This window comes from Nicotiana tabacum, chromosome 2 (genome assembly GCF_000715075.1).
Source record: "Nicotiana tabacum cultivar K326 chromosome 2, ASM71507v2, whole genome shotgun sequence".
In the NCBI taxonomy this organism is placed as follows: domain Eukaryota; kingdom Viridiplantae; phylum Streptophyta; class Magnoliopsida; order Solanales; family Solanaceae; genus Nicotiana; species Nicotiana tabacum.
The window spans coordinates 91,692,899-91,833,637 of record NC_134081.1 but is presented as its reverse complement, the minus strand read 5'-3'; the positions used below and the strand labels follow the sequence as shown (position 1 = coordinate 91,833,637).

At 38.4% G+C, this 140,739-nt stretch overlaps 2 protein-coding genes and 1 long non-coding RNA gene across 7 annotated transcripts; 1 reads left to right on the top strand and 2 right to left on the bottom strand.

Annotated features, from left to right (window-relative positions):
• Nucleotides 1-49,420: 49,420 nt before the first annotated feature.
• Nucleotides 49,421-59,174, top strand: LOC107780973 (C2 domain-containing protein At1g53590). Of its 2 annotated transcripts, none has more exons than XM_075236061.1 (12): nucleotides 49,421-50,026; nucleotides 50,176-50,250; nucleotides 50,696-50,839; nucleotides 51,108-51,203; nucleotides 51,307-51,438; nucleotides 54,123-54,275; nucleotides 54,361-54,402; nucleotides 54,655-54,703; nucleotides 56,243-56,335; nucleotides 56,414-56,600; nucleotides 57,636-57,759; nucleotides 57,947-59,174. In XM_075236061.1, exons 1-12 carry the CDS (start codon nucleotides 49,898-49,900, stop codon nucleotides 58,940-58,942), a joined length of 2,220 nt encoding a protein of 739 aa, XP_075092162.1. In that variant the 5' UTR covers nucleotides 49,421-49,897; the 3' UTR covers nucleotides 58,943-59,174. The 2 variants fall into 2 exon arrangements, with proteins under 2 accessions (XP_075092162.1, XP_075092166.1); XM_075236065.1 differs by having other exon boundaries at nucleotides 49,433-50,026; nucleotides 50,130-50,250.
• A 3,504-nt stretch (nucleotides 59,175-62,678) lies between these two features.
• LOC107780972 (putative callose synthase 8) lies at nucleotides 62,679-81,127 on the bottom strand. Of its 4 annotated transcripts, XR_012701751.1 has the most exons (42): nucleotides 80,761-81,127; nucleotides 79,582-79,682; nucleotides 78,967-79,088; nucleotides 78,796-78,877; nucleotides 78,594-78,704; nucleotides 78,311-78,430; nucleotides 78,032-78,124; nucleotides 77,858-77,949; nucleotides 77,610-77,736; nucleotides 76,272-76,409; nucleotides 76,117-76,193; nucleotides 75,856-76,012; nucleotides 75,246-75,371; nucleotides 75,030-75,147; nucleotides 73,794-74,122; nucleotides 73,200-73,252; nucleotides 73,050-73,110; nucleotides 71,814-71,895; nucleotides 71,685-71,734; nucleotides 71,504-71,590; nucleotides 71,304-71,438; nucleotides 71,119-71,222; nucleotides 70,916-71,000; nucleotides 70,665-70,825; nucleotides 70,419-70,542; nucleotides 70,221-70,315; nucleotides 70,007-70,145; nucleotides 69,685-69,836; nucleotides 68,468-68,574; nucleotides 68,220-68,339; nucleotides 68,044-68,112; nucleotides 67,781-67,949; nucleotides 67,535-67,646; nucleotides 66,739-66,858; nucleotides 66,545-66,660; nucleotides 65,920-66,003; nucleotides 65,558-65,670; nucleotides 65,244-65,473; nucleotides 64,514-64,581; nucleotides 63,548-64,396; nucleotides 63,272-63,457; nucleotides 62,679-63,167 (listed from the first exon to the last, which is right to left on the bottom strand). XR_012701751.1 is itself a non-coding variant. In XM_016601596.2 (41 exons), exons 1-41 carry the CDS (start codon nucleotides 81,005-81,007, stop codon nucleotides 62,940-62,942), a joined length of 5,871 nt encoding a protein of 1,956 aa, XP_016457082.1. In that variant the 5' UTR covers nucleotides 81,008-81,119; the 3' UTR covers nucleotides 62,679-62,939. The 4 variants fall into 4 exon arrangements, 3 of the variants coding, with proteins under 3 accessions (XP_016457082.1, XP_016457080.1, XP_075092154.1); XM_016601596.2 differs by lacking the exon at nucleotides 64,514-64,581 and having other exon boundaries at nucleotides 71,509-71,590; nucleotides 71,680-71,734; nucleotides 80,761-81,119; XM_016601594.2 differs by lacking the exon at nucleotides 64,514-64,581 and having other exon boundaries at nucleotides 80,761-81,118.
• Nucleotides 81,128-98,965: 17,838 nt separating this feature from the next.
• Nucleotides 98,966-102,651, bottom strand: LOC107780971 (uncharacterized). The gene is made up of 4 exons (XR_001646927.2): nucleotides 100,862-102,651; nucleotides 100,455-100,769; nucleotides 99,776-100,330; nucleotides 98,966-99,697 (listed from the first exon to the last, which is right to left on the bottom strand). It is a non-coding gene; the product is annotated as an uncharacterized LOC107780971 (long non-coding RNA).
• Nucleotides 102,652-140,739: the final 38,088 nt, after the last annotated feature.

The following is a 140,739-nucleotide window of genomic DNA, read 5'->3' as shown; positions in this document are numbered from 1 at the left end:
CTGATGAAGAAGGTTGGGCCCTGGTGACTCGTCGAAGACACCGTAAATTGAGTTCGCAAAAAGGATCAACGAAGCAACCTATTGTCACACCTCCTTTTTCCCGCTGGGATATGGGGAGTTTTTCCAATTTAAGTGACATTGTTCGAAATGGGATTATTTATTTGATCAGAGTCGCCACTTGGAATAATTTATGGTGTCCCAAGTCACCGGTTTATTTTAAAATCCCAAATCGAGGAAATTGACTCTATTTTTATGGTCCGCGAACACAGAAGACCGGGTAAGGAATTCTGTTAACTCGAGAGAAGGTGTGAGGCACTCCCGAGTTCCGTGGTTTTAGCACGGTCGCTCAACTATTAATAATTGGCCTAATTATCTGATTTAATACATATTTGAAACCTATTGTGCATTTTTACTTTCTAACCGCTTTTAGTATTTATGAAATTTGTTTAAACAAGTCATGATGTCGCGCACTCGCTTGCTTTTGTACACATTGCGAATCGCGCCACGTGAAATGCACCCGCGATTTACAACATATTTATTTTATTATTATTCGAAGTTATGGTCGGGTCACATGAAATGCATACCCGAATTGGGATTTACGTATCGTGACCATACCACGAAAATCGTACCCATGGCCACAACATTTATTAATCACGCCTAAAGAAAACTACGATGTTTGGATATTATTCATTTTTTTGCTAAGGTGTGAGATTACAAGTGAGAGTCTAGAATTATGGAGTTATTGGTGGGAAAAAGCATATGCAGTGTTTTATTAAAATACTAATTATTTTAACGAGCTCATACTATGTCTGTTGTTCTTCTTCAATAAATCCTCCAACGCATGATAAAACTAAAACTGGAGGCTACGTACATGAAGGCTAATTGAAACTATTTGCTAAACATGAAAAATATCGATATAGTTGAATGGAATTCAATTAACACCTTGAATTGTTGGGGAATTTCACGCCAAATAAACTGGCAGAGAGTTATTAAAATATTTGAAAGTTCTCTTCCTAATTAATTAATTCAATCAATAATACATCAGAGTTCGAAATTCTAGGCCAGAGATCTGGGCCTCTGAAATGGACCGGTAGCCTTAACCACTGAATAATTACAGACAAAAGATTAGTTAACAGTCCACATTGATATAAAAGCAATTTACATAATCAAATTGGCTAGTCATAACATAAATTACATTATTTCATTAGCACAAATATAAACTCTATGCTTCTTTTTTTCCTCCCCGAATCTCCATGACAGGAGCCATCTCTAATGGTGTAGTGCTTCTTTCTCAAAGCCATGTTTGATTTACAAGGAGATAGTCATTTGGGCTATCCTTGCAAATTAACTTGGTTGTATCAACAAACAATAGTAATAACATATTAATTAAACAACACATTCCAGCCTGAAGTTCATTTAAGCAAGTAAATCATTGTTCAGAATAAGCAAACTTGCTACAAAGCTATCCTCACTTGCTAAGTTCGACCACTATTTGAAAGAAAATATGAAACCAGATTTTTGCATCAATTAAGTGTACGCAACAGAACTTGAACACTTTTTAGAGAAACAGAACAACATTCATCAGATGCTAGGCTGCTCATTTGCATTCAACAGACCAATACTTGATTTTAACATTCCAATCACTTCAAAGATCAAACAAGGAAAAGGATTTCAAACAGATTCAGACTTTAGACATGTTGAATCTAGGATCAGAACTAAAAAATACATAATATTTCCAGAACTTAACAGAGAAAAATAAATTGAGACCAATCGACAGTACACATAATGAATATATGAAATGGGAAAGAATCAGCTCATAAACAAATTAAAATTTTCATTTGAGATTCAAACAAGCTGAAAACTACTAAAAGTATTGCAAGAGGATAATCTAACAAATCCAGCTTCATTTATGGTTTAAATAAAGCTGAACAAAGTGGCTAAACATACCTCTGAATAGCAGAACATCAACAAAGGGGAATTTGCACTTCAAAAAGGCAGCTATGCAACCCAGAATATGCAATGACAGACTTAGAAACCAAAGACAACCTTGAATTTTCCTTCTTGTTTCGTTTTTAGCTTTGTCAAATTCAGATTTTTCAGAATTTCAGAAAAGAGAAAGAATTTTCTTTTTTGTATCTGTGTGTGTATGTGAGTGAGAGATGAGTAGGAGCAAAATATGTGGTGAGGAAAAGGAGAAGGCTATGGATTCTCTCCATCCAAAAATGGATGTTGCGCAGATTTCCTTCTTCACTTAGGCTCCTAGGATTTTTTTTGGGGGTCAAGGGGGAAGATCCTGAGAGAGATTGAAGATGGAGTAGAGGGAGGGGTGCGCCGCTGCTTGTTGAAGAAGTGAGAGGGGTCCCTTCTCTTTCTCTGATCTTTTTTTTTTAGGGTTTGGAAAAATGGGTGTTTTAAAGAGAAGGGGGATCCAGTTGGGCCAGGTGAATTAGTCACTTTGTACTCAAATTTTAATTAAAACCAATTTGTGTGGCTAAACTATTATATATATTTTACTCACTAATTGACTAATGACCTAATTAATTAACTAACCTAAGAATGCATGTAGAGTTACTAATGTATTTTTTTTTTTGTTGGTATTTTAGTGTTTTACAAATGCAATTGATTATGCAATTAAAATTTAAAATAATGTAAAAATTCAAAATATTTTTTGTATTTTCTTTAGGATTTAAAATGCAACTTAAAAAATGCATCAAACATGAATACGTACAAAGCAAACTAAGTAAAAACTAAAAGAAATAATTTAAAGCTATTTTTGGAATCTTTTAGGAGTAATTTTATATTAGGGCAAAAATTAGGTGCTCACAGCTGCCCCTCTTTGCTCGAGAACATGAAGAGTTTTCGGGCAAAGATAAAGTGAGCAATTATGAGCAATTTTTGCCCGTTTGACACTCTATGGGAAGCATTTTGAAAATGTTTGACCGAACCGTGCTTCAGAGGTTGCCTACATATCCTTGGCTATAAAGGAATCAGGTCAGTGTAGTTCTGGAAGTTTAGGTAGCTGGGACTACCGAGAAGCTGTGATTTCACTGTTGTTGCTGCTGTTTACTGCTTGCTGAGCTTCTTATTACACCAAAGTCAAAATAAAAAAGACTAACTAAGCCTATCAGCTACGAGTTACAAGATTCCTATCTATGAGTCTTTTGAAGCTTGATCTTGAGTTTTGGCTGGTTCTTCATGCAGATTCTGATCTGAACCTCGATGCTTGCTAGCTGCAGGTGGTAGTTCATTCTTCTTCGGCTTTTCGGATCAAGATGGGACATGCAAAGCTTGCAACTTCAATCATGTCTTGAGCAGCCCATATCTTTTCATCTACTTCTGCATTTTGGATTCACTGTTTTTTTTATTCTGGATTGAGACTTCTTCCTTTGGTCATCTCGGACTGTCAGCTCACATTCTTGAGGCGAGCTTCTGCTACTTCTAACTTGAATTGAATTCTTAAATGACTTCCCTCGTTCTCCAGGTGGGCGCCTGATGACTTGAAACTCGAAATAAATTCCCTCATTCTCCAGGTGGGCGCCTGCTGACTTAAAAACTTGAAATAAATTCCCTCATTCTCCAGGTGGGCGCCTGTGATGACTTAAAACAGAAATGAATTCCCTCATTCTCCAGGTGGGCGCCTGATGTTGACTTAAAACTTGAAATAAATTCCCTCGTTTTCCAGGTGGGCGCCTGTTGCTAACTTAAAACTTGAAATGAATTCCCTCGTTCTCCAGGTGGGCGCCTGATGCTAACTTAAAACTTGAAATAAATTCTCTCGTTCTCCAGGTGGTCGCCTGATAATGACTTGAAAATTAAAACAAATTCCCTCATTCTCCAGGTGGGTGCCTGATGACTTTAAAACTTGAAATTAATTCCCTCGTTCTCCAGGTGGGCGCCTGCAACTACAACAAAATGGAAACAACAAAAGATTTTTTTTTTCTGCCCCAGTTTACACTAGGAAGATTTGTGAGTTATTAGCAGAACTATAAATTACCTATGCTATTGATGAAAGATGTAATGATGAGAGCAAAATTGAAGACTCGACTAGGATGTGCGTCTCCTAAAGAAATAAAAATCTGAAAACCCCAAACTAGGAAGTGCATCTCCTAAATTTGAGATTGAGCTTGCATAAAACTATAAACTAAGCTTGACTAAACTAAAAACTGACCTTATTCTCCAGGCGGGACCCTTGATTTCAAGAAAACTAAAGATTGATAACTTAAGAAAACTAAAAATTGACCTTTGTTTTTTTTTTTCCAGCTAGCCTTAATGAATCATGACATGCATTTTGGACTTAACGGTCTGATCTATCAAACTGACCAAATCTTCCCTTTTACCATTCTTATGACTTTGAAGTCGGGCTTGTTTTTGCCAATCCTTTGCATCAGCTTCACGACTCACTTTAGACAAATAGTTCCCCAAGGGATTTTCACCAACAATCCTCTCTCATTTATTTATCTCTGCTTACTGTCGCCTTACAGTGCCCGTGAGGGTTTTCACTAGTAAGACTCTCTCATTTTTTTTCTTTATTTTTCTTTTTCTTTTGCTTTCTAGTGTGAGCAAATTGACAGTGTTCTATGCGTGTGATAATTGTTGCTCATTGCATGTGTCTCTTGGCATTCTTGAAGGCATATCGGGAGGTCTTTATTTGGAAGATTATTGGATAGGGTTGGAAAGAAGGGTCAGCGTGGAGGCTCTAAGTAGACTCAATATGATAGGTTGTACACTTTACAACTCTTGGAATCGACTCTTTCAAAAGTGAAATAAAATTTTGCCCCAGTTTCTAATACTGGGGATTTTTGTATTTTTTTTTTCTCTTTTTTTTTTCTTTTTTTTTTTTGAATTCTTATTTGGTTGGACCGAACCGTGTAAGGCTGCCTATGTATCCCTTTTTAAAGGAATCAGGTCTAACGTAGTTCAAACATCTGACCTAACTATTATTTTTTCATCTTTCTTTCTGCTTTTTTTTTTCTTTTTTCCTTTTTTTTCTTTTTTTTTTTTCAAAACAAGTTGCCCAACTTCTATTTTCTGGGACATGGACCTTTGACTATTCTATTTTTTTTTTCACTTGTACTTTCTAAGAGTTTCCCAGTTTGTACTCTTGGGACATGGACTTTTCCTTTCATTTTTCTGTCATTTCATCATTTGTTTTTACTTTTGACTCTAAACTTGATTCCAAAAGAGGGTGGTCAAAGAAAATAACGCAGGCTTAAAAGGGGTAACAAAGGGTATAAAGTGTTTGGGTAGCAGAAAAATGGCCTCCTAGCCTCGAGAATGCCAAACATGGTTTCCTTTCGCGACACAACATTGATGAACATGTCTGTCTTCTTGGTGTGTCGTGGTCGGAAGACACTTTTCACCCATTAATGTCAAACTTACCAATAAACTTCAATTGATTCTTCCTCAAACCCGACCTTCATAATGATTTGAAGGTAAAGATCATTAACCTCTATGGGTCATTTTATTTGAGCTTAATTCCAAAGTGTTTCAACTCTTTATTCATCCTCAAAAGTTCCTTGTTCTCTTTTATCCAATTCAAGCTTAAATCAGTTTTCTAAGATCTGGCCAAAAATTCCGCATGCATGTCATATCACTAAAACTAGCGGGAAAGAACTAAGCATGGAATGACACAAAAGGACAAACTGTATTTCATTGAGTAAACAACAAGACAAACAACCTAAAATCCGAGTTACAACCCTAAAATAACCCGGCTAATGAAAATAGCAACAAAACGGACAGACAAGACTCACACAAACAAAATAGAGGGATAGAAGGGTTTGACTCAATAAAACAAATAAAATCTGGATCACACCCTGGAATAACCCAGATAATAGAAAAAATCTCAAAACAAGCTACCAAGATTCCTTCCTAGTGATGAGGGAATGACTTTTTAATTGCTAAGCTTGACATTTAGCCACAAATTTGCTCATCAGAATCACCATGGCCTTCTCCAATTTCAGTCGGCAAGTTCCCAAGAGGATTCTCATACTCCATGTCACCACACATCATTCCTACAAAGTGTGCATCATCATGTGCATGTAAAGGATTCTGCGTAATATTCTGGGTGTCATTATCTTGGATCACAATCAGTTTTTCCTGGATCATCCTTTCTATTTCTCTTTTCAAATCCCGACAACTTTCAACATTGTGGCCCTGGGCATTGGAATGGTATTCACACCTTTTAGAATGATCAAAGCTTCTTCCACGTGGGTCAACATGATTTGGAGGAATAGGTGCAATCATGTTATAATGCTTTAATTTCTCAAACATACTTGCATAGGACTCTCCTATTGGTGTAAAATTATCTTTCAACCTTTGCTTCCCTTTATACCCCTGGCTTGGATGTGGGTTATAGGGCACTTGAAAATTTTGTGGAAGCTGGTGGAAATTTTGTGGTGCTGGTGCTCGCCTTCTGGGGTGTCTTGGTGGCTGGACAACATACTGAAGTGGAGCAATAGAGTATTGTGGGTTCTGAGGTGGATAGTAGTGCTCAGGGGAATCATCAGAAACCTGATGAGGCTGCTCATACCTTCGAGATGTTCTCCTAGGACCTCTTCTCGACCTTATTGTCATCATGGTTTCTTCATCCTTCTCATTCGTATCACTAAAATTATCAGATTCAATCTGGACTGCCTGAGTTGCAACTTTGAGAACTGCTTGACTTATAATTTTGCCTGTCTTAAGGCCATTCTCAACCATTTCCCCAATTTTGATTGCTTCCGAGAAGGATTTGCCCACTGCGGACATCATGTTTTGAAAATAATCTGGCTCTTGAGCCTGAAGGAAGACAGTGATTAACTCGTGGTCATCCATGGGTGGCTTAACTCTAGCCGCTTGCTCTCTCCATTTAATGGCATATTCCCTGAAACTTTCAGTTGGTTTCTTTTTCAGGTTTGAAAGGGAATTGCGGTCTGGGGCGATATCGATGTTGTATTGGAACTGTTTGACAAAGGCCTGGGCCATGTCATCCCAGACATGCCAGTGAGAGGTTTCTTGATCCATAAACCATTCAGAGGCTACCCCTGTCAGGCTTTCCCCAAAATAAGCCATTAGTAATTCTTCATTTCTTCCAACACCTCTTAGCTGATTGCAATACCTTTTCAAGTGAGCTATGGGGTCGCCGTGTCCATCATACTTTTCAAATTTTGGGATCTTGAAACCAAGTGACAAACGAACATTGGGGAACATACATAGATCCTTGAAGGCAATACTCTTCTGACCTGCCAACCCTTGCATGTTTTTCAACTGTTGTTCTAAGCTTTTTATTCTTTGGGTCATTTCTTCTTGTGCCATCTTTTGGGCAGGCTTCTCAATTTTTGCAGGAAGATCAAATAGGTATGAGTGGTACTCAGGAGAATGGTACTGTTCTTGCTGGGTAGCAAATTGTGACTCATGAGTTTTCTTTTATACCACTGTCAGCTGTGGGAAGGTGAAGACGGGCATAACAGTAGTGATTGTCTGATTGGTTGTCAATGGCACACTTTGGGAGCGCGCAACAGAAGTTCCAGCTGTAGTCATACGGTTGGGATAAAGACTCAACCCAGGTGGATAAGATTGATCATGCAATAAGACCGGAATGGTAGTAGTCGAAATGGATGTGAACTCTGGGAAACCATGAATAGAAAAAGGCGGTCATTGGCCATTGGCCCATGCTTGATACATTTCAGTCATTTGCTGCTTCAATACTCTATTTTCCTCAACCACAGTAGACTCTTGTTGAACCCTCTGACCCTGAGTCTTTTGAGCACTTGTAACAGCTTCGATGCCAGTTGTCAATGGCATTTTTTCCTTGGATCTTGTGTTGCCAGCTTACCATAAACCGACCACCTCAAACTTTCTTTACAATTCAAAACAAGAGGCACGTTAGAATGGACTCAGTCGGTCCTTATTATCATCATCATCATTTTTGTTTTCATTTTTTCATATTTTTTTTTGGTCGATCGAACCTGATGTGGGTTGCCTACGTATCATGTGGGAACATGAATCAGATCGTGCGTAGTTCGGGAAGATCAGGAATAAAGGAAATAAACCAACTCTTTTTTTTTCTAATTTCTGAAAGAAAGACTTATAAATAAGAAAGAAAATATTTTTGGATTTTAATTTTTTTTTTTTTGAATTTTTGAAAAGAAAGACTTCTAAAGAAGAAAGAAAGTATTTTTTTTTTGAGTTTTTATTTTTTCCGGAATTTCGAAAGAAAAACTTCTAAACAAGAAAGGAAATATTTTTGGATTTTTAGAATTTTATTTTGAATTTATGAAAGAAATACTTCTAAAGAAAAAAAAATGAAAATATTTTTGAATCTTGAATTTTCTTTTCAATTTTTGAAAGAAGAATGAAAATATTTTTGGATTTTGAGAAGAAATTAAAAGGAAAATGTTTTTGTATATATATATTTAAAAAGTTTGGGTCTAAAAGAAAGACTTTCCAAAGAAGGAAGTAAAGAAAAATATTTTTGAATTTTTTTAAAAAATTGTGATCTAAAAGAAAGACTTTCTAAAGAGGAGGTAAAGAAAATATTTTTGGATTTTTTGAAAATTGTGGTCTAAAAGAAAGACTTTCTAAAGAGGCGGTAAAGGAAAATATTTTTCGATTTGTTTTTAAAAATTGTGGGCCGGAACCGATGAGGTTTGCCTATGTATCTCACATCCGGTGAGAATCAGACCCGCGTAGTTCTGCCAGTTTTGACGGAACAGGGGAAAATGTGACTTTTTGAAAACATTTACTTATTTTCTTTCTCTATTGTTTTTTAAATTTTGGCAGAGTTTCAAAAATTTTCAAACAACTACCTCTCACTTTTGTTTTTGTTTTTTGTGATTTTTTATTTTATTTTATTTTTTCTTCTGATTTTCCTCCCCTATTCTAGAAGTCAGTCAACATGCAAGCCGAAACAGACAGATGCGCAAGTAGCACGTAAGATGCATCAAGATGGTCTTTTTAATTTGGGTACACCTGTCCTAGACGGACCCAATGCATGTGTTGAGTCCCAAAGTCAAATGCACGTGATGCAAACAAACGTTCCTACTAGGGATCCGACATGAGGCTATGTTATTCTAAGTTTAAATCCTGGGTGTATTGTTCTAGACTTGGCTTACCCGAGCGGACAACTCGAGCCGGGGGGGGCAGCGTACCGGGAATACAGAAGCTTCACCGGCTTTGCAACTTGTCCGAACCTCGTTCTAAAATTAGGATATGACTCTAACAGAAAAGAAGCCACGCGAAGCGTACGCTTCCCAGAAGATTTAGAAGACTCAGAGAGAAGAATGGTTTCATAATAGTTTATATACAATTCACACAATATCAAAGTGGTAAAAAAATGGCATTTAGCACATTAGGCTCAAACATGTAAAAACCAGACAATCATGAAAGCCAATCATAACAGCTATTCTAAGCTCGAATTCTGAACCTCGAACCAGAGATTCTGGGTTCTTATCCCCAGCAGAGTCGCCAGAGCTGTCACACCTCCTTTTTCCCGATGGGATATGGGGAGTTTTTCCAATTTAAGTGACATTGTTCGAAATGGAATTATTTATTTGATCAGAGTTGCCACTTGGAATAATTTATGGTGTCCCAAGTCACCGATTTGTTTTAAAATCCCAAATCGAGGAAATTGACTCTATTTTTATGGTCCGCGAACACAGAAGACCGGGTAAGGAATTCTGTTAACCCGAGAGAAGGTGTGAGGCACTCCCGAGTTCCGTGGTTTTAGCACGGTCGCTCAACTATTAATAGTTGGCCTAATTATCTGATTTAATATATATTTGAAACCTATTGTGCACTTTTACTTTCTAACCGCTTTTAGTATTTATGAAATTTGTTTAAACAAGTCATGATGTCACGCACTCGCTTGCTTTTGTACACATTGCGAATCGCGCCACGTGAAACGCACCCGCGATTTACAACATATTTATTTTATTATTATTCGAAGTTATGGTCGGGTCACATAAAATGCATACCCGAATTGGGATTTACGTATCGTGACCATACCACGAAAACCGTACCCATGGCCACAACATTTATTAATCACGCCTAAAGAAAACTACGATGTTTGGATATTATTCATTTTTTTGCTAAGGTGTGAGATTACAAGTGAGAGTCTAGAATTATGGAGTTATTGGTGGGAAAAAGCATATGCAGTGTTTTATTAAAATACTAATTATTTTAACGAGCTCATACTATGTCTGTTGTTCTTCTTCAATAAATCCTCCAACGCATGATAAAACTAAAACTGGAGGCTACGTACATGAAGGCTAATTGAATCTATTTGCTAAACATGAAAAATATCGATATAGTTGAATGGAATTCAATTAACACCTTGAATTGTTGGGGAATTTCACGCCAAATAAACTGGCAGAGAGTTATTAAAATATTTGAAAGTTCTCTTCCTAATTAATTAATTCAATCAATAATACATCAGAGTTCGAAATTCTAGGCCAGAGATCTGGGCCTCTGAAATGGACCAGTAGCCTTAACCACTGAATAATTACAGACAAAAGATTAGTTAATAGTCCACATTGATATAAAAGCAATTTACATAATCAAATTGGCTAGTCATAACATAAATTACATTATTTCATTAGCACAAATATAAACTCTATGCTTCTTTTTTTCCTCCCCGAATCTCCATGACAGGAGCCATCTCTAATGGTGTAGTGCTTCTTTCTCAAAGCCATGTTTGATTTACAAGGAGATAGTCATTTGGGCTATCCTTGCAAATTAACTTGGTTGTATCAACAAACAATAGTAATAACATATTAATTAAACAACACATTCCAGCCTGAAGTTCATTTAAGCAAGTAAATCATTGTTCAGAATAAGCAAACTTGCTACAAAGCTATCCTCACTTGCTAAGTTCAACCGCTATTTGAAAGAAAACATGAAACCAGATTTTTGCATCAATTAAGTGTACGCAACAGAACTTGAACACTTTTTAGAGAAACAGAACAACATTCATCAGATGCTAGGCTGCTCATTTGCATTCAACAGACCAATACTTGATTTTAACATTCCAATCACTTCAAAGATCAAACAAGGAAAAGTATTTCAAACAGATTCAGACTTTAGACATGTTGAATCTAGGATCAGAACTAAAAAATACATAATATTTCTAGAACTTAACAGAGAAAAATAAATTGAGACCAATCGACAGTACACATAATGAATCTATGAAATAGGAAAGAATCAGCTCATAAACAAATCAAAATTTTCATTTGAGATTCAAACAAGCTGAAAACTACTAAAAGTACTGCAAGAGGATAATCTAACAAATTCAGCTTCATTTATGGTTTCAATAAAGCTGAACAAAGTGTCTAAACGTACCTCTGAACAGCAGAACATCAACAAAGGGGAATTTGCACTTCAAAAAGGCAGCTATGCAACCCAGAATATGCAATGACAGACTTAGAAACCAAAGACAACCTTGAATTTTTCTTCTTGTTTTGTTTTTAGCTTTGCCAAATTCAGATTTTTCAGAATTTCAGAAAAGAGGAAGAATTTTCTTTTTTGTATCTGTGTGTGTATGTGAGTGAGAGATGAGTAGGAGCAGAATGTGTGATGAGGAAAAGGAGAAGGTTATGGATTCTCTCCATCCAAAAATGGATGTTGCGCAGCTTTCCTTCTTCACTTAGGCTCCTAGGACTTTTTTTTGGGGTCAAGGGGGAAGATCCTGAGAGAGATTGAAGATGGAGTAGAGGGAGGGGTGCGCCGCTGCTTGTTGAAGAAGTGAGAAGGGTCCCTTCTCTTTCTCTGATCTCTTTTTTTTAGGGTTTGGGAAAATGGGTGTTTTAAAGAGAAGGGGGATCCGGTTGGGCCAGGTGGGTCATGAAAATTGGGCTTCTAAAGGGATGGGCTTGACTAAACCAATTTGTGTGGCTAAACTATTATATATATATATATATATATTTTACTCACTAATTGACTAATGACCTAATTAATTAACTAACCTAAGAATGCATGTAGAGTTACTAATGTATTTTTTTTTTTGTTGGTATTTTAGTGTTTTAAATGCAATTGATTATGCAATTAAAATTTAAAAAAATGTAAAAATTCAAAATATTTTTTGTATTTTCTTTAGGATTTAAAATGCAACTTAAAAAATGCATCAAACATGAATACGTACAAAGCAAACTAAGTAAAAACTAAAAGAAATAATTTAAAGCTATTTTTGTAATCTTTTAGGAGTAATTTTATATTAGGGCAAAAATTAGGTGCTCACACCTATGAGGAATAAGATGGCGAGAAGACCAAAGAAGCAACAAATGGTTAAGAACCCAAAGAAGGTGGAGATAGAGACACATCATCACCAAAAGCCACGCCACCCAGTGACTTTGGGAGAATTCTTGCCTAGCTGGTTTCGCATGAGCATTTCTCATGATGATGACAAGGCCTTGTGTTGTAATGCTGATAAAGAAGAAGAAGAAGAAAAGAACAAAATCATATCAACACCATCTCCATCACTGTCTAATTGTCTTGTTCAGTCCTCCTTCCAAGAAACAAATGTCTGTAATGCAAAAATCACTTTCACTGAAGACGATCTCCTACTTGGTGAGACACCACACAATTGCCCTTTGTTTATGGTGGGTTATGTGCTCGAGTAGAGGATAAACATAATCTTGATAGATGACAGATCTGCAGTTAACATTCTTCCCATTCGTATAATGAAAGAACTCGGCATCTCAACTAAAGAACTTTCTGAAAGCCGACTTATGATTCAAGGATTCAATCAAGGGGGACAAAGGGCCATAGGAGCTATCAAACTGGAAATCACCATGGGAGATATGCAGTCAACTACATAGATGCATGTGATTGATGCAAAGACTTCATACATTTTGTTGCTTGGCAGGCCGTGGATACACAAGAATAAAGTTGTCCCATCAAATTACTACCAATGTTTGAAGTATAATAAAGATGGAGTCGAAAAGAAGATTGTTGCTGACGACAAGCCGTTCGCTGAAGCCGAGGCATACTTCACTGATAAAAAGTTCTACTTGAAGAACTACATCATAAATGGAGTAAAAGTTGATAACATCACTAAGGCCAAATGTGATAATATCATGTACAAAAGGGCTGAAGTAGCTTCTGGTGAAGATAAAGTTACAATATAAGCATACCAAGTTTCGAAAGCTCACAAAAAGAATGCTGCAACTGCATGCAAGAAAATATCTCCTTTATTTTGTTATGTCCCAAAAGTGAAGAAAGATGAAGGAGAATCATCAAGCCCACAAAAAGATACACTAAGAGAATTAACCCTTCCTACAAGCAGATTGATACCATAAAGTTATCTTCAAAGCTACTGGAAAAGTTTGTGTCCCCTAACATGCCTCAAAATAAGGCATTCCCCACGAAATGCACAAATGAAGGTTTTGATCCGAATGCTTGCAGGTTGTTGCCAAATGATGGATATGATCCCAACGAACCATCTAAGCTAGGGAAGCTCCCACCTGAAGCTACTAGGAAAGCAAACACGATGAAGGATAAGAAGTATGTGGTGAAGCAATCACGTGAGGGTATGGGTTACAAACAATCCCACCAGTTCGTATCTCCATTAGAAGATCAAGTAGTAACTATATCACGATGGCAGATAAACCCGTTGATCCTAATAAAAGGCATTCTGTCTTTGATCGACTTGGAGAACCAACTACAAGAACTTCTGTATTTGAGAGGTTGGCGCCATTTAAAAGGAAGAAGAACAAGTCCCAAGGAAATTATGAAAAAATAAGAAGACTTTTTCCATCTGGAGTCCAAACTATCTCCAAAGAGTGTCAAAGCCTGATCCCTTCCAGAATGAGGCGACAATCAGAACTTTTGATTTCATGCGGAGAGGTACTCAAAGTGAAGACTCGCACAGTGGTCCACACTAGAGAGCGTGACGAAGATGAAGAAAGTGTAGGATCTTTATATCACTTACTGCGAGTGAGGAGCAATACACTTCATTTCTAAGGAAGGTCGACGGAAATTTGGGAGATGCCTCTTGGTGTGGCCATATATCTTTTAATGATGGCGATCCCCAAGAAGATGAAGATGTCGAGGTCGCTCCTCCGGAACTAGAAGAAGGAATTAAAATGACAGTTGATGCATTGAAAGAAGTCAACCTTGGCACTGCAGAAGACTCCAGGCCCACCTATGTAAGTGCCCTACTAACCAAAGATGAAGAAAGCACTTATGTGGAGCTACTCAAAGAATATAGAGATGTATTTGCTTGGAGCTACAAAGAGATGCCTGGTTTAGATCCTAAAGTAGCAGTTCATCATCTCGCGATCAAGAAAGGAGCTCGTCCTATTAAGCAAGCCCAAAGGCGCTTTAGGGTAGAATTGATCCCATCAATCTAAGCCGAGGTCAATAAACGCATCGAAGCTGGTTTCATTCGGGAGGTTAAATATCCTACATGGATTTCAAGCATTGTTCCTGTGAAGAAGAAGAATGGCCAAATTTGAGTTTGTGTCGATTTTAGATACCTCAATAATGCATGCCCTAAGGACGAATTTCCGCTCCCCATCCCAAAGCTTATGATTGATGCCACCACCGGATACGGGGCGATGTCTTTCATGGATGGATCATCTTGCTACAATCAAATACGTATGGCACCAAAAGATGAAGAAATTACTGCATTTCGCACTCCTAAAGGCATTTATTGCTACAAAGTAATGCCTTTTGTCTTGAAGAATGCCGGCGCCACATATCAAAGGGCAATACAGAATATCTTTGATGACATCCTCCACAAGAATGTGGAATGCTATGTGGATGATTTAGTGGTGAAATCAAGAAAGAGAGGAGACCACTTGCAAGACTTAAGAATGGTGTTTGAATGACTCTGAAGATATTAACTTAGAATGAACCCGTTGAAATGTGCCTTTGGAGTTACTTTTGGAAAATTTCTTGGATTTATTGTTCGATATCGAGGGATTGAGATAGATCAAATCAAAGTTGATGCAATCTTGAAGATGCCCGAGCCCATAATATACATGAACTAAAAATTCTACAAGGAAAATTGGCATACCTTAGAAGATTCATCTCAAATTTAGCAGGGAGGTGCCAACCTTTTAGCCGTCTCTTGAAGAAGGGTGTACCTTTTGAATGGGACCAAGCTTGTAGCAACGCATTCCAAAGCATCAAATCCTACTTGATGAAACCTCCAGTTCTGGCAGCCCCTATACCAGGAAAGCTATTGATTCTATATATTGCAGCCCAAGAAAGGTCAGTTAGAGCCCTTTTGGCCCAAGAAAATGGTGAAAGTAAAGAAAATTCCCTCTACTACTTGAGTAGGATGATGACCCCAAATGAGCTGAAGCATTCTCCGATCGAAAAGTTGTGTCTGGTATTGGTTTTCGCAATTCAAAAGTTGAAGCACTACTTTCAAGCTCATGTCATCTGTCTCGTCTCAAAGGCGAACCCGATCAAGTTTGTTATGTCAAAACCCGTCCTCAATGATCGATTAGCAAGGTGGTACCTTCAATTTCAACAATTCGAGATTGTGTACATCCCACAAAAAGTAGTGAAAGGACAAACTTTGGCAGATTTCTTGGCAGATCATCCAATACCTGATGATTGGGAGTTGACTGATGAACTACCTGATGAGGATGCAATGGTTATCAAAGTGCAACCACCATGGAAAATGTATTTTGATGGTGCCGCACATCGTGAAAGAGCTAGTGCAGGTGTTGTATTTGTCACTTCTCAAGAAGAAGTCTTGCCATATTCCTTCACCTTAACACAACATTGCAGCAACAACATTGCAGAATAGCAAACACTCATACTTGGGCTTGATATGACCGTTGATATGAGACAACTCCAATTACATATTTTTGGAGACTCTGAGTTAGTGATCAATCAATTGCTAGGTAGCTACGAGGTCAAAAAGCTAGAATTGCGTCCTTATCATGATTATGCATAGAAATTGATTGAATGGCTTGGCAATGTAATTCTTCAACATATGCCAAGGAAGAAAAATAAGAAAGCTGACGCCTTAGCTGCTCTAGCTTCGACATTGACTCTGCCCGGCCAGACACAAATCACTATCTGCCAAAAATGTATAGTACCACCAGATGAGAACGAGGATGAAGAAAGCAAGCTCGAGCGTTTGATAGCCGTCACTGAAGCTGATAAGGTTGATTGGCGGCAAACCATGATCGACTACTTATGTTATGGGATACTTCCAGAAGATCCAAGGAGAAAGACCGAAATTCGTCGGTGTGCCCCTCGCTTCCTTTACTACAAAGACACTTTGTATCGAAGATCATTCGAGGGAGTTCTCTTGCATTGTTTAGGGGAAGGTGAAGCAACTCAAGCTATGCAAGAGGCACACTCTGGAGTTTGTGGATCACATCAATCTGGGCCGAAGCTCCACTTCCACATTAAGAGGATGGGTTACTACTGGCCGACAATGGTGAAAGATTGCTTAGATTATGCTCGAAGATGCAAGACTTTTCAGTTTCACGCAAATTTTATACACCAACCACCTGAAATGTTACACCCTACTGTTGCATCGTGGCCATTTGACGCTTGGGGATTAGATGTTGTTGTACCACTTCCAAAATCTTCTGGAGGACATCTATACATCTTGGATGCAACTGATTACTTCTCGAAATGTGCCGAGGTCGTCACTCTCAAGGAAGTGAAAAGGAGAATGTTGCAAACTTCATTCGAGTGAACATCATCTATCATTTCGGCATTCCTAGTTATATAATAACAGATAATGGCAAGCCGTTCGATAACAAATTGATGACCAAAATTTGTGACATTTTTTACTTCAAGCAACGTAATTCATCAATGTATTATGCTGTTGCAAATGGACTAGCCGAAGCATTTAACAAGACACTTTGCAATTTGTTAAAGAAGGTCGTCTCCAAGTCTAAAACAGATTGGCACGATAGAATGGAAGAAGCTTTGTGGGCATATCGGATGACTCATCGCACGACACGAGCAACTCCTTAATCTCTTATTTATGGAGTTGAAGAAGTTCTTCCTCTTGAGCGTCAAATACCATCCTTGCGACTCGCTGTCCAAGAAGGTCTTACTGAAGAAGAAAACGCTCGTCTGCGCCTTGAAGAACTAGAGTCCCTTGATGAAAAATGGCTAGAAGCTCAACAAAGTCTTGAATGTTATCAAGCTCGTCTTTCTTGTGCTTTCAACAAAAAGGTTCGCTTGAGGTCCTTTCAATTTGGCGATCAAGTTCTTACAGTAAGAAGACCTATTATCATCTCTCGCAAACCCGGGGGCAAATTCACTTCAAAATGGAATGGTTCATATGTTGTGCAAGAAGCCTATTCAAGTAGAGATTACAAGTTAGTTGATGTAGATGGCATGAGAATTGGCCATATCAATGAAAAATTTTTGAAGAGGTATTATCCTTGAAGAATAAACGCTCCTTAACGCAAGAGACTAAACTGCATGTTGCTATGCTCCTGACCCACATGAGCCTAAACTGCGAACGACACTCCAAAAAGAAAAAAGGAGTCCGCTAGGTTGAAAACCTCGAAAGGGGTGGCATACGCAAAAGTTAGGACATAAAACAATTCGTTAGGTTGAAAACCTTAAAAAAAAATAAATGTCCGCTAGGTTGAAAACCTCGAAAGAGGCGGCCTGGACAAAAGTTAGTACATAAAAAAATAATAATAATAAATACTCACTTATTTTGAACTACGTTATGACTTGATCCTTTTCACCGAGGTACGTAGGCAGCTTAGAGTTTCATTCTAAGTTCATCGCACAAGCTTTAAAAAAATGTGTTTCAACGTGACATGATCATCAAAATTCGAGCTGAAGCATCACGTTGATTACTCAAATAAGCGCATATTGCAGAAAGAAAGAAGGCAATTTGTGTCGAGCCAAAATGGACATTTCATTGCTTCAATGCTACAAGGATCTGATACATCATTGTCAAGAGACTAAAATAATGAAAATATTTATACTTCATCCTATACGAAGAATCTAAGTCATAAAAGCAATTGACGCGAAAGATTGTCGCTATCTTGTCTTGAATGCCTTTCCAAGTTCGCTTCATTTCTTTAAAACATTATGCTACCTTAAAGCTTTGTGTAGTTGAATCCAATGTGAATTGTTCCCCATCATGTGGCCTAACTCTGAAATTTCTAATTTGGGTTCCGAAGAGTCAAGCAATACATGATCTGGAAATTTGACTAATCCAGAAGGTCCTATGCCGCAAAGACATCTATATGCATGCTAATATGAAAGTTTAGCAGTTATGTCGACTTTGCAAATTTTTTGTTGGTAGACCGAAAAGAGTTCTTTCATGAAATTCATAGGTACTTCAGGTCTCTAAGTTTGCTCTCTAACGGCATGAACGGATTGCAATTCCGATACTCCTAGCTCAAGATACAATTATTTTCGCCAAAAGTACGCAAATCTGAAGGTTCACTGCCGTTGAGTCGACATCGTGAATTTTCTGTTGATAGTCCGAAAGGAGTTCTATTATGAAATTTATATGAGTTTTAGATCTCCGAGTCTACTTTTTGACACCACAAACGGATAGTAATTCCGATACTCCTAGCTCAAGATACAATTATTTTTGCCGAAGGTACGCAAATCTAAAAGTTCATGGCCGTTAAGTCGACATCACGAATTTTCTATTGATAGCCCGAAAGGAGATCTGCCATGAAATTCATATTCAGTTCTCTGAGTTTTCTTTCTAACGGTGCAGACAGATTGCAATTCCGACACTCCTAGCTCAAGATATGACTTTCTTTAACAAGAGCATGCGAAACAACAAAGCCAACATACAAGACACGTGCTGAAATTTAAGAAAAAAATAATTGGGAGTAATGGAGGGAATCCAGGTCTCAAACAGAGATATCACATAGTAAAAAATAAAGATTCTTTTATTGATCCAAGAAATAAGTACTCCATTACATGATATTAGTTATAAAAAAATCGTAAGCCGAGAATCCTAAGCAAAAAAAAACTCTCTAAAATCACGAAAAAGGTTTGAAGCTAAGGATTTGTTGGCGGCTTGTCTCAACTGCCCCTTTCAGGAGAGATAATTTCTCTGCTTCATCATCAGATAATGTATGATTGACTTCAATGGTATAAATCTCCCCTTCGGTAATGTCAATGTTCTCTTGACTTTTAGCCAACTTCACTTGTTGTTTATCCAAGGGCAAGACGATCTTCTTTCTAGAGGCCAAGGAAGCTAGCTGTTGTTCAACACTTGCCAGATTGGCTTGAAGTTTCTCTACAGACTCACTCACTTTTTCATATTCCTGTTTTGCATCATCGAGGCGTCGTCGTGCATCTGAAAGTGACTCTTGGTGAAATTCTTTAGTCATCTTGGACTATCTTAAAGCATCGTAATCTGAGTACGTCTTGAAGAAAGCCTCAACAAGAGCCTCTAAAGTAGAAGTATCAATAATATTTTCTTTATTGATTTCCTCAAGAGTCAAAGCGATACTTTCCTCCAACTTTGTGAAGCTATCCAGAGAATCAAGAGAGAACTCTTCGATCCATTCACACAAGGTACGCCACATCGTGTTAACAAAGGAAAACTTAATACGGGAAATAGTCTCTTGTGGTTTGAAGTTTGGAGCATCAAGATGCAATGGCTATGGAGTAGGCTCGAAGGCTTTTTGAAGTTTTGCTTGACTTGCGGCAGCCTCCATCTTACTCGTCATGGCCGGTTTAGAAAGCATAACATCTTCTGGAAGAACGAGGTGCGACTCTTTGGGTAGACTCAAATCTGTCAATGGAGCGTTGTTTGTAGCATGATGTTCAACACCATCAAATGAAGTGTGAGGACTTTTTGCAGCCACACCGAGGGAAGTTGGGCTTGTAACACAGTTTTCCACCATGTTGTCACTAAGTACATCATCATACAACTCATTGACGCCCAACTGCAATTAAAAAAAATAAAAAAAATAAAAACTTTGGTGTTCAAAAAGAATAAAGGAAAAAAAGGAGTAAATTTGAAGGAAATAATATTTACTTATTTCTCCAGTTCAGACAACGACATCGTTGAGCTAGGGTCACCCTCTACGAAAAATCCAATATCGATACTAAGAGCATCCAAGTCAGCAAACTCACTATGGCTCATGTCCTTAGCCTTCTTCTTTGAATGATTCCAATGTATGTCGTGACTAACATCCCTCACGTTCGAACTGGAAGTCGCACTAACATTCACAATCTCATTGGGCAAAGTAGAAGCTTGAGTCCTTTCCTCGTTTGTTGGCACGACGTTGGTTGTCTTCGCAACATCTTTGTTTGGTGAAGTAGGAGGCGCTTTCCTTTTGCAAGGATTGTTCGTCACCTCCACAGTGGCAGTAGTTGTCTTGGAAGTCAACAAAACATGTTTAGATCCTTTGTCCACATGGGTAGATTTGGATAAGACCTTAGTGCTTGGCGAAGGATCTTTCGATTTTAACTTGGACTTGGAAGACCCTCCGTGAGTGTTCTTTTGACATTGATCATCTTTGGAGGATAAAGGAATATCATATTTCCTTGGAACTTTCAAAATGATGTGAGTACTTTGTCGGGAAGAGTGCACTCGGCGAGCTGACCACCAATATGCATACTCACGAGTCATTAGAGGCCCCTCTTCTGATGGACGCGTAGGGACAATAACCTTTGACGAACCTCCAAGATGAACAAAGGAGTCCCAGAATTGCACTAGAATATTCAGTGAGCCGTCATAAGGTCGCTCTATGAGGTTGCCAAGAGCATATTGACAAAAGCCGAATTGACGACTAAACCTAAGGGGGCTATAAGATTTCACAATATGAATGTCATCATGCCTAAAGGTGATGAATCTTGAGCGAAAACTTATAAAAAAGTCACTCCAAGAATTCGTTGTTCATCACGATCGGTAAGATGCAATTCCCTCCCTTGTAGCATAGCCAAATGGTGAAGTTGTCGTGCACTAACTTGTTGAAACAACTCACGGTCATTACTAAGGTCAAAATGCTTGGCCATCTTCTCGCCAGAAACCTTGCACATTTGCGGACCTCGTTGTGGACGCTTAACACGATAGTAGGTGTCGAAATATGCTCTTATCTATCCATATGCATAACGAATAGGAAAGAGTGCTTTGCAGGCGCCCAAATCTGGAGAAATGGAGACCTCCTTCAAGCCATGGTAGATACTTGCAAGGACTGGAACCGCCAAGGAAAACTTCTCTCCATGAGCCATCAAACTCGCAATTTTGAAGACATTGGCACGAATGTAGTCTATCTTCTTATTGGGGGAACACAAATTTGCAAAGACAACATGCAAGGAAAGCCGCCAAATAAGTCTCAGCTCTACGTGACTCCTCCATGCCAAGCTCAATAAAGGGGACATTCTCCTCATTGGTTCGTGGTAGGAAGCTCGCGTCAATATTTCCAAAAAGATTATGATTCAACTTCGGCCATGTAGTTTGATTCCTTGATGACTTTTGTGGAGGCTTGGCATACCTACTCGGACCTCGAAACCAAAACTCCACCCAATCACGAATAGAGACCTCATGGACATCATCCTTTATGAGTCTGTAGAACGCCGAGAACATGTGCAAACAACTTCTTGGGAGGAAAGGTTTTCCTTGATCATCCGCTTGTGTCAACTCCTTAGCCGAGGGGATAACTTCATCATAGAAGGACCCATGCACCGGAAGGCCTCCCATTGCTCGCAAGTCCCACAAGGAGATGGAGAGTTCACCAATAGAGGTAGAAATTGTGTTGGTAGATGGACGCCAAAGCTCACAGAAGGCACGGAGGACACTCTCATTATAGTCATATATGAATAACGAAGCAAAGATAGCGTCATAGACCTTGATGCCATCTAGAGTCAACTTGTTGCGGGCAAGAACATCTTCTACCCACTTCTAATATTTGGACGTATAACGAACTTCACCAAAGCCGGAAGGAGGAACACTCCAAGTGCCGAGACATCCATCGTGATCACGATGAGGAGGACTAGCAGACGCAACCTTCTGATGGGTGGAGGACTTCAAAAGTAGGACCTTCATGTTGGTTGCTTTGCCCGAAAATTTGTCCAATGCATCCTTCATCTCTCTAGTCAACCATTCTTCAAGATCAAGGGAGGCGTCAAGCGGCTTTCTAGCGAGCGGGAAAGCACCTATCACCGGAGGATGAGCTTTTAAAGCGAGAAATTGGGCGCGTAGATTCTGCTTGTCACTAATAATCTCAAGGTATGGATATGGTGTATCTTGGTCGATAAAATGCATCCTTGCTGATGGAATTCACAGTCCTATGTGCTGCTCCGAGAGTTTGCGAAAAGAAAAGGGAAGAATCTATGAAAACCAGCAAAACGGAAAGGGGCAGCATGTCACAATATATTGCCTAAATTCGAAAAACTATCTGGGAAGATATCCGCACATTCTGATTATGATTTTTATCTATGTCGTAGTTCCGGAAGTCTAGTTTCCGCAGCCTCAAACCGCTCATGATTTCGATGCTCCTTCACCAAGATATGATTTTTTTGGTTGAGACGCACAAAAGCTGAAATGTCGAGCGTGACAGAACTTGAACCAAGTTTAGGAAACTCACCTGGGATGATACAATGCGAAATTAAATCCAAATTTGTGATATGTTGAAGCACTTTGAGTCTACTTTCAAAAGAATCAAAGATCTCGTATTCTCGATACCCTTGCAAGGATATATGAATGCTTTTCTGTAGTATGCGCAAAGCTCATGATTCCTGGCAGCTTCTGCGACACAGAGGAAAAAAGGGGGTCAATCGTAGTCAGGTCCAAAAAGGTGCAATTATCGTATATTCAACACAGAAAGTACTTGAGCTCTGAGTCCAGCAACATGCAAGATATTCAAGTATGAGTTTGAGGCATTGCCCAAAATTAGCGACAAGTAAAGAATGATGGAAAGAGAGTTTACTAGTGAGATCTTCGAAGGAAGCTAGCGAAGAGTTAGGGAATTTCAAGAATAGGTGGTGAGCATTGCTATATGGTATGCTCCTTATATAGAATATTGAGTCAGCTCTTTGGCTTTGTGAACAAAATTTTTCTTTAAAAGAAAAACCAATTCCTAGTTGACTTGGAAGTCTTTTATGGTAAAGGGAAAAAAAGGAAATTTTTGAAAGGCCTCTCCTTTGGAAGCTTGTACTAATCTCTTGGACTTGGCAAGCTATTCTACATGGAATGAATTAATTTCATAAAATAAGTAAAAAAGGGTCTAGCGTAAAATTTGTGTTACACCCTGTACGTCCCAAGGTGACGTATAATGAATATGAGACTTGTTAATCATGATTTAAATGCGTTTAAAGTCATAATATGACTATATATGATGTTTGGATAAAATAAATAAAGTTTGGCAAAAATCGGATTAAAGTTGCGGAAAAATCGACTAAGAATTTGCCCTATAACAGAGCTTTTTTAGAAATAAATTTTGTATGCTATATGAGGTCTTTTTCGGATATATTAAATGCCAAATTCAAGGTCTTGGAATGTAGTTTTCAAAAATCTTAACCGTTCATTCATACGACATCCGGATAAAAGGATATAAGCGTCGGAAGATGGGCGAATGAGAGGGTGCCAAGCTAGCACCTTTTGACTATTCAAAAGTTTGATAAATATATTTTAACTCGTCTCTCTATCTCTTCATTTTACTTAGAATCTGACCAGAGGCACCATAAAAAAATGGTCCTTGATCTCTCTAATAGCTTCAAATAATACTAACATCCCGGGTACGAAATCGAGAAGCGATAACATCAGAACGATCCATACGACGTAAGTATCACTATATCGCCTCTCTTTTTCTTTGTAGTTTGAGTTTTGGAATGTATTTAATAGTTAATAAAATTCCTAATTTCTGTATTTAAGCTTTAAAATATCAAGAAAAGTTGAAAAATTCATTTTCTAATAGTTAGACATCACAGGACGGTGATCGAAAGCCGTGAGTTCGAGTTATTTGACTTATAGTGGACTGTTTTGTGGGTTGTTTTGTGTTGCTTTTGGGCTGTCTATTGTGCTACTGATTTATGGAGTTTGGAAGGATAAAAATGGCTTGGAGAAACGCCACATGTGGTAGGGTAGTAGGTTGGTCACTCGTCGTTGTAGTTGCAGACTAATTGATAACTTGTTGATTGGGTGTATTATGGTATATTTGGGGGGGTTTTGTTGTATTGAAGGTCCCAGATTGTAATTAGGTTGGTTTTGAGTTGCTGATTGTATTATGTTTGTATCTCGCCTATAGTAGGCTTGAGGGAGCAGTAAAATCAGGGGAGATGTTGCCCGTTTTATTTTAGAATCGAGTTATCGTTTGAGATACGTAATATACTACCGCCATCTAAATTGTACACGTATTTCTTTGTTATATGTTTGGTGTGCTAGTTGTCATAAGCTTGTTTTTGAGTTGCATTGACGACTTGAGGTATGTTAAGGCTATCCCTTTTTTCTTTTTGGCATGATCCAAATGATATAAACGACACAAGCAAAATACGCAACTTTCATAAATGACTCTATTCATAGAAATAATAGGGGTGTCTATATTCTTGATTCCCCATGTGAATTATTATTATATCCTTTGTTCATGGGTCCCAGAAAAATACGTATTTGATCAAGTTTGTCCGAAAGGAATATTAATTTTATGATATTCGAGAAATCTTATTAACGTATTTCTTATGCATTTCATGCATTTATACATGTATATTGACCCATGACCAGAAGGCATTATATACGCATATATTATATGTATATGAGATATGGGAAAAGATTAAGGCGTTATATACGCACCACCTCCTGATCAGCTGGTATATGTTGATGATTTTGCCCATAGTGGCCGAGATGATACGACGGGATGCCCTCAGAGGCTTGATGATGTTATGTACACCTATACCTATGCATGATACGACATTTACACGCACGTGCATGACATTATAAATGTTTCAGGATTCACAAAGTTATTTAGACTCACAGGTGGAATTCTTTACCCCATGTTTTATCTATGTCTTTTATGTACTGATTTTCATGCTTTACATACTCAGTACATTATTCATACTGACGTCCCTTTTTGCCTGGGGACGATGCGTTTCATGCCCGCAGGTGCAGGTAGATAGGCTGACGGTCCCACTTCTTAGGATCCTTGATCAGCGAGAGTTGGTGTGCTCCATTTGATCCGGAGCTGCTTTGAGTTTTGGTATGATGTGTTTGCATACATATATGGGTACGACGGGGCACAATCTCGTCCTTTATATAGTTTTACACTCTATTAGAGGTCTGTAGATGGTCATCTATAGTTAGATAGTATGTGGCCTTGTCGGCTTGCCCTACTGTATTCCTCATGTATGTATATATGTATTTTGAGTATGTGTCCTCACGTATGTTATCAATTCAGGCTTTCGAAGCTCTGACGCTTTCTGTCGCATTTGTTCTCTCTTTTGTTTACCTTTTATTTTCACTTTCTTTTTATAGAATGTAGTGCCCAACAGTTTAAAGGAAGGGGTAAAGTCTCGGGATCCGCTCTAGTTGAGTTGTCAGATGAATCTCTCCTGGGTTGTCTACAGACCGTGTCTAGTAGAGTCTTGTTTATGGGTGTATTGTGCACCATACTTATAGACAAAAGGCTACAAGATATTTAGGATGGTTACTTTTCTTTCTTATCTTAGATCATGCGATATAAGAATTCATTTTTCTAACAACATGTTATGTTTTCAGCGATGCCTAAGAAGGCTACAGCCGCCCAGAAGGGCAAGTCCTTGGATGATGAGACTACAAGTAGAGCACCGCGAGTTACCAGGTCTCGGGGAGAGTCGCATAGTGAGACTCCATCTCAGACTTCACATACCCTGCCCACTCCAGAGGAGATCCGAGGAGCACCAGCTCCAGCACCCGCTCTAGTACCCCCAGCTCCTCATCCAGATGCACCGGGTCAGGAGATGAGAGATGCTATTTAGCTATTGACTCGATTAGTGGCCGCACAGGCTCGGCACCAGGAGGTAGGTATTGGTCATACAGATAGGGCCATTAGTGTGAGGGTTCATGATTTCATTAATTTGGACCCTCCGATATTCACTGGAGCAGATCCAAACAAGGACCCTCAGGTATTTATCGATAGGATGCAGAGGAATTTGAGGGTAATGAAGGCCACTACGATTTAGTCAGTTGAGCTAGCTTCCTATAGACTTGGGGATATTGCAATTAATTGGTATGAGTCTTGGGAGTTGTCCAGAGGTGAGGATGCCCTTCCAGCAGTATGACAGGATTTTACAGAGGCTTTTTTTCATCATTATTTGCCACCAGAGCTTAGACGGGCCAGAGTTGATAGGTTCTTGACCCTTCGACAGGGTAATATGAGTGTTCGGGAGTACATCCTTCAGTTTGATTCTTTGGCTAGGTATGCTCCCACTATTGTAGCTAAGATGGAGGATTGGATTCACCGGTTCGTGATAGGGTTGGAGCTGTACCTGCTCAATGACTGTGTGTCAGTCTCACGTCATCCAGACATTGATATTTCTCGTATTCAGGCATACGCTCAGGGTGTAGAGGAGCGTAAGCAGAAGCAGAGGGCCGATCGTGAGCATTATAGGGGCCAGAGTAAGAGAGCGAGATCTTCAGGTCCTTCTGGTGAGTTTCGAGGTGGTCAGAGACAACAGTATCCAAGGTATCCAGCTCAGCTATCAGCTAGTGCACCCCCTCAGTTTTCCAGTAGGAGATTTGATTGTTCCACATATTCAGGGCCCAGTCAAAGTTCCAGGGCCTCTCGTTCTCAGTATAGGGGTGAGTCAAGTCAAATGAGGCCACACTTGCCACGATGTGCTCAGTGTGGTAAGCATCATGTCGGGCTGTGCCTCGTGGGGTTGGGTGTTTGTTATACTTGTGGTTATCCAGGCCACGTTATAAGAGATTGTCCGACGAGAGGTGGTGCAGGTATAGTTCAGCCAGCGGGATCTATAGCTGGTTTGTTATCATCAGTACACCCCCTAAGGCAAGGATCACAGGCACCAGCCGGTCGTGGTAGAGGCAGAAGTGGTGCATCTAGCTCGAGCGGTCCTCAGAACCGAATTTATGCATTAGCGGGTCGACAGGATTAGGAGTCGTCACCTGATGTTGTTATAGGTATATTATCAGTCTCTTCATATGATGTATATGCATTGATTGATCCAGGTTCCACCTTATCGTATGTCACTCCGTTGGTTGCTAGCAAGCTTGGGATAGAACCTGAGTTGATTAAACCTTTTGAGGTGTCTACACCTGTTGGGGATCCAGTGATAGCTAGATGGGTATATAGAGATTGTAGAGGCAGTTCTTAGTCGTTCTACAGTAGCAGACCTGATTGAGCTAGATATGGTAGAATTTGATGTTATAATGGGTATGGATTGGTTGGCTTCTTGTTATGCTAACGTTGATTGTAGATCAAAGATGGTTCGGTTCCAGTTTCCAGGGGAGCCAGTTCTAGAGTGGAAAGGTAATACTGCATCGCCGAGAGGTAGGTTTATTTCCTATCTCAAGGCAAGGAAGATGATCAGAAAGGGCTATATTTATCACTTAGTTCAGGTACAGGATGTGAAAGCAGAGTCACCGACCCTTCAATCTATTCCGGTGGTTAATGAGTTTCCCAATATTTTTTCCGATGAGCTTCCAGGACTTCCGCCAGAGCGGGAGATTGAGTTTGCTATTGACATATTACCAGATACTCAGCCGATATTTATTCCTCATTATAGAATAGCACCGCTGAGCTGAGAGAGTTGAAAGAACAACTAAGGGATTTGCTTGAAAAAGGCTTTATCAGACCCAGTACATCACCGTGGGGAGCACCTATATTATTTGTGAGAAAGAAAGATGGTTCCTTGCGAATGTGTATTGATTACAGACAGTTGAATAAGGCGACGATCAAGAATAAGTACCCACTCCCGAGGATTGATGATTTATTTGATCAATTGCAGGGTGCCAGGTATTTCTCAAAGATAGACTTGAGGTCGGGTTACCATCAGGTAAGGGTTAGAGAGAAGGATATTCCGAAGACAACATTCAGGACCAGATACAGACACTTTGAGTTTCGTTTTATGTCATTCGATTTGACTAATGCCCCAGCGATATTCATGGACTTGATGAACCGTGTATTCAGACCCTTTCTAGATCTGTTCGTAATTGTATTTATAGATGATATTTTGGTTTATTCTCGTTTAGAGGTTGAACATGTAGATCATTTGCGTACTGTGCTCAGAGATCTACAAGAAAGGAAGTTGTATACAAAATTCTCTAAATGTGAATTCTGGTTGAATTCTGTAGACTTCCTTGGTCATATTATTTCGGGTGAGGGTATCCGGGTCGATACACAGAAGATTGAGGCAATGAAGACTTGTCCTAGACCCACGACACCGATAGAGGTTCGTAGCTTCCTGGGTTTGGCAGGTCATTACAGGAGGTTTGTAGAGGGGTTTTCTTCCCTTTCAGCACCATTGACAAAGTTGACTCAGAAGGCAACCAAATTTCAATGGACTCATGCTTGTGAGCGGAGTTTCCAGGCATTGAAGGACAGATTGACTTCAGCACCGGTTCTGATACTTCCAGAAGGGACCGATAGTTATACTATCTATTATGACACTTCGGGCGTTGGATTGGGTTGTGTATTGATGCAGCATGGTAAGGTTATCGCTTATGCTGCTAGACAACTAAGAAACCACGAGAAGAATTACCCGATCCACGATATACAGTTAGCCGCGGTGATTCATGCACTTAAGATGTGGAGGCACTATTTGTATAGTATTCATGTTGATATCTATACGGACCATAAGAGCCTTCAGCATATATTCATGCAAAAGGAATTGAATTTACGTCAGAGGCGATGGTTGGAGCTACTAAAAGACTATGATGTTGATATTTTATACCATCCAGAAAAGGCGAATGTAGTAGCTGACGCCCTCAGCCGTAGAGCTATGGGTAGCTTATCATATTTACAGCTAGAGAAGAGTGAGATAGCTTATGAGATTCATCAGCTAGCTAATCTTGGAGTTCGATTATTAGATTCAGGTGGTACCGGATTTACTATTCAGGACACGGCAACATCCTCTCTACTAACTGAAGTGAAGGAACGCCAGTATGAAGATCCTGTGCTAGCTCACTATCGAGATACAACCCCTCAAAAGGAGAAGACACTATTGGATATTACAGGAGATGGAGTCCTCAGATATCGAGGTCGATTATGTGTTCCTAATGTAGCAGGGTTGCGCCAACAGGTTATGGAAGAAGCTCATTATTCTCGTTATTCAATTCATCCAGGAGCGACAAAGATGTATCATGATATCAGGGGAATATACTGGTGGAACGGAATGAAGAAGGATATAGCAGAGTTTGTTGCTCAGTGCCCTAATTGTCAGCAGGTTAAGGTTGAGCATCAGAAACCCGGTGGATTATTACAGGCTATAGAGATTCCGACTTGGAAATGGGAAGTGATTAACATGGATTTAATCATAGGCTTACCTCGTACCCAGCATAAGTTCGATTTTATATGGGTGATTATTGATAGACTTACAAAATCAACCCATTTTCTGCATGTCAGGACTACGTATTCAATAGAGGATTATGCAAGGATTTACATTAAGGAGATAGTACGACTTCATGGTGTCCCTATATCTATTATCTCAGATAGAGGTGCTCAATTTACAGCTAATTTTTGGAGGTCCTTCCAAAAAGGATTGGGGACTCAGGTAAGTCTTAGTACAACATTTCATCCCCAGATAGACGGTCAGGCTGAGCGTACTATTCAGACACGGAATATATGCTACGGGCTTGTGTGATGGACTTCAGGGGTAACTGGGATGATCATCTTCCACTTACTAAGTTCGCATATAATAATAGTTATCATTCCAGCATTCAGATGGCTCCGTATGAAGCTCTTTACGGGCAAAAGTGTAGGTCACCTATCGGATGGTTCGAGGTTGGGGAAACTAAGTTAGTAGGACCAGAGTTGGTACAACAGGCAGTTGAGAAGATTAAGCTTATACGGGAAAGGTTATTAGCAGCTCAGAGTCGTCAGAAGTCATATGTAGATAATCGATGACGAGACTTGGAGTTTCAGGTAGATGACTAGGTATTCCTAAAGGTATCATTGATGAAAGGCGTTATGAGATTCGGTAAGAAAGGAAAGCTTAGCCCTCGGTACATTGGACCTTATAAGATCATACACAGAGTAGGCCAGGTAACATATGAGTTAGACTTGCCTTCCAACTTAGAGTCAGTACATCCAGTTTTTCACGTGTCTATGCTCCGCAAGTGTATTGGAGATATTTCTAGAGTCGTTCCAGTTGACAATGTTCAGGTCATAGAGCATCTATCATATGAGGAAGCTCCCATTGCTATACTAGATAAACAGGTTCGGAGATTGAGAACTAAAGACGTATCTTTAGTTAAAGTACTTTGGAGGAACAATAATGTGGAGAAGATGACTTGGGAAGCTGAAGAAGACATGAAGTCTAGGTATCCTCACTTGTTTTCGCTTCCGGAGGAGGATTGGACTGGGACATCACAGCCTTAGGTACGTATATGGTACTTGATTCTTATGTTAGTTATTGTCATTGGTAAAGTGAGACCATTGGTGTTATTGATGATTGTGGACCTGTGTGGATTTGTATTGTTGGGTTTTCTGTCTAACAGGTTGATAGTGGTACCATTACAGAGGAGACTCTGCCAAAATTTCTATAAATATCTGGGAGTTTAACATTCGAGGACGAATGTTTCTAAGGGGGAAGATTGTTACACACTGTACGTCCCAAGGTGACGTATAATAAATATGAGACTTGTTAATCATAATTTAAATGAGTTTAAAGTCATAATATGACTATATATGATGTTTGGATAAAACACATAAAGTTTGGGAAAAATCGGATTAGAGTTGCGGAAAAACCGACTAAGTATTTGCCCTATAACAGAGCTTTTTGAGAAATAAATTTCATGTGCTATATGAGGTCTTTTTCGGATATATTCTATACCAAATTGAAGGTCTTGGTATGTAGTTTCCAACTCTCTTAACCGTTCATTCATACGACATCCGAATAAAAGGATATAAGCGTCGAAAGATGGGCGAATGAGAGGGTGCCAAGCTAGCACCTTTTGACTTTTCAAAAGTTTGATAAATATGTTTTAACTCGTCTCTATATCTATTCATTTTACTTAGAATCTGACCAGAGGCACCATAAAAAAATGGTCCTTGAGCTCTCTAATAGCTTCAAATAATACTAACATCCTAGATACGAAATTGAGAAGCGATAACATCAGAACGATCCCTACGACGTAAGTATCACTATATCACCTCTCTTTTTCTTTGTAGTTTGAGTTTTGGAATGTATTTAATAGTTAATAAAATTTCTAATTTCTGTATTTAAGCTTTAAAATATGAAGAAAAGTTGACAAATTCGTTTTCTAATAGTTAGACCTCACGGGACGGTGATCGGAAGTCGTGAGTTCGAGTTATTTAACTTATAGTGGACTGTTTTGTGGGTTGTTTTGTGTTGCTTTTGGGCTGTCTATTGTGCTGATGATTTATGGAATTTGTAAGGATAAAAATGGCTTGGATAAACGCCACATATGGTAAGGTAGTAGGTTGGTCGCTCGTCGTTGTAGTTGCAGGCTAATTGATAACTTGTTGATTAGGTATATTATGGTATATTTGGGGGTTTTGTTGTATTGAAGGCCCTGGATTGTATTTAGGTTAGTTTTGAGTTGCTGATTGTATTATGTTTGTATCTCGCCTATAGTAGGCTTGAGGGAGCAGTAAAATCAGGGGAAATGCTGCCCGTTTTATTTTAGAATCGAGTTATCGTTTGAGATACGTAATATACTACCGCCATCTAAATTGTACACGTATTTATTTGTTATAGGGTTGGCGCGCTAGTTGTCATAAGCTTGTTGTTGAGTTGCATTGACGACTTGAGGTATGTTAAGGCTATCCCTTCTTTCTTTTTGGCATGATCCAAATGATACAAACGACACAAGCAAAATACGCAACTTTCATAAATGACTCTATTCATAGAAATACTAGGGGTGTCTATATTCTTGATTCCCCATGTGAATTATTATTATATCCTCTGTTCATGGGTCCCAGAAAAATACGTATTTGATCAAGTTTGTCCGAAAGGAATATTAATTTTATGATATTCGAGAAATCTTATTAACGTATTTCTTATGCATTTCATGCATTTATACATGTACATTGACCCATGACCAGAAGGCGTTATATACGCGTATATTATATGTATATGGGATATGGGAAAAGGTTAAGGCGTTATATACGCACCACCACCTGATCAGCTTGGTATATGTTGATGATTTTGCCCATAGTGGCCGAGATGATATGATGGGATGCCCTCAGAGGCTTGATGATGTTATGTACACCTATACCTATGCATGATACGACATTTACACGCACGTGCATGACATTATAAATGTTTCAGGATTCACAAAGTTATTTAGACTCACAGGTGGAATTCTTTACTCCATGTTTCATCTATGTCTTTTGTGTACTGATTTTCAGGCTTTACATACTCAGTACATTATTCGTACTGACGTCCCTTTTTGCCTGGGGACGCTGCGTTTCATGCCCGCAGGTGCAGGTAGATAGGCTGAGAGTTGGTGTGCTCCATTTGATCCGGAGCTGCTTTGAGTTTTGGTACGATGTGTTTGCATACATATATGGGTACGACGGGGTCCAGTCCTGTCCTTTATGCAGTTGTACACTCTAATAGAGATCTGTTGAGAGTCATGCATAGTTAGATAGTATATGGCCTTGTCGGCTAGCCCTACCGTATTTCGTATATATATATATATATATATATATATATATATATATATATATATATATATATATATATATATATATGTCTTTTGGGCATATTTTCTCACGTAGGTTGTTCATATGAATTAGTAGTTTATTTCTAGACTTTATGCATGACCTACACTTATTTCATGTTTATATCTTAGACGAATGCTTAGGGGTGTTCGATAGGTAGAACTCGGGCACTCGTCATAGCCCATCGGTTTGGGTCGTGACAATTTGTAACAACCAAAAGGCTTAGGGAAAGCTCCAATTCCTATTTTCCAAAAGGCAAAGATACTTAGGGAAATCTCCAACTCCTCTTCAAAATAGGAATAAGCTTCGTTGTAATAACAATTAAAGCTATTATCTACGTATAATAAGCCTATACTTATCCATCAAATTGATTTGTTGCCCGGAGACAATCAGTTTGCCAAAAAAAAAAAGCGATTCCAAATAAGGAACATTTGGTACATTGATGGGTAATTAAGATGCCCCATTCGAGGAGTAATTCTTCTACTAGGTTTTTGCATGTCGTGAGAAGGTCATTAACTTATAATCGGAATAAAAAAAAAATGAAGGCAAAGCTACATCGTCCATTCTATTTGGATTAAGACCATCATTATTATTCCTGGTCACAATTAACAATGTCCATTGGCTCCACAACGGATACTTCAAATCGTGTCTTCAAGTTACGACAAGTCTACACCTCGACAAGCTTTGAAGCATGGGGAATTTGTAGACAATTAAAATTTTATTAAATTTGAATCCACAAGTAATTTGGATATTATCATATATTAAATACATATTAGTCCAATGATATTATGGGCTAGTATAATCGGGTCGATTATTTAAATCTAAAATGAATTAATTTAAATAAAAGTCCAATGTATTATTGGGCTAGCCCGTCAATTGGTCTTCTATCAAATGGGTCGGCCCATAAGCCTCGAGCCCAATGACCCACTAGGGTTTTATTGGAGACTACTCCACCCCACACCTATATAAAGGGGTCAAAGGAGAAGGCTAAGACACAAGCAAGTAAGCAGAAGGAAAGGCTAAAGAAGCTCTGAAGAATAACATCAAGGTCTCCATCCCATCTACAATCTTTGTATGTGGTCAAATCCCAAAGGCGAACGCAAATCATAAGCGGGCGGCATCAAATCTTCCGTTTGTAATAAACCAGCAACAAATCCTGGTTTGTGACGACCTTCAAATTGTTCGTGACGCACCACAAATCTGAAATCCACCAAGTTTAAGATCAAGCTCTTAAACCATCGTCCGTGAGGAGAAGAATCAGAGGACTACATCTATTTAGATTCGAGATATTATAGACATTGTAACCCCGTCACTTGAAATTGAATATAATATTTGTCCCTATATTTCTTGTCTTGATTATTATTTTTCAGGAACAAAATTTAATTGCTACGCATATCAAGAATGCGAACATCGTGTTCCACATTATCTAATTCGTTACACCTGTCAAACTCACAAGAATTATTAAAATTATCATAATAAAGGATTGGAGTAGGATAACAACACTTAGGACAATTATTCCAATTTCCACCACAAATAGTACAGAATTGAGATGGTGCACACAACTCGGTCCTAGGAATATTTTTACAATATAGCCATAAGTGGGGTCCTTTACAATATGGACAAGGATCACAAAAATAAGAATACTTACCATCCCACCACTTTTCGTTCAAAGATGCCATGTAAAAAAAATAAAAAATAAAAAAATAAAAAAATAAAAAAAATAAAAAATATATATATAAATACTAACTACACTAAACTAAAACTAAAAACTTAAATAGATAAAAAGTAAAAAATCTAATCTATTAAAATAGTTAATATCTAAGTCCCCGGCAACAACGCCAAGAACTTGTTGCTCCCAAACACACACGCAAGTATACATGGTCGACAAGTAATATAGGATTATAAGTCCAGATATCGTACCCACATGGACTTGTGATTAATTATTTACTAAATTAAACTAAGATAATTAATCTACTCAAGCGATTTTCTAAAGTGTGATTATTTAACTACAACTAATCTAGAGTAGCAAACAAAGAGATTAAAGAAAACAAGTTGGCAATATTAAAGCTGAATTCAATGGGAGAAAATATTCTAGAGTTATGGGTTAGCTAACAATCCCGTTGAGTTTTTCACTTAAATTGTCTAATTAATTTATCCGGTTTATTGGTTGATAGAGTTAATATTACTCGTAGCCTTCTCCTGAAGTACTACTCACCTATTCAAGTTAACATAACGCCTATATTCCTATAGAATTAGGATTAACAATAACGTATTAATAATTCCTGTATAATAACCAAGCAAGGCGATTGGGTATATCCCTATCCTAACGGCAAATCCGTTCCCGATGCTTGAGTTTAAGATCTTGCTCTATTCAATCTTATTTGCAATCTAAATTTTCCTCTCCCGAGTTCAATCCTAGATTTGTAGAAAGTATTCAATTGGTGATCAAGCAATCAAATAATTAAGCACAAGATTGAATAAATAAACTAATATGATAAAATAATAATAACAATTCAAGCTTCAAACTACAACGTTCATGTAGCACCTAAAAATCTAGAACTAATGAACTATGAGATTAAAAGAAAAAAAGAGAAGAAAAACTAGTTAGAAACCTCCTCCAAGTATAGTGTGTGTTCCCCACGTGAATTCCCCTTCAAAGTATGTTAGATCCCTTTCAAATTAGGTTTAGACTTGCTTTTATACGAGTTGGGTGGATCTTGGGCCGAAATAACCTTGTCCCGAATGAAGTAGGAAAAATCCCATCACGCAGGGTCCAGACCAGCGCCTCACGCTGGCCTTGGCGCTGAAAACAGTGAGTTTTTCGCCTCCAATTCCTTAAAGCCAGTTACATTTTTGTTTATTTGCATTGTGTATCTCTTTCTTGTCTAACTAGGGGGACAATCACCAAAGGGTGTCCCCTTTTTTTATTCTTTTAATTTTTTTTCTTTCGTATTTTATTTAATTTTACTCCAAATTTCTTTATCTTCATACCGCTTTTCCGATACAGTTAAAATATATCATTAAGCATAAAGTGATATAATTAACACTTAAGAGATGATTAAAAGTACTAGAATACGAGGCAACAATGAGTAAATATATGCTTTTTTGGCCAAATATCACAACCCCACACTTAAACTCTTGCTCGTCCTCGAGCAAGCATTAAAATCGCTCTCAATAAATCAAGCTTAGAAACACCACCACTTCGGTTGATACTAACAATTAGGCTCTATAGCAACTCAAACTATCAGATATACCCTTCTTGATCATCGTACAAGATATACCAGTCACAAACAATTAAACAACAAACTTCTAACCTCCTAACCTTACAGATATACTCTAACTTATCGAATTTTAAGCTTGCTCACCTACTCTGTCAAAGAAGCTAATAACATCACCTATCTATCATGAAACCAGTTCCCTCATATGAATAAATAGTTCATACACTCAAATCAAAGAATGAATATAATTTAAGGACTTAGTATCAAAGAACAACTCTCGCACTCACAAATGAATTCAGATGTATGCGCAAAGAACCATATGCTTGCCTTTTATGTACATCTCTACTAATTAAGTATGCTCGAATAGAATCAAATAGGACTTTAATGAGGTGTAATGTTGGCTAGGGGATGGGTAGGAGAACTATATAATAGTGACTTACACTTCCCGAAGCACTTTGCACTTTTAGACTTCCTCCCTACTCTTCACTTTATTTTTCAGCCCTCTCTTCATCTATTATTTCACAAGTATTTTCCTCATATCAAGAACGTTTCATTTTTTTTTCAAAGTATTTTTTTTTCATTCTCTTTTTTTTAATGTCACATTATTTTCAAGAGGACCTTTTCATCACTTTTCAGCTATCATTGGTCACCATTTTTTACTTAATCATCCCTTTCTTCAAATTTATCAATTAATATCACAATCTAAGCAACAATGCTCAAGGAAGCAGGGTGCAAAAATTAAGGATTCAACAAAAGAATCAAGGCAAAATACGGCTTCCAAACAAAAGGCTACATGCTCAAAGGGCTAACTAGCGGTACAATATCTGAAAAAGTTAAAATTCACAAAACATATCAAAGAAAGCCTATTATCATCTTCTAAACAGATCAACACTTTTATTTTGCTTCAATAACATGCAGTGCAAGTTCTAGACTAAGATGCAAAATATGAAATATAGGTAAGAAATTCTCACCCCACATGGCACAAGTATCAATCAAGATGGATCAATTCTACTCTAAGACAGACATGATCATAGCGAACAACAAAATAAAAATAAGCTATATACACAGTCACAACCCTGAGCTTAGGTGTCAGAAAGTCTGCTATTTTTATTCATTACTTAAGCACTCAGAGGAAAGTACTACTCAAGCTCATGCCTAAATATGCTAGTATCTAACAAGTCACAAAAGGTTTTCTCCTCCCTCTTTTTCTACTCCTAAAAAAATCTAATCCTAAAAATAAAAAATAAAAAATTATACAGTTCAAGTTACATCCCCTGAAAAAGAACCGATGCATAAAGAAAAACCAAGGGGGATTATTATCTAACTAAAACTAACTAGAATAAAAAGAAAATATTTTTAGATTTTTTTATTGGACTTTAATCCCTCAAGAAATCTGTCCACAAAATCCATCGTCGGGAAAAGAAAATTTTTTTAGATTTTTTTCATTTTGTTTTCTTTACACAAAAACTAGTACACTAAGAAAGAGTACTACAACTAAACTATGATAGCACGGAAAATCATCCAAATAATCTCTTCACCCTACACTTAAAATTATATAATGTCCTCAATGCACATATAAATAAATAGAGGGTAAAAGAAACTCCCTGGTAGGCCAAAGGCCGAAGTATTAGCAACTCATGGGATACTCAGTTTTCTCCCAGGTATGGTCCTTTGTGCGGGTACCCCACACTTAGTTCCAACCACCTGCTTGCTTTTTCACACGCCTACTGGCTTTGATTTCATGCTCCTACTCCTACAAAAAAACAAAAATAACACAATAAAATAAATAAACAAAAGTAAAAATAAAAAATAAAATTGGGTTGCCTCCCAACAAGCTCTTGATTTAACGTCGCAGCACGACGCCATCACTTCCAACACTTTTCCTTCCACTTTGAGGATATGAATTGTGCCCCCAATTTTTCATCAATTTTACTATCACGTTCCTGGGGTGGTGGTAAGAAAATAAAGAACCAAGCAATAGATATCACATCTTGCATTTCTTGGCCCTTAAGTGAGGTATGTCGTTTTGCCTTTTTGGTGTGGCAAAATTTAGAATGTAAGAGTCTTGTTTTTCATCTATACATCTCTTGAAAGGCTCGATCTCCATGTCTCCATCCAAACATAATGTAGAAAAATATTTAGAATGAGGACCAACACGTCCAACTCCAAAACTCCATTATTTTTGACATCCTCAATAATATATACTTCCTCAACCTCAGCATCATCAACAAGAACATAGTCTAATTAATGGTATTCTCATTTTAGCTCCTCAATTTGGCCTAGAAGATCTTTTTTAACTTCACACAACTCATCACTAAATTGTTAAGCGTTACACTCATTAACCTTTGCACTCAATTGAGCCTCCAAGTTATGAATAGAACTGCCAAATTGGTCGATCTCTTGTCCCGGTTTAGCTCTTTCTTCTATAAAGTGTTGCATCTCATTTGTAATTTTCTCGCGAAAACCTCCATATTCCTCTAATAATTTCCTGTGCATATCAAGAATGTGAACATCGTGTTCCACATTATCTAATTCGTTACTCCTGTCAAACTCACAAAAATTATTAAAATCATCATAAGAAAGGATTGGAGTAGGATAACAACACCTAGGACAATTATTTCAATTTCTACCACAAATAGCATAAGATTGAGATGGTGCACACAACTCGGTCTTGGGAATATTTTTACCATATTGCCACAAGTGGAGTCCTTTACAATATGGACAAGGATCACAAAAATAAGAATACTTACCATCCCACCACTTTTCGTTCAAAGATGCCATGTAAAAAAAATAAAAAATAAAAAAATAAAAAAATAAAAAAAATAAAAAATATATATATAAATACTAACTACACTAAACTAAAACTAAAAACTTAAATAGATAAGAAGTAAAAATTTAATCTAGTAAAATAGTTAATTTCTAAGTCCCCGGCAACAACGCTAAAAAGCTATTGCTCCCAAACACACACACAAGTATACGTGGTTAACAAGTAATATAGGATTGTAAGTTCAAATATCATACCCACAGGGACTTGTGATTAATTATTTACTACATTTGTCATGACCCAAAATCTCACCTCCATGTCCAGGGAAGATCCATCCCTCAATATAAATGCTTCAGACAAGATCTATGTCCAGGGAAGATCCACCCCTCAATATAAATCAACTGCGCTCACTGGGGGTGTGTGCAGACTCCGGAGGGGCTCCTTCAGCCCAAGTGCTATAAATCAACCGCGCTCACTGGGGGTGTATGCAGACTCTCGGAGGGGATCCTTCAGCCCAAGCGCTATATAAAGGCAATTCTTAAAGTAGTAGTAGTAATAGTAATAATAATAATAATAATAATAATAATAATAATAATAATAATAATAATAATAATAATAATAATAATAATAAAGCCTATAAGGCCTGCTGCAGGCGGGCAACCCCGATCCATATAATAATAATATATATAAAGCCAATATGGCCTGCTGCGGCGCGCAGCTCGATCCCATAAATATCCTCACAATTAGGCCCTTAGCCTCACTCACTCCTCAATCTCTCCAGTCTATTGGGCTCAAAATGTCATGAAAATCAGCCCAAAATGATAATATGATGTATCAATAAATAGCAACATAGATTGAGATATGATATGAAATGAATGAACATGATTGAGTATAAAATTATAATTTAAAATAATTAATTCAACAGCAACTCGACCCCATGGGTCCCAAAAATATTGGTACGTAGCCTAAACATGATCTTTAATAGGAGTCTCAGCTAAATTTCTCTAACACGTAGAGGATACACAGATAATAACATGATTCTTTAATTTTTCAACTCCACAAAATTTATTCAAGTCACAATTTCTATGGTGCACGTCCACACGCTCGTTAACTATCGTGTGCGTCACCTCCAAGCAAATTATATAATACCAAATTCGGGGATTCATAGCCTTAGAACTAAGTTTAGAAGTGTTACTTACCTCAATCCGAGTAAAACTCTATTCCAAAATGCCTTTGCCTCTCAAATCGGTCTACAAATGTCCGGAACCTAGCCACAAGCAGTACAATACAATCAATATAGACTAAAGGAATCAATTCCACAAGAAAAATACAAAATTATAGCCAAAAATCCGAAATCGGCTCAGACCCGGCCCCCGGGCCCACGTCTCGAAATCCGACAAAAGTCACAAAACCCGAAAGCCCATTCACTCATGAGTCTAACCATACCAAATTTACTCAAATCCGATAACAAAATCCCATTCAAAACCTCACAATTCTAGCCCAAGAACTCTTCCTCATTTTCCCCAAATTTCCATCTCAAAACACTAATTAAATGATAAAAGCAATGATATATTCGTGTATATTGACCAAATCCGAGTTAGAATCACTTACCCCGATATTTTTCTTTGAGAATCTCTCAAAAATCGCTACTCCCCAAGCTCCAATTTTTCAAAAATAGAAAAAAGGGACGAAACCCCCGTTTTATAACTTAAAGTTTCAGTCGAGGCGCTGCCCTCGATTTTCTGCCCTCGATTTTTATGACCTCTGTTTTTATGACCTCGATTTTCATGACCTCGATTTCCTGCTCTCGATTTTTTACCCTCAATTTTTATAATTTCGATTTTCATGACCTCGATTTTCATAATCTCGATTTTTATGACCTCGATTTCCTGCCCTCGATTTTTATGACCTCGATTTTCATGATCTCGATTTCTTGCCCTTGATTTTCGTGACCTCGATTTTCATGACCTCGATTTTTTCCAGCCTCGCTTTTTTTAGCAGAAATTTCTAGCAGAAAAATTCCAACAGCTGTTTATGTCTAAATTTTGATCCATTAACCATCTGAAACTCACCCGAGGCACTCGTGACCTCAACCAAATATACCAACAAGTACTAAAACATCATACGAACTTAGTTGAATATCAAATCCCATAAAACAACGCTAAAACCACGAAACATACCCCAATTCAAGCTTAAGGAACTTAAAAATTTCTAACTTCTACTTTCAATGTCGAAACCTACCAAATTAATTCTGATTGACCTCAAATTTTGCACACAAGTCATAAATGACATAACGGATCTATGAAAATTTTCAGAACTAGATTCCGACCCCGATATCAAAAAGTCAACTCTACGGTCAAAGTTCCCAAAAATTCAACTTTTACCATTTCAAACCAAATTTCACTACGGACTTCCAAGTAATTTTCCGGACACGCTCCTAAGTCTAAAATCACCATACAGAGCTATTAGAATCATCAAAACTCCATTCCGGGGTCATTTACACATAATTCGACATCCGATCACTATTTTAACTTAAGCTTTAAACCTTGGAACTAAGTATTCCAATTAATTCCAAAACCTCACCGGACCCGAACTAATTACCCAAGCAAGTCACACAACAACTGTAAAACACAAATTGAACAGTGAATGGGGAAAACAGGGTGGTAATCCTCAAAACGACCAAACGCATAAGTCCACTCATAGAAATACTACGAAACGCATAAGTCCAATCGCACAGGTTCTCACAACCGAAACTACCGAGCTTAAGCTGCGGTCTAACTCCGGACTCAAGTCCTCCAGACTGGCCCATCAACAAAATACAGAATACTCATCTCGAACCTCGTTCATGAAATCACAAGCCAGCGATGCACGCTGATACTGAGAGCTCACATGTGCACACGAATGCGTGGAAGGAATTCAAAGAGTTATGTTTCAAGCTGAATCAATTCCGCACGATAGAATACAAGAAAGTGAAATTTTTCCTAAGGGCTCGGCAGCCTCTCGAAGATAAGTACAGACGTCTCTGTACCGATTCGCAAGACTACTAAACCCGCTCATGACTCGTGAGACCTATGTAACCTAGGCTCTTATACCAACTTGTCACGACCCAAAATCTCACATGTTGTGATGGCGCCTATCTCAATACTAGGCAAGCCAACAATCTTAATAAACCACCATATCTTTTAAGTTTGAAAACATAATATTTAAATTCAGCGGAAGAAATCTCACAATTACATATATAAACATTCTCAAAACTCGGTGTCACTGAGTACATGAGCATCTAATATGAATACAAAGTCTGATTGACAAAACACTGTCTGAAAGTATAGAACAACACAATAACTGAAAGAAAGGGAGTCAAGGTCAGCGGACTCGAGGCAGCTACCTTGATAGTCTCTAACTGATAGCACTCTGAGATCTAACAGTCGCCGTGTCCGAAAGCACCTGGATCTGTACACGATGTGCACAGTGTAGTATGAGTACAACCAACTTAATAAGTAACAAGACTAACCTTTGGGCTAAAAGTAGTGACGAGCTACGTAGGTACAGTCCAATATAAATAATAACAATATAGAAATGTAGGCATGCTTTCAAGTTCAATAGCTGCTTTAAGTACAAATAAAACAGATCAATTCTGAAAAATACGAGGAATATGAGATCTTTGTATCTACATGCCAATGTACATACTGTAGGTGATGCACCTTAGTGAAAACTCCGTGCACTCACAATCTAAAATACTCAATCACTCAGTATTGTATATGGCCAATCCAGCCCAGGGGAAGATCCATCCCCAAATATCAATGATTCGGACAAGATCCATGTCCAGGAAAAATCCATCCCTCAATATAAATGCTTCAGACAAGATCCATGCCCAGGAAAGATCCACCCCTCAATATAAGTGCTTCGGGCAAGATCCATGCTCAGGGAAGATCCATCCCTTAATATAAATACTTCGAACAAGACCCATGTCCAGGGAAGATCCATCCCTCAATATAAATGCTTCGGACAAGATCCATGTCCAGGGAAGATCCATCCCTCAATATAAATCAACTGCGCTCACTGGGTGTGTGTGCAGACTCCGGAGGGGCTCCTTCAGCCCAAGCGCTATAAATCAACCGCGCTCACTATGGGTGTGTGCAGATTCTAGAGGGGCCCATTCAGCCCAAGCGCTATATAAAGCCAATATCGCCTACTGCGGCATGCAATCTGATCCCATAATAATAATAATAAATCCTATAAGGCCTGCTGCTAGCGGGCAGCCCCCGATCCATATAATAATAATATATATAAAGCCAATATGGCCTGCTGCGGCGCGCAGCTCGATCCCATAAATATCCTCACAATTAGGCCCTCAACCTCACTCAGTCATCAATCTCTCCAGTCTCTTGGGCTCAAAAAGTCATGAATATCAACCCAAAATGATAATATGATGTATCAATAAATAGCAACATAGATAGAGATATGATATGAAATGAATGAACATGACTGAGAATGGAATTACAATTTAAAACAATCAATTCAACAGCAACTCGATCCCATGGGTCCCAAAAATATCGGTACGTAGCCTAAACACGATCTTTAATAGGAGTCTCAGCTAAAGATCTCTAACACGTGGAGGATACACGAAAAATAACATGATTCTTTAATTTTTTTTAACTCCATAGAATTTATTCAAGTCATAATTTCTATGGTGCACATCCATATAATACTAAATTCGATGATTCATACCCTTAGAATTAAGTTTAGAAGTGTTACTTACCTCAATCCGAATAAAACTCTATTCCAAAATGCCTTTGCCTCTCAAGTCGGTCTCCAAACGTCCCGAATCTAGCCACAAGCACTACAATACAATCAATATAGGCTAAAGGAATCTATTCCACAAGAAAAATATGAAATTATAGCCAAAAATATGAAATCGGCTCAAACCCAGCTCTCGGGCCCACGTCTTAAAATCCGACAAAAGTCACAAAACCCGAAAGCCCATTCACTCACGAGTCTAACCATACCAAATATACTCAAATCCGATAACAAAATCCCATTCAAAATCTCAAAATTCTAGCCCAAGAACTCTTCCTCATTTCCCCCAAATTTTCATCTCAAAACACTAATTAAATGATGAAAATAATGATATATTCGTGTATATTGACCAAATCCGAGTTAGAATCACTTACCCCGATGTTTTTCCTTGAGAATATCTAAAAAATCGCCACTCCCCAAGCTCCAATTTGTCAAAAATGGAAAAATGGGACGAAACCTCCGTTTTATAACTTAAAGTTTCTGTCCAGGCGCTGCCATCGATTTCCTGCCCTCGATTTTTATGACCTCTATTTTTATGACCTCGATTTTCATGAACTCGATTTCCTGCTCTCGATTTCCTGCCCTCGATTTTTATGATCTCGATTTTCATGACCTCAATTTTCATGACCACGATTTTTATGACCTCGATTTTCCTGTCCTCAATTTCCTGCCCTTGATTTTCATGATCTCGATTTTCATGACCTCGATTTTCATGATCTCGATTTCCTGTCCTCGATTTTTATGATGTCTATTTTCATGACCTCGATTTTCATGACCTCGATTTTTATGATCTCAATTTTCATGACCTCGATTGTTATGACCTCGATTGTTATGACCTCGATTTTTTTCAGCCTCATTTTTTTTTCAGCATAAAAATTCCAGCAGTTGTTTAAGTCCAAATTTTGATCCGTTAACCATCCGAAACTCACCCGAGGCCCTTGGGTCCTCAACCAAATACACTAACAAGTACTAAAATATCATACAGACTTAATTGAAATCTCAAATCCCATAAAACAACGCTAAAACCATGAATCATACCCCAATTCAAGCTTAAGGAACTTAAGAATTTCCAACTTCTATATTCGATGCCGAAACCTATCAAATCAATTCCGATTGACCTCAAATTTTGCACACAAGTCATAAATAACATAACAGATCTATGAAAATTTTCAGAACTGGATTTTGACCCCGATATCAAAAAGTCAACTCTTCGGTCAAACTTCCCAAAAAATCAACTTTCGCCATTTCAAATCAAATTTCACTACGGGCTTTCAAATAATTTTTCGGACACACTCCTAAGTCCAAAATCACCATACAGAGCTATTGGAATCATCAAAACTCCATTCCGGGGTCGTTTACACATAAGTCGATATCCGATCACTATTTTAACTTAAGCTTTAAACCTTGGAACTAAGTGTTCCAATTCATTCCAAAACCTCACCGGACCTGAACCAATTACCCAAGCAAGTCACACAATAACTGTAATGCACAAATTGAGCAGTAAATGGGAAAAAACGGGGTGGTAAAACTCAAAACGGCCGTCCGGGTCGTTACAACATTAAACTAAGACACTTAATCTACTCAAGCGATTTTCTAAAGTGTGATTATTTAACTACAACTAATCTAGAATAGCAAATAAAGAGATTAAAGGAAATAAGTTGGCAATAATAAAGACGAATTCAATGGTAGAAAATATTCCAGAGTTATGGGTTAGCTAACAATCCCGTTGCGTTTTCCACTTAAATTGTCTAATTAATTTATCTGGTTTATTGGTTGACAGGGTTAATATTATACGTAGCTTTCTCCCGAAGCACTACTCGCCTATTCAAGTTAACCTAACGCCTATATTCGTATGGAATTAGGATTAACAAGAACACATTAATAATTCCCGTATAATAACCAAGCAACACGAATAGGTATATCCCTATCCTAACCGCAAATCTGTTCTCGATGCTCGAGTTCAAGATCTTGCCCTATTCAATCTTATTTTCAATCTAAATTTCCCTCTCCTGAGTTCAATCCTAGATTCGTAGCTAATATTCAGTTGGTGATCAAGAAATCATATAATTAAGCACAAGATTGAATAAATAAACTAATATAATAAAATAATAATAACAATTCAAGTTTCAAACTACAACGTTCATGTAGCACCCAAAACTCTAGAACTAATGAACTATGAGATTAAAAGAAGAGAAGAGAAGAAAAACTAGTTAGAGGCCTCCTCCAAGTGTGGTGTGTGCTTCCCCACGTGAATTTTCCTTCAACGTATGTTAGATCCCCTCCAAATTAGGTTTAGACTTACTTTTATACAAGTTGGAGGTCTTGGGCCAAAATAACCTTGTCCCGAGCGAAGTAGGAGATATCCCCACCTCCGACATCCGGGGCAGCGTTCACGCTGGCGCTGGCGCAGAAAGCAATGAGTTTTCCGCCTCCAATATCTTAAAGTCAGTTACGTTTTTGTTTATTTGCATTGTGTATCTCGTTCTTGTCTTCCACCAGGGGGGACAAACACCAAAGGGTGTCCCCTTTTTTTATTCTTTTATTTTCTTTTTTTTTTTCTTTCGTATTTTATTTAATTTTGCTCCAAATCTCTTAATCTTCATACCGCTTTTCCTACACAGTTAAAATATATCATTAAGAATTAAGTGATATAATTAACACTCAAGAGATGATTAAAAGTACTAGAATGTGAGGCAACAATGGGTAAATATATATATTTTTGGCCAAACATCAGTGTGTCAAGACTGTAGTGTATCTCATCAATAAATTGCTTACTGCAGTTCTAAATGGGAAGACACCTTATGCGCTGCTATATGGGGAAGTACCTAAACTGGACCATCTGAGGGTGTTTGGTTGTTTGAGCTCTGCTAGTAATTTACCTAGGAGTGACAAATTAGCTACAAGAGCAAGGAGAGCAATGATGCTAGGATATTCTGATACTCAGAAGGGCTACAAATTGTTTGACCTTAACACAAGGACATTTTTTATGAGTAGAGATGTCAGCTTCAGGGAAACCATTTTCCCTTTCAAAACTAGGAAAGCAAATGATGATGATCTGCTGTTTGTTCCCATAACAGAAGCCACAAGGAAAGTCTTGCAACCTGAATTGCTAGATGCCACAAATCTCCCAACAGAAGCACACAATTCTAACCCTGGTAATGCATAACCTGAACCTATAGCTCCCATAAATCTTACAGAAGTTGTTGAAACTAGTAATGACACACTGGAGGTTCAAGCTGAAACTGAAGAGGAAACTACACCAATTTAGGAACCAAGTATGGTAGATCAACCAACAGACAATGATAGGGGGAAGAGAGTGAGCAGACCTCCAATTTGGATAAAGGATTATGTAACTACAAGTAGACCCTCTGGGCAGTGTTCATATACAGTATCTCACTATGTGGACTACAACAGATTGTCAACAGATTATCAGCACTATTTAGGATTATTTTCAGCCCAAATTAAACCGAAGAATTTCACTGAGTCATCTCAAGACCACAACTGGATAACAGTAATGAAAAAAGAGATAGCAGCTTTAGAACACAACCATACCTGGGAGCTGGTAGATCTACCAAAAGGTAAACAAGTCATTGGATCCAAATGGGTATACATGATAAAGCATAAGCCAAATGAGGATATAGACAAATACAAAGCAAGACTTGTTGCCAAGGGATACAAACAAAAGGAGGGTCTAGATTACCATGAAACATTCTCACCAGTGGCTAAAATGATCACTGTGGGGACTATCATCACTGTAGCAGCAGCCTGTAAGAACTGGGGATTGCACCAAATAGATGTCAATAATGCATTCTTGCAAGGAGATTTATTTGAAAAAAATTACATGGAAGTTCCTCAAGGTTTTCAACAACAGGGGGAGTATAAAGTGTGTAAAATGATCAAATCATTGTATGCCTTAAAACAAGCTTCGAGACAATGGAACATAAAACTTACTGATACACTCTTAGCAGCTGGCTAAAAATAAAGTTCCTATGATTATTCCTTATTCACCAAACAAGCAACATCTTGGTGTATGTGGCTGACCCTTTAATCACCGGAAGCTGCAAGGAATAGATACAGGAAGCAAAAACCACTTTGCATAACAATTTCAAGGTAAAAGATCTAGGAGAGTTGAGATATTTTCTAGGAATCAAAGTAATGATATCCAAAGATGGCATACTACTCAATCAGGGGAAGTATGCACTTGGGCTAATATCTGATCTAGGACTCAGTGATGCTAGGCCTGTAACCACACCATTGGAAGTCAATTTGAAGCTCACAACAATAGATTATGATGAATGTGTTGGGGGTGTCAATGACTGTGTACTTGAGGACATAACAACCTATCAAAAGCTGATTGGGAGATTACTATATTTCACCATCACCAGGCCTTACATCAGTTTTGAGGTGCAAGTACTAAGTCAGTTTATGCAAAGGCCAAAGACTTCATACTGGAATGCAACATTGAGGCTAGTGAAGTACATAAAAATACACCAGGACAAGGACTGCTGCTGAAGAAAGACCCTCAAGCCCAGTTGACAGTGTTTTGTGATTCCGACTGGGCAGCATGCCCAAACACTAGAAGGTCAGTGACAGGGTACGTGGTAAAGTTGGGAGAATACTTGATTTCTTGAAAATCAAAGAAGCATCAGACAGTAAACAAAAGCTCAGCAAAAGTTGAATACAAAAGCATGAGACCAGCAATCTCAGAAGTAATTTGGCTAGAAGGATTACTAGTAGAGTTAGGTATGCCAGTTTCCAGACCTGTACAACTCTTTTGTGACAACAAAGCAGCAATTCAGATTGCCTCTAACCCAATCTACCATGAAAGAACCAAGCATATCGAGATAGATTGCCACTTCATTAGAGAGAAAATTAAAGAAGGGCTGATACAAGCTCAACATGTGAGCACCAAAGATCAGCTGGCAGACATACTGACAAAAGGCTTAGGAACCATGCAACATTAGTACTTATTGTCCAAGCTTGGAGTATTCAATGTATTTCATCCTCCAACTTGAGGAGGGGTATTGGAAATGTATTACAACTAGAGTTAGTTAGTCAGTTACAAGTGGAATTAAAATACAGTGCAAGGACACGCGACTAGCAGGTGCCCAGCTAAGAAGTACTAACTACTCTGTATAAAAGGAAGGTCTTCTTCCCTCTCCGTATAACAGAAACATTACACGCAAATTCTCTCTAGAATATTCTACTGTTGCATTGCCTACAATGGCCTCTTCTCGTAGCTGATCTCCAGTAAATTTGACACGGTCACTCAGTTTTTTTCGAATGGGAAAAAGAAGTAAAGTGAGTTTAGAGTAGAACGTGCCACGTTGCTGGAACCAAGAGCGTTGTCGGCGTAGCAATGATATATTAGTGGAATACCTTCATGTGCAAATGTGCTTTTGTCACACATTTTAAAGGATAGAGCACGATTAAAGTTAATTGAATATACCGGTTACTGGATATTGCCGAGACGTGAAAAATATTCTATCCTGTAGCCTGGTGTATCTTGAAAAAAGTTGTTACACTCTTAAAGTTTTTATTCCTGGTTATTCAGTTCGCCGCGCACTAAAAAGATTTACTATCAAATTAGTTTATCACTTAATTAATACTTAATAAATTAATACTAGTTTATCAAACAAATGAATATAACTTTTTTTATCACATTCTTAACATATTTTTATTTAATATATAGCTCTTAGGATAAAAACAATTCAATTAATATAAATGATGAATAAGGATAAACAATTTTTCATGATTAGTTCATGAACCAAACGACGTAAAGCATCTTGTAGATACGTTCAGGTGGCTAAATTTTTAACAGAGTTGGTTAAGTAATCGATAATTGGAAAATTAATCTTATAGGCTATCCATTTGAAGATGGAGCCCACAAATATAATTGGGAAAATTCTGCCAGTCAAAGCATGAAAACGGAAAAAACACCAAAAACACGGACGCTACTCTCCACATGGAGTCTCTTTTCATTCGAAAATCTTCACTCTCTTTTGATAAACTTCCGCCGATTTGCTTGACCACCGCGTCTCCGCTTCGTCGTCGTGAAGCTCAATTCCCCCCTTCTAAACCCATTTTCAAATATTAAACCCGAATCATCTGCCCGGTTTGAACACCCCCAAGTTGTTCTCACATCAGTTTCAGTACGTATACTTATGTGCAAATGTAATAAATGGCTAGGTTACTTTTTAGGCAATTAATGAGATTGAAGGAGAATGGACTTTGATGGTCGGTAATTACTGCAGTTGTTTTGATCAGAATTGTGGGTTACATATTTTGAAGAGTTGGGTCAGGCGTTTATGTTAGCGGGTCTCTGTCATTTTTGGACAAACAACTCTGTACATAAAGAAGAAAGGAGTTTTGGTGGGGATTGAAAAATGACAAGTATAACGGATGCTACAATAATTCATCATGTGGGCATTGTGTTGCTGCTACTATGGTTGCTTAATTCCTTCGATTGTTGTCACCCTTTTGCTTACTTCCTCTCCCTTATCTATCTCTACATGGTAAGTTGCTAAAAGATTGTATTTTTATCACTTCATGTACAGTTTCTTCGTCGACTGTCAAGTTTAGATGGTCTTATATCATTCTTTTTGCTTCAATTTTCAGTATTTTGATGTGGGATTTATCAAGATTATGCTCTTAAATTTTGAAGGTTCATGAGCAGTATGTGACTAAATTACGGAGGAAACTACAGTTCGAGGAAAAAAGACAGTCTTCTCAGCGCCGAGTAAGCTTTTTCCAATTTGATTCCCTCTTTTCTTAATAGTCTTGTTTCCCTTTTTTTGGGTCTGTTGAAGATACTCTATTTAATAAATTTGGAAACTTTATTACTTTTTTGTTGTTGGATTTACCAGACAAAACTAGTTAATTGAAGTTTGAAAAGCACAAGAATATTCTGATAGATTTGGGAACTTCTAAGATTTACTAGTAACAGTTTCTAAAGTGACATATGCCTGGATTTATTCTGATTCTTCCAGTTAATAAGTAGTTCAATCTTTTAATGTGTCTTTTTTTTTCTGTGTTCCTTTAACACAAAAATTGTGATTGTAATCTTTCATTATTCAGAGAATCTTTTAAGACCTAGAGTAAGCAGCATCTTCCCTGCTGAATCTTGATGTGGTTTCGAGTTACAGACTTCTTTCGTCTAAAGCATTTTTTTGGGCTTTTACCAGGTCCTTTCAGACTCCGAATCAGTGCGATGGTTAAACTATGCGATTGAGAAGATATGGCCTATCTGTATGGAGGAGATTGTTTCACAGAAAATTCTCCTCCCTATCATTCCATGGTTTATGCAAAAGTACAAACCCTGGACTGCTGTAAGTGTTCAAACTATGTGTACTTTCTGCTAAACTACTTTCTTACATTCTTGATTCGATGCATCATATGTCATGTAGTGCCTCTGTTTTCTACATTTTTCCTGTATTAAGTGTCTTTCTTGAATTCAAACAGTTCTACTTTTCTTTGACAATATAGTTGTTCATCTTATGCCATAACCAGCAAATTTGTAACTTTTACTCTAAGTAATTAAGTTGTTTGTTGAGCTGAGTTATCAGGAGTTTTTTTTCTTTCCGCTAATGCATACAGAAAGAAGCTGCAATTCAGCACCTCTACTTGGGAAGAAATCCACCTATGTTCACAGAAATGAGGGTTCTTCGTGAATCTACTGGAGATGATCACTTGGTATGTAATTCTGACTCAAGAATGTTTGACTTATGTCAGCAGTTGGCTTCTGCACATTTGTGCTCTATTTGCTGTGGCTTAGATTTATATATAACATGTGCAGGTCCTGGAGTTGGGAATGAATTTTCGTACTGCTGATGACATGAGTGCACTTCTTGCCGTGAAACTGAGGAAAAGGTTGGGCTTTGGGATGTGGGCGAAGTTGCATCTGTTGGGCATGCATGTTGAGGGAAAGGTGATTCACTAATGGCAATTAATATTGTGAAAACCTGATACTGTAGAGGGAAATGAGTTTTTTATTTTGTGTGTGTTTTGGGTTTTTTTTTGGGGTGTGTGTGTGTGTGTGTGGCGGGGAGGGGATTAGTAGTATCAGTTTAATGTACAGTACTTATAGTTGAAGACTCTGTGAAGGTTTGAAATATTCGTATCAAGTCATAAAAAACTTTGATGAGTATGTTTCGAATGACTCTCTTTTCACGTAGAACTGCTTTACACACTCTTGAATCTTGATGTGAGCAATATTTAGCTTAGAAGAGCTGATTAAAAATTAATTAGCTAGAAAGATAGTTGAAGACTGAATTTTAAGACTTGAAATTCAAGGATTTGCGGCACCCAATTCTTGTGTGCTTAGGACATACGATCACCCCTTGGTATTCTTTTTATATTATTGTTATATTATCTTAATCATCTCCTAAATTCTCTGGAGATGCCTGGAGGCAAAAGGTGTGTCGGTTCCCTACATTATGGCGATTAAGGACATGTATGATGGGGCTAAGACTCGGGTTAGGACAGTAGGAGGCGACTCTGAGCATTTTTCGGTTGTAATGGGGTTACACCAAGGTTCTGCGCTCAGTCCGGTCTTATTCTCCCTGGTGATGGACGCGTTAACACACCATATTCAAGGGGGATGTGCCATGGTGCATGCTATTCGCCGATGACATAGTTCTGATTGATGAGTCGCGAGCCGGTGTTAACGAGAGGCTGGAGGTTTGGAGACAGGCTCTTGAGTCTAAGGGTTTCAAGCTGAGCAGGATGAAGACGGAATACCTGGAGTGTAAGTTCAGCGCTGAGCCAGGGGAAGTGGGCGTGGATGCGAGGCTTGATTCGCAGGTCATCCCGAGTAGAGGAAACTTCAAGTACCTTGGTTCGGTTATCCAGGGGGGAAGGGAGATCGACGAGGATGTCACACACCGTATTGGGGTAGGATGGATGAAGTGGAGGTTAGCATCTGGAGTCCTGCGTGACAAGAGAGTGCCACCGATACTCAAAAGGAAGTTTTATAAAGCGGTGGTTAGACCGGCCATGATCTATGGGGCTGAGTGTTGGCCTGTTAAGAACTCACATATCCAGAAGATGAAAGTAGTAGAAATGAGGATGTTGCGGTGGATGTGCGGGCACACTAGGATAGATAAGATTAGGAATGATGATATTTGGGAGAAGGTGCATGTGGCTCCTATCGATGACAAGATGCGGGAAGCGAGGCTTAGATGGTTCGGACATGTTCAGAGGAGAAGCCTAGATGCTCCGGTACGGAGGTGTGAGCAGCTGGTTACGGAGGGCACGAGAAGAGGTAGAGGGCGGCCTAAAAAGTATTGGGGAGAGGTGATCAGGCAGGATATGGCGAGGCTCCAGATTTTCGAGGACATGACACTTGATAGGAAGATGTGGAGATCGAGTATTAGGGTTGTAGGTTAGGAGGTAGTTGAGTTGTGCCTTACTTCGTAACATGGTGGGACTAGCCATGTAGGGTTTTTGTCTAAGATAACTAGTGGGAATGTTGTGGCTTACTAGTTCGCTTTTCAGTGCAGGTCCTGTTTACTAGCTATCGCTTTTGCTTTACATCTTTCTTCTACATTTCATGGTGTTCCTATTTTTCTTATGACTGTTGTGGTGATACTAATATTTACTAATATTCTCCCTTTCTTTGCATATTTCTTCTGGATTTCATGGTGTTCCTATTTATCCTATGGTTGTTGTTGTGATACTAATATTGTCTCCCTTTTTGCCCTTTTGTCTTTTTGTTTTTTTTTGAGCCGAGGGTCTTTCGAAACTGCCTCTCTACTCCTTCGGGTAGGGGTAAGGTCTGCGTATACACTACCCTCCCCATACCCCATTAATGAGATTATACCCCATTAATGAGATTTTACTGGGTTGTTGTTGTTGTTGTTGTTGTTGTATCTTAATCATTACTAGGGTAAAGAACATGGTTTCACAATGTTTTCTTTGTTTTTTTCCTGGTGAAGTAAGGCTTGAACAGATTTGTTCTGTTAAAGCCTAAAGAAATATCTGATGAGAGAAATTTGCTTATTCTAGACATTACCATTTCTCAGATAAAGAACATGCTCAATGTAAACTGGTAGGATCACATAAGATCTTGATAGAGTGACACTTCACATATTAACTAACTTTACAAAAGGGCTGAGAGATTCTAAGGTGAATTGCTACAGAAATCTTTCAATCATAGGTTTAAGTAGCTCTTCCTGATGCTTTGCAAAAGGATTTTCCTGGTCTATTCTGGTTGTTCTTTGTTTATCCCATATTGTGCCCCACAGTCAGTGGGTGCATGAGTGCGCCACATGACATATAAATTACCAAGTGGTTCACATCTTTTCTTGATTTCTTGCACATGAAGCACCAAGTTTAGTGAGCTACCCTTCTATTCCTCAAGTTTTTAGTTGTAAGAATGGCTTTCCCTGCTGCTAGCGAAGCAAACAAGTACACTTTTGTAAGTGTTCTAGGCATGCATACAGCATACCAAATGAGAAGACTCATGACAATTTTAGAGAATTCTATGTTCAGCATCGTTTAGCCGTTGAATATAGTTATTCTCCTCTCAACTCTTTTATTTCTTTGTATTGTTTGATGGCCATATTTTAATTCCTAAAATAATATATTTGAATGTATCGCTATTCCATGTAGGTCTTGGTTGGGGTAAAGTTCTTAAGGAAGTGGCCGTTTATCGGTCGTTTGCGGGTGTGCTTTGTGGAGCCTCCTTATTTTCAGATGACTGTGAAGCCAATTTTCACACATGGGCTTGATGTAACAGAACTTCCTGGAATTGCTGGATGGATGGTTAGTTGAATGAATATCTGTGTCTGTGAAACATTGAATTCACATTTACACAATCTTCCTAAGATTTGTTTGTCATCCTTATCAGGATAAACTACTTGCTGTTGCCTTTGAGCAGACACTTGTCGAGGTGCGGTTCGTTCATATTTAAGTCTGTCTTATATTTAACGGTATTCCCCTAATATGTTTGTGGTAGAAGCACATTTTAGACTTTGATATGCTTCAGAATGGTGGAAAAAGTTTCAAATAAGTTACGTTTTTGCTGAAAATGGTTTGAATAGCTTACAATCAGGTAATGTGGTCTCCAAGTACCCAAAAGAAAAGGAAAAACAGACAGCCTTTGTAAAGAGCTTTAGACTAAGTTATTCAAAATATCTTGCAGCCCAACATGCTGGTGGTGGATGTTGAGAAGTTTGTGTCGCCGCAACCAGGTAATGGTCACGCTAGTTCCCGCTCCCCCAAACCTTTTGGTGCTTGGTTTGCTCCAATATTATTGGCTCCAACTCATTTACATGAAATTTGAATTTAATTTTAGATACAAGAATTATCAATACTCAAGAAACTATAATTAGAGAATGTTTCAATTAGTTGAGATGGGAATTTCATTTTTTTGAAGAAAAATCATTATGAAGATTGTTAAAATTTGAAAAATAATGTCTTAATATATTAAAAAGATTTATATGCATATTTGAAGTTTGATTTCAATCTATAAGTTTTACTATTTATAAAAAGTAGGTAAATAAGTGAAAACTGGCTTTTGAGACTTTAAAAAGGCAAAAAGAGTCATGTGCATTTTCTCCATCCAAAAGTTGAACCTTTAAGATCAAGTCTCGTTTTCCGGTAAATCGTTAGTATTATGTGCACAATTTAAAAATTAGGACAAAAGCGCACATCCGCTTAAACCAGGTATCGAGAATGCAATTTTGCCTTTTTTTTTTGTTGTTCTTTGTTCTTTTACTTTGTTAAAGGGTTACCCCAACCGGTTTTAGCCCTGAACTTGTCACCTACTTAACCCATTCAGATATCAGATTATTTATCTGGATTAAAGTAAATCAAGGAAAAGAAGTTTTAGAAGGCCACCTCCTGCTTGAGTGAATACTGAATAGATAATTAATCCCTAGTTATGTTGTGATAGATTATAGCGGCTTGCAAGCATTTTTATTCTACCAATATATGATTCTGTGCTAGTGTTGTGGAAGAAGTCCCGATTACATGAATGCAGTGAAGTTAACTTGAATGTGTGGAAAGCCTGGAATGTTTTATTTGTTTTAAGATCATTATCCACAATGTTATAAGGTGATATTGGGCGGTGAATGAACCATGTGAGTTACTCATTTTTTAGAACTTAAACTGGTTGATAGTCTGATACACAACGCATTGTTGATAAAGTTCTAATATGAGCCATACTGCACTGGTAGGGGATTGAATAGGATTTGAGGTGGTGGTCATGTTTTCTGGAATATTTAGTGTGTTGTAGTGGGTGTCTCGACCTAATCAATAATTGAAATTACATACAAGCATACAAGTTTTGCTACCATTCACTTCCCCACCCCCAGGAATAATAAAAAAGGAAACGAGTAAAAACATTAGGACCTCAATGTGCTTGAATTTAGTCTATTTGATTTTTAAAACAGTAGGCAAGATGCGATATCTGAAATATTTGTTTTTTGAGAAGGAAAAAAAAAATCACGTTTATTTTATTAATGGTGGAGGTGTTCATAGAATTGAACATTGCATGCTTATCGTCAAACACAACACTTTTTATCTTTCATGTGTATAATAGTATAACAAATACTAATTAATCATACGTTTGTACATGCTGCAGAACTTGTGTAGATGGAAATATGGGATTAGAGTTGTTGGGCTTCTGTTTTTTCGAATGATGGAATTCAATTAAATGTGTACCGCTGTTATAAAAAAAAAATGTGTACAACTGCTGCTAGATAAGTCTTTCGTTCTCATTTTGTCAGAAAACTGGTTCTCGGTTGATGCTAAGGAGCCCATTGCTTTTGTTATTTTAGAAGTTCTTGAAGCAGCTGACATGAAGCCATCAGATTTAAATGGTAGGTAGAAAATTGTCTTGCTGTACTTCTGTCAAATTATTAGAAATGTATGCCTAAGAGCTGGGTGGTCTTTTTCAGGATTGGCTGATCCATATGTTAAGGGACACCTTGGCCCCTACAGATTCAGGACTAAGACTCGGAAGAAGACATTGACTCCACAGTGGAATGAGGAGTTCAAGATTCCAATCTGTACATGGGAGTCTCCTAACAACATGCTCAATCTAGAAGTTCGTGACAAGGACCATTTTATTGATGATACATTGGGGTTTGTCCTATTCTCTCTTGGCAATTTAAATACTAGCCACCTTTCACCCCTTGACCATGTAGTGCATGTAGTGATTGGGTTACGCTCAGAAATTTTCCTTGTTTTGTGGTCTCTTTCCGGTCTTGTGACGATCATGCTTTAGGGGCTTGAGTTCTATTTCTATACTCATCTTGTGCTCACAGTTTTTATCATGTTTAGCATTGTGCTTCAGCTGTCTCTTCTGCTAATCTTGTTGCTATCGTACTATGCTGACATGCAAAATATAGCGATACTAGTTTTTGACGTATGTTTTATCATTTTGTTCGCATCTGGAGTTTTCTCATACATGAGAGGAATTAGGGTTTCTTATTTATGGGTTTTGAAACATCAGAATGCCTTATGCTCGACAAATCTCATTACAATCGATTTGTTTGTTGTTTTAGATTTGGTATTTATCTCCAGCAGACCCCACTTCAACCCTCTGGAAAATGAAGAAAGCGGATTTTTTTTAAAATAAAGGATCTGCATTTATAATTTTGTTTTCTAGTGCTACTATTGAACTAGACGTGTAAAAGTTCTCTTGAACTTTGACTGCTAAAATAGAGAAGTGTCTTTTTTGACGTTAATAAACTGCATGAACCACCTCATCTAAAAGTTTAAGTTACATAAGGGATCACTTCTAAGTATTTATTTTAAACCTGCAACACGCCCCTTAATGTATAGAGTTCATACTTCTTTGTCGGGCTAAGCATGCAGAAATATATCCTTGGTGAGTGGAGGTGAGACTCGATCTTAGGTCTGCCTACTTTGATACCATGTTGAACTGTGTGTACTGTGTCATCTAAAAGTTAAAACTAGTAGATTATACTACTATTCTAATCATTTATTTTGGCCTGCACCAAACTTATTGGACGATAAATTTTTCCCTTTTGGTGTATGCTTTATCTGTCATTTCCCCTTTTTCATTTTGACATCAGTATGTTCTCCAACTGGAATATTATTCAAAGCTGACATAAGCAGCCTATTTACTTGAATGTTCTTTTTTTATGTTAACAGAGATTGTTCCATCAACATCTGCGATTTAAGGGATGGGCAGAGGCGTGATATGTGGCTGTCTCTTCAGAACATTAAAATGGGGAGATTGCATCTTGCCATAACTGTTGTTGGCTGTAGCAAAAAGGTATATTTTCTTATGAAATTTGTCATTAACAAGAAATTAGAATGTTAAGAAGCAAAGATTTTGCAGGGATTATCTTCTTTGCGCCTGAAAGTGCTCTGCGTTATTCTGCTGATGAATCATGAATGCACTAAAACTAGTAAGGACTATGCTAAGTTTAAGGCAGTGCTAAGTTTTCAGCAATTTTCAGGGTGCGGAGCAGTCATATGAGCGAGGAAGCGTGGACGATGAACAGGATATCAAATTTGCTGAGATGGATACAACTGAACAAAGCTCCTTAACCACTGAATCAGCCGATAAATCATCAAAAGCTGCAGATAAGTATGAACCTATTAATATCGAAGGGCAGCAGGAGACTGGTATATGGGTACACCATCCAGGGAGTGAAGTAGCACAAGTCTGGGAACCAAGAAAGGGAAAAAGCAGGGTTGATGGGGAAGTTCTTGGCGTGAGTGGTGATTCCAAGGGAAGTTTTAAGTCAACAGCAGGGGGCTCCACTCACAATGATGAGTGCAGGTCTGATGGAAGTGTTAATGGAAGTAAGCCAGATTCTCCTAGTCGAATTCACAGGGGTTTACATAAGATCAGCTCGCTTTTCCACAGAAGTCCTAGACACGAGGATAAGTCAGGCAATCTCGGAGAACCTGAGACATCTCAACACGAGAATCTTAGGGCGGTTAGTGCCAAGGAAATTGGAGTGAAGATTATAGTGGATGACACGGTTTCCCTTTCATTATTGGCCACAACACCTACAGAAGATGGAAAGGAGAGTCATGAGGGAAATGGGGAACGCCCCAAAAAGGGGAGAGTGAGAGACAAGGCAAAGAACATCCTTAAACATGCTGGTAAGTCTGTTGGTGGTGGCATAAAGAAAGCGGTGTCGCGGAAGTCATCAGGAAAATCTAAAGGGGAGCTAGAATCATCAGAGACAGAGAGAGTGAGCTCCCTGGAATCTGATTCTTCTGATGCAGAGTCTCAACATTCATCAATTGATTCGCCTCGAGTTGTAGCACCTTCAGTTGGCAACACTTCCTTAGCCAGCTCTGGTATTGAGAGTTTTGACACCACAATAAAGACCAGTGGACTGGTAGATAGGGAAAGCATTAAAGGTCCAGATGAGGTAGCAGGGAACGCAAAAGACAATCATGGCTTTGGTCAGACTTCAAGTTTCAAAAGTTCTAGTTAGACCAATGAAGCGAGCTCTGTACGTGTTAAGGACAGTTTTCTCATTTTCCCCCTTGTACAGTCTCTTTAAGCAGATTGATGTTCTTATTCCGTTCTACTTGTATATGCTGTTATGTCCTGCCTGTAATAGCTTCATGTAGGATAAAGCAAACTGTACCATAACTTCAAAAGTGTCTACTTCGTTCAAGTTCTCTAAATCATGAAATTTTGGAAAGATACAACTTTTCTTAAAATCTCTTTCCTTGATTCCTCACCAGTGTAAAAGTTCTGGTTTATCTTGGTCAAGTTTGTAGGCATGAAAGTTTTGGAAACATCAATTTTGGATCTTCCATTTCTTTGTTGGTTCTTTTATCTTTCCCCTTCTAGACGCCGAGCAATTTCATGTGCTCTACTGTACATGGATTTTGCGCTAGAGGTCTTTGAATTGCTCTTGTTTGAGCTAAAGGAAAGAGGTCTAACTCATTCAAGAAATGAATCAAGGGATTTCTCCGTCTTTTGGTGTATAGGCGTCTTGTTGATATCGTATTAGATTTGAAGTCACTTCACAAATTTTGTAATCTGCCAATAACGGGTTGTTATTGTATTTGTTCTTCTGCTCAATCCTTTTCTTTTCCTAATATGAGTAGTAGTTATGCTAAGGGGACAACGTGAAGATGTACCATATTAGCAGTCTGTCACGATCCAAAATTCACTAGCCGTGATGGCACTTAATCCTACCCGCCAGGTAAGCCAACAGTTAGCATAACCATAATACTACTACAACCATCCCCAAAACGCGGTGTCAATGAGTACACGAGCACTACCGAATAACAAGCTACAAGCGAAATCCTCTAATATAGCTGTCTGAACAATATAATAGTAAAGATAGAAATAACCAAAAGAGAACTTCAAGGACTGCGGACGATGTAGCAGCCACCTTGCAGTCTCCCAAGAGCTAATAGCAACTCAACTCTGGAAATCGCCTCGATCGGATGTACCTAGATCTGCACACGAAGTGCAGAGTGTAGTATAAGTACAATTGACCCATGTACTGAATAAATAACAACACTAACATTGGGCTGAAAGCAGTGACGAGCTCAGAAACAATAACCAGATGCCAAAATCAATTACCAGTAACAGTTCAGAATATAAAGGGGAACAATAGAAACATGTAACTCAATGATACTATGTTCAGCTTGTTCACTTTTCAGAAACTTAGGCATGCTTTCACGTATAACAGTTAAGCCCAACACAGATAAAACATTTCATTTAGCAGTTAGCATGAGGAAGGTACATCTCTATGCCTACATGTCAAGTATATATGTCAAATCAACAATATCACAGTGGATCCATCAAAATATTCACACTTAGCACTGTACGGGTGCTTGGCATATCTGTCCATCATCAAACACGTATATAAAACATTGTGCCTGCACCCACTATTAGCATATCAGCCTCCGGAATAGGCGGATTCTGCCCAAGCTCTAATCATAATCATATAGTCCAATAGTGAGGCCTAGTACACGCGTGGTCCCAAAACAATAACACTTAGCCCAATATGGGCCTGGCATACGCGTCACCTCAAAATCAATATCAAATCGGCTCTTTGGCCCAACTGAGTCATTTACCATTCAAGTCTCAGATAATACATATCAGAATACTCAGTTTAACAATGTTACACATAAGCGGCATCAACAACATGTGAGGAATCAAATAAGAAATACTGAGATAGAGATATCATACTCGGATATAGCATCATGACGGAGAATATATGTACAATTAATACAAATAGCTCAGAAACGACAAGAATAACACTATCAAGTCTCAAACAAATAGCACATAGCCTAGACATGATATCTAACATGATTCACAGTTCAAATAACCGAACAAATAGCGAAAACACGGGTATAATAAGACATGATAGCAAAACATGCCCGATAATAGCCTAAAGGCCTCCCCAAACCATGAACACACTGGTGCACGTACACATGCCCATCACCCAGCGCGTACGTCACCCCAATATCTTTCATATAACGTAGTTCCCATTGTTAAATACCCTCAAATCCAAGTTTAGATGTGTTACTTACCTCAAACGCGCGAATCAATACTCCAAAAAGCCATTCCTCCACGAATCGGCCTCCAAACGACTCAAATCTAGTCACAAACAACTTAATATCAACAAATAATGTCGTATGAAACAACTTCAAACAATAAAGTTTCGATCTTTATCAAAGTAAAAAAGTCAACCCAAAAGGTCAACCCTAGGCTCGCACCCCTGAACCCGGTCAAGCTCACAAATTCCGAACACTCATTCAATTATGAGTTCAACTATACCAATTTCATCCAACTCCGACCTCAATTCCACCTTCAAATCCTCAATTTTCATTTTAGGAAGTTTTTACTAAAATGCCCCATTTCTCTAATTCAAATCACCAATTAAATGATAAAAACTAAGATGGAATCATGAATAATGAACAAATCCAAGTAAAAAACACTTACCCTGAACCAAATCATGAAAATTCCCTCCAAAATTGCCCAAAACCTAGCTTTACAACTCAAAATATGATATAATAACTCTAACCCAGATTTTAAACAGTCTGCCCAGTCATTTCCCTTCGCGAATGCGGAAGATGCCTCGCGTTTGCGAAGCATAAATCTCACCAACTGCCAAATCCTCCTTCGCAAATGCGACAAGCTTATCGTGAATGCGATGACCAAATGACCCCAAGCTACGCGAACACAAAGCCTCCCTCGCGAACACGAAGGCCTAAGGCCTGATGCCTGATGCCCCCCCTCCCCCCCCGCCTGCATGCCTTCATCGCGAGCGGCTCCCTGCTCGCGTTCGCGAAGGCCATAACCCTCCAAAGCATCGCAATCGCGGTCACCCATTCGCGAATGCGAAGAAAAGTCCATCAGCCCATCAAGAAGAGCGTTCGCGAACGCGACCCCTATGTCGGAGACTCGACCCCTGTGTCGCGAACGCGAAGAAGTACACACCAGACACTACATCAGCTGTCCAAACATGAAGAAAATGGTCTGAAACTCATCCGCAACACGCCTGAGGACCCAAGACCCCGTCCAATCACACCAACAAGTCCTAAAACACAATACAAACTTACTCGAAGTTTCAAATCAAATCAAACAATACCAAAACCACGAATCACACATCAATTCAAGTCTAATAAACTTCCAACTTCTAAAAGCAATGCCGAACCATATCAAATCAACTCTGAATGACCTCAAATTTTGTATGCAAGTCCCAAATGACACAACTGACCTATCCCAACTCTCTAAACTAAAATCCGAAACCGATATCAATATAGTCAACTCTCGGTCAAACCTAGCAACCTTCCAAACTTTCAACTTTCCAACTTTCGCCAATTTAAGCCAAAATAACTTACTGACCTTCAAATCCAAATCCGGACATACAATTAAGTCCAAAATCACCATACGAAACTATCAGAACCATCAAAACTCTATTCCGGAGTTGTCTACACAAAAGTCAAATTTCTTCCAACTCTTCCAACTTAAACTTCCAACCTTGAGACTAAGTGTCCCAATTCATCCGAAACATACCCGAAACCAGATCAACCACCCCGGCAAGTCACATAACTACAAATGAACATAGAAGAGATAATAAATAGGGAAAAGGGGCTACAATACACAAATCGACCGGCCAGGTCATTACATAGTCTCTTCGATTGATGCCACAAAGTTACCCTATGTGATTAGGTACTGTAGCAAAAAATAATACTGACTTTTCATAAGGGTAGTATATTTTGATAGTTGTGTATTCATCAAACGTCTATGCACTGTACCTTATCAAAGTAGTAAATCTATACATAAAAGAATATAACCTATTGCTAACCTATTGAATATATTATATCCACATGACAAGATGGTTTTTACTATTTTACTGAAAGTAACCTAGACATCTTGGTCTTCTACAGTACTAAAAAATGAAGTATATGCACGTGCAAGTTATGTAGTCAAAACCGAGTTGTTCCAAGGAGAGATCACTAATGATTCTTCTTTCCTGCGAGAATTGGCTGAATTTGCAACCTCCTACTGAAAGCCTCATTAAACAGAAACCGAGTTTGGAAAGCTGAAATTATTGGAAGCCAAGCCAATGAAGATATAGGTGCAAAAAGAACAACACCCATTCCATAGTCATAAGCCCGAGCAAACACCCGAGTGAAGTGCCATAATCCAGTACCTTCAATCTTGGGTCTCACTGCTTGCCCAACCTGAGGAAAAAACAACCATTTATGCAATAAAAAGATTTAAACGAGAAAACAATCGGACAAGCAGAAAGTAGTACAACATCAAGGCTTTTAGGAAGAACATATACCAATATGAAGCCCCAACCAGTTGGTAGAAAAGCTAGACAGCAGACAATCAAGTCTTTCACGGACAGATGACATATGATTGAGAGGGTAATAGTAGTAGCTACAACTCCTAGGAAAATAAAAGCTTTAAACAGCCGGAAAGTTAACTGATGGTTTGCACTTAAAACCCGCCTTCCAATATTCAGCACCTGTGTCATGTTGGAGAATTCATTAAAAAAGTGAACAATGTTAACAAGAAATTAGATACTAGTCAAAACAATGTGAAGAAAGAAGCTTACCTTGACCAAGAGGAAAATAAAAGCAATGACAACCCATGAGAGCACATAGACTAGGAAATTTTTATGGGAGCCGGATATGTCTAGGTGATACACCAGTCCATACTGGTAAAGGAAAAATCTTAGTGAAAGGAGAATCTCAATTAACCGAGAAAATAACCCTGCATGACGAAGATGAGCTTGTTCGTCATTCCACCAAGACTGCCAACTTTTGTCTTGTTGTATCCCTATACCACCTTGCTGATTGATCCACTTGTTCCAATCTTTCCAGTCATCCATTATCTTGCCCCAGTCAAATCCAGAAGGATTAAACAGAAACGGCGCAAACAACCAAGTCAATGACATGAACCATATAGCATAAGTTGTTAAAACATATGCCATGTTGCTCTCGTATGATCGCCTATACAAATCATAAACAATTAATAGAAGCAGAAGTTCAAATCCTTTTATAAAGTGACTCCGAGAGTAAAGTCTATAGTTTTCGGTGAAGCTCGCATGAAAAACCACTACTTTACGACCAGTGGGTCTATACTTGGCACCCCCATGAAGAATTGTTCTGCCATAATAGTGAGATTTTGTTCCGTAGGAAAAAGTAAAGAAAACAGCAGCCAGTTGCAATTGCATGAGAACAAAATCTTTAAGGGCATTAAGATACCCTCGCTCAAGTCCCAACTCTATCACCATTGGTAACCCCGTTAAAAGTCCAAGCTGGATAAATGACTGAGAAGCTAGAGCTGTTTCCAGTGATTTTATGTTTTGCAATTTCGCCTCAATGAGAAGGGCTCTTTGTAGACCACTTAATACCAGGTATAGCTGCCCGTAGAGAAACACATATATCGTAATCACTGATAGCTGCAAAGTTTTGATAACAGGGATTAAAAGAGACATAGAAATCAGCATAGCCAAGTGTATCTCAGGAGACCAAGAGAATATGGAAGCTGAAACGCTTGAATTATTTATAAGAATTACCACTGTAAATTTCTTGATTAAGCAAATAAGGTACTCCCTTGGACTCAGAAAATATCACATAGTCTAACCTACACAGTTAATCAGAGTAAAATGTTTGAATTGATTATTCTATGAGTTTAATAGAAATAATTATTAGAAATACGAAGTAGTTGATTAAGAAGATGTTAGTTTCACGTGTTAAAGCGAACAAGAGTCCAGTTTTCTGTTAAGGACAGAAGGAAAATAGGTCAAGTATTGGATGGAATAATAATAAAATTGCAGCAGTTAAACCAACTCTTCACCGATGCAAAGACTTTACAGAGAACGTCAGAAGTGTCGAATCAGACCACGGTTCCAAGTCGCATACTAATGCTTAGTAAGAAAGTCTAGTACTTAGAGACAGTAAAAAAGGATAAACTCCAAGTTTGACTAAAAACTACTGAGTACTAAGTATTAATAAAGTTGCAAGTGAAGTAATGGTTTATGTTAATTTCACTTGTTGGAGTAAGAAAGAGGTCGCCTTTTTCAAGGACCAAAACAGAAAGCAGGTAAAGCATTTCCGGATGGAGGAAGAGAGAATTGCATCAGTTAAGCCATTTTGATCCCTCACCACGCAAAGATTTTATTAAAAAAGGTTGCAAGTGTGACGAAGCAGGTCGAGTTTCCAAGAAGCTCATTCATGACGTACTAAACAAATTTCATGTTCAAAGACAGCAAAAAGAAGATAAATTACAGGATGTAACATAGTTACCAGGCTGTTGAAGTAGAAGCCAACGGTTGTAAAATAACAAGAGAGCATTCGGAAGAAGTCAAATCTATGACCAAGGCGGTATATATCACGGCTGATTGTTTGTTCGCTGTTTCCATTGGCAACTTTAGCTTCAAACTTTGAAATCTGGTTAAGGCCTACATCACGGCCTTTTCCGACTTGCATGTACTCAAGATACGTGACATATCCCCGTCTCAGAGTTGTGTTAAATCCTACATTACATCAGAGAGTCAAGTGCTTGCTAATCTGTACAACTCTATGATGTTCAAATAAACAATTTGCATTAAGTGGAAAACCTGCAAAAACGTCTTCGCTCAAGTTGATTGTTTTGGATGCTTTGCTAATGCCACCTCTTGTCAAATGAAATACTCGGTCAAACAAATCCGGGTGACCATAATGGAACCTGACCCTGAAATTTTCGATGGAAAAGAAAGTAAAAAATAATATATATAAATTTTTTTTAAAAAAAAGAGAGACAGTTGCTGTAAGCAAACTGAATATATTCTTGTTTTCCTTTATGCAGAGAACAAGAAAAACACAATGTGACTTTTGGAAAGGAATATAGAACTGATCTTTTATCCCCAAAGATTATTTCCTTATTAATCTTTTGATTATTATAACATAACAGTAAGCATGTATAAAATAGGCCGTAAATTACCTGAGTGGATTAGCCAGAAGCCTCTGGCCAATGGTAACAAAACTGGTCTCTTGATAGGACATAAACCAAGCTAAAGAAGAAACACTGCAATCAGAGAAGTGGATGGAAGCTTCTTTAGCATTTAATTCAAAAATTTCTCTTCTTTATTCTTATTTTCTTTTAATATCTATTATCCTCTTTTTAGAGTTAACTCGTTCTGCGTAACAGGCATTAATATTCTCGTTGACAATGTAGTTGATGCAGGAATTCCCAATCCACATGTATAGCTAAAAACAAATGGCACTGGATTCAAATAGCCAACTATGGTAATTCAACTTAGTAAAGTTCAGAACTCAAACTTTAACCCTAACCCAAGAACAATGTGTAAAACTGGCTATCTCCATATTGGAGATTAACAATGAAAAATGAACTCCAGATAACATTCTTACCCCTAACCAAAGCTGGCTATTATATAATTGTATAATCAGGTCAATCCCACAAGCGGGGTCTGGGGAGGGTAGGATGCACGCAGCCTTACCCCTACCCTGGAAGGGCAGAGATATTGTTTCCGATAGACACTCGGCTAAAGAAAAGATGGAAAAATTGTATAATCAGGTCATTGTAATCATAATTCTCAGATGCTGACCTCCCTGTAAATATGTGCTCTCTCATGCCAAGTACCGTAGGATGCCGCCGACCATGGTCTTTCAGGAACTCTTGCAAGATATTTCGTACTTTCAAAGCTTCTTCTAAATAGCTATCCTGTAAGAACAAACTATTAGAACACATATATGAGATTATTCTTTTTTCTTTTTCCATAAAATGAAGGCTGATGAATACCTGGTTCATGTCAATGGTTTGGAGAGCTTCACCACGTGTGAAAATTATGGAATGATTTTGATTTTCCGGTTTCCCCTCTCCAATATTTGGTGGGCCAGGAAGCTTTATGCGGTATACTTCCTATAACAGTTGACAAACAATTGTAAGGATAAGATAGACCATTAACAGACAATGTTCATTCTGATTAATTAAGGTACCTTATTCACCTCAAATAGAAGTACCTACATCAGAAGAATTTGAAACTAAAAGGCCTAACCAAGTGAAGAAAAGGACAGACTAGGGATATTCACCCTAAGAATAATAACATAGGGAAAAAGAAAAATTTCTTATTGTTTTTCTAATTAGGAATATTCACCCTAACACATTAGAGTATATATCCTTCACAAGTTTCCAGACTTCAAATCTATTAAACAACTTAATAGACTAGAACGATCAAATTAAAATTGTCTTATGCAAGTCCAAAAGTATCACAAGTAAAAGTAAAACTGGAAGGAGGTGATATAATCTCATCCTTTTCTGACATATTAACTACATATACTCTTTTGATAAAAGCCAACTATTAACTTTGAGACTCTTCAACTAACACCAGCAATACAGCATGCAGGAAATCACTTGTCCTTGACCCTAGTAAAATGCCACAGAATATGGATACAAAGATATACAAATTCCATTAATGATCATGAAAACCCGGGGATAACAAATTATTTCCTATCCGACAAGCATGGTGGAATTACACTTTCTTGAAGCGATGTTTCTATTTAATATATTCAACTGCTGAGATATTTCTTTTTCATACCTGGTCAAAACCGTTAACAGCTTTAACTAGAATAGATGAATAAACTTTTCGCGGCTTGTCTGCCGTAATTTCTTCTTTCTCCTCAACATAAGCAACACGCAAGGAAGGGTACCTTTAATTACCCAAAAAAAGGAAGGAAAGGGTACCTTTCAGCAATACATCCACAAAATAACATTTCTAAATTGCTTAAAAACTTCTATTCAAGTACAATAATGTCCAGAATGAAGTTTCATCGAAAAAAAGCACCTTATCATCAAATCAAGTATGTCTTTGGCCTGAGGGTCGCCAGAGTTCTTCTGTGATCCATATATTTGACAAGACACAACATGTGTAAATTTCATGTCTGCTAAGGCTTCAAGTTGAGCTGATAATGTATCATTTTTCTTCTCAATTGCATCATAACCTTGGAGGATATCTGGGGAAAGATAGAAAATGCAAACAACGTCCTCTTTAGTCAAATATGGGGATGGGGTGAAAAGCAAAACATCTGAATTGTTGTTTTGACAAACCATCATCCTCAGCCATGTCAAGAAAAGCTTGCAACTTCAGCGCTTTCCTGTAATACATCATTCCTCGGACTGTTTTGTTGAAAGAAAGAAAACAGAATAAAGAACATCTCTAGTAAGAACAGAGTTTAGATTTACACTTTTTATGGAAATCACATTTAAATGAAAGATTATTCCACCTGTTCTGCTTAGAGTTTGCCCTCGGAAAGAAGCCCAATTTCGTTCTTCTTCCTCGAGTTCATCATTAGATTCATCTGATCTTTCCCTTTCCATGCGCTCCAAAAAGTTTTCCCATTCATCTGACAATATATAATTAAAATTAAGATTTAATGAATCACAATTGGACCTTAACTTATGAGATGGAAAGAGCTCTCTCTCCCTCTCTCTCCCAATCTCTAAAGTCACAGATAAGTTTTGTGGTAGCAACCTGGAAATATGTTTTTCAAATAGAAAAGGATAGCGACCCCTTGTTTTGTTGAATTGAGCTCCTTCTTTGAAAATTTAACTTCCTCCATGTAGTGTGGAGTTAAAACACTGTGAGATAAACAAGTTTCATAAGTTGATATATTGATGAAATCTGTTTACAAGAATAGTGAGACTCTCATCTTAAACTGTTGTGCTTGACAAGTTCAATTGATTTGTCAGCTTTAGGTGAAACAGGAAGAATTGAGACAGCATTTTGATATCCGAGAAATTCCCTAGGGCCAGTGGCATGGTTTGAAACTCGGTGGATAATGGGCCCATCCTCTACCCTTCTCCACTTAAATATCAGGATTTTATCTGCAACAAGGTTTGAACCTGTGATGTGCACCTAATCCACACATCACACGATGCGCTTTTGTATACATATTTATATTAGTTTTATAACCATCTCTTTATTTTGAAGAAAGATCTTTTGGTCCTTAACGAATTTTTGATCTCTAGTGGACCTTGATCATCTAGCAGAGAAGAAAGAACAGATGGAACTTGCAGTTCCCAAAAAATCCTTCCACTTTTCTACAGAAACAAAGGATTAAACATCTACTCAGATTCTATGAACAGCTGGGGAATTGAATAACCAAAAAGGTGTCAGAAACATGAGAAAGGAAAAGGTCCCAAAGAACCAATATTTCTTTACGCTGTTGAATATCTTTTTGATCAATCACAATGCGATATTTCAAATTTCTCATTACTAACAGAATCCAAATATCTTTAATGACAAGATCCTTTATACTACCTGAACTAGATCTTGTGCAATTATATTGAATGTTTGACTGATAAACTTGGTTTTTTGACGAAAAGGTTGGTCCTTGTTTACTATCGAAATTTTGTCCAACCAAAGCATTCTCTATATGTTTTTTCCAAAAATCTTATTTGATTGGGTTCTTCTCCCAACTAACGAGGAGATCTTGGTGGCATGTCCAAGAATGAAATTGAACATAGTTTTTGCAAAGAAATAGCACACTCGTTTCTCGAGAATTGATGAGAAACATGCTCAATATCATTTGATTGAATAGCTGAACCAGATACTTGTTGTTTGAAGAAAAAAAAACCTTCCACTACGATTATTTCCTTTCACAAAAAGCAGACATGAGATAAGAAATTTAAAGTTACGCTAAGAGTTCAAAGTGACAAAAATATTAAGCAAATGTGATGAAATCTGACCTGAATGATAACATGTTCCGCACCTTTGGGGCATTAGGCATGTTCATAAACAGAGAAGTGGCGAAAAAGGAAATCCGCCTGCGAGCCTCCAAGTTGGTAGGTATACCCAGTGCTTTATCTTCTACAGTAAGCAGTAAACGGAACCGCTTGACCTACCATTGAAATTAAACAAGTCGCCATAAACGCAATGGGTTTGTGTAGCTATGCATATGTTTTTAGTTAGAGGGAAGTTCGTGGATGAAAAAAAGATGAACCTTTCAGATATAAGAACTTGCATATACAAGAGTAAGAGAAAGATAAGTAGTAAAGTGAGTTGCAGCACCTTTTCCATTAAAGAACCACTATCTGGCAATGGAAAATGGATTGAATGCTTAGATGCAAACAGTGGTGGTTCAATCCAACTGAAAAGTTCAGCGACCTCTTCCCCACTTTGCAGGTGAGCATAAAGTAACTCCATTGTTCTACAACCATGCAGGATGATTAGACACACAACAAATATAAGAATCTTATGACTTGAAATTCTTCAGCCATCTAACCTTGATTCATTTAACATCAAATCACTTATTACGAGCTCAAAGATATCTTGAAGTGCCAATACGACTTTGTTATGGTGGCTTTCATTTCCCTCAATCTTGATATACCGATTTGCGTCAATATGGAAATCGTGAGTGGGACAAATGAAGAAATTGGTAATAGTAAAGGAGCAAAAGGTTGATGTTTGCGTGCAAATTTACCAGAAGCTCAAGCAATGTAATACACTTAGCACTTAGAACCGGTAATTCACTCATCTTCAAGTCCTTGAGAAGTGTTGATCTTTGAATACATTCCTCAATCTCATCTAATATACCAGAAATGACCCTGAAAAGTGGACAACCATGCCATGAATTGGGACTCTAAAATAGAGTAAAAATGCAGAAAGTGTTGTCCGCAGTATTGGTATCAATATTAAATTGCATTTGAAATAATATAGTCTGTACAACCTTCTCTCAAGGTCACCAACAACAAGAATTTCGAGGATGTATTTCAGTGATTCATAACACTCTGTCACAACCATGTACATGTACGTGTCCTTCTTTATTGTTCTTAAAAGCACTTCATCCTTTCCCTCAAAGTCTCGTGCAATACTTAGTGCTTTCGAAAGCTACCAAAAGACGGAGAACAAGTCAAAACAATAATGAATAACATGCAAGCTAATGTAAAATTAGACAAAGCTCCAAGCTTAACATGGTACCTTATCTGCTAAAAGAAAAACAGGCCAACAAACTCGACCAGAGAATAATTCTGAAAATACAGGCATTTTCATCAAATCCATCTCCCTGTTGTCAGTTATTACAGAGTTCTTAGCTTTTTAGTAAAGAACATCATGTCCACATAAGCTAGAAAGAAATAATTCTTTTTTTTTAATCGGGATAGAGCTAGAGAGAAATAATTAACCTGTCACTTATCACGTCCTCCTCCCGGAAGCTATTGATGATTTGGTTCCATACAAGAACAAACTTTACAACATTGTTCTTTTCCCTTTCTGAAAAGTGAAAGTTCTGCCAAACGGAACTCCAAAGGGATGAGATAGAGAATTTTAAAGAATTGGAAAGTAAACTTAAAAAACCAATTGTAAAAACCTTTTGGAACGTCAGAGGGATGAGCCAATTCTTTAGAATGTTTCCAGTATCTTTTGCTTGGGGTGGGACAAGACGAGCATTGAAAGCATCAGGTAACGTGTGAAATCTACTTCTCAGCATTCCTAGCGTCCGAATCTGTGGTGAACAAAAGATATGAGAGTATCCATATAACGGTTTAAAATTAACTAAAAATAACTCACCTCACCAAGATGGTGGAGGATTCCATACACTCCGCCAAAGATGGAACAGTAAACAGAATACCAGATTTGTGCATCCATGAAATATACCTGAAACAACAACAAATTCAGCACAGAAGAGATTTATGTAAACAAAAGAAAATGAAGCTTCAGAAAGATACGATGAAATCTTAATAGACCTTACAAGTACAATTGGAGCCCATATAGCAGCTATTGCTCCAGCATTGCTCTTGACTAAATTGGAAGAAATCATTCAGAGGATTTACAATCTACACTCTTCAGCTACTTAAGAAGATAAAAGGTTAGACATTACCTTTAGGGAAAAGCTCGTGCCAGTCATAATTTTTCACCCCGATTGCCATGATCTGTCTTGTAGGTGATATAAGTGGTTTTATCTGGATATTTCATGAAAAGTTAACATGAGCTTGTGGGAAAAGATTTCTACACAGGTTAATTGAAAAGATGTTTCTTCCCAAGTCTTTCAGAGCAGACAAATAAACATATCCTGTTGAATGTTAAAGAATTTCTCTACAAGTCAAGGACTTGGGATTTGCACATAATTTTAACGTTAGTTGGTAACATCATTGTAAAGAAGGGATATCAATTTTTGCATCTGATAGTATGCTGTTCAATTGCAACTTTCAGAAAATCAAATTGTAAGGCCCTATTTGCTATAACATAAGATGTTTCCGACAGAAAATATATTCCTTGGGAATAGTTCCACTAGAGAAAATCATTTCCCACGTCAATTTCAGTGTCTCATTGGATACAAAAGTTGATAAATGTGATAGTGGAGGAGGGTGGGCGTCGAACATGGGCTGGAGGCATCGGGTGATATTTTAAGATCAGTAAGGAGCACAAATAATGTTTTACAAGTTGTTAGCAACAAAGTATATGGATCAGGAATCAAGGAGTTGGACTAGAAACTGACTTATGCAAAATGACGTAAATCATTTACCTTTATTTGGTGAAAATATTTTCCTTAATAGTTTTAGAAATGAATAACTTTATCAAAGGAAGGATTATTCTTAAAAACATTATACATCATACCAAGAAGAGGTAAAGCAATTATTGCAGGATAGCGCAGTAATGTTATTCAACTCATTGTTCAGATAAAGAGTGTCGAAAACTCAGATGATATTGACCATGTGTTCTTTTAGAAAATACAGCACAACTACAACTACTATGCCTCATCCCAAGCTAGTTGGGGTCGGTTGTATGAATCCTCATTATCATAAATGCTCTGTTTTGGTCCATAATATTTCAGTACACTATACTTCAGGATTATCTAACACTAGAGGTTCTCTAATATACTCTAGTAGTTATATCTCTATTATAATAAGAGTCATCTAATAAGCACTAGTCTTCTAGACAGACAACACTAACATACTAAAAACTTTGGGTAGACAATATATAAGAAACTCATAAACATTCATAAAATAAACTTATTTTCTGATTCACTGCTCATGCATTAAAAAAAAGGGACATGTCAATGATCTAATTAGTAATACTAGCTTGTAAGCCAAAAATAAGGCTTAGAACCACTCACCTCAAACGCGTAGCTAAATATGAATTTGCTTATTAACAAGAGCATCCAAAAAATGGTATACCTAAAACCAGAAATAAGGCTTAATGAGGAACCCATCAAGAGAATACTTAAAATAATAAAAAAGGCTCAGAGTAGGTACATAGGATATACTTTAGAAGGGAGACTTGGCTTTCTTGCATTCCTCGGCCAACATATAGCTTAGGCTGCATTTTGAATACAAAAACTCAACACTGACATATAATGAATAAGAAACACATACCATTAAGTAAGATGAAAAAGCACTTTGCTTTGTCAGAACTCTTTTAGGTCATAGAATTATAGGTCAGACCAACATGATATTGACTTTACTCTCAAAATACTAAATATGAAGTTCAAGAAAGAAACACCTTATTCATGCAAATCCTGTTTGCAAATCTCATGATAGGATTAAGATTTGGTCAACATAAGATGAGATGACTGGATATTTTTTATCGTTACTTCTATTTTATTCTTCAAATTTCTTTTGCAGTCTGGTGATTTATCTGCTCAAATAGTTGGCAATTGATATGCAGTTAAGCTCAGATATCTTGTAGATTCCAGAAAACATTCATGAATTAGTCCTAAGCAGGCTGAAAAATCAAAAGAAGCTGTAGCAGGACAAACGATAATAAACAGTATGTATTGCAACCCTAAAATATTTAGAATCTTTGACTGCATTGCTCCAACACATTTGTGCAGGCTAGGATCAGGACACTGAAGGTTTACCTGAGTCCACCAGGATAAGAACATGCATATCCGGTAATTGGAGGTCTCGATATACTTTCCAACCACAGGCACAAAAAATAGAACCATGTCAATTGCATTGGTCATCAAGTAGAATGCAACTGCTACCATATAGGAAGAATAGCACCACTCTCCAAGCCAACTCCCACTTTGCGTTGAATAACAAGTATATTTTCTACGAGAACTAGCATAATATATGGGAAGAATGATGGTCCACATCATAGCAACAACCACCCTCAGCACATGTTTCAGAGTTTGATTGGGGTCCACTGTACATCGAGCTTTCCATGTAAAGATGATATCAAGAATAGCTGCAAGAATGAGAATCTTCACTCGTTTTGTCTTAATTTATGATAGGCAGGTAGACAATAAAATAAATCAAATAAGAAAAGCAGTAGACAATAAAAGAGACCTAGTGGTCCTAGCCAAAATATTTGCTCACCAATATACATAGGCGCTTGGAGATGACATTCTGATGCTTAAGACCAAAACTAACTATACATGGAAGAGTGACCATTGCAATTTTGGAGAACTAAAATAGTCATGAAAGATTATTTAACAGTGAACTGGGAGGAAACATTTTATTCAGGAAGAAAAGGAAACCGTATTTTCAAGATAATTTAAATCTTGGACAAGATAATTGCTCTTCATAAGAACCACCAAACAGGTTGTTGTACTCAAATAAAAACTCATGGGGAAGCAGCTTACAAAAGTAGACATCTTTAAGAGACATTAGCATTTAAAGAGATTATGGTATGAAACTAAGTCTTTCTTATAGCCATTGAAGTAATACCTTCATAGACAATATCCCACATTCATTAGTTACCAGTCTAAAGCACACAATCACACTCTATTAGCTATAGAGTAATGCCCTTCAAAAAAAAACTATCAGTTCCCAGAGAATCCCACTTATTGACAAAAGAGTGCCCGTTCTAATAATAAAAGTTCAAAGATATTTGAAAAATAAGAAAAAAGTAACTTCACTGGGTGCCAACATGCTGATATGGAAAGTTTAGGCGCGTCCTGAGATCTCTACTTATGAGGTAGTCAAAATGCCATAATGCAATCACTTCTGTCCTAAAATAGTTCTGTACCTTACGGGAACCACTTATATTCAAGTAGATATTTACAATCTTACCTTTGTTTTAGACTCACTATATTGTGTTTCTAGCACTTCTTAGATTAAACTCTAATAGATTTCTCCAAATCATGTCATACCATTTACAAGTTTAATAACCGCTGATGTGATAAAGATACTCATAACATCCTCGAGTACTGTTGCATCAAAGACTTGTAGAGGAGAATCCAAATCGTGAGATGCCATAATTATCATTGCCTAAAAGAAAACAGGCAAGAAAGGAAGAAAAGGAATTTAGTAACCCGGCAAGAATGTATACTTAAGCTATTGTTAATATCTTCTCTTTCCAAACACACCTGAAGTGATAGGATAAAAAAGCTCCACATTCTGTCAAAGCTTCTGAAAATCTGCCAAAATGAGCGGATTTCTACAAAACTCATCTTCCCCAGCCACTTTGGTTCCCGCACCTCATCCACTAGGATCTGAAGATCACAAAATGAAACTGTAATTCTGAAATTTCAGTATCTTAAACATTGGAAAAAACAACTGATTTGCACATGATTAGTCCTGGTGTTGCAACAAAGCTCAACATTTCATTGTAAAAGGCGGACAAGTAAGTTGTAGAGAGCAAATTACTTGTGTCCCCACTAATACAGAGAATCTTTAAAGCTAATATGTCACCATGCTCAAACACATAACAAACAGGAATACCACACATTGATATACAGAAGGCTGTATCATTGAAGGAGAAAAGCAAATTTATCCCTTCCCATAGACTTTAGGCAGTCGAAAGGTTTTAAGCCCAAGTATTTCTTGATTCAGCAGAAAGAGTAAAGTGGTAACGAAACAAATACGAGATACATTAAGATAAAACGCAAACTTGCATTATCAATGAAACGACAGGCCACTTTCTTCTGTCTACATACATTATTTGGTATAATTTGAAATGTCTAAAGTGTATCTTACCCCCATTTCTTCATCTTCATTAGCATCCTTTTTGTTGCCTTCTTGGTTGGCAACAGAGGCCTTTTCTTTTCGAACTTTGAGATTACTTGGAGATCCTATACAAAAGAAATCATGGTCCAGGCGCATGGGCCAACCTATTTGAAAACAATCTGGAGACCTGGAAAGGCGAAGCAACCAGCGCATCATATAAACTTCCTGGCATATATTTAGGAGTCCCTCAACTGAAATATAGGATTGGCATAGAGAGAGAGTTAGCTCTACCAAAAGAACTCATTCAGATCATCATAGTTCCTCCATGTCGAGTGATCAGCTGTTCCATTTCTGCTTTTCATTGCTTCCTTAAGTGTTTCACAGATAAGGTTAGAAACTGAAATTGCAGAGATCAAAGGTAAATGCATGTCCAAACTTTAAAGTACCTTATATATGACATCATACACTGGAGACACTACGTTGTTCAGAAAAGATTCTGAATTTCCCTGGTAAGCTGGCATGAGTTTTTCTTCAGTTGTCATGCTTACAGCACCAATTAGCATGCTGTGCAACTCATATGCCATCTGCAAGAGAGAATATATTTGTTGTATTTCAATCTCCAAATGAATGTTGAAGCTTAAATCATGAATCAGGACTGCAGATGCAAAAACATATAATGGTGAAACTCTATTCTTCTGTATCAAGGATCAATGTAGATCCATCACTTTTGTAGCTTAAGTCTGGCAGATGGCTGATCATGTCCGCCTAACTCATCATAGTAAGTGACAAAATATCACTGACCATGAGCACGGGGCCAAATTTAGCATCGAACTTTATAGTGATAAAGATCAAACAAAACAAAACCCACAACAGATGCTTCTACGAGCGCTTCTCTTTTGTTTACTAATACCAAGAAAGTAAAGAATCAATTCTCAAACAAGACTGAGAATAAGAGGGAGGATAGTGTAAATGTTTTCTTTTCACACTTTGCCACCAACATTTTCTTGGCGTGCAATTTTGCAGTAAAACATTGCAAGAAAACACTTACCATCCATTTCCAAACTATTTTCACCTCCACCTATTCTTATTTCTAACCAAATTTAGATAAATAGCTGAATTATAGCTATGTCTCATCTATTCATCAAATTTCCAGAACCTCATCTCTAGCTTAAGAAATTAATTAGACATCCCTTCTCCTAAAAATCAGGTCAATGATGGAGCAACAAGCAGTTAGACCGTCCTAAATTATTTCTTTTCTTTCTTTGCGGCACTGTACACTTTTTGTAGGGTTAGTCTTCAAACTAATAAAAGAACTTAGGCATTAAACTTCACTAAGTCAAAAAGGACATGGACTGATTATAGAAAATTCACTGGATGAAATATCCTTGAATACTTGCTTATTTCCTTTCTTTAGATCTTTTAGAATCTGTTTTAAGTTTAGTATTGGAAGATACAGTAATTTACATCAATAAGAAGAAAGGTTAATGTCATTAGCCCATTATGCGGTTATTTCTGTGAAAGTTTTAATCAAGATCTTTCTTGTAAGGCAAACGCGCACTAACCTAACAGCACAGCATGCGGAAAAATCTCTCACCTTATGAAGGTTGCTTTAAAGAGGAAAATAGAACCAACAACATAAATTATCTAAATTTTATTTGAACCTCTGAAGACAGCTTGTATTAAATATTGGTATATGGTAATAATTCAGAGTAAAACTACTTTCCCTGCAAGTCAATTCTTATATGGAGTCACTTTTACAGAAATGGTATAAAGTGTCAGCTTACATGGTGAAATATGTAACACAGGCATTCTGGCATAAATCTTAAATTAGCAGCCTCTCCCCATATCAGAAGATAAAGACCTATATACAGAAGTTTGTATTGCTGAGCCTCCTGTTTCAAATATGGAACCCTGAACAGTGACGAGATAACGAAAAAGCTGTTAGAGAGTGAAGTGAAGTAAGAAGAGAAATAACAACTTCCACTAAGCAGCAGGAATTTGAATTCTATGGTTCTGTCACAGACTATCTTACCTAATATTGCTTTTTCGTCCCAAAAATTTGCACCAATCTGTATAATTTTTAAAAAACTTCTTCATCAGCTCATCAACGGCAACATCCCCTAGCTAATACCAGGAAAGCAAGCATAACATAGCTGATTAAATTGACACCTTAACTAGAAAGAGCCAGGTAATACTTGTACTGCACCTTGGGTACTAATACTTGCTTCTGAGTCTGCCGAACATGCGCATTAGCAAGTAATAAAATTAAATGCTCTCTCTGATTGGCTACATTTCCTTCCTGACAAGAGAAAGGTGATTTTAATTATTGATGCCATAGACAGGGAGGATAAAATGCTTAAATTGAGAAGTGCGTAGGAACTGATTTTTCCAGCTTTGATAACCTTGATACAAACAAAATGTACAAAGAAGAAATGGTGATTGAACAGAGAATTTATGAACTGAAATGCAATAGAGAGGTTAATACTTGAAATCCAAAGCAAAACTGGAGCCAATTGAACAAATCCAGGTTGGTTGTGTGTTTTCGACAATCTTCCAGGAAAGGCAAACCACGAACATCACGAACTGCTGCAACCGCAACTTTAATCTGTGGAATATTAAGCTCATTATTATAGCTGTCACACAAAAGGAAAGAAGACAAAATTGCCCAATAGATAGGCTTTTTTCACCTAACATGGGAAAAAAGGGGAAGCAATTGCTACACTCAAAACCATTTAGCCAGTTAAACTCATATAATTATCTATACATACCTCAGGGAGTTGCATGATTGCATGATGAATTCCTCCTTGATCAAGAGGAAGAATGTTATACGACACAAAGAGTTCAGATTTGGCATCACGACTCTCACTCCCAGCTAGAGCCTAATAAGAAGACACATAGAAGGTTCTATTAGCATGCAACCAAGATTGAGCTAACCAAAGTAATAAGAGAAGGAAATCACATAAACAAAACCTGAACACCTGCTGCTCTGGAAACTGTATCCGATACTTCAAACAACACTGAAGCAATGGCACGTGCTTTAGTCAGCCTTTCTCTGTGCAAGTAGAGAACATGATACGGTGATTCTACGGACATTAGCGCTCTTGGTGCCAAAGATAAACCCTGATAGAGTGGAATCATTACCTATTTTCTAGATGACTCTCTGCACCATATTTGATGATGTAGTCTTTATACTCACGATAAGCACGTCTAAGTTCACGTAAATCAGTCTTTTCCTTCCTTTTCCTGAGAGTAACTTCTTCATCCTATAGTTCATAGAATTAGACAACATGACAATTCAATAGCATGGATCTAGATAGAAATAAAGTACCGGGAAACTATTACAAAAGCTATTAACTCTGCTCAAACAGTTGAAGATGGTAGGTCCGGAATGAAATGAAATGGTGCTAAATGTAGACTTGAAAGTTCATATTGCAAGTTACAAACAAAGAACTGAAGCAAATTTTGAGATTGGCATTTCAAGGTCTGGTATGGACTATAAAAGAGGACTTGGTCCAATAGTTTCTGCTTTAGAACAAAAAAGTGAAGTTTCTGTTTAGAAATTCAAATGCAGATTATGAGTATAAACTACCAATCTTAGATTTTCCAGAATACGTTTTTCTTTTCTCCTCTGAAAGCTTTTTACTAGTTCAAGTCACTAATGACGTTAAAGATGACAGGGAATCCTGCAGCTCTATTTCAATACAGCTATATTTACATTCAGATTGAGTAACTGTCCTTTCTGAAGATAGATTGTACCTGTTCAAGCCGTTGAAGAAGAGCAGTTTTAAACTGCCGTACTCCTCGACCATTCGAATTCCTGTCCAAGTTATGCGCTACTTCAAAAGCATGAAAACGACCTGCTTAAGAAATCTGGATTAATCACTTATCACTGAAAAGAAAATAAGTAACATTAACAAAAAGAAGAAGGAAAGAATGAAATGAAAATAATTAACTATATTTGTTTCGGCACGTTCATTTCCTCTGTACATTATGGTTGTATGGATGAAAAAAAGAACTTTTAACGCACACACTACTCTTCAATTTTTCATTTCTCAAATTTTTATCCCTAAGATAAAAACTAGAAAAGCAAATACTGTTTTTGATGTGCATAATTTCAGTAATATAAAAATGTTTCTTACCACAATGTAGTTCAAAGAACCTCCTTGGTGCAGGAAAGAAAAATACATGGTTGAAGGGAGAATCACAGACAGTTAGAAGAACCATTAGACAGCTATTTTCCAGATGAGTTGAAATTCTCCAATTTTGACTAAGTTTATGGTCAAACGGGATAACAAAAAGTGGTGGACATATTATCTAAGAAAAATGTATTGGTAAAGTTGAATTGGAAAATGAATCTAACTTGTTGCTACTTGAATTTTTTCGAACACACACTATGCACTTGTAATCCTAATTGAATTTTGTGCACCGACTAATTTTTTTTAAACTATAAGTATTAAGCCCGATAGTAACATGGAAAATAGTTCATGCGTTCGAGCCATGGAAACAATCAGTAATGCTACCAGACTGCCCTTTTAGTAATATGGAAAATAGTAGAAATAACCTATTATTAACTAGTTATTTCCCACGTGCAGAGACCTGGGATCGATTCTCTCACCAGCAGCCTCCTCAGTTAGAGTGAGCTTGCCTAGTACGGTTTATGATTTGCGAGCTATTGCACAGTGAATAAGTTACCCAGTGCGCACCTGAAGGGTAGCGGCGGCTGGTTTCCTGGGAATTTTCCAAAAAAAAGAATTGCATTGATAGTGCAAAAACTACTAACTTGCTAGTGTATATAACTTAAATCTAATTCTAAAACGACCTCTCCGAGTTCATTGAATTATCAACCCATGACTGAAAAGAATAACACACTGCCATTTTTTAAAACTATAACAGCAAAACAAGCAATCACAGAGGAAGAATTAGATAAAGCCTTACAAAGATAAGCCACACGAGGCTCCTCTGACTCAATAAGATTAGCTACTCGAAGAAATCTTTGAATTTCTGAAATCAAAGTCACTGGCAATTTCTCACTGTCAAAGGGCTCAGGCACATGATCTCGCCCGAAAGTGATTGATCTAGTGAAGGGTCTTTCATTGCTTGTAGTATAACCTCTTCTGCTGGTACTAGCAGCAGTAGAAGAAGTACTTTCTTGAATGGGTTCTGCAAGTACAATTTCTGCCATTTTGTGGAAAGCCAAGAAACATTTGGGAATGCAAAGGAGAAATAATGCATGAGTTTGAGAGTATAAAAATAGGATCTTGAGTGTATATACATGTTGTTTGGTTTGGTATCAACAAAGTGTGATTTTGCTTTTTGGTTGCTTTTGGGAATGTGATCTTTTTCACTTTTGCTTTTGATGCTGTATTGTGTTGTGTTTTCTGTATCTTTTGGACTGTGGAAATCAAAAAAGGAAGTTGAATCAACTTCTTGGCGGGTATTTTAATGTTAAAAAAAGCTAACAAATGGGACCCAACAAACCCATTGTTCACTTGGTTAAGGCATGACATAACATAACATAAAGAGACCATTCAGTTTTTTACAAGAAACTTAACCCTAGGTTTTTGTAATTAGGTTAAGATAAACTCAGCTTTGTTTAGTTTTTATAATGTCTCTCTTTGTCAAGTCAACTTTTAGGCAAATTTATTAGTATACATAGTTGAAAACTACATAGAGAAGAAACGTCACGACTCATCCCTTTGTACGAACTTGTAGAATGTTGGGGGCTTTAATTTAACTTACACTGCAAGATTATGAAACATAAAGGAACTTTGCAGTTTTCCAAAAACTAGGATGATCCTTTGCATTCTGAGGTTGGTCTAGCCCCGTCAATAAAAATGAGCAAACACCAATTGTTAAGTAAATTATTTTCATACGCTTAAGCTTTGATGGACAAAGCTATTCGATACTGATAGAAGGTGACAAATACTTACTGAAGTAATCGAGATGCTTATAAACTGGTCGAGACACAATTGTAATATTATTTTTTTGGCAAGAACACCACCGTAATATCCTTTCTAATGTTTCTTGATTTTATTATGATAAGAGTTTAGCTACTTCACTAGTGAAGTCTTATGTTTTGGCAGAGCTACTTTAATTGTTCACTATAGAAGAAGCCATACATCAAATTTATGGCTTACAAGTTGTCAGCAAACAAGTACTAGGAAAGATCTGTTGTTAAGCGATAAAGACTAGGCTTGAAGCAATTAAGCAAAGTTAAGTAAAGGGAAAACCTTTATTTGGGTGGAAAAAGCTTCACCTCCCTTTTTCTTTAATACAGACTAACTCCAAATAATTGACAGGAAAGTGGGGGGTGCGTGTGGGGTATTCAGCTTTAACCTTTTAAAAGGTCATGAGACTAATTTTTTTTGCAACTACTGTAAAAAAGAAAAATAATTACAGATTTCTCTCTGATAGGCCATGAGGCAATCAAAAAGTATTACTAGTAGGCATTGGAAAAGTACCTTATAATATGACTGCCTTTTGCTATTCCTTGCCTGTTAAGGACAAAAAAAGGTCAGTTCTCTTCAGAGGATCTGATGGGTTCTTTGGTAATTGGAAATATCAGTGCTAGACTAGACACGCATACGTGTAAACTTCTAGCTTTAAGCTACTGCAAAAAATTTCAACTGAAGGTCACCTAGGGTCGACACCGTATTAAAGTTTATGAGATCGGAAATTTAGTTCTTTAAAGTTATTGAAAATTAATAATTTATATAATTAATTCAATAAATTTTATGAGAAAAAATGGGAAGTAGACTAAAGTTTACAGCTCTATCTCTTCTAGGGTTAGGGGTTGTAGGTAGGTCGGGTTGGTTCGGATTTTTTAATTACCAAACCAAACCAACAGTGTCTGGTTTTTAAATCTATAAATCATACCAAACCAACAAAGTCAGGTTTTTCAATCTCGATTTTTCTCGGGTTTGTCGATTTTTTTCGAGTTTTCGGACTTTTTCTGCGAAAGTCTTCATAACACAAAATATGTAACTTGTGCTCCAAATATTTCTTTAGTCCTAGTAAGATACAACTATATAATGTATTTTTCAAGAAAATAACACAATAATATGAGATAAGTCATAGCATTATACTAAAATATTCAATAACAAAGATAATAAAATTGCATAAAGCAAATATTGCTAATTAATAAGCCATAATAAAAATTAATATAATCTAAAAATACTATATAGGTCATGCTAAAATAAGTATAGCTAATAAGTACTATTAATTACATAGCTAAGCATTAAGTCTGTTTGAAAAGTCACCCGGTAATTGGAATTGGTGTACTTACTAGGGTAGTAATTACACTGTCCAGTAATTACACAATATAGTAATTACGACGGCCTGCTTGTTTGTCATAACGTAATTACAGTGTAATTACAAGCGTACTGTTTGGTTGTACAAGTGCAATTACACAGTTAGATTAAATTTTAAATGAAATAATTATTAAAACTTAAAGGTTAATATAATAAATATATGCCTATAAATAATTTTTTATAAGTATAAATGATATTAGATTTGGTATTTAAGATGCATTTTTTTCTTGAATATACATTAATTAGTAATCATATATTTATAATATTATAAAAAATAATTGATATATATTTTTAAAATTAATAATATTAAGTTTAATTAATTATAAAAACAAAAAACATACATTTTGTAAATACATTGTGGAATACATGTTTGATAAAATAAATTAATATTTCTAAATATAATGTAATAACATTATTCCAATATTTGACAAAACTATTCTATCAATTCTAACTAAAATATAAACAACATGTAATGTGAAATAACAAGTCAATACTACTAAAATAAGTAAAGCGGAACAATAAATATAACATAATTTCAAAATCCAAAAAAAAAAAAAAAAATAAGGTTTAGCATATCCAAATTCCAACATAATAAAAATAAGTTATAATACAACTTAAGATTAGGAAATATAATAAGTTTATGATCTCATTCAACAACGAATTTCTACTTTACCATCATCACTCATTATATGCCAAGTTTGTTAATGACTCATTATTTCAAATACAGAAAATGTTCAAAAATACCCATGAACTATATTTTTTGGATTAAAAATATCCTTTTCCACCTATTGGATTAAAAAAGCCTACAACATTTTTTTGTGTATTAAAACTACTCTTCAGCTTAGCAGAACTGATGTGGATCTTTTAGTAAGTTACATGGCACACTGTTATTGGTCCAGCTGGATTAAACTTAACCCATTTTATAATCCGACCTATAATATAATACCCGACCCAAAAGGTTAATACCAGAATACTTATTTAACAAAGACCCACCCAAATTCTTCATTCTTCTTCGTGCAGCTAGGTATCATGGCCCGCCACATCATCATGCCATGTAGATTCCACCTGACATATATTTTTCACATATGGAAAACTTACATATGAAATAGACTAGTACATGTGGGAAAGTTCTAAAGAAATACAGAAATTTCTCATGGAAGACCTTGGAACCCTATGGAATTGCTAGAAAAGTCCTTAGAAGATTCTAGCTATGTAGAATATTCTAGATAAGGAACTTACTTGTAAATAATAAGGGCCTTGTGTAATAATTATTATTTACTCACTAGCCCTTAGGAGACTAGTATATAAATAGGTTATTCATTTGTAACTCATCAAGCAAAATAATAAGTTCTCTCTAATACAAAATTTTCCTTTGGCAATTCTATTGTGTTCTAACATTCCTTAGCGATCTTTAGTGTAGTAAGGTTGACTTGGCATTACAAGATCATGAGCGAGTTGTGCAAGATCGTGAGCAAGTTTTCAAGTGCCATATATGTGCTTAGTTCAAGACTAAGGACGTGACAATGTGGTATCAGAGCAAAAGGCTATGACTAAAGGAATGTTAGAAATAATACAAGAGATTGCTAGAAAGAAGCTTTGTAGGGAATCATGGTCGGAATTACCAAGGGTGTGGTACTTGCAAAAGGGACATCAATGAAGGTCCCTAAGCAAAAGGAGTATGGTGGTGCACGAGACGCACGCGAGATGGACGACTTACTTTGAAGGATGGACAAGTACTTTGAGGTAGTCAATGAGGATGATGAAGTTGTTAAGGTACACAATGCTTCAATATACTTGACCGTGGTTGCCGCGCTAGGGTGGCGTCGGAAGTGTGCCAACATGGAAAAAAGGGCTATGCAAGATTGAGACGTGGAAGCAGTTCAAGAAGAAGTTGAAGAAGCAATTCTACCTGATGAATGTGGTGTACGAGGCTAGGCGGAAGCTAAGGGAGCTCCGACAGATGGCCACAATTCGGGAGTATGTGTGCGAGTTCACTACCTTAATGCTGCAAATCCCGTCATTGTTTGAGGAAGATTCCCTCTTCTACTTCATGGATGGGTTGTAAAATAGGCAAAGCAAGAGTTAAGAAGACATCAAATAGCCAATGTGGACGAGGCCATAGTAGTAGCCGAGTTGCTCGTTGACTTCAAGATGGAGCCTGCCAAGTCCAAAGAAGGCAACGCCGAGAGAGGTGGGGGAGATCATGACAAGGACAATGGGAAAGGCATAGCCGAGTTCAAGATAGAGCCTGCCAAGTCTAAAAAAGGCAAATCCGAGAGAGGTGGGGGAGATGATGACAAGGACAACGGGAAAGGCATAGCCGAGATATACAAGGGCAATGGCAAGGGGTCATCCCAAAATGGACATGGGTCCAAGAGAAACGGCAAGAGGCCGAAAAAATGGTAGCGAGTACGTGCCTAAGGGAGGGTACTACTTCCATAAAGGATCACATCAGGCAAGTGAATTTTCAGAGTTGGGGAAGCTTGCAGCAGTTATCGGGAACTTTGCTTAAGCACACAAGGGTAACACAGGAGGGACCGCCTGCATTAGGGAGATGTGCTCGAAATATAAGCCGAAAGTAGGGGATTCCAAAGCCTATCTTAGCGCCATTCAAATGGAACATGGTGGCAGCAAGAAAAGTTGGGCGTACATAGTTGAAGAGGATGGCGAGTTACAAAGTGATAGCACGCTATCAGACTTAGACGATACACCAAGCAAAGGGGTCAAGTTTGCTAGCAAGGATGGAACCACGGAGGGGAGCCAAATAGGGAGTGGAAGCATGTACCCGATGCTTGAGAAGCTTCTCAACTTGGTTGAGTCATGGGGCGATTCATACCAAGAGTAAGGAGAGGCATTTGATGGCGGAGGATCGAGGCCATCATTGCTAGCCGTCCAAAGTACAAACGGGACAAGAAGAAAGGTGACACGGTACCTTGTGACATGGAAAGGCGAACCGCTCCATAGAGCATCATAGCTAATGGAAAAATATCTCCGACGACGCTAAGGCGAGGTACACACATACTTGTCGATGATTTGTGCCGAGGGCGGCACAAAATTGGGTGGGGGAGAGTATCATATCCCGCCACATCATCATGCCACGTAGGTACCACATGACATATATTTTTCACATATGGAAAGCTTACATATGAAATAGACTAGTACATATGGGAAGGTTCTAGAGAAATGCAGAGATTTCTCATGGAAGACCTTAGAACCCTATGGAATTGCTAGGAAAGTCATTAGAAGATTCTAGCCATGTAGAATATTCTAGAGAAACGACTTACTTGTAAATAATATTGGCCTTGTGTAATAATTATTATTTACTCACTAGCCATTAGGAGACTAGTATATAAAGAGGCTATTCATTTGTAATTCATCAAGCAAAATAATCAAGTTCTCTCTAATACACAAGTTTCCTTTGACAATTCTCTTGTGTTCTAACATTCCTTAGCGATCTTTAGTGTAGTAAGGATGACTTGGCATTGCAAAATCGTGAGCGAGTTGTGCAAGATCGTGAGCAAGTTGCCAAGTGTCGCACGTGTGCTTAATTCAAGACTAAGGACGTGACATAGGGCTCCAAAGTTCGTGCCTTTTTATTCCTCTTCTTTTTTTTCTTCCTCTTCAATATTCCCTCTTCTTTCTTCCATTTATCCTTTGTATTTTAATTTGTTATTTGTTCGTCTGGAAAAGAATAATTTAAAGAAGATAGGTTGCTGAAATTGAGGATATTAACTCGGCAGATTTGCTGAAATCATCTAAGTTGGAGACTAAAACGAATAAATTCAAGATTTTTTCTTTTAGTGTTTTGGGCTATTTTCTTTGGCTTTGTAGCGGCTATGATGATGTCGTCTAGTAAGTTTGATGTTAGGAATAAAGCTATGTAATGCATCATTATCTAGTATAATTTTGAAGTTATTTTGGTTTTTAAATGCAGTACAAATCTGTTATGTAATACTGGAGTTTTTGGTAGTCTTATGTTGTTATTAAAATGCAGATTTTTCTGCTTGTAATGATATAGACTGATGTTTAAATGAAAGACATTTTGGCCTTATGTAATGTTGTACTCTATGTAATGCAGTTTTTAATTTAGAAATGCTGTGATTTTTTAGATTAAAATTCTGTATTTTAACAAGAGGATAGCCGCTGTTTTTTGGGATAAAATTCTGCATTCTAGCACAATTGAATAGCTGCATTTTAACACATTAGAAACTGTTGTGTTCTGCTTTTTAACACCATGAAAAGTTGTTGTGTTTTGGCTTAAATCTGCATTTTATCAAGCTGAAAAGCTTCTATTTTTGGTGTTAAAATGCAGATTTTAACGCTACAAAAAACTACAGTGTTTATTGTTAAAATCTGCATTTTAACACCATAAAAAGTTATTGTCTTTTGCCTAAAATTGATATTATATGAACCAATTCCAAAGAACAAAAATCAACATTTATCTAAGTTAAAGAACCAAAAGCACTACCATATTAAATGAAAATACTAGATGAGGAAATCAACATTAGCAATAACCTCATGTAAACAACATTGCCAAGTAAACCATTAGATAACCTACAAAAGCTATTAACATAAGCCAAGAGATAATTAGCAGTCATTGTTAAAACCTAGAGTCATTGTCGCAAACCTATAAATTGATATTAGACAAGTAAATATTACCAAAAACCTGCCACTAACACAATATTGACTTGTCTAATAACCTCTCATTCATACCACAAAATAACAAAATATACAGTAATAACCAATGTCTAATAACATTGCACAAAGGCTAAAAATAATTGATTTGATCTATTTCCCCTTGCCCCCACGAGCCTTTAGTTTCTGAATTTTTTCTCCTTTATAATTTCCAACTGTGAAGATTTCATTACTTCCTTTCCTTTCCAAGTAAGTTTTGTTGGAGAATATGGCAAATCTGTTGGCACATTTACACCAGTTTCACCTACTGTGAAATTGATGATCCTTATCCCAGTATTGTACTTACGTTGAAGCCTCTGTTAAAGCATAGTTCCAGCTTCAGGCACAACCTTTGGCCTTAAAGTAGGATCAGAATTATAATCAACTTCTTCCCTATAAAATTATGCACTATTGGAACTGGAATGCTGACATGTTGGCTAACTAGTGGGCTGATTCTGTCACGACCCAAAACTCACTATGGGTCGTGATGGCGCCCAATGTCGTCGTTAGGCAAACCAATTGTGAACTACGGATTTAATTATGAATTTTATTATTTTTGAAATCGTAGCTCTTTATTAGATGAATAAATCAACGCATAAAAATCATGAAAATTTACAATTTGTTAATAGAATAGATGATGTAAGTGTGTAAATGCTAAGCCAAATCATGACAACTCCTAGAACATTCCAAAACTCGGTGTCACAAGTGCATGAGCCCTTACTAAGTAGTGCAATAATAATACAAACATGTGTCTAGAAGGTAAATGAGACAGAATAAAATGAATAGTACGATGGTGACTCGGTAGACTACGATGCGTAGCCTGGGATACAACTCACATAAAGTCTCCTTAATAGTTGCGCCCACGCGCCAAGATAATCACCCAATGAACCTGTCAAATCCTGCACATTTAGTGCAGAAGTGCATCATGAGTACGTAAATCAACGCGTACCCAGTAAATATCTAGCCTAACTCCGGAGAAGTAGTGACGAGGGGTCGACATCGATACTTACTAGAGGTCCAATAAAATAATATAATAACTCATAACAAATATAAAGTGCACAACGATAATGAGGTAAATCTGTACGTTACATAATCTTCCAAATATTTACTTCAAAGTATGAATTTCTCAATCTTGTATTCTACCTTAATGGCTCAGAAAATGTCAAGTAGCAATATCTATGAATAAAGAATCCATATAATATGCCGGACATCAGCAGAAAGATAATCTCGTGAATGTTCGGACTACCAACGATATGACGCACGATTATGCCGAAGTCGTTCGGCCCGATCTAAAATAATGTATAAACTGTCGAGGGTCGAGCGACCCGAACCATAGATGCATCTATTATACTGTCGAGGAGTTCGGCCCTCTCCACAAGAAAGGAAGGAAGTTATTGAATCACGAGACACGTGCTTACAATACAGTGCATGAATACAAGGTGAATATAATCTTTACCGTTTCTCAAATAACTAGCCAACAACTCAATGTGATAAGGCTCGGCTTAGTATACATATATTTATTTCTGAATCAATTTCAATTATAAGTTCAAGTAATTAAGCCAACAGAATGAGTTCAAATAATTCAAATATTACATGACAAGGTCCTAAGTCTACCCGGACATAACACATACTTTAGCTACGTATGGACTCTCGTCACCTCGTCTGTACATAACACCCACAACTAGTGTCACATAACAATTACATCATCTAGGTGGTAGTTTTTGCCTCACAAGATTAGACATGAGATTTACCTCGCTCCGAAGTTCCAAAACTGGCTCCAACGCCTCTCTAACTCTTCAATTCAAGCCAAACGATCCGAAACTAGTCAAACAATGTGCAACTCAATTAAAATATACTCTCATGCTTATAATTAATCAATTCATAACAATCCCCAACTCTGCTCTAACATTCAATAAAGTTAACCCTCGAGCCCACGTGCCCGGATTTCGAAAATATTCGAAGATAAACTTTACCTATAATGCCACGAACTCAAAGATATAATTTGTTCCAAATTTCATGTCCAATTTCGTGGTCAAAATCTAAAAATACCAATTTCTAGGTATTCTACCAAAATCCCAAATTTCTACAAATTTCCATGCTTAAATCCATATATAAATCATGTATTTAACTCACAATGTGAAGAAATCACTTACCCCATAATAGATGATGAAAATGGCACTCCAAAATTGCTCCAAAATCGGCTCCCATGGACGAAATGAAGTGAAAATAGGCCAAACTCCCATTTTTAAAAAGCCACACTGCCCAGAACATCCTGCTTCTGCGATCCAAAATGTCGCTTCTGCGGCTTCAATATCGTACCTGCGAGGACCCATGCCAGGTCGTCGACCGCTTCTGCGGCCCTGATGCGCATCTGTGCCCCCGCTTCTGCGGCTAAACGACCACATCTGCGGTCCCAGCACTGCCCAACGAAAACTGCTCCTATGCTTGCCTAGCAGCTTTTGCGGTGTCGCACCTGCGGAAAAAGGGCTGCAGGTGCGATTGCACCGGTACTCAGGCCCTTCAGCAATACAACAAAGCTCCAAAGTGATCCGCGACTCATCCGAAATACACCCGAGGCCCCCGGGACCCCGTTCGAACTTACCAATAAGTTCCATAACATAGTACGGACCTACTTGGGGTCTCAAATAGCACCAAACAATATCAAAATTGCGAATCGACGATCGGAACCTTTGTTTAAACTTTCAAACTTTCAAACTTCGACGAACGCGTTCGAACCATACCAAAACATTCCGGAATGACGCCAAACTTTGCGTACAAGTCATAAATCAACATACGAACCTATTCAAAGGCTCGGAATCCCAAATGGACATAGATAACACCAAAATCCACCGCAAACCAAACTTAGAAAATTCTAAAACCTTCAAAATGCCAACTTTCCACAATACGCACCGAAATGCTCCCGGATGACCCGATACTCAACCTGAACATACGCCCAAGTCCGAAATCATCATACAAACCTATTGGAACCTTCAAATCCCGATTCCGAGGTCTTTACTCAAAAGTCAAACCTTAGTTAATTTTTCCAACTTCAAGGCTTCCGAAATTAGAATTTTCTTTCCAAATCAACTCTAAACTCCCCGAAATTCAATTCTGACCACACGTACAAGTCATAATACCTGAAGTGAAGCTACTCAAGGCCTTAAACCGCTGAACAAAGCGCTAGAGCTCAAAATGACCGGTCGAGTCGTTACATTCTCCCCCACTTAAACATACGCTCGTCCTCGAACGTGCTAATGACTACTCTGTAGTTGTCCAAAATCACTGTTTTACACCTTGTGCACCTACCCGTGCCACCACAACCCAGTTGAGCACATTAGCTCGAGCCAGACTGAAGATCCTCCCTATAATTTTAGCTAACAAGCTTTAGAACCAAATTCCAACTTCTGAATTTCTTTACAAGACCTGATTCTAACATACGAACACCGTATCAATCTCCACATGCTAAATCCACACATGATCATGCACCCATGCTAACATCACACAACGCGCCACATAACTCATTTGCCCAAGGCAACCTCCTCTAAGCACAACAGCTAAAAATTTACTGACCCGAAGCCCGTAGTATACCTTATAACATATATAAGCCCTGTTCCAACTCTCGCGATACCGCCACGACAGAATAGATGTGTAGAAACACACAACCACCTAACCAAATCAATAAATCATGGAGTCACTCCTCCTGACATGAACCATTACCTCGTTCTGAACCGAATACCGATATTTACTCTTTAATATATCCCTCATAACTCCGATCGCACTGATCCCAGATCCAATAACCTCGTCTCACGTACTACAAGCTGCTCAGGTAATAAGCCATCTCAAACACGACATCATCGCGCCAACAAGCTACAAACTCAATTGTGACACATAGAGAGGAATGAACTCTGGAAAGGAACTACCTAATCCGCGTAACGAATAAAACGACCGAAGAGACGCTATGAACCTTTCTTAGAGATGAAAAACAAGGCACACAAAATAAGTGTAAGGAACTATGCTCGACATCTCACTGTTGTGGCGTGCAACCCCGCCCAACATGAGACTGTTGTAGAGTGCAACCCGATCCAAACATGACTTTGTTGCGACGTGCAACCCGATCCACACAACATGCCCGTGGCGGCATGCCACCCGATTCAAACAATATACTTGTGGCGGCGTGCCACCCGATCCGTACATAACAATCAAGAAGAAAACACACAGCAAGCCGTAACTCTTATACTTACGAAATGCCCGAATATCGACCACAAGCACGCCAAGGTGCACAATACAAATCTTGGGGAGACAGATAACGCCATACGCTTTGGAACCCAAGTACAACTAAGGTGCGATATATGACCTACATCTTGAAAGTCATCCGCTCATATAATACCACAAGCTACACGGGACCACAACACATGTGCGAATAATCAAGTCGTCTCAATCCGGAACAAACTCCCACAGTTCATAACCAAACGACTAGAACACCTCTCAGGCATTAACTCTCACATTAGCGATACTAACATAATCCCCATACTTAGTTTTAATCCTTCACAGTCAAATGACTAACATGGCACACTTATACAATTTTTCTCGTGGGGCATGCTCCCACAACCTTCCTCACCAGGTAGCAAAATATGCACTCCCATACCACCAACTATACTAACTCTGTAAGGCAAATCACAATCGGCAAATCAATACACAATGCCTCTTCCACATAACACCATTCTCAAGCGTCACTAAGATAGTGCCAGCTTACTCTAAACATCTGAATTCTTCCCGGCTCATCCGAGCTCGTGACTTTCTTATCAACACCAGGCCGCAACCTTGATCATCAACTTCCAATTTCCATGCCGCTCACTGCACCTATCACGCTGCTATGCGAGAGTACAAGAATTCATCTAACCCCTGCACCACCAGTAGAATAAATACTTCATTGGCTAGAAACCTTTCACTTAACTCTTTTCAGAAGAACCATTGCAACACGTAACCGAATACCAGCGACAGTAGAAAATACAAGCCTCAAGTTGTGGTCTAAACTGCCATAAATCTTCCGGGATCCATCTACACATAACAGGCCATTATAATCAAATACCTCCAAATCAATCAATCTATGGCGGTTGTCAAGCCCACACGTACAACCACAAATCACATGTATAGCTTCACACGCTGAAGGAACTGATCATTGCCACTATCATGCTGATTCAACCATTACTAACCGACTCAACTCCTTCCAATTTACTCTCGACTTGCCTTAGAAATAATAATAGCTCCATTCAAAAATGTAATGAACCAAATCTGCACTTATCCCGAGTGATCGGCATCACGAGACCACATCGTTTCAATACTCATGAACCATCTCATACCCTCCTTACGCGCACAATAGCATCTCCAACTGGTACACCCATTCTGCAAGACCTTCCGCGAGTCCGAAGCTATCTCTTCCTTTCCTCCAATACTGCAACGCATACCCGATGATAACATAGAACATTCCAAGTCCCGTTCATAATCCACTGCAAAAACTCGATCCTTAACCATATAACGGACCCAAAATCCATAGGCACTGCACTTTAATTCTTAAACCCACCAGAACCACTATTGGGATTCACCCACTCTGACCTGGTCCCGGGTATAATAAAACTCAAACACTCTGTTAGCATATGAACACTCCTAAAGAAGCAATCAGATGAATTCTTTTCCTTGGACCTCACATCCACAAGAAGCATAAACTCCGAGTCTTCCCAAAACCTGAACATGAACCGATAAGGCAAAATATAGCACACATTTGACATGTTCTTAGTCATAATAACCCACCAATGCATCGATAACCAGAAACCGCACAAGAAGACAACCACGCGATCCAATCGTAGACGGTGGGGCTCCCCCACTTAGCTTAAAGCTACAATTACATAAACCTAGAACCCATAAGGATTCCTTCTTCTCAATTACCCTGATCTCGCACCTTTAGCCCGCCAAATTTCTCAAAATATTTTGTCAAACTTCTCATGAACATTTCGAATTATCAGCCACGATCGCATACTCGACCTTCTGCTGGGTAGTAAGTAGAACTCCTCGTAGAAACCTCATCAAAATCACGCAACCGTCAACCTGTTCACAGGAGCTAACCCACACGTGGAAACTCCATACTGACATCTTCCAACGACACTGCATTGGGTACCAGTACCACGAATTCAGTAAACCCTCCGAAGCCCATACTCGTCCGCTAGCTGTAAAAGTCGGTTCATTCCCCATAGACATCAACTGAAAGTCCGACAATACATTCCAAACTCAAAGTCATGTTGCATCCGAAATGATAATCAAATCTTCACACCCCTCTTCATTTCAAGCAAACTCCTTTCTGGCATATCCAATCTCCCTCCGTACAGTAACCACCATTCCAAATATAATCCGTGGACCTAGTCACTTTCTACCATGCCTCCCAAATCGCTCTAAACTCCCTCAAGGTGCGTGGATATCCTACCACAGAATCTATATGCTACTCTACCACTACCACTTCGGTCAAACCATCTCCTTTAAGCAACTTCTCGACCTTCGTTTTTCATACTTGATCTGCTAGTAATCCAACTACCATGAGACACCTCCCGCCACGTCCTTCCTCATACTTCGCTTCCCAAATGTTGCCTCAAATCAAATCCATACATGTAGCACCCAAACTAATAAATTTCTACCAACTCTAAGCCTCCTCGAAGATCATCTCTCTCTCTCTCTCTCTCTCTCTCTCTCTCTCTCTCTCTCTCTCTCTCTCTCTCTCTCTCTCTCTCTCTCTCTCTCTCTCTCTCTCTCTCTCTCGCCATCAGCATTAGAAATACCAATTCGATTCTGAACCGCTACACACCGCTATCTCTGACAACCGCTCCTCAGGCACCATTTTACAATACCCTGCCCCGAAGGCAAAACCAAAGAAGACCATAGCACCGGGGAACCTTATTGTATTTTTTCGAACAAGGATGATGACACCACTTTCACAAATGAGAATTCCACCACACTAAAAAAATATCAAGTCTCGTTACTTCATCAAATGAACCTGGACATCTATAGTCTGATTATCTTTCCTCTGTTGGAATTAAATGCCGAACCTCTAAATCGTACACTGAGAAATCCTTCTTTCAAGTCATTCACTGCCTCGACATATAAACAAGCACCCTACCATTACACCAACATTGTGCAATAACAACGCATAGACATCATAGCAACCCGTACATAGTCTCGAAACCATAGGAAATACAGATAATGAGCTGGAACAAAAGAACATCCTTCCGCAAGGCGACGAAAATAGCCTGCCCGAACACGCAGGTAAAAACATCCTACACTACGTCTGCAGTACCACTACAACTCCTCGACGCCCAATTGATAACAAGCGCCAGACGTCGCGTAAGATTGAGTGGGAAGGAAATAAAGGCACAAGCCTCAACGGAATCAAATCGCACGATGAGGAAATCAAGAAGGGAAGTGCTCCTAACAACCCCGTAGCCTCTCGAAGATAAGTACAGACGTCTCCGTATCGATCCACAAGACTCTACTGAACTTGTTCATGACTCATGAGACCTAAGTGAACCTAACGCTCTGATACCAAGCTGTCACGACCCAAAACTCACTATGGGCCGTGATGGCGCCGAACGTCACCGTTAGGCAAGCCAACTGTGAACTACCGATTCAATTATGAATTTTATTATTTTCAAAATCGTAGATCTTTATTAGATGAATAAATCAACTCATAAAAATCATGGAAATTTACAATTTGTTAACAGAATAGATGATGTAAGTGTATAAATGTTAAGCCAACTCACGAGAACTCCTAGAACATCCCAAAATCCGGTATTACAAGTGCATGTGCCCTTAATAAGGAGTGCAATAATAATACAACATCTGTATAGAATGTAAATGAGACAGAATAAAATGAATAGTATGATGGTGACTCGGTAGACTGCGATGCGTAGCCTGGGATACAACTCACATAAAGTCTCCTCAACAGTTGCGCCCACGCGCCAAGATAATCACCCAATGAACCTGTCAAATCCTATACATTTAGTGCAGAAGTGCATCATGAGTACGTAAATCAACGTGTACCCAATAAATATCAAGCTTAACTCCGGAGAAGTAGTGACAAGGGGTCGACATCGACACTTACTAAGAGGTCCAATAAAATAATAAAATAACTCATAACATATATAAAGGCACAACGATAATGAGGTAAATTTGTAAGTTACATAATCTTCCAAATATTTACTTCAAAGTATGAATTTCTCAATCTTGTATTCTATCTTAAAGTCTTAGTAAATGTCAAGTGGCAATATCGATGAATAAATAATCCATATAATATGCCGGGAATCAGCAGAAATATAATTTCGTGAATGTTCGGACTACCAGCGATATAATGCACGATTATGCCGAGGTTGTTCGGCCCGATCCAAAATAATGTGTACACTGCTGAGGGCCGAGCGGCACGAACCATAGATGCATCTATTATACTGCCGAGGCGTTCGGTTCGCTCCACAAGAAAGGAAGGAAGTTATTGAATCACGAGGCACGTGCTTACAATACAGTGCATGAATACAAGGTGAATATAATCTTTACCATTTCTCAAATAACTAGCCAACAGCTCAAGGTGATAAGGCTCGGCTTAGTATACATATATTTATTTCTAAATCAATTTCAATTATAAGTTCAAGTAATTAAGCCAGCAGAATATGTTCAAATAATTCAAATATTACATGGCAAAGTCCTAAGTCTACCCGGACATAATACATGCTTTAGTTACGTACGGACTCTCGTCACCTCGTCCGTACATAGCACCCACAACTAGTATCACATAACAATTACATCATCTAGGGGTAGTTTCCCCCTCACAAGGTTAGACAGGAGACTTACCTCGCTCCGAAGTTCCAAAACTGGCTCCAACGCCTCTCTAACTCTTCAATTCAAGCCAAACGATCCGAAACTAGTCAAACAATGTGCAAATCAATCAAAATATACTCTCATGCTTATAATTAATCAATTCATAACAATCCCCAACTCTGCTCTAATAGTCAATAAAGTTAACCCTCGAGCCCACGTGCCCGAATTTCAAAAATATTCGAAGATAAACTTTACCCATAATGCCACGAACTCAAATATATAATTTATTCCAAATTTCATGTCCAATTTTATGGTCAAAATCTAAAAATACCAATTTCTAGGTCTTCTACCAAAATCTCAAATTTCTACAAATTCTCATGCTTAAATCATTATATAAATCATGTATTTAACTCACAATGTGAAGAAATCACTTACCCCATAATAGATGATGAAAATGGCACTCCCAAATTGCTCCAAAATCGGTTCCCATAGACCAAATGAAGTGAAAATGGGCTAAACCCCCATTTATAAAAAGCTACACTGCTCAGAACATCCCGCTTATGCGATCCAAAATGTCGCTTCTGCAACGGCTACTTCTGCGGCTTCAATCTCGCACCTGTTAGGACCCAGGCCAGGCAGCAAGAAAAGTTGAGTGTACATAGTTGAAGAGGATGGAGAGTTACAAAGTGATAGCACACTATCAGACTTAGACGATGCACCAAGCAAAGGGGTCAAGTTTGCTAGCAAGGCTGGGACCACGGAGGGCGGCCAAATGATGATCGAGGCCATCATTGCTAGCCGTCCAAAGTACAAACTGGGCAAGAAGAAAGGTGAACAGTACCTTGTGACGTGGGAAGGCGAACCACTCCATAGAGTATTATGGCTAATGGACAAAGATCTCCAACGATGCTAAGGTGAGGTACACGCGTACTTGTCGATGCTTTGTGCCGAGGGCGGCACAAAATTGGGTGGGAGAGAGTGTCATGGCCCGCCATGTCATCATGACATGTAGGTGCCATCTAACATATATTTTTCACATATGGAAAGCTTACATATGAAATAGACTACTACATGTGGTAAGGTTCTAGAGAAATACGGAGATTTTTCATGGAAGATCTTAGAACCCTATTGAATTGCTAGGAAAGTCATTAGAAGATTATAGCTATGTAGAATATTCTAGAGAAAGGACTTACTTGTAAATAATATTGGCCTTGTGTAATAATTATTATTTACTCACTAGCCATTAGAAGACTAGTATATAAAGGGGCTATTCATTTGTAACTCATCAAGCAAAATAATCAAGTTCTCGCTAATACACAAGTTTCCTTTGGCAATTCTCTTGTGTTCTAACATTACTTAGCGATCTTTAGTGTAGTAAGGATGACTTGGCATTGCAAGATCGTGAGCGAGTTATGCAAGATCGTGAGCAAGTTTTCAAGTATCGCACGTGTGCTTAGTTCAAGACTAAGGACGTGACATAGGGCTCCAAAATTCGTGCCTTTTTATTCCTCTTCTTTTTTTCTTCCTCTTCAATATTCCCTCTTCTTTCTTCCATTTATCCTTTGTATTTTAATTTGTTATTTGTTCGTCAGGAAAAGAATAATTTAAAGAAGATAGGTTGCTGAAATTGAGGATATTAACTCGGCAGATTTGCTGAAATCATTTAAGTTGGAGACTAAAACGAATAAATTCAAGATTTTTTCTTTTAGTGTTTTGGGCTATTTTGTTTGGCTTTGTAGCAGCTATGATGATGTAGTCTAGTAAGTTTGATGTTAGGAATAAAGCTATATAATGCATCATTATCTAGTATAATTTTGAAGTTATTTTGGTTTTTAAATGCAGTACAAATCTGTTATGTAATACTGGAGTTTTTGGTAGTCTTATGTTGTTATTAAAATGCAGATTTTTCTGCTTGTAATGATATAGACTGGTATGTAAATGAAAGACACACTACAAAAAAAGGTTCAAATTGCGGCAGTTAATTAGCGGCGGTCGCCGGTAACTTCCGCAAATTGTATCAAATTGTGGGACTTTCTCTATCCGACGCAATTAATTATAATTTGGGGATCTAGTACATTAAAATCAAAAGAGCGCCAAGCTTCTAATTTTTACCACTATATTTTTGTTTTCCCTCATTTTTTTGTCCGCTAAAAATCTTTTAGACCTTATTACCCAAAACCTTTAGACCCATTTTGTCTTCTCTCTCACTCTCTCTCTCTAGTCTCCATTAAATCAACGCGTACCCAATAAATATCTAGCCTAACTCCGGAGAAGTAGTGACGAGGGATCGACATCGACACTTACTAGAGGTCTAATAAAATAATATAATAACTCATAACAGATATGAAGTGCATAACGATAATGAGGTAAATTTGTAAGTTACATAATCTTCCAAATATTTACTTCTAAGTATGAATTTCTCAATCTTATATTCTACCTTAACGACTCAGAAAATATCAAGTGCCAATATCGATGAATAAAGAATCCATATAATATGCCGAGCATCAGCAGAAAAATAATCTTGTGAATGTTTCGGACTACCAGCGATATAACGCACGATTATGCCGAGGTCGTTCGGCCGGATCCAGAATAATGTGTACACTGCCGAGGGAGATCCGGACCACCCGATACTCAACCCGAACATACGCCCAAGTCCGAAATTATCATACAAACCTATTAGAACCTTCAAATCCTGATTTCGAGGTCGTTTACTCAAAAGTCAATTCTTAGCCAATTCTTCCAACTTAAAGCTTCCGAAATTAGAATTTTCTTTCCAAATCAACTCCGAACTTCCCGAAATTCAATTCCGACCACACGTACAAGTCATAATACCTGAAGTGAAGCTACTCAGGGCCTCAAACCGCTGAACGATGCGCTAGATCTCAAAACGACCGGTTGAGTCGTTACAAATTCAAATCAGGAACTGGAATGAAAATAAATTCTGATTGTTGAGTATCTTGAGGTACTGTCATGTGGACATCTTCTACTGATTGGGAGTTTTGTTCTTCATGGAAGTTAGTCTTATTCTTGTCTTCGACCTGTATAAGTTAAAATATTAAGTTATTAATTAAGAATAAGTAGAGAGTTGAATAAAGGTATGTAGAAAATCATATTACCAGTGGACATCTCCTTATATTGTGGTCTGGTGCACTACAACAACCACAACTCATTCTAAGTCCTCTCCTTGAAGCTGACCATAGCCTTTGACCTATTACTACCCTCACTCTTTTCTCTTGTTCTCTTCACCTTTGGCCTACCAACCATCTTAGATAAAGGTGGTGGTGCCATGGCATGTTGTGGCTCCACTTTCTAGAACCTCTTCCCCATAACAAGTTGAAGCTTGTGTTTATAAACCAACATGTAAGCCTCCTTAGAATACCACCAATGAATTTCAGTAGGGGGTTAATTGTTTTGTGCATGAGTACTTTTATTGCATGAGGACATGGGATTCCATACAAGTCCCATGCCCTGCAAGTACACCTCTTTAGCTCTATACTCATTGTGTGACTATCTCCACCATCAGCGACTTTATAGCCCCTCTCCCCATTAAATTCAACCTTGCATTCTAAAGTTATCCTCCTGTAATCACTGTAAATCTGCATGGCATGTGGACTAATATCACCTTTCCAACCCATAGCTTATGCTTCATGATCCCTTAAAATATTCATAACCTTCAAAGCACAACAAAAGCAAAAATTAGATCACTTTCACTAGAATATAGTTGAATTAACACTAATATTTAGATACTTTTACTCTAATATTTTCAAGCATCTTAATATTGGTTTGCTGCCTTACTTTTAGAATTCATGAGTTAAAGGATTTTGTGAAGTTGTTGTCCATCATCATATTTTTACATAGGGTGTCAAAATATGCTCTACACCAGTTTGTTGGTGGATAACATAATAACCTCTTAGCAGCTTCCTTTGAGACTTCACCCAACTTCTTCAATTGATCCTTGAATTCTTCTTCATATGTACTCCAAGCACACCACCATAGAAACTTTTTCATTTCATCACCATTCCAAATTTCGCTCCAATTAGATTCAACATGTCTCACACAAAATCTGTGATTGGCATGTGGACAAACTTTACTGACAGCATCCAACAAGCTCTGTAAAACAGAAATTACAGTTAAAAAAACTAATTTAACAATAAAAAGAAAACAAAAATAACAGTAAAAAAATTAAATTGGAATTAAGCTACCTTTTGCATATCTAACATAAAAGTTACTCAATCACCATCCTTCAAGTCCAAAGACTGTTTCAGCAACTCCATAAACTAAGTCCATGTTCTACTTGTTTCTTTATCAACCACTGCCCAAGCAAGTGGGTAAACATGCTTGACTGAATCTTGGCCGACAACCACTAACAATTGTCCCATGCATTTTCCTTTCAGAAATGTACCATCCATCAAAGGTCTCAAACCTTCTCTCCAGCCACATTTTAAAGCTTGGAAGCACACATACATCATTAAAAATCTCCTCTTACCTTCTGCCAAAGCATCTTTGTTTATATTAATCACCATGTCAAAACTAGGATTGATCCTTCTCAATTCTTGTGCATATCCCTCCAACCTATTGTAATCATCCAAGTAACTACCCTCCAATTTCTCCAAAGCAAGCCTTTTAACCTTTTCAGCTTTGACTTACTCACATTAAGTTTAAATTGTGTCTCCAACTCGTCCTTCATTTCTTTTATCTTATACTTAGTATTGTTCTGAATTTTTCTTCTAAAGTATTGTGCTAAAGTATCAGTTGATGCTCTTTTATTTTCATATGCATCATCACAATCGTGTATTAAATTTAAAGTCTTGATCTTAAAATCTTGATCATTCCCATCCTTGGAAATATGACAATAAAATGGACAACCCTCATCACAACCATATGTAACTCTACCTGTATCATTTTTTTTTATACCTATAATCCCTTTTTATTTGAAACAACATACAAACCAACAACTTGTTTAGCTTCGGGTAGGTCTTTAAAGGACATACCTTTCTCTAAGACCTTGTACTCTTCAAGCTTTTCAGTGATACCAAGTCTCCTTTGCTTTTTGAATACTTCCAACCTTTCTTCTCTATCATCTTCTTCACTAGACAATGAATTATTATCTACACGCTCCTCTTCCAACCTTTCTTCTCTATCATCTTCTTCACTAGACAATGAATTATTATCTACACGCTCCTCACTACTATCACAATCTTCTCCAAGTTCTACATTAAAATTATAAGACTCATGGAAGTGAATAATGTTCGAAAAGACACGATATCTTCTTCATATTTGTCTACCGCAAATAAGTTCAAAATATAGAACTGATCTGAAAGTAAACTATGGAGAGCTCTAACACCTTCTTCCCCTACGACCACATAATATCTACCAGATGGTTCAATCACTAAAAGTTGCTTCACCTCAATCAACCCAAACTTCTCACTCTTGAATTCTTTACAAATATCAATGTAAGACAAAAAAATTGTTTAGTAACTTCTCCACACGTGAATAAGTTTTTTACTATACACTAGTTGTGGTTTCCTTACCCACTGACCCCCATAATTACAAATCAAATCTATTTTTTCAACCATTCTTCAAATACCACATGCGACATCAAACACAAAAAAGAGAGCACGTTAAGTTATATTCAAAGCATTAATATATACAAGAATCAATGGCATAAGATAAACAAAAGACGATAATTTATTGAAATAAAAATCCCACCACCATAATTTTTATATATTTTACATACAATAAACTATAAAAAAAAGAAGCCTAAAAGCACTCACTTAACATTGTTAAAGATAAAAGTCAAACAAAAAAAATATATATTTTACAGTTACCAAAAATTTCAAAACCCTAAAACTTTACACACCAAAAATTATAAATACGTACTTTAATCCGAGAATCTAGCATGAGAAAGAAGAGGGAATATTGAAGAGGAAGAAAGAAAGAAGAGGAATAAAAAAGGGAGGAACTTTGGAGCCCTAGCTGCACGAAGAAGAATGAGGAATTCGGGTGGGTTTTGGTTTAATAAGTATTCGGGTATTTGCCTTTTGGTTCGGGTATTATATTATGGGTCAGATTATAAGATGGTTTAAGTTTAATCCAGGTGGACTAATAATAGTGTGTCACGTAACTCACTAGAAGACTCATATCAGCTCTTAAGCTGAAGGGCAATTTTAATACACGCAAAAAACGTTGTGTTCTTTTTAATCAAATAGGTGAAAGAAGTGTATTTTTAATCCAAAACCCGTAGTTCATGGATATTTTGAACCTTTCCCGTTTATAATATTAGGATGCGTAATTTTAAAAATTAGAATAATAATGCAGTTAAGCTAAATGAAGAAAATAAAACAAATAGGAAATAAAATATACGAGCAATTACATGGAATCACAAAAAGTAAAGGTAGAGAAATAAAAAAAAAATATTTTTTAAAAGTAAAAAAGAAACTAAAATAATGGGGAATAAAGTTATAAAAAATAAATTAAAATAAAGACAAAAAGGAAAGAAATTAAAAAGTAACATTGTAATTACATAGTGTAATTACCATCAATTCTCACATTCCCCTTGAAAATTGGAGAATGTAATTACAACTTTCCAATTACACCTAATTCTATGCTGAAGTAATTTCTTGGCTAGACAAACATGCCAAACTGTGTAATTACACCCAAATCTAAATCCTAGGTGGCTTTCAAACAGTTTCTAAAGAAAAAGATAAACTAAGTTATGCATTTTCATTATAAACTAATATAAAATTAAAAAATAGATATCCAACATTATCATCATTCCTAGTGTTGAATTGATGTTAGCAGTAGTATTGATTTGAACTTTGTTTGAGTTACTACCTTCATGAGCTATAAAATTTATTTACCATTCAAGAATGTTAAGTTCAAACTTGAAATAATATGTTAAAAGATAAAAACGTGAAAAAGTTTAAAAAATATATCTAGATTACATTACAATAAATATTTTTAAAATTGTATAAATATACTATCGGGTTGGTTTGGTTCCGGTTTGACTTTTGTTTAGTTAAAACCAAACCAAACCAATTATAGTCGGATTTTTTTCTCAATACCAAACCAAATCAAACCAAACTACAATCGATTTTTTTTTTCTCGGTTTGACTCGGATTATCGACTTGGTGCGGTTTATCGGTTTTCTTTGTACATCCCTACTAGGGTCTTTTCCCATAAAATCCAAGGGTCCATCAAACTGTGATATTCTTCTAGCACGAGGGGTCAATCTAACTTCTATGTCATTCCATCAGAAGAGTATCAAAAGATTTTTGCTTCCGGATTTTCACTTATGTTTTTTCTTTATCTTGACTATAAAAAAGATCAGATTTGGTTATACATAGAAGGTTAGATTCATACAAACTTCCAAATTTCATACCATATAGAGTCCTAAGGAGTTTAATTTCTTCACCACTTTTTTATCACTAATTTGAAAAGGAGCTCCAAATTGGCAGGTTAACGCAACAAGCTGATCTACCAAATGGGCAGCAACATAAATAATCTAAGATGTGCATCCAAATTTTTTACATAGTAAGTACTCCAGTTTTATCGAGTAGCATTTAGTATCCAAAGCTTTAACTACAAGTGCGCGCGTTCATTATAGTGCACGCACCGGAATATTCGCCTACGAGACTTAAGGGGAAGAGGATGAAGGTTAGAGAAAAAGGAAGAACAAAATCGAACGGGAAAGTTTTAATTATGTTGCACTAAAGTTACTAAATTATTTTTTCTAACAAAAAAATCATTCAACTTTACCTAAATATCACGAGGTGTGTGTGGGCAACTATTTTTTGTTACAAAAAAATTCATTCAACTTCGCCTAAGTATCATAAAAAATTGGATAACTATTCGTGAAATTACCCCTCTAAAGGTCAAGGGAACAATAGGCACATTAGGCTACTCTGTAGTGCAAGTTGCAACTATAGTGTAGGTAGGGGCGAATGCCACGACCCAAACTCCTTGGTCGTAATAGCACCTAACCCCAACCCATTAGGCAAGCCAACGGTCACATAATAACAATAAAATCGAATAAACATGGTCCAAGAACTCAACAACAGAATAATAACACGAAATATCTGAGAATATAACCATACAACTGCTATAACCATCCCTAAAATCTGGTGTCAACGAGTACACGAGCACTATCGAATAATAAGATACAAGTAAAATCCTCTAATCTAACTGTCTGAACAATAGAACAATAAAGATATAAGTAACTAAAAGATAACTTCAAGGACTGCAGACGACACAGTAGCTACCTCGTAGTCTCCCAAAGGCTGGCAATAACTCAAGTCTAGAAATCCCCTCGACCGGATGTACCTGGATCTACACACGAAGTGCAGAGTATAGTATGAGTAAAATCGCTCCATATACTCAATAAGTAATAACATGAACCTTGGCCTGAAAGTAGTGACGAGCTCAGAACAATAGCCAAATGCCAATATCAATAACCGGTAACAGTTCAGAATATAAAGGATAAACTGTAAAAACAAGTAGCTCAATGATATCATATTCAACTTATTCACATTTCAGAAATTTAAACATACTTTCAAGTATAACAGTTAAAGCCCAACACGGATAAAGCACTTCATTTAATAGTTAGTATGTGGGAGGTACACCTCTATGCCTACATGTCAAGTATACATGTAAATCAACAATATCATTGTGGATCCATCAATACTCACACGTAGCACTGTACGGGTGCCTGGCATGACTGCCCATCATCAAGCACGTATGCAAAAATACTGTGCCTGCGCCACATATCAGACTCCGGAGGGGCAGATCCTTCCCAAACGCTAATTACAATCATTTAGCCCAATAGTGAGGACCGGTGCACGCATCGCCCCAAAACAATAACACTTATCCCAATATGGGTTTGGCGTGCGCGTCACCTCAAAATCAATGCCAAACTGGATCTATGGCCCAAACTCAGTCATTTACCGTTCATGTCTCAGATAAATACATCTCAAAATGCTCAGTTTAACAGTGTTACATATAAGAGGGATCAACAACATGTAAGGAATCAAATAAGAAATACTGAGATAGAGAAGTCATACACGGATATAGCATCATGACTAAGAACATGTGTACAAATAAAGCATATAGCTCTGAGACAGCAAGAATAGCCCTATCAAGTTTCAAATAAATAGCACATAGTTCTCAAAGTTGACTTATATGAATCATAATTAAAATGATTAAACAAGTAGAAAAATATGGACATAACAAGATATGATATCAAACAAGCCCGGTAATAGCCTAAAGGCCTCCCAAACTATGAACACACCGGTGCACGCGCACACGTCCGTCACCTTGCACGTACGTCACCCCAATATCTTTCATATAACGTAGTTCTCAGGGTTAAATACCCTCAAATCCAAGTTTAGATGTGTTACTTACTTTAAAACGCGTAAATTAATACTCCAACAAGCCCTTCTCACGCGTATCAGACTCCAAATAACTCAGATCTAATCGCAAACAACTCAATATCAACAAATAATGCCGTAGGAAACAACTTCAAACAATAAAGTTTCGATCTTTATCAAAATCAAAAGGTAAACCTCGGGCCTACACCCCAATATTTAGTCAAACTCATAAATCCCAAACACCTATATAATAACGAGTTCAACCATACCAATTTCATTTAATTCTGACCTCGATTCGATCTTCAAATCCGCAATTTTCACTTTAGGAAGTTTTTACAAAAATCTCTCATTTCTTCACTTTAATTCACTAATTACACGCTAAAAGCAAAGATGAAATTATGAAATAATAACAAATCCGAGTCAAAAACACTTACCCCGATCCAAATCTTGAAAATCCCCTAAACAATCGCCCAAAAATCGATCTCTCTTCCTCCAAGTGTGATATAATAACTCTAACCCTCGAAATGGGATTTAAAAGAGTCTACCTAGTCATTCCTCTTCGCAAACGCAGAAGATGCCTCGCGTTCGTGAAGTAAAAATCACACCAGCTTCCAAAACCTCTTATGCGAATACGAAAGCTTAGTCGTGAACGCGATGTTCAACATGCTACAGCTACGTGATCGCGGTACTGGTCTCGCTACCGTGAAGGGCAAACACCTGCCACCCCTGGGTCTTACCTCCCTTCTACGCGAACGCGTCACCTTGCTGCGTTCACGTTGAACAACCTGTCTCAACCTTCACGAATGCGTCCTTCCACTCGCGAACGCGATGCACAATTTCCACCAGCCACCAAAAAAATCTACGCGTTCGCGATCCTTTCTACGCGAACGCGAATAAGGAAACCAGATGCACAAGTTCAACATTCCTATCAAGTCCAAAATGAAGCCGAACTTGATCCAAATAATACCCGGGACCCCCAGGATCCTATTTGAACATACCAACATGTCCTAAAGTACGATACGAATTTATTCGAAGCCTCAAATCACATCAAACAACATCAAATTCATGAATCACACATCAATTCAAGCCTAATGAACTAAAGAACTTTCAACTTTTAAAACCGATGTCGAACCATTTAAAATTAATTCCGAATGACCTCAAATTTTGAACATTAATCCCAAATGACACAAAAGACCTATTCTAACTTCCAGAACTAAAATCTGAACCGGTATCAACAAAATCAACTCTCGGTCAAACCTCTCAACCTTCCAAACCTTCAACTTTCTAACTTTCGCCAAAAAGCCTCAAACCAACCTACGAACCTCCAAATCAATATCCAAATATACGTCTAAGTCCAAAATCACCCTACGAAGCTAATGGAACCATCAAAACTTCATTCCGGAGTCGTGTACACAAAAGTCAAACTCCGGCCAACTCTTTTAGCTTAAGCTTCTAACCTTGGGACTAAGTGTCCCAATTTACTCCGAACTTTCCCCGAAACCAAACAACCACCCTGGCAAGTCACATAACCACAAACGAGCATAGATGAAGCAATAAATAGGGGAACGAGGCTACAATACACAAAATGATTGGCCGGGTCATTACATTCTCCCCCTCTTAAACAAACGTTCATACTCGAACGGGTCTAGAATTATATTTGGAGTCTCAAATAGGTGTGGATATCTGATCCGTATCTCCCACCCGGTCTCCCAAGTAGCCTCTTCAACTGGCTGACCTCTCCGTTGGACCTTCACTGATGCTATATTCTTTGATCTCAACTTTCAAACATTCCGATCCAAAATGGTTACCGGCTCTACATCATAAGTCAAATCCCCATCTAACTGAACCGTGCTGAAGTCCAAGACATGTAACGGGTCACCATAATACTTTCGGAGCATAGAAACATAAAACACTGGGTGAACACCCGATAGACTAGGTGGCAAGGCCAATTTGTAGGCCACCTCTCCAACTGTTCAAAAGGACCAATATACCAAGGGCTTAACTTTACCTTCTTCTCGAATCTCATCACGCCCTTCATCGGTGAGACTCTGAGCAAAACCTTCTCACCCACTATATATGCAACATCAGGAACCTTCCTATCAGCATAACTTTTCTTCCCAGACTGTGTTGTACGAAGCCTATCCTGAATCAGCTTGACTTTCACCAAAGCATCCCGAACCAAATCAGTACCCAACAACCTAGCCTCTCCCATATCAAACCAACCAACTGGAGAACGAAAATGCCTCCCATATAAGGCCTCATAAGGAGCCATCTGAATACTCGATTGGTAACTATTGTTATAGGCAAGCTTTGTAAGCGGTAAGAACTGATCCCATGAACCCCTAAAATCTATAACACATGCGCATATCATATCCTCCAAGATCTGAATGGTGCGCTCAGACTGTCCGTCCGTCTGGGGTGAAATACTGTACTCAACTCAACCCGCGTACCTAACTCACGTTGCACAACTCTCAGGAAATGCGATGTAAACTGCGTGCCTTGATCGAAGATAATGGACACCGGCACACCATGAAGACGAACAATCTCACGAATATAGATTTGAGCTAGCTGCTATGAAGAATAGGTAGTCTCAACCGGAATGAAGTGTGCAGACTTGGTCAGTGTATCCATGATAACCCACACTGCGTCAAATTTCTTCAACGTCTGTGACTGTCACACCTCTTTTTTCCCATGCAACCCTATTGCGAGGTTGAGTTAGAAGAGTTTTTCTAATTAAAGTGACGTTTTGAAAAGGGATTATTTATTATTTAGAGTCGCCACTTGGGATTGAGTTTTGGTGTTCCAAGTCACCTTTTATTGAATCCCTTATCAAAAGGAAGATTTGACTCCTAATTTATGGTCTACGAAAACAGAAAACTAAGTAAGGAATTCTGTTGATCGAGGGGAAGGTGTAAGGCACCCCACGAGTCCCGTGGTTCTAGCACGGTCACTTTATTGACTAATGTAAGGCTTAAATCAATTTTTAGCTATTCTTGTATTTTATTGATTATGGCTTATTTATTACCGCTTAATTAATTATTATATTTTATTAATTGTGTTCACCAAGATGCGGTACGCACACAAGGTACTTCTTTGAAATTAAATGTTAAACTAAGGTACGGAATGTACACATAGTTAAAACATAATTATTTTGAATTTAAAGGCATCGAGACGCGGAATGCGCACATGATCCTTTTATTATTTAAGCATATCAATCCAAGGTTCGGGTATGAGTACATGGGATAATATTTAAAGTACATCTAAAGTTTTTCTAGTGTTTTAGAGTATTTTATTTGTTTTCTCTCTTTCAGATTCGAGACATTTATTTGTATAATTTTATTATTATTACTTATGGCAACGAGTCTTAAATTATTTAATGATTCATCTCGCTACCTTATAAATATTGTTTACCACTCCAATTATTTATTCCTTGAAATAGCTAATTCGAATATCATTTTAACACTAATACATGAACTTTCAAACAAATGCATGAATTAATTATCTAAGAATCTGTAACGAGACTAATGAAAACATTAGACATGCATCTTTACTTAAAAGAATAAAAGAAGAAGTAGAAGAAAAATAGGCAACCTACTATTTTGTGCAGCCAATTCATTGTAAAATTTTAAGATACAACGATTTAATATATATGAATATATGTACTAATTCTAACATATTTACAAAGAAACAAGACTAGGCAACCTGAACAATGGACTGAACCACGGAAAAACTTTTAACAATCATATTTCTTTATCCAAAACGAACCTGTGATGACCCAAATTATCATGTTTAAATTTAATAATTAATTATGTATTCTAAGAACTCAAAAAGTACTATTTATCATTCCTCGACTTGCATGCACAGTCCGTAAAATTTTTTGAAAAGTTTTTATGTGAAAAATGGATTAAAATGTGAATTAGAGCTTTAAAACTCAACGGAGTTGACTTTGGTCGACATTTTGAGCAAACGGACTTGGATCAGTATTTTTACAGTTTTGGTAGGTCCGTATCGTAATTTGGGACTTGGGCGTATGTCCGAAATCAAATTCCGGGGTCCCTAGCCCGAGATATAGAATTTTGATGAAAATTACAAGTTTAAGTTCAAATAGTGACTGGATGTTGAATTATATGGAAACGACCTCGGAATAGAATTTTGATGATTCCAACAGCTCCGTATGTTGATTTTGGACTTAGGAGCATGATTGGAATTTTATTTGAAAGTCCGTAGTGAAATTAGGCTTGAAATGGCTAAAATAGGAATTTAAAGTTTGTAAGTTTGACCAGGGAGTTGACTTTTTGATATCGGGGTCGGAATCCAGTTCTGAAAATTTTCATAGTTCCGTTATGTCTTTTATGACTTGTGTGCAAAATTTGAGGTCAATCGGACTTGATTTGATAGGTTCCGACATCGAATGTAGAAGTTAAAAATTCTTAGTTTCATTAAGCTTGAATTGGGGTATGATTCGTGGTTTTAGCGTTGTTTGATGTGATTTAGAGGTTTGACTAAGTTCGTATGATATTTTAGGATTTGTTGGTATATTTGGTTGAGGTCCCGAGGGTCTCGGGTGAGTTTTGGATAGTTAACGGATCAAAAATTGGACTTAAACAGCTGCTGCAATTTTTCTCTTCTGCTGGAAATTCTGGGCTGTGATCGAGCCCAAGATCGAGGCCCAAAATCGAGGCCCATAATCGAGCTCCCAAGATTAAGCTCCCAAGATCGAGCCCCCATGATCGAGCTTCCAAGATCGAGCTCCCGAGATCGAACTCCCATGATCGAGCTCCCTGATCAGACTGGACAGATCTGTAAGTTATAAAAACAGAGGCATTCGACCCATTTGCCATTTTTGACAAACTTGAGCTTGAGCAGATGCGACTTTTGACAGATTTTCAAGGAAAGACATTTGGGGTAAGTGATTCCAACTCGGATTTGGTCTACATACACAAATATATCATTGTTTTCACCATTTAATTAGTGTTTTGAGATTGAAATTTGGAATTTTTAGAAATCTCATAGAAACGAATTTTTGAGATTTCGGTATCGATTCGGAGTCGGATTTGAGTGAAGCTGATATGGTTGGACTCGTAATTGAATGGGTTATCGGATTTCATAAATTTCGCCGGATTCCGAGATATGGGACCCACAGATGAATTTTAATTAATTTCGGGCTTTTTATTAAAAAAATAGTATTTCTTATAGAATTGATTCCTATAAATTTTAGTGATTGTATCGAATTATTTATGGTTAGATTCGAGCCAATCAAAGTTGGATAATCGAGGAAAGGGCCTTCTAGTGGATTAAATTGGAGAAATTGAGGTAAGTCTCTTGTCTAATCTTGTAAGGGGGAAATTTACCCCATAGGTGATTAAATTAAATAATTGTTGCTAATTGTGGGGGCTACGTACGCACGAGGTGACGATAGTCCGTGCGTAGCTACTATTAATGCTAAAGTCCGGGTAGTTTAGGACTCAAAGCATGAATTACTTGTGTAAATTATATTCTTTATTAATTAAAATATTTGATGTATATATTGTGAATTGTTATAAAAGGTAGAAAAATATGAAATTTTCATATGCTTAATTTTTGTTTAGATTAATTAATTGTTGAAATAAATTGTTATCCTCTCGAATAAATTTTACAATAAATACTCTTATTCCGGAGGTACATAAGAAAATGTCCTCCTTTCTTGTGGATCGGGCCGAACGCCTCGGCAGGATAGATGCATCTATGGATCGTGCCGCACGTCCCTCGGCAGTGTACACAATATTCTGGATCGGGCCGAACGACCTCGGCAGAAATCGTGCTTAATAATAATAATTACACGATACTTTGATAGTTTATTGTAGCTTGTGAAGCTAATTGATAAATTTGAAAATCTTTGGAATTTAAGGATTATTATCCCTGTTAGCTAAGGAATTATTGTTATTCCTGTAAATGAGATTAATTAATAAACTGAAAATTTATTGGAATTGAAGGAATTTAGTTAATATAGTGAGAATTGTTGCATTTGAAGGAATTTAATTATTTCTGCTGGTTAAATAAATTATTGTTATATTCTGTGAACCATGCTGAATTATATATTCTAGTTTTATTTCAATTATTATTATTGACCCGCAGTGAGTGTCAATGTCAGCCATCTCGTCTCTACCACTTCGAGATTAGACTTGATACTTACTGGGTACACGTTTTTTACGTACTCATACTACACTTGCTGCAGTTTTGTGCATGACCTGAGGCAAGTACTAGTGGGGGACCTACCGTCTTACACCCACGTTATCCAGGGGCATAGTAGTGAGCTACCTTTCTGAGCTGTTCTGCAGCTATCAGTGTCTCTCCTTGTATTTTTTTTTTCATTCTGTCTATTTTTATTTCAGACAGCATTTGAAGTTTTGTATAATCTACTAGATACTCATACACTTGTGACACCAGGTCTTGGCACACACATTGGTAGAATTTGATATTTTATTATTTTTTTGGATTAAAGGTTTAATCAATATACATTTAATTTATCAGTTGGCTTGCCTAGCTGTAGTGTTGGGCGCCATCACGACCTATAGGTGAAATTGGGTCGTGACAGAACCAAATTCTAAGGTGTCAAAAAGATTTAAACAAAGTTAATGAGAGAGTCAGAAGCACATTTCATACGTAATAACAAAACTAAAAAAAAGAATTGGAAGAGTTCCTTCTCTTAAAATATTTCAAACAATGCAGAATTCATTCAATCTCTGAATCACTTTTCAAAATGCAAAACTAAAACCTTAAAATAAGTAAAAGATGAGTAGATCATATAGAAGAGAACATGTAGAGCAAAGCTTCTTCACTATATAAGAGAAGAGCCTCCAAAATAATTTTACAATGACGTAAATCCAAGCGACAAGCAGCAATGAGAGGAGATAGGAACACCCCGATCAAGACTAAAATCTTAGAGCAAAAACGGAACCCGAACGTCGATTGAAATTTAAAATTCTATTTAAACTCCATGTTTTCTCCTTAGAAAATCTTTTAAATGAACAGATACAATTCTTTCTTTGTTCAAGAAAAACAAAACCTGATCCCCCTTCTTTCTTTCTCTCGTTCTTTTCTTTTAGATAGCAGTAAAGTTTTTTCCTTTTTTTTTTCTCTTTTACTAATCTAAATGTATGCCTTATATAGAGAATGTGTAATAGTGTGTGTGTTGATGGAGAAGAAGAGTGGGAAGGTGGGGGAGGGGGGGACATATGTGTGTGTGTGTGTGACGGAAATGGGGATATGGGGTTGGGACGTGAGAGACGTGAGTAAAAATGGGGAAGGAAGTGACGGAGGAGTCATGGATGAGTTGCAAAAGTTTTGAAGTTAAATTTGTTACAAACTCTTTTAAAACATCATGTGAGTAGTGGCTGCTTCTTCTTCTTGCTTTTTTTTTTGTTTATTTTCTTTTATTAATAGAATTCAAATAAATATTAAAACAAAAAATATTAATTAACTAGCTCTATATATATATATATATATATATATATATATATATATATAAAATTAAATATTTACATATACTTTAAGTAATACAAAGAAAGGTTCTATAGCTTGCTTATTAAAATTCTAATTTAAAGAAATCATATAATTTTTGTAATTTTTCATTTTCTCTTATACAAATAGAAATAAAATATGTTCTATAAGTATTTAGATATATATATATATATATATATATATATATATATATATATTAAGATTAGGCCTAAAGAAAATATTTACACTAAAATAGTATATAATTTGGGTGTGGTAAAAAATTAGTTGTTCACAGCATGCTCCTCTTTGCTTGGAAACATGAAGAGTTTTCAGGCAAAGAAATGAACAAGGTGACTGATTTTTGACCTCACTATTATTTAAAAAGGAAAAAAAAAAAAATAAAGAAAAATATGCGATCGAGCCTTGGTTTTAAACAGCCTACATATCCCGGGTTATAGGAGAATCATGTCACGTATAGTTCAAGTGGAAGAAGAGTGATGGAGTATGCTTAGAGGGAGAGTCGAGAGAAGTTCCGTCGAGGTTCCGATCCGTAATTCCTACTATTACATCAAAATGAAAAGAAAATTACATACTCTTAAAATCTAAGGGTTACAAAATTTCTATCTAAATGCCATCTGGAGTCTTGTCTTGATTCTTGACTTGCTTCCCCCATTGACTTTAGACTTAAACTTGATGCTCTCGATGTAACAAACTATGAAATATTCTCCCAGGCTTGATTCTTGATCAGATGATGAGAAGATGGATCTTGAGACCCTATGTCTCCGCATGCATTACGTCAAAGCTGGTTGCGGCTAGTATTGAGATCAAACGTTCCACTTTCTATGGCGAGAGATGGAGTCTTTTCTTGCACATCCAATCCGTACTTTACAGAAAAACCTGCAAGCCATCAGAAACAAACAAAACGAACAAAAATTTTCTGCCCCAGTTTGCACTAGGAAATTTTTGTGAGTTATTGAAAATTCATTAAACTATCTTTGCTATTGTAGAATAAAGAATTGAAAAAAGACATGGGGTTTTATTTCTTTGAATAATAGGGGATGTCGTACCCTATGTTAATAAGAAGGAAGGCAACCAGGGGATGTAGTACCCTGTGTTGACAATAAGATGAGGCTCGTGGAGCTCTGAGATGCTACTAGGGAATGTCGTACCCTATGTTGGCAGAAAGTAAGGCAGCCAGGGGATGTAGTACCCTGTTTGGCAATAAGGTGAGGCTCTTGGCACTCTGGGATGCTACTAGGGAATGTCGTACCCTATGTTGGCAGAAAGTAATGCAGACAGGGGATGTAGTACCCTGTGTTGGAAATAAGATGAGGCTCATGGCGTTCTGAGATGCTACTAGGGAATGTCGTACCCTATGTTGGCAGTAAAAATGAGGCTCGTGGTACTCTGGGATACTACTAGGGAATGTTGTACCCTATGTTGGACGAAAATAATGCAGCCAGGGGATGTAGTATCCTGTGTTGGTGATAAGATGAGGCTCATGGCATTCTAAGATGCTACTAGGGAATGTCGTACCCTATGTTGGCAATAAAAATGAGGCTCGTGGCACTCTGGGATACTACTAGGGAATGTCTTACCCTATGTTGGCAAAAAGATGAGGCCCGTGGCGCTCTGAGATGCTACTAGGGAGTGTCGTACCCTATGTTAGCAATAAGAAATACAACCAGGGGATGTAGTACCCTGAGGTGAAGATAGGGTATTGATTCCCTATAATGAAACTAAAAACAACATGATTACATGTATATTGGAAGGAAATCAGGTATTTGAGAACTTCACTTGGTGGTGTTCGTCTTTTCACGAACTGTTTCCTAAAATTGTTATGTTCCTGTTCTAAACAAAGAAAGATTCGTTAGTTTTAAAATGGTGGTCAGTTTGTGGCCTTGATTTCTTGGGTGACTTGACCTCGAGTCCATTACACTTGTTAGAAAAGTTGACTCTGTCGATGGTCCTACGAATCGCCGGGAGATTCTGTCTTTACTTTCTGGAGATCTTCTTTCTCAACATCAAAACCAGACTATTTTGCGCCTATCACCACTTGTGTTTATGATGCAAACAACTTTGCTCCCAAAACAACTTTAAACTGAGTAACTTTTGTTGAACCTTGAAGCATTGTTCAGTCCTTCAAGCCTTTTGCTCGCCAGGGAAAATCATAGATGGATGTATGCCTTTGCCCATACAGTGTATGCCCAGCTATCTTTGCTTTATATAACGAGGAAACTATAACTAATTTTGTGGCCTTTTCTTTGCTTTGCTTTGACAAAATTAGACTGAAAGGGACTCAAAAAAAAGTAATGCGAAAGAAAACAAGAAAGTAAAGTAATATGTATTACAACTTAATCAAGAAGTGTCCCTTTCAGAGGAAAAAATAAGAAAGGACTTATCTGGAGGACTATGCTGACTTCAATGAACATGACATGCACTTTGGATTGGATGCCCGATCCGTTTGAACAGTGTAATTCTCGAAATATCTTGTAAACTTTAATTTGTGTCACGACCCAAAACTAACCCCTGTCATGATTGCGCCTATCGTGGAACTAGGCAAGCCGACTTATTTCCAAAACAAACCGATATTTTCATTTTAAAGATAATTTCAAGGTTATTTGACATAAAACCTCCATTAAAAGAGTTCAAATCAAAGAAAAATAGAAGTGCGGAAAATAAAAAGCCCGACATCGGGGTGTCACTAGTCATGAGCATATACTACAATCTGTCTAACAATATCAAGGCTAACTTAGCCCGGAAAATAGCTAAATACAACTAGAGGAAGATAAGAGGGAGAAGATCAGGGGCTGCGATCGCCAAACAGCTACCTTGCTATCTCCAAGAAAATCTGCAACCAGAACACTCAATAACCGCTACCGTGTGCAGCTACACCTGAATCTGCACACAAGGTGCATGGAGTAACGTGAGTATGCCAACTCAGTAAGTAACAACAATAAACAAAGACTGAGCAGTAGTGACGAGCAATAAAGCATATAACGTTCATATCAGGAAATCTCAGTAAAATACCACATGCTTTTAAAAATCAGGATTTGAATCAAACATCTCGTTTAAACCCAGCTCCAGTAAAAATCATTTAAAGACATTTTTCCAACATTATTTTTTTCAAACAAAGGCTCAATGCAAAGGTGAGCAAAAATGATGAAATCATAAACAGCCCCTCGGGCAAAACATCACTCATATACAGCCCCTCGGGCAAACCTCACAGTCACTCATGCCCCTCGGGCATACCTCACAATCACTCTTGCCACTCGGGCATACCTCACAATCGCTCATGCCTCCCAGTCATTCAGCACTCGGCACTCGCACTCCTGTGCCCACTGGGGGTGTGTACAGACTCCGGAGGCGCTCCTTCAGCCCAAGCTCTATAATCTGCACGGACAACTCACGTGCCAAAATAATAAAGTATGCTGCAGGCGGGCAGCCCCGATCCTCACTCATCCTCACAAATCAGGCCCTCGGCCTCACTCAATCATAAATATGCTGCAGGCGGGCAGCCCCGATCCACACTCATCCTCACAAATCAGGCCCTCGGCCTCACTCAGTCATAAACCTCTCAATCCTCTCGGGCATTTCAATAAAACAGGCATTTGGCCTAAAATATTTATATGCATCAAAATAGAGTCATAAAACTGAGTTATGCGGTAAACAAGTATAAACATAACTGAGTATAGGTTTTCAATCGAAAACAATGAGAGGATGGTAAGAAACAGCCCCTAAGGGTCCAAACAGCTTTGGCACAAGGCCCAAACATGGCATTCAGCCCAATTTACAGAAATTCTTTTTAAAAACATATAAGTATCATATGGTTTCAACAAAGTATGCAACTTTACAGTTGCTACGGGACGGACCAAGTCACAAATCCCGAACAGTGCACGCCCACACGCCCGTCACCTAGCATGTGCGTCACTTCAAAATAGTAGAATGATACGAAATTCGGGGTTTCATACCCTCAGAACTAGATTTACAATCGTTACTTACCTCAAAACGTGAAACTTTTTACTCTTCTATGCCTTTGCCTCGCAAATCGGCCTCCGAATGCCTCGAATCTAGTCACAAATAATTCGTTTCAAATTTATTGGAATTAATTCCATAAGAAAATACTAATTTTTCATAAAAATCCGAAATTTAGCTCAAAAATCGCATGTGAGGCCCACGTCTCGGAACTCGACAAAAGTTACAAAATCCGAAAGCACATTGAACCACGAGTCTACCCATACCAATTTTACCAAAATCCGACCTCAACTCGACCCTCAAATCTACAAATCTTTTTTCCAAATCTCTAAGTTTCAATCTCCGATTTACACCTCAAAATCATGTAATCTAGTCGGATTATTCGATGATAATTCAATATTATGGAGTAGAAATGATCACAAGGGACTTACCTCAAGTTTTCCTTGAAAATATATCAAAAATCGCCTCTCCTCAAGCTCCAATTTGTCAAAAATGGCAAATGGGACGAAGTCCATGTTTTTATTATTCTGCGCGGACAACCTCGGTTCTGCCTCGATCTTGGCCTTCGATCCTGGTCCTCGATCCTGGTTCTCGATCCTAGGCCTTCGATCATGCCTTCGATCGTGGCCCTCGACCCTGGGCTCGATCATGACTTCGATCATGGCCCTCGACCCTGGGCTCGATCATGACTTCGATCGTGGCCCTCGACCCTGGGCTCGATCTGGGCTCGATTTCTGGGCTCTAATCTGGCAGAAGAATTTCCAACAGAAGGAAATTGCAGCAGCTATTGTAGTTCAATTTTTGATCCGTTAACCATCTGAAACTCACCTGAGGCCCTCGGGACCTCCACCAAATATACCAACAAGTCCTAAAACATCATACGAACTCAGTCGAATCCTCAAATCACCTCAAACAATGCTAAAATCATGAATTACGCCCCAATTCAAGCCTAATGAACTTTGAAATTTCTAATTTCTACAAACAACTCCAGAACCTATCAAATCACGTCCGATTGACCTCAAATTTTGCACACAAGTCATAAATGACATAACAGAGGTATTCCAATTTTCAGAATCGGATTTCGACCCCGATATCAAAAAGTCAACCCCACGGTCAAACTTCTCAAAAATTAAACTTTTGGCATTTCAAGATTAGTTCCTCTACGGACCTCCAAATATTATTCCGGACACGCTCCTACGCCCAAAATCACCATATAGAGCTATTGAAATCATCAAAATTTAAATCCTAGGTCGTTTACACATAAGTCCATATCCGGTCCACTTTTCTAACTTAAAATTTTTAATTATGAGACTAAGTGTCTTGTTTCACTCCGAGTTCCTTCCGGAGTCGAACCAACTAACCCGATATAACATAATATAGCTGAATAACACAAAAAGAAGTAGGAATGGGGAAAATGGGGTTATAACTCTCGAAACGACCGGCCGGGTCGTTACATCTTCCCCCTCTTAAACATCCGTTCGTCCTCGAACGTGTCTAGAAACATACTTGGAGTCTCGAATAGGCGTGGATATCTGCTCCGCATCTCCCGCTCGGTCTCCCAGGTGGCCTCCTCCATAGGCTGACCTCTCCATTGAACCTTCACTGAAGCTATATCCTTTGACCTCAACTTTCGAACCTGTCGATCTAAAATAGCCACCGGATCCACATTATAAGTCATATCACCCTCCAACTAAACCATGCTGAAATCCAAAACATGAGACGGATCTCCAATATACTTTCGGAGCATGGAAACATGAAACACTAGATGCACACTCGACAAGCTGGGTGGCAATGCAAGCTTATAAGCCACCTCCCCTATTCTCTGAAGCACCTCAAAAGGCCCAATGAACCGGGGGCTCAACTTGCCCCTCTTCCCAAACCTCATAACACCCTTCACGGATGATACCTTCAGCAAAACCTTCTCCCCAACCATAAAAGACACATCACGGACCTTCCTATCCGCGTAGCTCTTCTGCCTGGACTGCGCCATGCGAAGCCGCTCCTGAATCAATTTCACCTTATCTAATGCGTCCTGGACCAAGTCTGTACCTAAGAGCCTAGCCTCACCCGGCTCAAAATATCCAACCGGAGATCTACATCTCCTCCCATACAAAGCCTCGTACGGAGCCATCTGAATGCTCGACTGATAACTGTTGTTATATGCAAACTCCGCGAGTGGCAGAAACTGGTCCCATGAACCCCCAAAGTCAATGACACAAGCACGCAACATGTCCTCCAATATCTGAATAGTGCGCTCGGACTGCCCGTCCGTCTGAGGGTGAAAAGCTGTGCTTAACTCAACCTGAGTACCCAACTCTCGCTGCACGGCCCTCCAAAACTGCGATGTGAACTGAGTACCCCTATCTGAAATGATGGAAACTGGGACACCATGCAGGCGAACGATCTCTCGGATGTAAATTTCAGCCAACCGCTCTGAAGAGTAAGTAGTACCAACTAGAATGAAGTGCGCGAACTTGGTCAGCCGATCCACAATAACCCAAATAGCATCAAACTTCCTCGAAGTCCGTGGGAGCCCAACTACAAAGTCCATAGTGATCCGCTCCCACTTCCATCTGGGATCTCTAATCTCTGAAGCAAGCCACCCGGTCTCTGATGCTCATACTTAACCTGCTGACAGTTTAGACACCGAGCCACAAACCCAACTATATCCTTCTTCATCCGCCTCCACCAATAGTGCTGCCTCAAATCCTGGTACATCTTCGCGGCACCCGGATGGATGGAATACCTCGAGATGTGGGCCTCTTCAAGAATCAGCTCTCGAAGCCCATCTACATTAGGCACACATATCCGGCCCTGCATTCTCAGTACCCCATCATCACCAATAGTCACATCCTTAGCATCACCTCTCCAAACCCTGTCCTGAAGAACGAGCAAGTGAGGGTCATCATACTGATGCTCCCTGATACGGTCATAAAGAGAAGACCTGGAGACCACACAAGCCAATACCCGATTAGGCTACGAAATATCCAATATGACAAGCTGGCCTGCTAAGGTCTGAACATCTAATACCAAAGGTCTCTCTATTGCTGGAAGATATGCTAAACTCCCCAAACTCTCTGCCCGGTGACTCAAAGCATCGGCCACCATATTGGCCTTCCCCGGATGGTACAAAATAGTGATATCATAGTCCTTAAGAAGCTCCAACCATCTCCGCTGACATAAATTAAGATCCTTCTGCTTTAACAGATACTGCAGACTCTGATGATCAGTATAGTTATCACAATGAACCCCATACAAATAATGATGCCAAATCTTCAAGGCGTGAACAATGGTTGCTAACTCAAGATCATGGACAAGATAGTTCTTCTCATGGGTCTTCAACTGGCACGAGGCATAGGCAATCACCCTACCCTCCTGCATCAAAACACAACCAATGACTATCCTCGAGGCATCACAATACACGGTGTAAGAACCTGAAGCTGATGGCAGAACTAACACTGGAGCTGTGGTCAAAGCAGTCTTGAGCTTCTGAAAGCTCTCCTCACATTCATCCGACCACCTGAATGGAGCACCCTTTTGGGTCAATTTGGTCAAGGGCGATGCAATATATGAAAATCCCTCCACAAAACGACGGTAGTAACCCGCCAAACCAAGAAAACTCCTAATCTCTGTGGCTGAGGACGACCTGGGCCAACTCTGCACCACCTCTATCGTCTTTGGGTCCACCTGAATACCCTCACTGGACACCACGTGCCCCAAGAATGCTACTGAACTAAGCCAAAACTCACATTTGGAGAACTTTGCATAAAGATTCTCCTCCCTCAATCTATGTAATACAATCTTTAAATGCTGAGCGTGCTCCTCCTGGCTACGGGAGTACACCAGGATGTCATCAATAAATACAACAACGAATGAGTCCAAATGGGGCTGAAATACACTGTTCATCAAATGCATGAACGCTACTGGGGAATTGGTCAGCCCAAAAGACATCACCAAGAACTCATAATGGCCATATCGGGTTCTAAAAGCTGTTTTAAGAATATCTGAATCCCCAATCTTCAGCTGGTGATAACCGGACCTCAAATCAATCTTGGAGAACACCCTCGCTCCCTGAAGCTGGTCGAATAAATCATCAATGCGAGGCAAAGGATACTTATTCTTGACTGTGACCTTGTTCAACTACCAGTAATCAATACACATTCTCATGGAACCATCCTTCTTCTTCACAAATAGAACTAGTGCACCCCAAGGTGACACGCTAGGCCAAATAAACCCCTTATCAAGGAGTTCCTGAAGCTGTTCTTTCAATTCCTTCAAATTCGCCGGTGCCATACGATACGGTGGAATATAAATGGGCTGAGTGCCCGACACCAAATCAATATCAAAGTCAATATCCCTGTCAGGCGTCATGCCCGGTAGGTTTGCAGGAAACACATCCGAAAAATCACGTACCACCGGAATAGAATAAATGACAGGAGTCTCTGCACTAACATCCCTCATAAAAGCCAAATAAGATAGTCAACCCTTCTCAACCATGCGCTGAGCCTTCAAATAAGAAATCACCCTACTTGGTACATAATCTACAGAATCGCTCCACTCAACCCTCGGAATTCCCGGCATAGCCAACGTCACCATTTTAGCGTGATAATCTAGAACAACATGACATAGAGATAACCAATCCGTACCCAATATCACACCAAAGTAAACCATACTGAGCAACAATAGATCTACTCGGGTCTCCAGCCCCCCAATAGTCACCACACATGACCGATATACGCAGTCCACAATAATAGTATCGCCCACAGGAGTAGATACATGTATAGATGAAACTAAGGACTCACGGGGCATATCCAGAAAATGGGCGAAATACGAGGAAACATATGAATACGTGGAACCAGGGTCAAATAATACTGAGGCATCTTTGTGGAAAACTGAGACAATACCTGTAATTACAACATCTGAAGCAATAGTATCTGGTCTGGCAGGGAGAGCATAGAAATGGGCCGGACCACCCCCTGATCTGCCTCCCCCTCTAGGGCGACCCCTAGTTGACTGACCTCCACCCCGAGCTGACTGGGCGGGTGGTGAGGTAATTGGTGCTGTAGTCGGAGGATGACTCTTCTACTGAGATAGACCTCCATGAAGATGAGGACACTGCCTCCACATATGCCCCAGCTCCCCACACTCAAAACAACTCCCTGGTGCTGGCGACGGAAACTGAAGGGAACCCCTAGCATCGGGATGACTGGTAGAAGAACCTGGCATGGAAGAGCCCTAAATAGGTGGAGCACGGGATGAACTCTAGACTGGAAGTGCACTAAGTGATGAATGGACCTGATTAGAACTGTGAGAACCATGGCCAGATGATGCACCCCGATGAAATGGCCGAGCTGACTGAGCCTATCTGAAATGACGACCTCTACTGTGCTGGAACTGACCCCCAAAAGGAGCACCGCTGAATCCACTCTGACCACGAGGCCTCTTGGCCTCCCGCTCAACCCTCTCCTGACCGCGAACCATCTCAATATGCCGAGCAATGTCGACAACCTCATCAAAGGTAGCACCCGAAACCCGCTCCCTGGTCATGAGCAACTGTAGCTGATAAGTGAGGCCATCAATAAACCTCATGATCCTCTCTCTGTCTGTGGGAAACAACCAGATAGCATGACGGGACAACTCGGAGAACCGCATCTCATACTGCGTCATAGACATATCACCCTGGCAGAACCGCTCAAACTGTCTACGCAGCTCCTCTCTGCGGGATCGAGGCACGAACTTCTCCAAAAAGACCATGGAGAACTGCTGCCAAGTAAGGGGTGCTGCGCCAACAGGCCTACGCCTCTCGTAAGTCTCCCACCATCTGAGTGCATCCCCAGAAAATTGAAAGGTAGTGAATGAGACCCCATAAGTCTCCAAAATACCAGCAGTACGGAGTATCCTCTGACACCTGTCCAAAAAGTCTTGAGCATCCTCTCTCTGTACCACTGAAAGGTGGTGGCTAAAGTCTCCCAAACCTCTCCAACCTACGCTGATCATCCTCAGGCATAGCAGGAACCACATAATCCTGAGCAACAGCAACCGGCTGGGCTGGTGGTGCCTCCGGTGTCTGAAGCCCCTGAATAACCTGCTCGGGTGTGCGAGCGATGGGAGTCTGAGTGCCTCCCCTGTCCTGAGAAGTGGCTGCGGCCATCGAAATAGAGACCGCCTGAGCAAGACCAGTACATGCTGTTAGAATCTGAGCTAGGGCCTCCTGAAGGCCTGGAATCACGATAGGCACAGGTGGTGCCTGAGCTGGCGCATCAACAACTGGAACTTGGTCGTGATCTGGGACAACCGGTGGATCTGTAGGTACTGCCCCAACTACTGTACGGGCTACACCTCTGCCCATACCACGGCCTCTACCATGGCCTCGGCCTCTCGTGGCCCTGGCTGGTGGTACTGGTAGCTGGCCTTCCTGACCGGTAGCACGAGTCCTCACCATCTGTGAGAGAATGAAACAATAGATGTTTAGTTACTCGTGAGACCTATGTAACCTAGGCTTTGATACCAATCTGTCACGACCCAAAACTAACCCCTGTCGTGATGGCGCCTATCGTGGAACTAGGCAAGCCGACTCATTTCCAAAACAAACTGATATTTTCATTTTAAAGATAATTTCAAGGTTATTTGACATAAAACCTCCATTAAAAGAGTTCAAATCAAAGAAAAATAGAAGTGCGGAAAAGAAAAAGCTCGACATAGGGTTGTCACTAGTCATGAGCATATACTACAATCTGTCTAACAATATCAAGGCTAACTCAGCCCGAAAAATAGCAAAATACAACTAGAGGAAGATAAGAGAGAGAAGAGCAGGGGCTGGGATCGCTAAACAGCTACCTTGCTATCTCCAAGAAAATCTGCAACCAGAACAATCAATAACCGCTACTGTGTCCAGCTACACCTGAATCTGCACACAAGGTGCAGGGAGTAACGTGAGTACGCCAACTCAGTAAGTAACAACAATAAATAAAGACTGAGCAGTAGTGACGAGCAATAAAGCATATAACATTCATATCAGGAAATCTCAGTAAAATACCACATGCTTTTAAAAATCAGGATTTGAATCAAACATCTCGTTTAAACCCAGTTCCAGTAAAAATTATTTAAAGACATTTTTCCAACATTTTTTTTTCAAACAAAGGCTCAATGCAAAGGTGAGCAAAAATGATGAAATCATAAACAGCCCCTCGGGCAAAACATCACTCATATACAGCCCCTCAGGCAAACCTCACAGTCACTCGTGCCACTCAGGCATACCTCACAATAACTCTTGCCACTCGGGCATACCTCACAATCGCTCATGCCTCCCAGTCACTCAGCACTCGCACTCAGTAGGTACCTGCGCTCACTGGAGTTGTGTACAGACTCCGGAGGGGCTCCTTCAGCCCAAGCTCTATAATCTACACGAACAACTCACGTGCTAAAATAATAAAGTATGCTGCAGGCGGGCAGCCCCGATCCACACTCATCCTCACAAATCAGGCCCTCGGCCTCACTCAATCATAAATATGCTGCAGGCGGGCAGCCCCGATCCACACTCATCCTCACAAATCAGGCCCTCAGCCTCACTCAGTCATAAACCTCTCAAGCCTCTTGGGCATTTCAATAAAACAGGGCATTCGGCCCAAAATATTTATATGCATCAAAATAGAGTCATAAAACTGAGTTATGCGGTAACAAGTATAAACATGACTAAGTATAGGTTTTCAATCGAAATCAATGAGAGGATGGTAAGAAACAGCCCCTAAGGGTCCAAACATCTTTGGCACAAGGCCCAAACATGGCATTCAACCCAATTTACAGAAATTCTTTCTAAAACATATAAGTATCATATGGTTTCAACAAAGTATGCAACTTTATAGTTGCTATGGGACGGACCAAGTCACAAATCCCGAACAGTGCACGCCCACACGCCCGTCACCTAGCATGTGCGTCACTTTAAAATAGTAGAATGATACGAAATCCAGGGTTTCATACCCTCAGAACTAGATTTACAATCGTTACTTACCTCAAAACGTGAAACTTTTTACTCTTCTATGCCTTTGCCTCGCAAATCGGCCTCTGAATGCCTCGAATCTAGTCACAAATAATTCGTTTCAGTCAATAAAATTTATTGGAATTAATTCCATAAGAAAATACTAATTTTTCATAAAAATCCAAAATTTAGCTCAAAAATCGCCTGTGGGGCCCACATCTCGGAACCCAACAAAAGATACAAAATCCAAAAGTCCATTCAACCACAAGTCTACCCATACCAATTTTACCAAAATCCGACCTCAACTCGACCCTCAAATCTACAAATCTTATTTCCAAATTTCTAAGTTCCAATCTCCGATTTACACCTCAAAATCATGTAATCTAGTCGGATTATTCTATGATAATTCAATATTATGGAGTAGAAATGATCACAAGGGACTTACCTCAAGTTTTCCTTGAAAATATATCAAAAATCGCCTCTCCTCAAGCACCAATTTGTCAAAAATGGCAAATGGGACGAAGTCCCTGTTTTTATAATTCTGCCCAGACAACCTCGGTTCTGCCTAGATCTTGGCCTTCGATCTTGGTCCTCGATCCTGGTTCTCGATCCTGGCCCTCGATCCTGGTTCTCGATCCTAGGCCTTCGATCATGTCTTTGATCGTGGCCCTCGACCCTGGGCTCGATTTCTGGGCTCGAATCTGGCAGAAGAATTTCCAATAGTAGGAAATTGCAGCAGCTGTTGTAGTTCAATTTTTGATCCGTTAACCATCCGAAATTTAGCTCAAAAATCGCATGTGAGGCCCACGTCTCGGAACTCGACAAAACTTACAAAATCCGAAAGCACATTGAACCACGAGTCTACCCATACCAATTTTACCAAAATCCGACCTCAACTCGACCCTCAAATCTACAAATCTTTTTTCCAAATCTCTAAGTTCCAATCTCCGATTTACACCTCAAAATCATGTAAACTAGTCGGATTATTCGATGATAATTCAATATTATGGAGTAGAAATGATCACAAGGGACTTACCTCAAGTTTTCCTTGAAAATATATCAAAAATCGCCTCTCCTCAAGCTCCAATTTGTCAAAAATGGCAAATGGGACGAAGTCCCTATTTTTATAATTCTGCCCGGACAACCTCGGTTCTGCCTCGATCTTGGCCTTCGATCTTGGTCCTCGATCCTGGCCCTCGATCCTGGTTCTCGATCCTAGGCCTTCGATCATGTCTTCGATCGTGGCCCTCGACCCTGGGCTCGATCATGACTTCGATCATGGCCCTCGACCCTGGGCTCGATCATGACTTCGATCGTGGCCCTCGACCCTGGGCTCGATCTGGGCTCGATTTCTGGGCTCTAATCTGGCAGAAGAATTTCCAACAAAAGGAAATTGCAGCAGCTATTGTAGTTCAATTTTTGATCCGTTAACCATTCGAAACTCACCTGAGGCCCTCGGGACCTCTACCAAATATACCAACAAGTCCTAAAACATCATACGAACTCAGTCGAATCCTCAAATCACCTCAAACAATGCTAAAATCATGAATTACGCCCCAATTCAAGCCTAATGAACTTTGAAATTTCTAATTTCTACAAACAACTCCAGAACCTATCAAATCATGTCCGATTGACCTCAAATTTTGCACACAAGTCATAAATGACATAACAGAGGTATTCCAATTTTCAGAATCGGATTCCGACCCCGATATCAAAAAGTCAACCCCACGGTCAAACTTCTCAAAAATTAAACTTTTGGCATTTCAAGATTAGTTCCTCTATGGACCTCCAAATATTATTCCGGACATGCTCTTACGCCCAAAATCACCATACGGGGCTATTGGAATCATCAAAATTCAAATTCGAGGTCGTTTACACATAGGTCCATATCCAGTCCACTTTTCTAACTTAAAATTTTTAATTATGAGATTAAGTGTCTCGTTTCACTCCGAGTTCCTTCCGGACTCGAACCAACTAACCCGATATAACATAATATAGCTGAATAATACAAAAAGAAGTAGGAATGGGGAAAACTGGGTTATAACTCTAGAAACGACCGGCTGGATCATTACAATTTGAAACTGAGTTCTTTGTCTTAACCATGCTTGTGCCGGGATATATGAAAACCTAAAATCGATCAACGATGCCCTTTGTGGGTTTTCACCAGTTGACCTCTCTCATTTGCCTTTCTCTCAACTCACCATTGCCTTATAGTGCCCGTGAGAGTTTTCACCAATAAGACTCTCTCATTTATTTTTCTCTCTTTACAATGGTTGAGGCATCACCCATAGTATACTGACTTAGCATTCTCGAAAGTTGATCAGAAGGTCTTAGCAGAGAAAGGTTAAAAGAACTATTCAACTGAATTACAACTTTTGGAACCATTTTGATGGATCAACCATTGAAACTAAAATAAAATCATGCCCCGGTTTCTTTGAATACTGGGAAATGTGGATTTTTATTTTGGTGTGACCGAACCCCAGAGTGAGGCTGCCTACGTATCCTTTCAGAATCAGTTCGAACGTAGTTCAATTAACATGAACTTGTTTTGATGATTTCTTTTTAAGTACATTGGTTCCAAAAGAGGGGAAAACAAATAAATATAAACAAGGATTCAAAGGGCTAACTAAGGTTGACCAGTGTTTGGGTAGCGAGAATGATAGCCTTTCGTCATCCCAACCTGAGAATGCTAAATATAAGAATCCCCAACAGAGCCATGTCAGACATAGTATCTCTTGACCGCATCTGTGTTGATGGATATATCAGTCACCTTTCCTTCTATATCAGCCAAGTGTAGAGCTCCTTTTGACAATACTTTCTTGACGAGGTAAGGACCTTGTCAATTCGGGGCGAACTTTCCTTTTGCTTCTTCCTGGTGCGGAAAGATACGTTTCAAAACAAGTTGTCCTACCTCGAATTGTCTTGGGCACACTTTCTTATTGTAAGCGCATGCCATTCTTTGTTGGTATAACTGACCAAAATAAATTGCCGCCAAACGCTTTTTCATCAATCAAACTCAATTGTTCCAATCGGGACTTCACCCATTCAGTGTCCTCAATCCCTGCTTCAACAATGATTCGGAGAGAGGAAATCTCAATTTCAGCAGGTATGACCGCTTCAGTTCCATAAACCAATAAGTAGTGCGTTGCACCAACTGATGTACGGACAGTTGTCCGGTATGCCAAAAGAGCAAAAGGCAGTTTCTCGTGCCATTGTCTAGACCCTTGGATTATCTTCCTAAGAATCTTCTTGATGTTCTTATTCGCAGCTTCAACAGCTCCATTAGCTTTGGGACGGTAAGGAGTAGAATTGCGATGCTCAATTTTAAATTGTTCACATACCTCCTTCATCAGATGACTATTCAAATTAGCAGCATTATCTGTAATAATGGTTTTTGGAATACTGAAACGACAAATGATGTTGGAGTGAACAAAGTCTACTACTGCTTTCTTGGTAACTGCTTTCAATGTAATAGCTTCCACCCATTTGGTGAAGTAATCAATTGCAACCAAGATGAATCTATGCCCATTTGAAGCTTTTGGCTCGACTGGCCCAATGAAATCCATTCCCCAAGCAACAAAAGGCCAAGGAGCCGACATAGGATACAACTCTGAAGGCGGCGAGTGAATCAAGTCACTGTGAATCTGACACTGGTGGCACTTGCGAACAAAATGAAAGCAATCTCGCTCCATAGTAAGCCAATAATATCCTGCCCAAAGGATTTTCTTTGCTAGAACATATCCATTCATGTGTGGATCACAAACTCCCAAATGAACCTCATTCATAATCATTTCAGCTTCTTTGGCATCCATACATCTCAACAAATTCAAATCTGGAGTTCTTTTGTATAGGATTTTCCCACTCAAAAAGAAATTATTAGAGAGATGCCTAATAGTTCTCTTTTGATCCCTATTAGCATGTTCCGAATATTCTCTTGTTTTCAAAAACTGTTTAATATCACGGTACCATGGTTCACCATCTGATTCTTCTTCAATTGTATTGCAACAACCATGTTGATCCCGAATTTGAATTTCTAATGGGTCAATGTGAGTATTACCCGGATATGGAAGCATTGAGGCTAGGGTCGCCAAGGCATCAGCTAATTCATTGTGAAACCTAGGAATGTACCTGAACTCGATGTACTTGAACCTTTTGCTAATATCCTCCACACATTGTCTATATGGAATGAGCTTGATGTCTCGAGTCTCCCAATCAACTTGAGCCTGCTGAATAAGCAAATCTGAATCTCCCATCACCAACAGTTCATGCACATTTAGGTTTTTTCCATGTTCAGACCCATGATGCAAGCTTCATATTTTGCTGTGTTGTTTGTACAGAAGAAACAAAGTCGCACCGTGGCAGGGCAATGTTGCCCAATAGGTGATACAAGAATTGCCCTAATCCATACGCCTTTGATGTTGACAGCCCCATCAAAGTATAGTTTCCAAATTTGACTGTCATCTTGGACTACTTCTTCAACTAAATTAACCCTCTTCATCTGGGAAATATGTGTTCAAAGATTCATACTCATCATCAACCGGGTTTTCTGCCAGATGATCAGCCAAAGCTTGTGCCTTCATGGCAGTGCGAGTGACATAAACAATATCAAACTATGTGAGCAAGATTTTCCACTTTTCTAATCTTCCAGTTGGCATCGGCTTCTGAAAGATGTACTTCAGGGGATCCATTCGGGATATAAGGTAAGTTGTATAGGCCAAAAGATAATGCCTAAGCTTCTGGGCGACCCAGGTTAAGGCGCAACATGTCCTTTCTAAAAGAGTGTATTTGGCCTCATAAGTGGTGAACTTTTTGCTCAAATAATATATTGCTTGTTTCTTTTTTCCTGTGGCATCATGTTGACCCAGAACACAACCAAAAGAACTATCCATTACTGATAGATATAAAAATAGAGGCCTACCAGGTTCCGGCGGGACCAAAACAGGGGGATTTGACAAATATTCCTTGATCTTATCAAAAGCTTCTTGGCACTCATCTATCTACTTGATAGCGGCGTTCTTTTTCAACAACTTGAAAATGGGCTCACATGTTGTTGTAAGTTGCGCGATAAACCTGCTGATGTAGTTCAACCTCCCGAGTAAACTCATGACTTCTGTTTTGTTCTTCGGGGGAGGCAGCTCTCGAATGGTCTTTATCTTGGAGGGATCTAACTCAATGCCTCTACGACTAACTATAAAACCCAAAAGCTTCCCAGAAGAAACTCCAAATGCACATTTGGCTGGATTGAGTTTGAGATTGTACCTTCGTAGCCTTTCAAAGAACTTTTTTAAGTCTTGCACATGGTCAGCTTATGTTCTGGACTTAATGATCACATCATCAACATATACTTCAATCTCTTTGTGCATCATGTCATGGAATATGGTAGTCATAGACCTCATGTAAGTTTCCCATGCATTCTTCAAACCAAATGGCATGACTCTATAACAATAAGTTCCCCATGGAGTGGTGAAGGCGGTCTTTTCTGCATCTTCTTCATCCATCAGAATTTGGTGATACCTGGCATAACAATCCACAAAAGATTGGATCTCTTGTTTAGCACAATTGTCAACAAGGATATGAATGTTAGGTAAGAGAAAGTTGTCCTTTGGACTTGCTTTGTTTGAATCCCTATAGTCAACACAAACTCTGATTTTCCCATCCTTCTTTGGAACCGGCACAACATTTGCTAACCATGTAGTATATCGAACGACCCTGATCACATTTGCACTTAGTTGCTTCGTGATTTCTTCTTTAATCTTATCACTCGTGTCTGTCTTAAACTTCCTTTGTTTTTGTTAGATTGGTGGAAAATTAGGGTATGTGGGAAGCTTATGAACCATTAAATCTACACTCGCATGTCATCATACGACCAAGCAAATACATCTATGTACTCGAACAAAACTTGAATTATGGCATCTCTAGTCTTTTGTTCAGTATGAATGCTTATTTTTGTTTCTCTGGTTTCTTCAGGACTTCCCAGGTTAATTTCCTCAGTTTCATTTAAGTTAGGCTTAGGCTTATTCTCTAATTGATCCAATTCCCTTTTTATTTCCTTAAGAGCCCCATCTTCATCATACTCAACTTCTTGATTCATTATTTCGAGATTAGACAGCTTTTTAAGATCTGGGCATGAATTCCGCGTGCATGTCATGTTTTTAAAACCAGCATTAACGAAACTGAAAATGATAAGAAATTAACAAAAATTAGGGAAATGAAAAGACATAATTTTACTATGAAACTGGAACTTCATTTCATTGAATTAGAAAGGATAGAAGGGTTAACATCAAAGCAAAGCAATTAAACTAAAATATCTGGATTACAACCCTTAAAATAATCCAAATACAGAAAAAGCAACAAAACAGACTACCAAGACTCCTTCCTGATGGGAAGAGGAGTTGCTTCCCAGTTGTTGAGCGAGGTATCTGGACCAATCAACTGAATACTTGCACGGCTAGGGCCCTCACCAACTTGAACCATATTGATCTCATAGAAAATCTCCTTGAGACCCTGGCAAGCTTCATCAATGTCATCCTGAGTAGCAGGATTTTGGACTTCTTCAAATTGTGGCTTGACAAAAGAGTAGGCAATGTGAGGGATTGGTTTGGACAAATTCCAACCATTCTTTTTGCGGGCCTTGGCTCTGTCTATGCCAGCTGATGTTGGTTTAAAACCCAAGCCAAAGGTATCTTTCTTCGAAAAAAGAGCAATAGGGTTTATAATTCCCTGCAGAGAGGATCCTAATCCTTTTCCTGGTTCATAGCCGTTCCTCAACATCAGTGCAACTACCATCATGGATGTGGCTGAAAGACGGGGATGCAGAATTGGTTTTCCTTATTCCACTTGGTCAACCTCAATCACCTCAAAAGCTTGATATATGATGGATTCACACCCTTCCTTGGCCTCAATACATGGAAGGGAGTCTTTATAGATGGATGAGTCGTCATCCCCATGAACAACAACTTCTTGCCTGTCATACTCGAATTTGACCATTTGATGTAGGGTGGATGGTATAGCTCTGGCCATATGGATCCACGACCTTCCCAAAAGAAAATTATAGGAAGTCTCCATATCCAACACTTGAAATACAATGTTAAAATCAACTGGGCGGATTGTCATGGTGAGTTCGATTTCCCCAATAGTGTCTCTTCTTGATCCATCAAAAGCTCTGATGCTGACATTACTAGTTCGAATTCTGTTAGTGTCAATGTTCAGCTGTTGTAGAGTAGAAAAAGGGCATACATCTATATTTGAGCCTCCGTCAATCATGACTCATTTTACGTAGTGCCCTTCACATTTCACCATAAGATGCAAAGCTCTATTGTGCCCAGCCCCTTCCTCAGGCAAATCATCATCGCTGAAAGTAATTCTATATACTTCAAAGAATCTTTCAGCCATTTTTTCTAGCTGATTCACTGTTGCCTTTTCTGAGACATATGCCTCGTTAAGAGTTTTGATCAACACACGGCGATGCTCTTCCGAGTGCAAAAGCAGAGATAACAAAGATATCTGAGAAGGGGTTTTCCTTAGTTGGTCAATGATTGAGTAGTCTTTCATTTTCATCTTCTTGAGGAATTCCTCCGCTTCTTTTTCTGCAACGGGTTCTTTCACTGGCAAGTGACTTTCCCTGGCTTGCTTAGCTTTTCTCGATTCCTCTGGTGAGTAGTACCTTCCAGAGCGGGTCAAACCCCACATTTTATCTGTTTTTTCAACTATCTCTTTTCCTCTGTATGTCATGATAGTCTTGTTATAATTCCAGGGAATATCTTTTGTGTTTGTCACTGGGACTTGTGCAACAAGTCGGATCACAACTGGCTCTGTTATATTTCTCAAACTATTATTCGGAACGATCTTTTGAATGCCCCTAGGGATGTAAAGTTTTGGACCACCCAATTGAATCTCAAGCTTTTTTGTGCTTCCAGGGACATACAGAGTCATTTTTTCAGAACCTGCCAAGTTCAAACTAGAACTCGCACCTTTCACAATCAACGGTGCCAATTGCGGTGGGCTCACTATCACTTTTGGTTCTTGCCCTATGGTTCTAACATCCATCTCTGTCTTGCTAGACTGCTTATAATCCCGATCATCATAAATCATCCCAATAAAATGTGTATGTCCAACAATTTTCGGTACTATGACCTTGGGTGTTAGAGTGATACTCACATCTTGCATTGGAGTCAAAACCTTTTGAATTTGAATTCACATAACGTGGCATGATAGGTTCAATCAACTTCAACTGCATCAACTTTCGATATAGGCTTGTATACGATTCCCCAATTGGGGTGAACTCTTTCTTTGGCTCCTGTTCTCTCACATATTCCTATTGGGGACAAGGATTATATGGCACCTGAAAATTTGGCCGGAGTTGACTGGAGCCTTGTGGAATCGGTGCCCGCCATTGCTGGTGATTGGGAGGCCTAGCATAAGCCTGAGCATTAAACACTGTGTATTGTTGTGGGGGAACTGAGTACCGGGGACCCTGAGGTGGATAGTAATGTTGAGGAGAATTGGATTATCCTTGTTGGAATTGCACATAAGAAGGAACTATTCCTCTTTGAACTCCCCCGAACCTAGATGCCATCATGGATCCTTCCTCTTTCTTTTTTCGATTTCCGAAACTGCCTGACCCGCTTTGAATTGCTTGCGTGGTTGCCTTAAGGGCTGCCTGACTCACAATTTTTCCCGACTTCATGCCATTCTCAACTATTTCACCAATCTTAATCACCTCAGTGAAAGGTTTACTAATGGCGGCCAACATGTAATGGAGGTAATCAGGATCCTGATCTTGGAGAAAATAGTCAATCATTTCTGCCTCTTTTATTGGTGGTTTGACCCTAGCAGCCTGCTCTCTCCACTTTATTGCATATTCTCCAAAGATTTCTGTTGGTTTCTTTTTTATGTTGACGAGAGAGGAGCAGTCTGGAACTATATCAATATTGTACTGAAACTGTTGGATAAAATCTTGAGCCATGTTTTTCCAAACGTGCTAGTGAGATATTTCTTGATTTATGAACCACTCTTAAGCAATTCCTGTCAAACTTTCCCCAAAATAAGCCATGAGTAATTCTTCTTTGCCTCCTGCTCCCCTTAATTGGTTACAATACCTCTTCAAATAGGCAACGGGATCACCATGCCCATCATACTTGTCAAACTTGGGGGTCTTGAAGTCGGGTGGCAAATGAATATGGGGGAACATGCATAGATCGTTAAACGAAACACTCTTGTGCCCTCCCAAACCATGTATGTTTCTCATGGCTTGTTCCAGGCTCTTTATTTTTCTGGTCATTTCCTCTTGTTCCATATTCTTGTCGGGCTTTTCGATCTCGATTGGGAACACGTTCTGAGGAGTATGCTTGTATGAATCTGGAATCTTGAAAGCCAGTTCTGTAGAGTAATGTTGGACATCATGAGCATTCAGTTGTGGATCATGGTTGGACTTTTGAGCAAGAGTCGGTTGAGGAACAGTGAAAGTAGGGACAATGGGTACCGTAGGTAGGTCATTTCTGAGGGGTACGGTTGGAGGACGTGGAATGGAGGTACTGGGGATTGTGGGAAGGTTAATGCTCAGACTAAATCCGGGTTGGTACAATGGGTTACTTGTTATGGAGATGGGCACTTGATTTGCAACTGACACAGTATGAAGATTATCCGAAGGCGGCGGTGCATGTCCATTCACCCAGGCTTTGTACATCTCTGCCAATTATTGTTTCAAGACTCTTACTTCTTCAACCAGTCATGAACCTTGTTCAACCAATTGTCCATGGACATCATCATTATCTGACTCATTCTCACTATTGTTTGCCATTCTACTTTTTCCTTTTGATCTCGTGTTGTAAGGGTGAGTCGCCAGTTTAAACCACAAACCAACCACCTCTGTTTAACTTTATCTTTTAAAATGACAAATAACAAATGTGTTAGAGTTAGGCATTTTGCAGATATTAATCACACATTGTATGTCATGCACCTAATGCCATTTTTATTTCCAAAATAATCTTGGAAGGCTTCATGCTTTATCCCGGCTTATTGATTTATTTCCTCTTGAATTTAACGCTCTTTTTTTTTTCTTTCCTTTTTTTTTCATTTTTTTTTAGATTAATTATGGCTATGATCGCATCCGATGAGGATTGCCTATGTATCATGACGCCGCATGAATCAGACCATTACTTAGTTCAGGGGGGAAATAATAACAATTTTGATTGATTTTTTTTAAAAATAAATAAAATAAAACAAATTAAAATAGTTTTCATTCATTTTCAATCAAATCTTTTTTATATATACAATGAGAGAAAATGAAATATATAGAAACTGACTCTAAAGACATGAACATGACTGGAATAAAACAAACATTGATAAGAATAAAAGACTCCAAATATAAAATTAAAATGCGACAAACAAAAATGAAACTAAAAGCTAATTTACTGCGCTAAAACTTTAGTCTTCAATGGTCTTCTTGCTTAAATTGATATCATCAATGATCTGCATCTCTTGGCCTCCACTCTCCCCCCAAAGTCTCGTACAAATTTTGAAACACCGCTGGCAACTGTGGGACGAGGGCACGTGCCTGTTGACCAACTTTCTCATTGTTTAAATGGCGATGATCATCATGAATATATGCTGTTTTTTCTGCCAATCGAAGTACTTGCTCTCTAGCTTGCTCCATATTCACGTGACAATTCTGCAACCACATCTGGGTAGTGTTAAGGGTGTGCCCCATCTGAGCCTCCCGTCCCTCATATTCTTCAATGCGACAGTTTAGCACACCTCTCTCAATCATCCACTGACGCTGCTCTGCCTCAAAATCTGCATGTTGATGACCCCTCTTCTGCCTTTTTATTTCTTCTAATTGTGCATGAAGCTGACCTTTTGAGCGTATCCAGTGGGCCATTTCTATTTCAATCTGCTCTTTCTGCTGATCAAACTCCAATTATTTTTGGTGCGCATCCTCTTCAATGATACTCAATCCAGTGGGCCCTTTTAGCATTTTTGTTCGCCTCAACTCTTCTGACTAAACCAATCGTGTTTGCCAGTTCTTCTTCTAAGCGGGCTGCCTCATTTTTAGCATGTTTTAGATCTTTATCCATGACCCGTAAGGCAAATTGATAATCTTTCTCAATATTTAAATGAATCTGAGCGACTCCGGCTTGTTGCTGGGCTTGTTGTTTGGCTATGGTCATCTGAGCATGCTCCAATTCCTCTTTCAGCCTTTCTATAGTTCTTTGATCATTTCTCCTCATGTTCGACCCCTCAGGCCTATCTCCAAATGACGAAGCATCATTAAACCAGGTAATATATTCAGGAATAACCTCTCCACGATCTCAGTCTTTTACCATCTCATTCAACTCCGAGACTTTACTTGCATACCAAATTTTTATAATTTCTTTTTCGTCATGAGGTTGATCTTTACCAAAATCATAACAGAACTTACTCATATCTCGTATTGGTGGCACCTCTTATAGTCATGCAAATTGGCGCATTACCCGAAGTGGAGCATAGGGCTGAACACCATCCAATCCTATGAGTACCAAATAAAAATGGTATGCAGACTCACAGATGACCTCTTTAGAGGAGAACCAATCGTAATTCTAAGTGATCCGTTTGGCGGACAGAGTAAGAAGTAGTTCTTTCCAGGCATCTATCCCTTCTGGTAAGTCACATTCGTCAATTCTTTTCTGGTGATCATAAGTATGATTGGGCCATAGCTCCCTAAAATCAGTGATCGTAGGATGACGATAAAAATGCTCCAAAAATCATATCTGTAGCAAAATGTTGCAGCCATCAAAGTTTCGCGCGCCCAATTTACATCTAGTTAAAGCACGAAAAATGCAAGAAAGAATTATAGGGACCAAAGTATAATCATCCCCTTCTGAAGTCAGAGCCTCAACTACACCTGCCAAGCGTAGGTCAATGCGTCCTTCCCTTAACGAGAAAACTACACGCCCCAAAAAAGCAACCATAAATGCAAACCTTCTGTGAATCTTCCATGTTTCCTTATTTTTCTTTGATTTTAATTTTTCCCACATTCCTTTCGAAATTGCATTCTAGGCCATACAAGTGAAACATAAATCCCAACTTAACCCACTTGCCTCCTAAACCTTCATATTGTCGGTAATTTCTGTTCAAGAGCTTCAGAAACTTACCCTCATTCACATTTTTTAGTACTATGGGCCTTTTGCGGCGAAGATTGCGGCCCCACCCCTGAAAATGGACGATTTCCTCCAAGGTCGGAGTCATTTCACAATCTGTAAAACGGAACACATTATTTTCAGGATCCCAATGCGGAATCAAAGCTTCGATCACATCCCTCCTGGGTTTGATCGTCAATCAAATGTCTCTCCACCAATCCCACAACAACTGTGGTATCTGACCGACAATCAGAAAATCAGGTATCCCTTCTGATCTGAGCCTCTTTTCAAATTTACCTCTTTCCCCACTCATGGTGTGCCTGTTTACCCAGACACGAGGTTAAGTTTTAATCAAATATATTATTGACACAAAAAATCCGATTTTTTGGGTTTTGACTCTATAAAAATAAAAAATAAAAGCCAAACTGTAGGACTAAAAAAAAATTACATTAGTAAATAATTATGAAATTAAAAAATAAAAGGCTCAAAATGACTATTTTTTCGTAAAATCAAGTGAACAGAAAAAAAAATGGCCTCTTTTGTTAAAACGAACATTTCGCATTTCTAAGGAAGGTTTCAAGGCTATTTCGACAAAAGGATCGGACGCAAGGACAAAACTAGTCAAAAGAGATAAAACTGACAAAGTGACTATATTATTATTATTATTATTATTTGAAAAAAAAACAATAATAGTCCATAGACAACTTTTTTTTTTGTTTTTTTTTTTAATTTTTTTTATGGGGTTGAACCTGATGAAGGTTGCCTACGTATCTCACATCCGGTGAGAATCAAACCCGCGTAGTTCGATTTAAATAAATTAAAAAACCATTTTGAAAATTGTGATTTTACACATTAGAACCCTTCAAAATTTTATTTTAAAAAAATGGGGTTTTTATGAAAATTTTGAGGAAATTTTCTCTTTCTCTCTTCCTTGTTCAATCAATCTATCCTAATGGTGGTCAATATTTCAGTAAAGCCTACCAAATAATATTATATGTAGCACAGAAAAATGAACATGTTGGTCTGAAAAATTGGTATCTGTCCTAGACGGGCCTGGCCCCTGTGCCGAGTCCCGCTAAGTCCAATGCTCATGATGCAAATAAAGCGTAGCCTACTAGGGATATTCATTGTTGGTGGCTTGTTCTTCTAAGTTTTCAAATCCTAAAGGAGATGGTATCTAGACCTGGCTTACCCGGGTGGACGACCCGAGTCGAGGAGCGTCAAGCGTCACCAGTAGTAGAACAACACTGGCTAGCTAACGGCTCTCCCGCCTAAACATGTGTGATTAAATCCTTCACCAGAAGCTGGTAGGCTAACTGGCTTTATCTCAAGACAGAAATCTTATGATGCTGGTAGGCAAACACAACATAACTACCTATCAGAAGACTCGGAGAGGTGTAAGAGAGGATACAATTTATATCACAGTTCACATAAATATTAAAGGGGTAAATAAGCGACAAATAGCACATGAGGCTCCCAAACACAATAATATCCAAAACATGATAAAAGCCAAATAAGAATCAATATACAAAGCTCGAATTCTTATTAATTGCTCCCCAGCAGAGTCGTCAGATCTGTCACACCTCTTTTTTCCCACGCAACCCTATTACGAGGTTGAGTTAGAAGAGTTTTTTCAATTAAAGTGAAGTTTTAAAAAGGGATTATTTATTATTTAGAGTCGCCACTTGGGATTGAGTTTTGGTATTCCAACTCACCTTTTATTGAATCCCTTATCAAAAGGAATATTTTACTCCTAATTTATGGGCTACGAAAACAGAAAACTGAGTAAGGAATTCTGTTGATCGAGGGGAAGGTGTAAGGCACCCCACGAGTCCCGTGGTTCTAGTACGGTCGCTTTATTGACTAATGTAAGGCTTAAATCAATTTTTAGCTATTCTTGTATTTTATTGATTCTTGGCTATTCTTGTATTTTTATTGATTATGGTTTGTCTATTATCACTTAATTAATTATTATATTTTATTAATTGTGTTCACCAAGATGCGGTACGCACACAAGGTACTTCTTTGAAATTAAATGTTAAACCAACGTACGGAATATACACATGGTTAGAACATAATTATTTTAAATTTAAAGGCATCGAGACGCGGAATGCACACATGATCCTTTTATTATTTAAGCATATCAATCCAAGGTTCGGGTATGAACACATGGGCTAATATTTAAAGTACATCTAAAGTTTTTTTAGTGTTTTAGAGTATTTCATTTGTTTTCTCTCTTTCAGATTCGAGACATTTATTTGTATAATTTTATTATTATTACTTATTGCAACGAGTCTTAAATTAGTTCATGATTCATCTCGCTACCTTATAAATATTGTTTACCACTCCAATGATTTATTCCTTGAAATAGCTAATTCGAATATCATTTTAACACTAATACATGAACTTTCAAACAAATGCATGAATTAATTACCTAAGAATCTGTAACGAGACTAATGAAAACATTAGACATGCATCTTTACTTAAAAGAATAAAAGAAGAAGTAGAAGAAAAATGGGCAACCTACTATTTTGTGCAGCCAATTCATTGTAAAATTTTAAGATACAACGATTTAATATATATGAATATATGTACTGATTCTAACATATTTACAACGAAACAAGACTAGGCAATCTGAACAATGGACTGAACCACGGAAAAACTCTTAACAATCATATTTCTTTATCCAAAACGAATCAAATTCTAAGGTGTCAAAAAGATTTAAATAATGTTAATGAGAGAGTCAAAAGCACATTTCATACGTAATAACAAAACTAAAAAAAAGAATTAGAAGAGTTCCTTCTCTTAAAATATTTCAAACAATGCAGAATTCATTCAATCTCTGAATCACTTTTCAAAATGCAAAACTAGAACCTTAAAATAAGTAAAAGATGAGTAGATCATATAGAAGAGAACCTGTAGAGCAAAGCTTCTTCACTATATAAGAGAGGAGCCTTCAAAATAATTTTACAATGACGTAAATCCTAGCGACAAGCAGCAGCGAGAAGAGATAGGAACACCCTGATCAAGACTAAAATCTTAGAGTGAAAACGGAACCCAAACGATAAACCGAACGTCGATTGAAATTTAAAATTCTATTTAAACTCCATGTTTTCTCCTTAGAAAATCTTTTAAATGAAAGGATGCAATTCTTTCTTTGTTCAAGAAAA

What these genes read in the sequence shown, in the direction of transcription:
- LOC107780973 (XM_075236061.1), top strand. Translation starts at nt 49,898, where the DNA reads ATGACAAGTATAACGGATGCTACAATAATTCATCATGTGGGCATTGTG. An exon ending in CTGGAATTGCTGGATGGATG is followed by an intron (nt 54,276 to 54,360) that starts GTTAGTTGAATG and finishes CATCCTTATCAG; the next exon opens with GATAAACTACTTGCTGTTGC. An exon ending in GTTTGTGTCGCCGCAACCAG is followed by an intron (nt 54,704 to 56,242) that starts GTAATGGTCACG and finishes TCATTTTGTCAG; the next exon opens with AAAACTGGTTCTCGGTTGAT.
- LOC107780972 (XM_016601596.2), bottom strand. Translation starts at nt 81,007, where the DNA reads ATGGCAGAAATTGTACTTGCAGAACCCATTCAAGAAAGTACTTCTTCT. An exon ending in AGTTTTGCTTTGGATTTCAA is followed by an intron (nt 78,125 to 78,310) that starts GTATTAACCTCT and finishes TTCTCTTGTCAG; the next exon opens with GAAGGAAATGTAGCCAATCA. An exon ending in ATGAAGATGAAGAAATGGGG is followed by an intron (nt 75,372 to 75,855) that starts GTAAGATACACT and finishes TGTGATCTTCAG; the next exon opens with ATCCTAGTGGATGAGGTGCG.